The 123,547-nt window shown below is 38.9% G+C and overlaps 1 protein-coding gene across 1 annotated transcript; it reads left to right on the top strand.

Annotated features, from left to right (window-relative positions):
* The first annotated feature begins 14,103 nt into the window (after positions 1 to 14,103).
* WIF1 (Wnt inhibitory factor 1) lies at positions 14,104 to 85,364 on the top strand. The gene is made up of 10 exons (XM_019640513.1): positions 14,104 to 14,575; positions 15,043 to 15,182; positions 55,787 to 55,895; positions 64,779 to 64,919; positions 65,897 to 65,992; positions 67,018 to 67,113; positions 70,844 to 70,939; positions 80,574 to 80,669; positions 81,196 to 81,291; positions 84,441 to 85,364. Exons 1-10 carry the CDS (start codon positions 14,428 to 14,430, stop codon positions 84,560 to 84,562), a joined length of 1,140 nt encoding a protein of 379 aa, XP_019496058.1. The 5' UTR covers positions 14,104 to 14,427; the 3' UTR covers positions 84,563 to 85,364.
* The last annotated feature ends 38,183 nt before the right edge of the window (positions 85,365 to 123,547 follow it).

Here is a 123,547-nt window from a genome sequence, read left to right as displayed (position 1 = left end):
CTCTCTCTCTCTCTCTCTCTCTCTCTCTCTCTCTATATATATATATATATATATATATATATATATATATATATATATATTTGGGGGCTTTTTAATGGAGAAAAATGATTTCTATGGCTTGTACCATACGAGTATTTAAAGTAGGTGCTTGAAATTCCAGCATTTCTGTCATTTCTTGATCTTTTTCTATTGACTTATTTGCCTTCTAATCAACGTATTACCTTTTCCTGCTTCTTCATATACCTAGTAATTTTTTATGGGATGCTGGACATTATGAATTTTAAGTTTTAAATATCTAGATTTAAAATTTTTCTCTTTAGAGTGCTGAATCTTGTTTTGAAGGGAGTTACTTGCATATTAGCTTGATCCTTTTGAATCTTGTTTTTAATCTTTGTTAGGGTAGATCTAGGGTGCTCTTTCCCCTAGAGCTAATTTCACCCTACCATTAAGGGATTATCCTTCTGGGGTCTCCACCAAGTGCCTCAGGTGTTCAACGAGGTCTCTTCACTTTGATTGGCTGAAACTCAAATGTCTCCTAGCTGTGTGTGAACTCTGGGAATTTTTCAGTTTCTAGCTCCCCAGGAGTTCTCTAACCAGCCTTGTGAAGTTTCTCCCTATGAATTTTCAGCCTAGTATTGAGACAACAGACTCAAGGGGACTTCTATGAAGACTTACTGAGCTCTTTAAAATCTTTTTTACATAACCTCTCTTCTAAGTCCTTTGCTCCACCAATTCTAGGTTCCTCAGTCCTCCTACTCCCTGTCTCCTTGAGTACCTTGATCTACTTAGATTCCCTCTCCCTGATTCATAGTCAGGAAAGCATCCGCAGGGGGAAAAAAAAAAAGGCCAGAGTGATCACTGGGCTTAAATAATTTGTTTCCTTTCTTGTAGGATTTACAAACTTACATTTCCTTTTGTCTAACATCTTAAAATAGATGCTTCTTACATTTTCTCCAATTTTCTATTTGTTTGCAATTGGAGGACAAATTCAGTACCGGTTACTGGACATTATAGCTAGCAGAGGAAGTTTCAGTTTCAATAATTATCGACTCATGGCCACTCTGATTTCCCCTATGCCTCCACCTCCACTCCCACCCCTCCTAGATATGTCACGGAAACTACTAGTTTTGAATTGATGGTGGATGGAATGATTGCAAACCCAATTATGAGTAACTGAAATATAAGTACCATTTGAAGGTTGGTCATGTGCCACAGATGCTAGAATGTACAGTTTGGGTATCAGTATCTTCTTTTTTATCTTGCCTTCACATCTATGGTTCTGCTTACAGTCAATAAAAGTAGATTTTGCTTTTTATTTTTAAATCACTTGAATTCCCTTGTGAAGCAATTTATCAAAGTGACATTTATTTGATTCTTTTAGAAAGCCAGCATCCTGGATTTGAATTACAGATTCTTAGCATATGTATCAATTAATGGTTACCCACATGTTATATTCTTGTTACTTATTCAGGTAGCTCAATTGGTTGAATAGCTTTTAGGCAAGAAAATTTAAGGTGCTAATAATTCATCATTTTGATACCCATTATCTGCATGTTACCCAAATTAAGGCATTTATTAGTTAATCTTTCTTCCTTAACCATTTTAATTGCCTACAGTAAGTGAACTAAAAAATTTTTACATGTTAAAATTTCCCAAAGTACATTCAGAAGGCTGCAGAATAAATACTGTACATGGCAAAAAGCCTTTAACACCCTAGCCAAAACACTGACCTATTGTAAACACCTTATAAAAAAACATCAGAGACATACTTTCTGTCAACAGAAGTGACATTACAGTACACTTTTCTTCTAGGAATGTGAATAGTGATGTTATTAAGAAAACAATTTTTTTTTTTTTGCTTTCTTAGTAGACTCAGGTTGTAGTATAATATGAGTACTGGTATTTTATTTTACTTTAGAGGTGTAGCGCTGGCAATGAATGGAGAAACTTAAGAATTCACAGAATTCCTCTATTTTAGCACAAAACTAGTAAGGAAATAAGGCATAGTAAAAAAAATCACTAGAAGTAAGTGGCTAGGTTTTAATCCTAACTGCCAATAACTTGCTGGCTTTGATTGAGATATAGTTCATTTATTGTCATGAATTCTATACAAAGGAGTTTTTTCTCTCTACATGTCTGACAGTATTCACAGGAGAATGTGTAGTTCAGTCAGTAGAGATGTGAATTATACTGTGGGGGCATGAATGTCATCAGGGGCTTCTATGACCTACTTCAGGTTCTCAATACTGAGACCCAACACTACCATTTGGTTGTCTTATTTTCTGTGTTTTATTTGTGCTTTTCCCCCCTTGTTTTAAAACATTTTAAAATTTACATACAGTAAAATTCTCTCTCTTTTTGGTGTGCATGTCTACAAGGTTTGACAAAAGTATGCAGTCATGTAATCACTACCACAATCAAGACTCAGAACAGTTAACATTGCCTCCCCCCAAATTTCCTTTTGCTGCCCCTTTGTAATTAAACCTTTTTGGGGACCCCTAGCATCTAGCAACCATTGATATGTTTACTGTTCTATAGTGATTTTCTAGAGTGTCTCATAAATGGAATCACTTAGTGTATATTACAGACTGACCCAGAGCTGCTTTTCTAAAATAATAGGTTTTCTGTTATTCCTCCTTTACTATTCTCAAATAGAATGCAAAGATAAAATGATCTACTCTTAACACATAATTTCAAAATAATAAATTTTATTTTATCATAAAATTTATTTATTTAATAATAAATAATGCTCTAACATATATAAGGGAAGCAAAAGGTCAACCATAAAATAATATGTATTCAAAATGAAAATGGATGAGCACAACTATTGTAGACCTAATAAAGTAATCAGATGCTCGCATCTACTTTAATGAAAAAGTTTGGTTTTAAAAGAAGTAAGATCAGAAAATATTAGGTATAAAAAGTACAGGGAAATGAAAAAAGCAGAGGTGTGATGTGATTTTTCCAAAATGTGAATAATTGGTAAAGATCCAAACAAAACCAAGTACAATCTTACTTTTCGCAGAATCTTACTATTCCCAGTAGTTGCACTTCTGGAAAATTCAGTGTATATTAAAAACTGTATGTTTATATATAAAATGGAGCTAGGTTTCTAGGTTCAGATAATTATAAATGGGTTTTCACCTACATGAATCTCCAGGGGGGTCATCAAAAGATGTGTAGACTGTGGGACAATTCATTTATGGTCCTGTCTGTGCATGAAAGACATCTACCATTCCTGGCTTACACCCTGTAAGAACCCAAAGCACCCTTCAGTTCTTGTAACAACCAAAAGTATCCCCACAAATTTCTAAAATGCCTCCTAGTGGGTGGCTATTGAGACTCACTAGCTAAGATGAAGTAACTCTCATGCCATCCGTCCAATACTCTCATTCAGGATCAATGTTCACCAATCTTCTGATTATCAACTGAATTCTGTACATTCCTTCTTACTAGGAAAGGGATGTCTTAGGGTGCTGACTTTTGCATTCTAGCCTTCAGAAAATAGTCCCCATAATGGAGATTAATAAATGATCCTTTCAGTTTATCCTAGTTGTTTGAGTTTGCTTAGTCTGAAATAGTCTCTGAGACCCTAATCAACTTGGAAATAACAAAATTGAGATTTGTCTGCACAAAATTAGCTTCCTATTTTGTGTTAACTCTGCCAAGGTAGTGCCTTGAAAGTTTCTTTCACAACTAGCTGATCTCTCTTAAAATTTTGAATGTGTCCTTTTAAAAATCTACGAGTGCACAGTTTTTAAGGTTACTATGGGCACAAATGATATTCAGTATTTTACCTAAATAAAGCCAGTCACATAATCTGGCAAGGTTTGATTTTTATTATTCCCGTGAGTGGAAACAAAATGTGTCATGTTGAGATGGGCCAGGAAATAATGACTAAGGAAACTTGAGTATTCTTAAAGATGGGTTTAGGATAGAAGGATTCTACTCTTACTGTGGTTATCAGTTGTCAATAAGGCAAGTTTCACACTATATGTTATAAAATCCTTGATATGAATTTTTAAATTATGAAGATTTTTTTTTGTATATGGGAAGAGTTTTTAGAGTCACAATACTTCCTGAAATCTTAGTTGATGCTGCTAAGGTAGCACAGATGATGAAGCTAGACTTAGGCCCCCCATTGTCCATTGATGGCAAAGCTTTTATTGCAATATCCAAGGAGCAAAGCAAAATTTCCTCCTGGGAATAAGTTATATGGCTCCATATAAATTAGTGATACATGTCTAAGGCATTCAATACATCAGAACAGTCTGAGTTAAGAGTAAATTTTTGCAGACTGCCTGTAGTAACTTGGAAGAAGCTAGTAACTTATAAGAGGGAACCAACCGTAGCCATTTGGATATCCAAATATTGCATTAAAGTTTTCGATGTACATTTAACATACACTCATAAAGTACCTGCTGTATTTCAGGCACTTTAAAGCCAGAAGTATTCCTTAAACTGAATCTGAGTTGAAGCAGCTAATCAAAGTGTCCTCAAATACATATACTCAATTGATGGGGGAGGCGGAGGGAGCTATAATATCTTGATTCCACAATCTGCATTCTTTCCATTGCGAGTACTCCACGTTACCTACCAAGTGGCACTGAAAGCCTAAAGAGAAGGATAAATTTTGTGGAGACGATAAAGATATTGTGAACTAGGTTCTAAACAGCATGCAATTTCTTGATATTCATGCAAAAATGAGAGAGGTTTTTGTAAAACTTGATTTTATCAAGCTTGTTGATAGCTAACCTTTAATAACGCTCTTGCAGCCTCCAAAATAATCATCATTCATGGGGATATATGACATTTCGATTCAATCTCTTTGCTTGAAAAAAAACTGCATTAAATATTTTTCAAAGGGAAATAGCTTTACTACTTTTTCTTATTAATATGTGTTTTTTAATAAAAAAAATTTAGATAATACAACCAAGTGATATAAAGATGATAGTGAAAATCTGGAGTAATTTAATCATCTAAAGTTCATCACTGTTCACATAAGTATTGTCCGATATACATTAAATATGCTAACATACATAGACATATTTTAAACCATACTGTAATTATACTGTTGGTTATACCATGATCATCCAGGCTGTTTTGTACCTCTTTTTTAAAATAATGAGGACTTCTTTTTATGCCAACAAATCCCATTAGACACCATTTTAACTTGCAGCATGATATTCTATTTTATGTTCACTTGTTCAGGTTTTTTTATTGAAAATATAGATTTTTTTAAAATTTAAATTCAAATTTATTACTACAGTTTCATTTGCAGAATGAAAAAATTAATAAAGTGGGTAAAAAATGTGTTGCACCCACTAGGGTTTATATATATCCTAAGGTTTATTCGTTCAAGAATTTGGCCCTCTTTGCATCATGCACAAATGCTGTGAACTGCTATTTTAGTTACTCAGGGTATTAGATGTGGATGTCAATTCCTGTTGGTTCTCATATCCATAGCTCACTCTTACCTTGCTACATATATTAGTTTCCTATTACTGCCATATCAAATTACCACAAATTTAATGCCTTAAAACAATACAAATTTATTACCTTACAATTCTGGGGGGGGGGTCAGTATTTCAAAATGTGTCTCACTGAGCTAAAACCAAGATGTCTGTAGGACTATATTCTTTTTGAAGGCTCTGGAACGGAACCTGTGTCCTTCCCTTTTCCAGATGCTAGAGGCTGCCTGCATTCCTTGGCTCATGGCCTTGTTTCATCTTCAAAACCAGCAGTGGTGGGTTGAGTATTCACACCACATCACTCTAAACTTGCTTTTTTTTCTTAACATCTTCTCTGACTCGAACTCCTTGTTCAGTTTTGATGATCACTGTTTCTAATTCTTCATATTGTAAAGTTTGTCAAGGACATTCTTGTTCATATGTTTTATGCATATCTATTTCATAAATTATCAGAAGTAAAAATTCTTGTTAAAAGTATGCCTCTCTAAAATGTTAATACAAGATACTGTGTCACTTTCTAGAAAGATTGCACTAACTCCTACACTCACCAACAGCAAATGCTATGAATCATTTTCATCTTTGCTTTTATAAAAGGTAAAAGAGAATAGCTCATTGTTTTCTTTGTATTTATGTGATTACCAGTGAAGTTGGATCTCTTTTATACTGTTAAATGACCATAGTTTTTCATTTATTTGTATGTGTATGTCACTTACCTGAAGCTTTATCCATTTTTCTATTCATAGAATAGGAGATATTCATCTCCTTTTAAAAATTTTGGCAAGAATTGCCTTATATTAAGGATTTTAACCCAACATTTCCCCCTCAAGATATCATTTATCTTTTAATGTTGTTTCTTGTATCACTGAATGTATAGATATAGATATAATTATAGATATATAGGTACATATATATGTAGCCGTATATATTCAAAGACTATATAAAGATAAATATATATATACATGTATACATATATACATACTATATATGTATATATATATGTATGTATATCTTTGGTACATATGTATTATATATATCTCATATATATCTTCAGTGTGTTTTTGCTTAGAAAGATTGCCAAATGCTCACCTAATTTTTTTCTACGTTTGCAAACCATCAAATTTTAAGATTTTCTCTTACCAAGTGATACACAAACTAGATGTCTTCACCCCCCTCCTCAGCTCTTTGCCATCCCTCAGCCTCACCAGACAGAGAAAGACTCAGGGAAGGAAGGGGTGAGGGCTCCTCTGTGGTGGTAGCAGTCACTTTCCTATTGACGCCCAAACAACCCCGTCAAAAGGATGGCTGAGACTGGTGCGCCTGCTCCTGCTTTAGGCAAAATGGCCTCTTCAAAGCTCTATGTCAAAATTGTCTTGTGGCTTTTTAAAGGCTCATTCTGCATCAAGATCCTTCATATAGTATTTCTGTTACTCATGGAATTTTCCATTGCCTCAGTGTCTGCATTCTAGGATGTCTGGGTCTGTGATAACTTCCTGGATATAGGAATGGGAGAAGGACTAGAACTCAGATGAGCAGATAACTCAGAGAGAAGAATCAAGGAAGAAAGGTTCATAATGCTCTGGAGACTTCAGAGATCAGTGATCACTAGAAAACCCTCCCACTCCTGTGTCCTGAGGACAGCCTCAGATTTACAGGTGAGTGAGCAGCTCCATACCCAGGCCTTAAGTCTTAGCTATTCAGACCACTGCTACAGAAACTCATAAAATACCAGCTCCTGGTCAGGCTTCGCAGTTTACAATGTGCTTTCACATGAATTATGTGGTTATTATTAAAAGGACACATTTGTACTCTGAGTTCCTTTTTCTTACAGATTTGTAGAATCTTTTTATATATTCCGTATAAGAGTCCTATACGTATATCCGAGTATCTTTTTTTTTTTTTAAGATTTTTATTGGGGAATTGGGGGGATGGGAACAGTGCTGGGGAATTGGGGGAAGGGGAACAGACAAGTTGCTGTCGTTTTGTTCTTCAATCTATTTGTGGAGGATGTTGTTTCACTGGCCCAAGTTGGCACCATCATTGCGCTCTTCCCTGGTGAGGCAGATCAGTCGCCGGCTCCTGGACGGCCGCTCACTGCGGCTGTTGGCCACTCACGCTGGCTGCTGGCTACACACGGTAGCCCATGGCAACCCACTGCCACAGGGACTGCAGCCTATGCCGTCGCCGGCGACTCACAGCAGCCCAGCTGCAGGCCAAGCTGTTGTTCAGCATCTTAGCTGTAGAGGGCAGTGTCACTGGCCCTCATATGTGGGATCCGAACCGGGGCCCTCTGGCATCCCAAGCGAGTTCTTAACCATTGCGCCACTCGGCCGGCCCCTATATCCGAGTATCTTCCCCCATGCTATGGTTTGTCTTTTCACTCTCAATGCTATCTTTTAATAAAGAAAGTTCTTTATAAAATAATATTGAATGTCAACTCTAATTGAAAAATAAAATAAATTAAAAAAAAAGAATTTAAAAAAGTTTTTAATATTAATACAGTTCAATTTACCAATTTTTTTCATTTATAGTTACTATTTTTTGTGTCCTAATGAAATATCAATACTTTTTATTTCTTAAAAAGTTTAAACAAATTTAGTGAAATACAGTAAACATATAACAAACTGTATGTGTTTAAAATATATGATTTGAGGGCTGGCCAAGTGGCTCGGTTGTTTAAGAGCTCACTCAGGAGTGCAAGCTCTGAGCAACAGGGTTGCCAGTTCGATTCCCAGCCCGAGCTGAGCTGCTGCTGAGCTGTCAACAGGTGGCAGGATGGCTTAGCAAAAAAAAAATAAAATAAAAAAGTATACGATTTGTTCAACTTTTGGAAGTGATGGTCTGTGTACATTATCTTGATTGTGATGACAGTTTCATGGTTGAATACATATGTTAGGACATTAATTTTAATAGTTCAGTAATATTTCACCCTATGAAGGTATTCTAATTTGTTTTCCATTCCTCTAACATTAGGCAATAAAATTGTTTTCTTTTTTTCCCATTATAAAAAAAATAGCTCTGTTAAATGTCATAGGGATGCAACAGCATGGATGAACAGAAAATAATGGATATGGTTTGTGGAAGACAAGATCTGCTAGGTTGCTTGGCAATGCCATCATGTGAAGAAAGTAGAGTAAGAGTGTTGCATGGGCTGATTAGAAATGCTCAAGCTGTGCTGTGCTTCAGAAATGAGCTGTCTGTCATGTGCTGTGATGTACAGTTCTTTAGTGATAAAGCATGCACGCGGCACAGCAAGAGGTGCTGGCTTAGGGTTGTGACAGCTGACTACTTTAGGAGAAACTGACTGAAGCAGAAAAGAAATGACCTTTCTCTTTTTTTAAACATGGTTTCTAATTACAAAATGTCTGCTCTTTAAAAAAATACTTTATAAAAGTTTTTTTGAGCCAAACTGACAACATATACTGGGGAGCATGGTTTCAAATGCTCCCTGTCTGCTCATATTTTTAGAAAATCAGGAAATATCTGTTCCAGTCCCTAGTTCTAGTCCCACTCCCCATAGATAACTCCTGGAACTATTTTGGTATGTAACCTTTTAGACATTTTCTATGCACAGTTTTATATGCATGTAAAACACACACACACACACACACACACATACACACACACAGAGTTTGTTTTATAGAAACAGGACTACATTAAAAATAATGCTTAGCAACTTGCTCTTTTCACTATCTAGCGGCTTGCTTTCCACGCCAGTGTGCTACAGGGGGTCCTGCCCCCCAACCTTCTCCAAACACAGCTCAGGGTGCAGCTGATATGCCTGTGTCTCAGTCCCAACACGGTAGCTGTGGCTGAGATCCTGAGGCACAGTGGCTGGCAGAAAGGGTACTGACAAGATTCCCCTCGACAGCAGGCTTTGCCCTTGCTCCCACATAACTGCACTTCCATGATGAGGTTTGGCTTCAGCCCCCTCAGGCATCTTCTCCCTGTCTGTCCCACTGCCTCTCCTCCAGGCCACCATCAGCAAACTCAGAAATCTGCAAAAGCCCAGCAATTCAAGTAGATGAGTGAAGCAGACTCGGTAGAGGAGTATTGTAACTATGAGAAGTCTAGCCCTGTTTAAATGGCAGTCCCAACTCACACCGCTACTAACACACATTCCCTTGTAAGGAAGGAATGTTGCCAGATCTCTAAATTTTCCTTGAAAAAGCCATGGGAATCCAGAAAAAGCCTTGAGAAGCAAGAAATCCAAAGTCTTATGAGAAATCTGATTTTCAAATGTCAGCAGCTAAGTGTTTTTGAATGTATCTGTCTTTATCTTTTATTTTTAAAATAAACTTTACTTTTGAGAATAGTTTTAGACTTACAGAAAAATGGAAATGATAATATAGAGTTCCCATACTCAGTTTTCCTTATTATTAACATTTTTCATTAGTATACTTGTCATAATTCATGAACCAATATTATACATTATTATTAATACTTTATTCAGATTTCCTTAGTTTTTATCTGGTGTCCCTTTTCTGTTCCAGGATCCCATCCAGGACACCATATTACATTTAGTTGTCATGTATCCTTAGGCTCCTCTTGGCTATGACAATTTCTCAGGCTTCCCTTGTTTTTGGTGACCTTGACAGTTTTGAGGATTACTGGTCAGGTATTTTATAGACTGCTCCTCAGTTGGGTTTTTCTAATATTTTTCTCATGATTAGACAGAATTATGGGTTTTCAGGAGAAGGTCGCAGAGGTCAAGTGCCATTCTCATCATATCATGTCAAAGGTACATACTATCAACATAACTGATCACTGTTGACCTTGATCACCTGGGTGAGGTAATGTCTGTCAAGTTCCTTCATTGTAAAGTTACTCTTTCTCCCCCTTTCCTTACTGAACTCTATAAAAGGAAGTCACTATGCACAGGCTACTAACAGAGTGGGCAGTTTGCTTCACCTCCTTAAGGACACTGTCTCTCTATAAATTATTTGGGACTCTTCTCAGAACAATCTTCCAATGTCAGCTCCTACCTACCTTGTTGGCTTCATCTATCCATTCTCTCTCTCCCCCACTCCAGGCTTCTCATACTGCAGGCTGTTCCTTGCAGATCCTGGGTAGTACCACTCTTTCTCTTGTCTCTTTGTTCTTGCTATTGCTGCTCTCTGTGCATGGACATCCCTTGTCTCCCTCCCTTGTTCAATTGTCCTTTAACCTTGCACATTCAAGACTGCTCAAGTACCCTGCAGTCTAGGAAGTCTTCCAGAACCAAGTCTGCATTAGGAGACTTTCCTCTGAGTCCCAAAATACCCTGTGTATGTCCCCATCATGGTAGTCATTCCTCTCTATTGTTCATTCTTTTTTTATTTTTTTAAACTTTTTTTTTTTTTTAAGATTCTTATTGGGGAATTGGGGGGATGGAAACAGTGCTGGGGAATTGGGGAAAGGGGAACAGACAAGTTGCTGTCGTTTTGCTCTTCCGTCTAGTTGTGGAGGACGTTGCTTCACTGGCCCAAGTTGGCACCATCATTGCGCTCTTCCCGGGCGAGGCACATCAGTCGTTGGCTTCTGGACGGCCGCTCACTGCGGCTGCTGGCCGCTCACACTGGCCGCTGGCTACATACGGTAGCCCATGGCAACCCACTGCCACAGGGGCTGCAGCCTAGCCGTCGCCGGCGACTCAGTGCAGCCCAGCTCCAGGTTGAGCTGTTGTTCAGCATCTTAGCTGTAGAGGGCAGCGTCACTGGCCCTCATATGTGGGATCCGAACCGGGGCCCTCTGGCGTCCCAAGCCAGTTCTTAACCATTGCGCCACTCGGTCGGCCCTCTATTGTTCATTCTTAACACTCTTGCCTGTTAGACTGAGAATTCGAGAGCAGGGGCTTTCTGCTTGCCTTTCCGTCCCTTGTGCCTATCCAGTGCGCACAACAGATACTGAGTTAATGTTTTTCGAATGAATGAATGCGTGAACTAAAAAACTTTTAGAATCCCAGCTTTGAGATTTCCTCTTTGAAATTCCAGTCTTTCTGTCTTGTCAGCAATCACCATATTCTCTGCCTTACACTATGGTTAATTGGGTGTTTGTCTTACTCATTTTAAAAACTCCAGTGCTCTTCAAGGGCTGGAATCACGTTTTGTTTTTCATGTAGTTTTGTGATTTTTTTTCTGCCTTTGTCTTTCCTGTAATTTCTAGGACAATGCCTCGCACAAAATAGGAGTTTAATAAATCTTTGTGGAATATGTAGATGAGTTAATGAACAAATAAATGAACCTGCTTGCAAATCTAATTGATGGGAATAAGTTATGCAAGGAAAAAAAGAATAATGAAATGGAAAATAAATGGTAGAACTTGCAAACTAAAAGAAGTTGACTTGTAATACCCCCTAGCACATTATTTCCAATTTTTATCATGTGCAAATAAATATTATTACATTTTTATTTCAGTATAGAAATTTTAAAACATGATTGTATTCTAAATGAAAAAGTCAGTCTCACTACTCCTTAAGAACAGAAAGGAGAGTCAAGCCTGGTTTTGTTCTTAGATGGACATTCCCCCCAAAAAGTACAGCCTATTATTACTCTTCAAAATATGTGACTGTTATATAACATAAAACATGGTCTTTCCTTCCTCTTAAAAACCAAAAGAGTTCAAATCCAAGATATTTTAAATAGCATTTAAATTTATCTGTAGTAAAATATAATTTTTCTAATTGTCCACTGTTGGGGAGAAGTGAACAAAGACCAACCATTCTGGAAGGAAAAATAATTCCTTGCTGTAGCAAGATATATTATCACTAATTATCAACACCAAATTCAACTGCTGCAGAAGAACCTCACTCAGAAGAAGTTGAATTCGGAGGAAATTTAGTCTCTGTTTTTCTCTACTAAAAAGTACATTTCATGAAGGATATTTCTCAATCACTAGTATTTGATTAGAACAACCTGCAGAGGGCGTCCTTGCACCAAGAGCTATAGGGGTTTGAGCAATACTAAGGAAAAAATTTTTCGATTAAAACCACACTTTCTGGAATCAAAGAAAATGTCTATTGTGTTGTGAAATTATCATCTTTAGGAGACAATTGGCATTATAACGCTAAAGTGTTTTAAATATTGCTCAGTGTATATGAATACATTATATAAATGAATATTCCCTGAAATAAAAACTAATGAAATATTTGAAAAGAGGTTACTTATTTTTATTTTAAAGGAAGAACGGTTGTGAAGCTTTGGATGTGAACAGACTTAATTATGATTTACTTATCAGTATGAGGTATAGTGGCTAAGAGAATGGGCTTTGAAATCAGACTGACTGGGATTTGAACCCTGACTTTGTCACTTACCAGCTGGGTAATCACAGTCAACTTACTGGACCTTTTTGAACCTTGTTTACCCATCAGTAAAATGGAAATAATTATAGTACCTACTTGAAAGAGTCGTGAGGATTAAGTAAGCACTTCAAATTGAAGTACTTTTAAAATGAAGACACAGCAAGTTCAAATAGTCATAGACAGACTTGTGTAATTCTCTTCAAAGATCAACAGTTGTACACCTAAAAATATTTCATAATTGGAATTGCATATTCTGTTTTTTGGGGGGGTTTTTGTTTGTAACTTCTCATGACCTAGTATTTATTTAACGCAATGCAGGCACACTTTCAGCTTCTCCTGTTGTTTTCTGTTTGTTTTTCCTCTTGAGGTCTCCAGTACTCTACAAAGCACTGAGTGAAACGCCATGCCCAGTCTGGGGACACTCAATCCTTGGGGCATTTGTCACAGCATCTGGGTACTAAAAAAGAGAAGTAAACAACCCTTTTCTGAGTCTGAAATCTTTCTAAGTTCTTAAAAAGCCTTTTCCTACATTGTCTTTCTGCATCCAAGGGAGTAGGTAGGGGTTAAGCTTTTTTCTGCTGGGGTCTGGTGGGTGTGTTAGGCTGGAGCTCCCTGCCAGCCAACTACTCTCCAACAGGCACGGCCAGAGCCCTGGTCTTGTCCTCAAGCACCTGTGACTTCTGTGCCAGTGCGTGTCTCCACGTTTCTTGAAACACCAGCAACTATAAAGATATTCAGAACTTTGGGGATCCCTCCTACCCCCACGTGGTCAGGTACGCCTGTCATCCAGAGCCTAGGGGAATTTTCCTGGTGCTGACGGGTTAGCGGCGAGAAGAGCCTCCCCAACTGTTAAAGCACCCTCCAGAGTGTCTGACAAGTGCGGAGTCAAGCCAAGTGCCCGCAATCAGGGCAGCACTGGACGGTGAAGACTCGGGTTTTAAACGTATGAGAATGCGCAAAATGTCAACGTAGCGCGGGTCAGATAGGGCAGGATTTGCAGAGAGCCGAATGATAGTAGCGGAAAGAGAGAAGTGGAAGAATATACGCTTCCATTTAGCACCGCGGTAGACGACGGGAGCCGTTGTCATCGTCATCATCATCATCATCATCATCCGCGCTCAATCAAGCCCTGCATTGTCAGTTCATCCCATTTCCCTTTCCCCATGCCTCGCCTGGCTGGAGGCACAGGCGAGCGTCGTCCCAGGGGTCCCTCTGAGCGCCCTTCTCCTCCACCACGCGCCCCCTTTGCGCGCTCTGCCACTTTGCGCACCGCGGCGTGATCGCAGCCTCCGAGAGCCCCGCGCCGCCCCGCCCCCCGCGCGCTCCGCAGCGCCCCCCAGTGGCGGCGGGCCGGGCCTCTTCACTCCTCGCTCGCCCTTCCCGCTCTCCCTCTCTCGCTGTATTTAACCCGACTGTTGGCCTCGCGGCGCATGCTGGCATTGGCTGCTTTGCCAGTCTAGCGTCTCTGCTGTCCCCTCTCCCTCTCGCGCCCCCTCCTCTTGCCCCGCGGGCGCCCGCTCTTACCCTCCCTCCTCCGGCTCTCCCAGGCTCACTCGCACCCTATCGGGAAGCTGCAAGCCCAGACCTCTACGCGGGAACAACTTAACGTCTGCGGGTTGGGTAGGTGAGGCAGAAGGAGTTTCAGCGGCGAGAGCCACCAGCAAGGAGGTCCGGAATAGCATGGCCCAGAGAAGTGCCTTCCCTGCCGCCGCGCTCGGGCTCTGGAGCATCCTCCCGTGCCTGCTAGTGCTGCGGGCGGAGGTCGGGCAGCCGCGGGAGGAAAGCCTGTACTTGTGGATCGACGCTCACCAGGCGAGAGTGCTCATAGGTAAGGAAGGCTCCGGCACCCAGCACCTTCCCCTGCCTGTGTCTCCAGGTCTTCCATTAAAGAAGGAGATAATGCATGCATTTATAATAGCATGTTTTTAAAACTTAATTTCTAAGGAAGATTGCTCCCCTTTCTAATTAGCCGTTTTCTATCTGAAGCATATAAACGTCTGTCTCAAGAAACCTAAGTTGATCTAGTGTTCTGATCGTGTTGGTGCTAGTTTCTACAGCCCTACGTTTTTAGGTGGACCCAGCATTTGTTAGCTCCAGTTAACTCCATGTCCACTTCTTTTCCCTGAAAGCATGTGTCTGTTGGCATCATTCTTATCACAATAAGAGGAAAATAAACTGGTACCAAGGCAGGTGCTTTGTGAAAAGAAATGGCCCATACTTAAACATTTGGTGTTCTTTTTGCATGAAGTTGCTGACACCACCTACTTTGATAGTTTTCTTTTTTTTTTAAACCAGGATTTGAAGAAGATATCTTGATTGTTTCAGAGGGGAAAATGGCCCCTTTCACACATGATTTCAGAAAAGCACAACAGAGAATGCCAGCTATTCCTGTCAATATCCAGTCCATGAATTTTACCTGGCAAGCTGCAGGGCAGGTAAGTTCTGATAACCGGAAAGGGTGGAGAAAAGTACCTTTTAATATTTCCACTGCCTAATGCCAGGTAGAAATAATACCGAATAGTGTGTAGTCTGGTACATTTTTACAAGTTTTAAGAGTGATTTCTCATCTGATCTCCAAAATAAATAATTGACTTCCATTTATTTAAACATATCACATAAATTAAAGATTCCCAAAAGAAAAGTGTGAGCAATGTGTTTAAGCTCACAATTTTGATAAGACTCAGTGTCTTCAGGCGGCTGGAAATATAAAGACCTCAGATACAAACATCACTTCTTTCTGTGATTATTGATATTAAAATTTAACATAAGATTTAAAAAGCTTTTTCCATACCATATACTAATCACTTGTGACCTTTATACTGTACAACCAGTCTTAAAGTCTATAAGTATTCCTGACATTGTGCATTTGAAAAAAATTGGTATGAAGTTCACAGACTCAAAAAGATGTTCACAGACTCAAAAAGTGTCAAATAAGAATGTTTATAAAATATTGCAGGCTGATTTTTTAAGCTACCATTTTAATACTTTTATGAAAAAAGAAAAATGCAATATATTTTTATAAAGAAGCATTTATTTTATTTCCTAGCACATTAGCATCTATGTTACCTTTTGTACAATTTCAGTATTATCTAAATGCCCTCTAATCAAATGACCTCTAATGACAAATGGTAAGTAATAAATTCTTTTGCTCATTAGTTGGTAAAATGTGTCTACTATGAAAATCATTGTAATTTTAATTAAAATCACATTTTCACATCTTTTTAAATCTAAAATTACTTAAATGGATGTTTTCATGAGGGATGTGATCCAGAAAAAACACTTTATAAAAAGTAACTATTTTGAATTGAGAAACCATTTTGGTTCCCTTTAGTTACCTGTTATAGTATGGGCTTGATCATTTTAGCTGTATTTTTTTCCTTAGATCTGTTCTCTCACCTTTCTTTTCTAAAGCAGATCAAATCTAGACCCTTTGATACTTCCATTGCTACAAAAAAAAGACTTGTTTCGGATCCACTGACATTCATAATAAGAAATTCGTCTATTCTAATACCCCCATTTTGCAGATAAGTTCACTGAGACTCTTACTGCTTTGTAGGGAGATTATTCCTTTTCTCCCTACAATTCCCTCTTTATAGATACTTTATGGATGATTAATTTTGGAATATTGTGAAATTAGTAATAAATCAATGAATGGCATTTTATTACCTCCTTTGTTTCACCTGAATATGTTTACTTGTGTTTGACTCCTGTCAGATGGAATCTATATTAATTCTGTGTTTTTAAAAAGAACATTTTTTTACCTATACTTTTATGGATTCATAAGCACCCATTAGAAGGCAGCTTGACTAGCACCTCTCCCTAGCTGAAAGGGGTTGGTAACTGTAGGAGAAGCAGAAAATGTCAATAGCTCTTATTTATTATTTATTTATTTTTCATATGAGTTTGTCTTCTGAAGAATGGAATTTGAAGCAAAGGCTTAAATTTCATGTTAGCTCTCCTGTTGCTTTATAGCATAGTGTGTGTTTGCAAATATCGGCATACTGTTGTGTACAAAATGGATTGCATATGAAACAATCTCAGGTATATTTCTTGTAGGAGATTAGAGAAGATGGTGGAACTGGCATGGAGATGAAGCTTCTAGTATCTTTTTTTTCCTCCTGTTTAGGTGTTGATTACCCATGTGGATTATCTCATTATGCAGGACAGTGTTGGCACCTTAATTAAATTATCTCACTCTCTGTGCTCAGTCTGCTCTGGATAGGTTACAATAGGTAACTATGTGAAGTTGAGTGTCTGTTTTCCTTAGAGGGGATGGTACTGAGGGAGTAGTTCTTCATAATGCCAAAGAGCAAGATGTTTTTAAATATTACTTAAATTTGACTCATTTTACTCAATAAAGTTATGTGATTCCTAGCTAGCACCGTACTCTTTTAAATGCATGGAAATTTTGAAGATGGGAAAAATAATGACTTCAATACCAAATAAGTAGTTGGAAAGGCATCACTGGCTAAAGTCAAACCACATCAAAATATTGACATGGAAAATGCAATGTCATTCCATGATCCAGTTATTTCATCCAAATATCAAACATTTAAGGATTTTGACACAAGCATAACAGATAGCTGATGAATGAAAATTTAAACTTAATATTTAAGTGTTTTGGCAACACATAGAGAAAGTTCAAACAACCTTAGGGTGGAAGACCTTGTAGAGGCAGTGTTACCTACTTCCAGTAAATTGTAAGTCCAGTAACCCAAGGTGTTCTTGGGGCCATTTAAAATGACTTCCATGTTCTACTCAAACAAATGCAAATAAAAATTATAGTGAGATTCATTTCTCCACATCAAGTTGGTCAAGTTTTTTTAAAGTGGTTTTAGTATGTGTGGGGAATTGTGCATACTCATATGTGGCTGATGCCCGTGCTAACCTTTGTTTGTAGGGCAATTAGACTCTGATGGCAAAAGGCTTGATGTAGAGCCTTTGACTGGGAAATTTTACTTCTAGAGATTCATCCTAAGGAAATAATTATGGATGTGAATAAAAATTTAGGTGCAAGACTGTTCCTCACTGTGCTATTTATAAAAGTTAAAAAAAAAAAGGGTAGAACCTAGAAGTCCATTGATAATGGCAGGAGAATACAAGGAAGCGTTAATAAGAATATTCTAGACATCTACTCAGTGCCATGGAAAGATGTTCATGACAAATTAAGTCAAGAGCCTATAACAGCTTACTCTGTTTGATTCCATTACAAAATATGTAGGCAGACATAGGAAAAGCTATTTGATAAACATCTGATCCTACAAGGTGTTAACATTAATAGTTATATCTGCACATGTTACATTTTGGGTTTTCCACAATGAATGTGTATTGATTTATAATTTTTAAAAATATGTGTAAAAAGTTGTGTTTTAGAGTTTAAAATTGTATGATGTTCTGTATTATAAATAGTTTACTTGTATTCATTATCTAGTATCATTTTTACATTAACACATCACTCAACAAAATGGTAAAACAAATGGTTTTCATGGCTGATCATAACTATGGAGCACAAAGAATTCACTAATGCTTATTGGATTATCACTGATATCTTATGAGATCCCCCAAAACCTGCTTTGCAAGGCTTTCCTGCCTGAAATCAAATTATCTAACCTCTTCCTCTTCCTGAAACCCTTATTTTCCATGGAAAACCCTGTCTCCACTTTATCCCCCATTTAAAATACTAATTTTCTGACATGCCCCTTCTCAATACTTTTAGATGAGAGAAGAATTTCTACTAACGAGGCTTAGGCTTAAAGGATTTGTAGTAATTATGGGAAAATACTCTTTGTTACTGTATATAACTTTTAATAGTTGATATTTTTCGACGACGCATTCCTTATTTTAATTTTTCCCTAAATTTGAGACATGGAGGGGCCATGAACAACCATTTTAGTTTTCTAAACTACACACTAATTAAACGTTTTATTTGGAAAGTAACCCTTTGTAAACCTAATGGCTTTCAAATAAAATTTTAATGAGAAATTTTGTTAGGCAAATCTGAATTCTAATATTAGGATACCACGGCTGATGTCCATATGAACCAATTTGGTATAAGGCCAAAAAAATTTAACTTATATAAGCCCATACAATAAATGTGTTTTTAATAAAATCTTATAAAATTTATAAAGATCAGAGAGACTGGATCTTAATTACTATAATATATTCTATCACCTGAATTATGATACTAAGGTACTATGAATCTAGAACCTAGTTAATAGGGCATCTCTTTTTATGCTGGTTTTTTTAGTAGTGATGATGGATTTATGTTGAGCCATCTATACTAGTTTTTCCACCTCCTTGTGACCAAATGCCTGGATTTCTGAGATGGTTGGCAAGGGTTGGGGTGAAATTGGTGTCTTTGGAATAGAAATTCTCTGGGTGAAGATAATTGGCCAATATGAACTTGAAACCCACTACCTGGATTGCTATGCAAGATCTAACCACCTGTACCAACAGGTCCAGATCTTAGAGTAAGCTTTTTATCATGTATATTGGTCACAATTCTTATAACCACCAGAAGTCAGTGATATAGCTTCATTTTTCTCAATTTCAAGATGTTTAAAAACAAAAATTAAAACTGTTGCTGTGGATACAGGAAAGAAAGAGAAGAATTTTGCCTGCTGCCTTAGGGAGGTGGGTGGTCATGTATATATTGTAGAAGAATTGATTTTATTGGGTTAAACTGCAGAAATGTGCTCCTTCATTTTATGTATAACCATTAAAAATAGGAAATATTAGATATGCTGAAGATACAGTGTATCAAGTGAAATATTTTCCAACATGTAAGGTTAATGATGTGTTCATAAACCTTACTAGCTCTCTATCAATTAAAAACAAAACTTCTTGCATTATTGAAAACAGCCCAAAATGATAACAATAATAACACAAAATCAAGTATAAGGAAATCTTGAGAACTTTGACTGGATAGTGGTGTCTTTGTGAACTATTCCTGTCAGTAGTACCCAAATTTAGATTTAAAATGAGGAAAATACCGGTGGGAAAAAATTAAAGTCAGAATCGGGCCATTTTCCTGAAAACTAATTCACATTTTTGCTAACTTTTAAAAAAATAGAATCACTCTACTGACGTGCTTCTGTAATATCAACTGGATAATCCAATTCTGTCATGAAAGTGCCCCCAAAACCCCAGATAGCTTGTTTTTGCAACATAGTGTTTGATATGATGTAACACGGGTCCCATTACATTGGCTGCAGTTTGCAGTCTCAAATTTCCCATTGGCCTGGTTGAGCTAAGGAAACCTGTATTAAAATGCTTTTTTCCTTCCTTTCTCCCCTTGACAAAAATCAAAGAAAACAGCAGTGAATTTTAATTCAAGTACCTCCTCTCCCTCTTCAAAGGAACTGCCAAATACCCTTAAACACCTCCTTCCAACTCTGAAGTTATGGTAACACATGATTATTATTATTATTATTATTTAAATCCCTTAATGTATACTGTCTACATTTTTTGCTAATGGAGTTATGATTGTTTTGGTAGTTACAACCCAAGTGGCTGCATACCTTCGCACTCCTGGGGTTTGCCGTCATACCTTTGCGGTGATTTTATGTCACCAAATGGAGGAAATGCCTTGTTTTTTGACCTCTGTTCCATGGTTTCAAAGTGGGAATGTGAATATGTTTACATACTGCGGGCATGATTTTTTTAAAGAAGGTACTCATATCAAAAGCACAGCTTTAAACCTTTAATGTTTAGATTCTGCTATGCTGTGGTGTTTTGCATTGTGGTGTTGTGGACATGCCACTAGGGATCAAAGAGTAATTCTGCAGAGAGCCCATTTCATTTAGCAAAGCAGGCATGTGCCAGCCATCTGTTGTATCTGCTGATAGAAAACAGCAGTAAGTTTCTCAAACTTTTGCCAGAAAAAAAAAAGAAAAGGCTTTATTGCTTTGAGGGGATGAGTTACAAGGTACCTTGTAAGCCACATCTGGTTCTATAGCGATTTACATGGCATAAACGTAAACTCCGCTATGTCTTCCTTACACAGTGGTGTAAAGGCGTGTAAACAAACCCTTCACTGCTATCCTCTGTGTTTATTCCTGACTGTAAAATGCTTGCACAAATGAAAATCTTTTAAATTGTTGTGGTGAAGCAGAAAGGTATGACCTTCAATGGAGCATTTTATTTTGGATTAAATTCATTTAACTTAAATGTCCCTGATGAATAGGATGAGTGGTGTGAGGGAAAAACTCTGGGGGTTAAGAGTTTAGTGAAAATGTCCTTCATCCCATAGCTGGAGCTGGGGGGTGGGGGAGGCACTGTCAGATCAGGCCTTCTTTTGCTTCAATAATTTAACCAACTTGCCCCACTTGCCAATGTGCGGGTAACTTGATTACATCCCATGAACCCTTAGTGGATGGGGAGTTGTTCTCCCCTGCAGCGTTTTTTTCTGCCTCAAGCACTCAGTCAGTCAACAAACACAGACACTGAGTTAGAGCATACAAAGAGGAATAAACATGGCCTCTGCCCTCGGGGAACTCATAGTCTGGCAGACAAATAGCTGTTACACTCATCCAAATGAGGTTGGAAAGTATAGGACTGGCGGAGAGTACAAAGAAGGCCACTCTTTTTCCTGCCTGGAGGAGGAAGGGAGGGAGCCAGAGCTCTTCACTGAGCTCATGAAGCAGGTGTTGTCTGAGTTAATTCCTGAAGGATGCGTAAGCATTCATCAGACCAGCGAGGAAGAAAAATGCCTTCCAAGTGGAGAGCTCAGGATGTTCAAGTGGATGAAGGTCTTAAAGGGGAAGACATGTTCTAGGTAATCATGAGGGATTTATATTTCATCTGAGAGGTAATGGCAATCCAATGAAGGGGACATCAAGGTCAAGTAATGGAGAAGGGTTCTGGGGGAGGAGGAAAAGGTAGACATAATACAGAGTAGTTTCTCCTCTGCTGTGAAGAGAACGGACTCAACGTTTTGCAAGTTTTTCCCAGGGATGGATTAAGTCAGTCTTCGGTTAATGTATTGGGTGGACAGTGGCTTTCCCACAACCATATTTAGCTTTTCTTTCTTACTAAACTTTTGGAAGAGTGTGATGATTAGTGTCAGCTCCAGGCCAGTTCTTTGAGGTGATTAGGATATGGAACTATTGGGTCATCGGGAAAGTCATGATGCATTTTTGCATTAAAAAACATAGAAAAATACGTCATGACTTTCCCGATGACCCAATATAAAAAAATTGCTTTTTTGAGTGCATGGAGCATTAAAAAATCAATTTAATTTCCTAATGAAATCTAGAACTTTGAACTTAATGTAAAATGAACCTTCAATAAGGAAAATAACATGTTAATTTGAAAAAGAATTGACTTAGCATCTATTCTGAACTCCTATGTACTACACTTTATTTTTTAATTTTTTTTAGTGAAAAAGCAGTTTATTACACTTCAAAGAATTAGAAGCAGGCCCAAACAGTAGAGAATGGCTCAAGGGCCATTATTAGAAGAGAAAAAGTACATTCCAAAGAGTTTGGAGCAGGCCAAGCAAAGGGAGATGCTCAAAAGGCCTATACTACGCTTTAAAGTATCATGAGAAATACAATAAAGGTACAGAAATTACACTTGGCTGGTGATCCTTTAGTTTAAATAATGAAAGGTTGAATGCTGGAAATGGATTTATTTAAAATAAACCTGCTTCCTCAAGTATTCTGTTTTCTTTTAAAACTTATTAGTTAACACTTGAAAGTCACAGGACAATTTCTGTTCTTCCCTGTCTTTCTTAGACATATGGATGTCTATCCTTCTGAGCTGTACATTTTATCTTCTTTTTGAATTTTATGGACAAGCCTGATTAAAGACTCTTGGAAATTTCCAGGCATCTTTTGAAACCCATTCACCTGCACAAGATATCACAGGGCAGCTGTGTGTTGTGGGCCTGAGACAAAGAGACAGATTCGGGAGTGAGTTCTTAGCTGGCAACGCAGGAAAGAAGAGGAACCCAATCCTTGCTTAGCCGCTTTTGGCCAGAGTTCAGATCAGTGCCCTGGGGGGCAAAGCATGATTAAGAGCCAATTCTCTGCCCTTGAGAAAATTAAAAGCTAACTGGAGAGGCAGATGTGTATCAACAGATCATCCTAATAATTCCTGTTGAGTGGAATTGTGGAAGTGTGGAGGCATTCCCAGGCTATAATGAGCACACGGAGAAGAAGTAACTCTGAACAGAGTCTGACTTGAGTCAGCCAAGCAAAAACCTGGGAGAGGGGATGGTTTTCAGGGAACGGAAACAGCTTGAGGCAAGGCATAGAGCCCAGAAACACATTATTTGGGGAACCAGGACTGTGGCTGGAGTGTACGAAGGAGAGAGTTACGCAGGAGCTAGGTCCTAAGGGACTTTGCTCAGCGTACAGCATTTGGGACTTACTCTATAAGCCAGCGGTTCTCACCCTTTCACAGGGGTCACCTAAGACCATTGGAAAACACATATTTTCGATGGTCTTAGGAACCGAGACACCGCTCCTCTATCCGTCTCCAGGCCCACATGCAGATACGCCCACATACGAGTACCCAGTGACCCCTGTGAAAGGGTCGTTCGACCCCCAAAGGGGTCATGACCCACACGTTGAGAACCGCTGCTAAGAGCAATACTGAGTCAATCCATGGAAAAGTATAAACCAGAGAACGATGGGGTCAGAGTTACATATTTAGATCATCCTGTCAGCAGGATGCAGGGTAGCTTTGAGGGGAATTGACTAGAAGGAGAGAAATCAGGGATAGCAAGATACAAAATCAGGGGTGAAGAGAAAATAGATTGGGGAAACATTTAGGAGGTAACAATCCAAAAGTGTTGGTGCTAGGGAGAAGGAGTGCCTCACTCCTTCCACTCTCTTCTTCAATAACTTGGCAGTAGCCCTGTTAGCCTTTCTGTTCCCCCACCCCCAAGCCCATCCTTCCTGCCTCAGGGCCTTTGCACATGAAGCTTCCTCCATCTAAATGCACTCCTGCCAGATTTCTGTGGCTTGCTCCCTTGTTTTCCCCAAGTCTGATCAAATCCCACCTCCTCTAAGAGACTCCCTGACTTTCCTCTCTAAAACAACATCCCCCCATTACTCTGAGTCTCCTTCTCTGCTACTTTTTCATAGCACTTAGTATAATGATAATACTTGATTATATTTTATTTTAATTCTTTGACTTTCCTAATATAAGCTTATGAGACCAAGGACTTGGTACTGTTAACCATATAACTCCAGGTCCTGGAATAGCTCCTGACACACAATAAGCTATCAATAACTACTTATTGAATGAATGACTGACTGAGTGAATGAATGAATGAATGCATGAGGCAGTTCCCATTATTATTCACATTTGATAGATAAAGCAACTGAGACACAGAGGAGCAAAGGAAACACAGGTAGTATAGTAGCAGAGCTGGGATTCAAACCTAGGCAGTTGGGATCCAGAGCCCTTGCTCTGAAAAGGGCCAAATAGAGGACTTGAAGGACGTGCATGAAGCTATTTAATCAGCTGAGGGGGGAGTCAGGCACAGGAAGAAGGGCTAGCACAGGCAGAGGGAGAGAAGTTGTCAAAGTGCATTCTGGGAAAGGCTAATGGTGCCCGAGACTGGGCCTTGACGTGTGGAAGGAAGAATATTGGGGGCCAGGCTGGAGGAAGATGAGGCTGGACATTGGGTATGGGCCAAGTGAAGAAACACTAGAAACCATGAAAGGTTACTTAATTATTTTATCTCAAAGAAAAGCAGTTTGGATTACCTCTAATCTCCTTCCAAATTCCAAAACATTATAATTCTATCTCTTAAGGAAAACACCTTCAATCATTTAAAATTTATGGTAATAGCTTTATACAAACTGGAATATCGTCTTTATGTTTTTTAAAATCAAGGCAGGAAGAGTCTTCCTCCAAAATTGCCTTATTTGTTGTCAAATTTAAAATGATTCATCTCAGAATACTCCTTTATTTATCCTATGTTAATAATAATAGTCAACACTTACACAATGCATGTTCTGGGATGGGCATTCTTCTAAGCACTGTACAGATATTATCTCATCAGATCCTAACAACAACCCTGAAGGGGCACTCTTATTATCCCCAATTTATAGATCAGGAAACTAGGACATCAGAAAGTCCAATTACTTGCCCAGGGCTCCACAGCTAAGAACACTTATGTACACGTTTATTATATACTTCAGAGAACTGCCTTTGATAACTTTTGGAATGTCTTCTCATTCCAAACAATAACAATTCAAAGAACATTTGTCAAAGCTTACTATGTCCTGGGTTCTAAGGCTACAAATTTTAACTGATCTAACTGCCTTCTAAGAATTCACCAGCTGGTGGGGAAGACAGTAGCATCAATAAGGCAATCATAATAATTGTTAAGTTCTCAGGGCCTGCATGTACAGTTAGACAGGGTTTTTCATTGCATAGGTGAACCTGACCAAAGCAACAAGTCCAACCTGACCAAGCTGAAATGCAGCCCACACTGCATTTGTTAAATCTTAGAGCCAGACACACAGCGAGCTGCCTCTGCCCAGAGGGGACGCTTCTACCTAATCTGCACAGAGCTTTCCTGTGGGCTAGCTGTGGTCCCCACTAAATGCCCTAAGGAAAGTTCTATGGGAGCATAAAGCAAGCATATTTTGACATTTATCAGGTAAATTTACAATTACTTATAGTATTCTGGAGATGGCATCGCAGAGAATGAAACATCTAAACTGGGTCACAAAAGGTATTCAGTAGGCACAGAGCGGCCAAGGCGGGTGGGGGTGGGGTGGCCATTCCAGGTTTACTGAATAGCTCGCAGGGAGATACACAGGGTTGAAAATTGTCGGTGTGTTTGGGAAATGATCATTAGTTCAGAATGATTAGGGTTTATGGAAATGACTTGAACAAATCTAAACAAGGAAATTTGGGGAGATGATGACTTCTGTGTATGCCATGGTTGACTTGTCTCATAGAAAAATGGGGAGTCATTGAAAGCTTAAAAGTAGATGATAACGTTGTATCTGTAGGAAGGATAATTTTGGTGGCAGGTGGAGGGTAGGTGATGGGGTGCCTGGATGAGGACTAGGAGCCAATTAGGAAGTTATTTACGACACCACAAGAGGTGTCAAGGGCAGTGGGGAGAGAGAGGAAGGTATCTCTCAGTGTAATTGACACAGTTTACTGAATGTGGGTGTTATAGAAATGGGGGAACATAGGATGACTCGGAGATGGTTAGGCACATAGTTATGTCTCAACTAGGAAATTAATGGTTGAGAAATTAAAAGCAAAGCTTTTCAAGGTACAAAGACAGTGGGGTCCGTTTGGAAGTTGCCGAACAAGAATGTTCTGCTGAACATTCGGATGACAAAGTCTGGTATGCATGAAAACCTGAGTCTAGAGCAGGGGTCAGCAAAGTTTTGAGACAGAAGAGCCGCCAGGGGTCAGCAAAGCGAGCCGCAGACTCTGAAGTAAATTGAAAATGAAAATAAAACTATTGTAGTTTCATTTATATAATTTTAAAGGATATTATTCACATAATGGTGATTATGTAAAAAAATATTTATGGTTCTCGAATAATTTTTAAATTGTTGTGAGGGACAGGATTGGCTCTTCCAGGAATTGGCAAACTTTTGAGACGGAACGTACCCCAAAGAGCCGCATGTGGCTCGCGAGCCACAGTTTGCCGACCCCTGGTCTAGAGCTATGACATGAGGTGCAGAATAGAAATACTGATTTTGAAGACTTTGGGTCCTTCTTCTCTTCCTTCCTCTCCTCCTTCCTTCTTTAGACCTCACCTCAATAAATATCTATTGAGGGCCTACCCAATGCCAAAGCTTGTGCCAAACGCTAAAAAAACAAATGTGAATTGTATTATGAAGCTTGCCCTCAAGGATATCACCATCTAAGGGGGAAACAGATATGAACAAAAATAATAAATCAATATTAAGCATGTTATAATTGTAATATGAACAGGGTGCTATGAAAGCACTAAGGAGTGAGCCTTAACTCTGTTGGCAGAGGAGCAAATTATCCGCAGAGTTCCTTGTGTTCTTCAGGGCGTAGCCTGATAGCTGTAAACCTAAGACATTCACATTTGAAAACACCTCTGTTTAACTTCTTGGCTTTTATGTACCTGAGATAGTGTGGCCTAATGTGTCTTCCTTCCACTTGTATTTTTTGGAAATGAATACAACAAATGACACTATACCACTGGGTGACAGAGCAAGTCAGCTCTCCTAAATTAAACATCTAGAACTGTGCTTGAGGAAACAGCCCGTGGGAGCTGAAGATAGGCTTGAATAAACCTACTACATTGTATGGCTTCTTAGGATGCCTCGTTTCCAATGGATGCACCACCGGGAGAATTCACATCTGAAGTCAAGTCCAAGAAGCACATCTTCTACTCAAGGCAATAACCAGATGGCTCCCCAATTGACTTGTAAAATTACTCTGTTATTTGGCTTTTGAGTACTTAGTGAAGGGATTTGATTCCTATCGTTTGTAAGGTCAGTCAATGTTCCTATTTTCGTTTGGAACTTGATTAGGACTTGAGATTGTATTTATATTTCTGTCACTTACAGCAGTAGCCAGCAGATGGCAATGTCAAAGTTACTTTTTTTGTGGAATTTTCCACCTCAACAATTTTTAAGGCTATGGAGGTGCCAAGAGACCCATTTGTGGGGGGACTGTGATCTTTATGTAACTTCAATAGACCATTAATATATTCAGTAATTTAGAAAATAAACTTTCTCAGATTTAATGCCACTTGAAAGCATTAAAACTCATCCTAAATAACTAAAAATGTGAATGATTTCATTATCCACCAATCACCTGTTTCTTCCTATTAAACAATTGTTCGATTTCAGGCATGAGTCAAGCTTTGAGTTCTTTCTCCATGTTCATCCAGTTGTTTCTTTGCCTTCTCTGGCTGTATCTTTAAAGGTTTCTTTCTTTCTTTTTTTTTTTTTCTTAAGATTTTATTGGGAAATTGGGGAAGGGGACCAGCCAAGTTATTGTTCTTCAGTCTTGGTTGTGGAGGGCGCCAGTTGCCATCTGGCTGCCCGTCGGCAGCTTGTGGCCTCTAAGCTCAAGGTGCTGTGTTCAATCTTAGTTGTGGGTGGGCATAGCCACCATCCCATGTGGGAGTCAAACCAGCACCCTTGTTGTTAAGAGCGCATGCTCTATCTACTAAGCCATCCAGGTGGCAGCTTAGCTCAAAGTGCCGAGTTCAGTCTTAATTGTGGGTGAGTGTATTCCACCGTCCAACAGGCAGTCTTGTTGTTCCACCAGCTGAGCCAGTTGGCAGCTCAGCGACAGCTCATCTCGGGCGCAGCGTCATTGGCCCATGTGGGAATCAAACCAGCGGCCCTGTTGCTCAGAGCTTGCGCTCTTAAGCCAACTCTAACCAACTGAGCCACTCGGCCAGCCCTTCTCTGGCTGTATCTTTAGATGTTGCAGAATAGCAGAGTTGGAAGAGATCCCAGAGTTCATCCATCCCATCAAGCCCAGCCTTTCTCTGAAGCATCTGTGAATTATGGTCTCTCAACCTCTAGTTGAACATGCTCAGTGTCAGGGAACTTTTAAGACAGATTTTATTTAATAACTTTGATTGTATTAATCATAGCAAGTTGTTCTTCACAATGGGTCAAAACCTGCCCTCCTGGTGTAACTTGAATATCCCAAGACTCCCAGTCTATGGGACTCACATTTGAAGAGTCCTACCTGGCATTAATGCCCTCAAGTTGGCTGACTTGTTCTCTCCATTGCTGATGTATGGCCTCTTCATCATTTACTTCCTCTTCTTCTCTAGCAAAGCCCAGCTATTTCTGAGTTCTTAGAAGGGCTCTACATATGCCATCCTGGAGGGAGATGTCTTGACCTCTGCTGCTGCAGGGAGGCCCTGGTGAAAGGCTGTTTCTCAGGCCCGAGTGCAGCATCTCTGTGCTCCTTAAGCTGTGACGACTCAAGGAGCCAAGCTGGGTTGTATCCTCCACAGGTCTTATGGCCTCAGAGCAGCTTGGCGTTCTGTGCAGAAATGGGGAGTCTACCCCTTTCCTCAGTTTGGCTTTGAACTTTCCTCAGTTTGACTTTGAACTTTGGTACCTAAAGCAGCCTGGCTTAAGACGCTGACACCAACTAAAGACACCAACATTACGTTCCTGTAGCCCACATCCCCATAGAAGTTAGGTCTGTCCCTAGGGGTAAGCCTTAGACTCTTTCAGTACAAATGTGCATCTCTGCCTCCCCGTCCCTTACTCCCCAGGCAGTTGCATAAAAAACTTCTATTAGCAGGTCCCCTGAATTCCATGCACACCAACGGGTGCCACAGACCAGCAGAGACACAGCTGAACCCCAAATTCCAAATAAGGCTCCACTGGAATGCCTTATCACATCTATGATTCCTGGCCTTGGTCCTCTCCCTGACCTCTGGATCATGTGGGAGTATGTTTTAGCCTTTCTGATTGGCAACCGGCCCACAGGCATTTGAGGACAGCTCACATCCCCTTCACATTATCTTTTCTCTATGCCACCATCTCCAGTTTTTTCAGCTACTTCACAGAAGCAGTTTTGCATTTCTGTAACCTTGACTTCTAAATACTTATCAAAAGTATACAATTATCAGAGATGAAATTTATTGGTACTTTACTCTTTATACTCTGATCAGAAAAGAGTTCATTGCTAAATTCTTACTTTTAGAATTGTGAAATCAGTTTTTGGTCTATAAATCTTGAGTGGTATAAAAGAAGGAGGAGGAAAAGATAAAAAGAGGAAAATAGCTAACCCTTACTAAGTGTATTCTATGTGCCAATCATTGTGCTATTCACTTTTCATCGCTATCTAGTTGAAATCTATGAGATAAGCATTATTAATATTCCCGTTTTACAAAAATGGCAACTGGATCACAAAAGGTTAAGCAACTTGCCTAAGGTCACACAACCAGTGAGTAGTGAAGCCAGGATTTCAACTCAGGTGGTCTGACTCCAGAATCCATGATGAAATTTCAACTTGAACTCTTTGAAATTAAGATTTTCCTGAAGCTGCATCTATATTAGACATTTTATTTCATGTATACAGTGCGCTATAGAGCATGAATTAGATAAGGACCCTGACAGATACGAGCTTACACTGTGAGAGGAGGTTAAAATAGCATGGCTTTAGTAAATATTAGGTCACTCACTTGAAATTGTCAATTTTTAGTAGGCCAAAATGGTTGAGTTTCATGTGATTTAACCTAATAATAAGAAAATTGACATTTATTGGACATTTACTGTATGCCAGCAGCTCTTCCAGTAATTTATATGGAAGATCTCATTTAACACTTGGACCAATTTTTATGAGCTGAGGGTACTATTTTTATCTCCATAAATATGTAAAATATGTACAGTCTAAGAAGACTGAGATGCAGAAAAATTAAGTAACTTGCCCAAGATCACACCTTAGTCACCTGTAGGGCTTGGGTTTGAACACTGGTGGTCAGATGCCAAAGTAAATATGTATATTGGCATCTGACCACCAGTGTTCAAACCAAAGCCATATATATATACGGCCAAAAAAAAGTATACACATATTAAGAAAGGAAAAAACTGTATTAAAATTGTAATACTTGTTGGAAGTAAAATCTATCATTCCCAAAAACATCTTTTGAGCGAATGTCATACTACGCATTGCTACCATAACACACACACACACACACACACACACACACACACACACACGTAATTTCACCTCTGTGTTACAAAAGGGTAGATCAATCCAAATCAATATTTAAAGAAGAGTTTCATTTAGTGAGTCTTACCTTACAAGGTAAATATAAAACCATTTAAGTCAAGATGTAGTTCAGAAGCCAGATATAAATATAATATCTACTTGACTCCTGAATAGCTGAATGTCTTTGGCTTCCAAAGTTTAATCATTAAATTTATCTGATTTCTTGGAGACCTGCAGGCTTCAGTTTGGAGTGTTATCATTGCATGTTCTTTGTTGTCCAGGATTTGAGAAAACATTTACTCATAACTGAGGGAGAGAGTATAAATTGGTACACCTCTATGGAATTGTGGTAAGAGGTTGTCCTATAATTCTGCTAATAGCAGTGACACCTTTCTATATTGCACATCATAGTTTAAAACATGCTTTCATTTATATTATCTCATTAGGTTCATTCAGTCCTCCTAATAACTGTAAAAAATAATACATTAATGAAACTGTAGATAACTAAATATGAGGAATAACCATGATAATTTGCTGTGAGTGGCCTTTAGCCAAAAGTAAAATAATTCAAACCTGACCTTTAATAGCTGTGCATATTTCTATAATGCACAGAAGATTTGTGTTTGTGATTTTATAGAAATGCTTTTGCCTTTCAATAAAAATAAATAAGGGCCCATTCAACAAATACTATTTAAATTACCAGGAAACTTTCAGTGGAAAATATAAGTGGATTACCATTCTATTCCATGGTAAGCATAGAAATAATTACCCTTCATATGTTTTCATACTTGGTATTTCAGGTATGTTTTTGCCATCAATTCCTTCAGAAACTCTGCATACCCAAGACTCTTCTAAAATGGTATTTTCATAATTGTAGAAATCGTTCCCCCAATATAAAACACTTCAAATTAAGAGAAGTAATTGAATATGCCCTTTTGAGTGGGACATGGAGCCAGGACTGGGTGAAACAAGTGAGGCACTCAGGGTGCCTGTGTGAATCAAGGAGTGGGCGCCTCAGTAAATTTGCACTCTGGGTGCCTTACTCACCTCTCCCTAGTACAGGCCCTGAAAAACCGGGGAACACAATGTGTGATGGTTAATTTTATGTGCCAGCTTGACTGGACCCTAGGGTGCTCAGACATTTAGTCAAACATTATTCTGGATGTCTCTGTGAAAGTGTTTAGGATGAGATTAACATTTGAGTTTATAGACGGAGGGCATGTGGCCTTCCCTAGTGTGGGTGGGCCACATCCAGTGAGGTGAAGGCCTGAATAGAACAAAAAGGCAGACCCTCCAGGAGTAGGAGAGAACTCCTGCCTGACTGCCTTCAAACTGAAACACTGGCTCTTGGGTCTTGAGCCTGCCTCCTCCCAGACTAGAAGTTATACCATTGGCTCTCCTCATTCCCAGGCCTTGGACTCTGATTGGAACTACACCACTGGCTCCTCTCAGTCTCAGCTTGTCAACTGCAGATCTTGGGACTTGTCAGCCTCCATAGTTACATGAAGCAATTCCTTATAATAAATCTATCTATCTATCTATCTATCTATCTATCTATCTATCTATCATCTATCAATCATGTACCTACCTACCCATCTACCCATCCATCTATCCTATTAGTTCCTTTTGTCTGGAGAATTCTGACTAATATACTGTGTTTTCTGTCTTAGCTGTCTAACAGTGGGAGCAGTTACTGTCAAAGAGGCAAAATGGCAGCAGGGGCCAAATCTTGAGCAACTTAAACTTTAGGGGCTTTAGTTTCTTCAACTACTAACAGGAAATAATTAATTTACTGTGTATAGTGGCAGCCAAATGCAGTTGCATAATGTGCACATAGTACTTGACACACAGTAGACACTGAAAGAGTAGGGTCTTTTCTTCCCTTGGTATTAATGAGTTTCAGTGGTAAGTGGGAGCTGTGAGGTTGAAGCAAGGGAGTCCGCCAGACCCCAGGCTGGGGAGCGTGCTGGCAGGATGCCCGAATTCCACTATAAGTGATGGCGTCCCACTCTCTGAACTCAGTGTCACACCGAGCTGGCCTGAGGAGACCTGGCTTCCGGCCCAGCTCCCACACCATCTATCTGGGACCTCAGACAAGTATTTCATTTTCTTTCTCATCTGTAAAATAAGGGGGTTCCTTTCAGCTCTAAAAGGTCTGTGATTTATTATTAGTCATTATGATTTCCACATTGTTCTTGGTTTTGTGTTTGAATTCAAATCACAGCAAGAAAAATGGCGTGGACAATGTGGCTAATCGTGACAAAAAATAAAACAAACTTTGAGCAGAATTAACTCTTCACAATACTGTTTGCCTTAATAATACTGATCAAATCTATTTTCAGCAACTTTTATCTGGTTTTCCTATTAGCTTGTTTTTAGTCCATTCCTTTTGACTAATAATCTGACTTTAGGACTTACACTCTGAGGCAGGTAGACAGGACAGCTACATTACTAATATTTACCCTTTAAGACTATCTCCAAATAGTAGCTTCTTTCTAGATACTTACAACAGTTATTCGTGGCTTGGCTCTTTACAAAGAACTGAGGAATCAACTCTGAGATTTTGTGTCTCCGTTACAAATTGAGCTTTTCATACTTTGAGCTGTCTTTGTACTAATTATAACTTGTGAAACCCATTACTCACTCAGGAACATAAACTGGACTTCATTAGAGATTTCAGTACTTAATTTCCTGGGTATAGCTATTTCTTTTTATGAATCTGTACAGAGTTTTATTTTAAGTTCATTACTTTTTCCCATCATAAACTAGTATACTCACTAAATTAAAAAAAAACACAGAAAAAGAGAAAGAAGAATGGGAGAGGGGAAGTCATGTGCAGTTAGTGCATGTAAGAAAATTTTAACATTTTGGTGTTTTTCCATCTGTTTTTTTCCCAGTGAAGTAACAATTGTGTCTTTTTGTTTGTTTGTTGTTTGCTTAAGGACAGTGGGGCAGTTTCCCATGTTATTACATGTTCTATACACATGCTTTTTAATGGCTACACAATATTCTGTGGTTTATTTAAACATTCTATTTAGATCATGTCTTTAGATAATTTCCCACTGTTACAAATAACACTGTGAATATCAACTTGATGCATAAAACTTTTCCTATTGTATATTAGGGTTACTTTTTTTAGGACTGAGTTCCACAAGTGGAATTTCTGAGTTGAAAGCATTTGATCATTGCACAGGGTCTTGGCACACATGTTCTTGCAGAATAGCTTGCAACGGCTACTCCATGTTCCTAACAGAACTATGCAAAGATGTACTTTTTAGTATGTTTTTATGGCTTATTTCTTTTCTTTTTTTAAATTAAAATGTGTTGGGGTGACAATGGTTACTAAAATTACATAGGTTTCAGGTGTACAATTCTGTAATACATCATCTCTATATCACATTGTGTGTTCACCATCCAGAGCCAGCTTTCCTTCCTTTATGGCTTATTTCTAAGCCTCCAAATGAAGCTTTCCAAATAGTAGTAATGGTTGTTGATTTGTGCTTGCATTTTTGTTGAGTTCTGACAGGTTTATCTCAGTGGGAATTTCATACTGTAGGGGGCAGTGGGGGATCAATAAGCGGCTCTTCTCCCTTCCCGTACCGGGATGTTCAAGTTCATGAAGGTAAGAAGCTCTGCATAAGGATGACTATTCATTGTGAATATGGGACTCTGCAGACAGATATGAATGATAAATTATACTCCTAGTATACAGATACAAAACTCGTGGGTGATTTCTAAAGAATACAATAGGTAATTCTTTTTGAATATAGCAAGGAAACATTTTCAACTCATTTTAAGTGAATATGAATAAATATTTATATGAGTTTCTCTGCTTGTTTCATATACATATGGAGATATATTTATCCAGAAAATTTTTTGAAATAATAATCGGAATATTTATTTTTTGCACATATATATAAAGTAATTTATAATATATATATATATATATATATATATATATATATATATATATATATATATATATTAAGTGATTGATTCTCCCAACACTCAGTGGTGTAATTTTCTCAGTTTTCTTAGGAACAAGGCAGACAGGGATTAGCAAGTAAATCAACTTCAAAGCCAGAGAGATACTGTCATCAATGGCTAGAACACAGTACTTTCTATGAGGAAGTATGGTGTATTTGTTACATTAATCAAAATAAGGGAGCTCTGAGCAAATAAATAAACTTCCATGGGTGTTCGGTAAAAGGGAAGAAAAAAATTAATTGGCTAATCAGAGCTCCTAGAGATGTACCTCCAAGTGGAAGAAAGGGAAAGGGTGATATAGGGGGACCTTAAAGGGAAAGTACTCAGGCAGCCTAAGGGCTGGCTTCACTTGAACCAGCAGTCTTGGTATGTGAGTAAATACTCTGCATTTTCGCCTTTGAAGTGTCTGTTAACTTCTGCTGAATTTGCTCTCTGCGGAGTAAAATGTTTCAGGGGGTAAAAGAAAGCCTGGCAGGTAGACACAAATTACTGTTTATAAACTGCTGGCTTCTCTGCAGCCACACTTCAAAGACAGGAGCCCTCCTGTGCTTCTTTGAGCACAGTCTCCTGTGGCGAACACACGAGGCCAACAGAAGCGAAATGGGCAGGTCTGACGGAGGGAAATCATTCTCAACCATCCAGCTGGCTTGCTCTAAGCAAACTCATCAACTGGTTATCAAAATGTACCGCTGTCTTTTGAAAATAGCAGAAGTTGATAATGGCAAAAGTGTGCATCCAAAGCTATCTGGGTGACGCATTTCCAGGTTTGTGTATGTTTCTCAGAAGACTGATTGCTCATTAGGTCTGAAATCACTAAGAGCCCAGAGCTAATATGCTGAGACTTTAACATTGAGAACTAACTCTTTCCAGAGCCCAATGCTCTTCCTAGTTATCTATGCAGAATGAACTGTGTTCTTCACAGATATTCAGAACTCTGTTAAACCTTGGAAGAATTTGTCAAGGGCTGCCTCCATTTAGAATCATAAACTCTTAGATGGGAAGCTAACTTTTCAGATGGGAAAACCAAGGACCTGAGATGATGACAGACTTTCTGAGGATCACAGAGAGAGAGTTAGCAACAGGGCTGGAAAAGAGCACATGTCTTCTGACAGCCAGAGCAGAGCTTTCCACTTTGTGTCAGCCTGAAACTTTAGGCTGTGAGAAGGCACAACATCACCACATCACAGTTCAATGGTCCCGTAAATGTGGAAGGAAAGCATTGCCTACAGTTTTTCTCCCAGAATGGAGTATGAGCAAGTCTGTTGATCTGCTATTATGTTATCCAGTCTTCTCTCTCTCTCTCTCTCTCTCTCTCTCTCTCTCTCTCTCTCTCTCTTCAATGTTAAGGCGATAGCTGGATGGGCTGGTTACAGACACTGCTCGTTTCTGACCATGATACATTTCACCCAGCACAGTGCCCAGGATGTGGTAGATATTTAACAATGGGAGTTCCCCAATTCTCAAGCTAATATCAGTGTTGGGTTTTTTTCCCTTTAGTTTCAACATTAGCATAATGGAAATGGCTGCTAGGGAGGCAGTATGGTATCATGGAAAGCATGCAGAGCCAGCCCTGATGAACGGGGCTTTAATATAACAACCATTCCACATGATCTCCTAGAATTTTTCCAGTTCTCAAATGTCTTGTTCTGCCATTTTGGGGGATAAAGCCTTAAAGGGTCTTTGTAAAGACTGACCTGTTTACAAAACTCTCTGAGATCCCTTAATATGGAAATCCCAGCAGCATCAAAAGGAACTACAGATACAGATTTTTCAACAAGAGTTGGAAAGTATTTAATAGATAATATATATGTGTCTTTAAAAATAACATTGTTTTTACATGACTGAAAAATTGGCCTGACCCTGTGCTAACCTGTTTCTAAAAGCCCGGGTTCATTGATTGGCTTTTTCTTTTATCTACTGCCCATGAAGGAAGAAAGACATTATGTTAGCATAATGTGTGCTGACACTTATGCCTGTTATCCTTCTCTTTATTCATTTTAGAACATTGGCCCTTTCTTGGAGATGAGTTCTTTCCTCTAGAACCCATCAATCCTAGAATTACAACCGCTCTCCCTTTTCATCCTTTTATTTAATTAACATGATTTCCCCACCCCCCATGGTACGAGAACTTCTATTACTTTAATTTCCTCTAATAATTTCACCCAACAACCAAAGAAAATCAAGGGAAAATACTAAAGATAGAAAAATACATGAGAGAGAATGCCAAGTTGATTCTAAAAAAGGCTGGTGGAAAGAGTTCTGTGGAAATACTGACTCTCTGGGAAGGAGATAATTTAGAAATAATTATTAAGGAAGGATTAGATCTTTTTAGAACAAACAAAGTGATTTTGGAGGGATTGGAAAGAGTTATGCAGAGTATCATGAACAAAGGATTATGTTTGGGAGTGGAAAAAGTTGAAAGAGAAGTAGACAATGTACCAGCCCAAGCAGGAGTGGGGAGAAAATGTTGACAGGGAGGCTACTTGTGAATGCAAGCCTTTCTTTATTTTAATTAAAGTGTAGCTGACGTACAACATCATACTAGTTTTAGGTGTACAACATAGTGACTTGACTCCTATATGCCTTATGAATTGGTCACCATGATAAGTCTAGGAATCATCTGTCACTGTACAAAGTTATTATGATATTATTGACTATATTCCCTGTGCTGTACATTACATTCCCATGACATATATATTTTATAACTAGAAGTTTGTATCTCTTGATCCCCATCACTTTTTTTGCCCTTTCCCCCACTTCCCTCCCCTCTGACAACCATCAGTAATGTGCACAAACAAAAAGAAAGAACAAACAAAACAAAATAGAAACAGCAAGCATCTTTTAAGGTCATCTGTAGATTAGCAGAACAGAAGGGATCTCTGCATCTAACAGGAAGCATATAGTGCAGATCTTTACTTTCTGTAAGAACTCAACCCTCACTTTGGCTATCCAATGTTTCATCATTTTGATGGCCCACACTTGGTCTCCATCCAGAATCTTTCTTGCAACAATGAAATTTGTTTGTTGTTGTTAAACCTTTCAGGACTTGAGAACAACAGCCCAAAATTCATTTACATCAAAGTAGTACTGGTTTTCCAGAATGATATGTAAAAAACAAACAAACAAACAAACCCATCAAGAACTATAGGCAACAATGAATTTGGAAAAGTGATCAATCTGAATACTTAATTTTCAAAAGCACTTTTTTATAACACTTTCTAATAAACTTTGATATGCTTTTGTGAATCCTTCTGATTCATTCATATTATTTAAAATAGATACTAGTATTTTATCTAATTCATGGCATGAAGGAAGAATTTTATACACATGTTTCATAATGAAGTTGACTTTTTCCATATAGCATAAAATTACTAACTCAAATTCAGCTTGTGGTAAACTATGATTATCCAGATCTGGTTTGCCTCATCTCAGTTGCCCCATTATGCTTCCTATTATGCAACCTATTATGTGGTTGGCTTTTTGTCCCTACAAATTTTACTCTAGTTTTAGTGTTTTCATGTATTAATTGGTTAAGAACATTTGCCTTCTTCTGTTTTTCAGAGTATTAAAACCTTAATTTGGGCTGGCCGAGTGGCTCAGTTGGTTAAGAGTTAGCTTAAGAGCATGAGCTCTGAGCAACAGGGCCACCGGTTCAATTCCCACATGGGCCAGTGACGCTGTGCTGGAGCTGAGCTGCTGCTGAGCTGCCAACAGGTGGCAGGATTGCTCAGCTGGTGTAACAACAAGATTGCCTGTTGGATGGTGGGCTACGTCCACCTGCAACTAAGACTGAACTCGTCACCTTGAGTTTAGAGGCCACGAGCAGCCAGATGGCGAGTGGCATTCTCCACAACTAAGATTGAAGAACAACAACTTGCCTGGTACCCCTCCCCAATTCCCTAACACTGTTCTCTTCCCCCAATTCCCCAATTAAAAAAAAAATTTAAGACAGTCTATAGCTTTCGTGAGCACTTTCATATTTTGTTTATAAAAATTACTAATAAGAATATCTAATAGATTGGTTTCTAAGACCAATCTGAATAAAACACCACCCAGTATGTACACCAGGCTGACATAGGTTTATGCTTTGGGTGTGGCTCTTAAATTGACTGTTTAGCCATCCCAGAGAGTGGTAAAGGCTGGACTTCCCCATTGTGGGAAGGAATCAATAGTGATTTTGAAATAGAGGTAGACTCTCTATTGCTTCCTATCCTCTCTTTTGAGGGAAGTACATCAATTTAGTCAGGCACTGTTAGCTTCTTGGGACTCGACACTGATATCTAGGTTATTCTTCTAGGCATTAAAAGAGTCATGAAAACAGATGCTGATGATGATTGGTCTATAATTTCCAGAGCTATCCTTTTTTTGGAAAAAAAAAAGGGGGTGTGGGTGAGTACAGAAGACCCACTTCTCAGTGCCTTTTAGTTTCCACATATTCACATAAATCGTGATTCAGAGCATATCAGTCCTGTGGATTTGTATACATCCATTTTTCCCATTGGTGTATTTCTTTTCCTCTTTATGTAGCCTGTTATCCTCTTTCTTTTATCTTTTCTTTTTCTTTTTTTTAAAGATTTTTATTAGGGAATTGGGGGAGGGGAACAGCCGTTGGGGAATTGGGGAAGGGGAACAGACAAGTTGCTGTCCTTTTGTTCTTCAGTCTAGTTGTGGAGGACATCACTTCACTAGCTCCTGTTGGTATTATCATTGCGCTCTTCCCAGCTGAGGCAGTCGCTCGCTGGCCACTGGATGGTCGCTCACAACAGCACTTGGCAGCTCACACCAGCTGCCAGCCACTCACAGTAGCTTATGGCAGCCCACTGCAGCTCCACTGCAGCCTACGCTGTTGCCGGCAACTCACAGCAGCCCAGCTCCAGGTCAAGCTGTTGTTCACCATCTTAGCTGTAGAAGGCGCAGTGTCACTGGCCCTCATGTGGGATCTGAACCAGGGCCCTACTGCACAGAGCTGGCATCCCAAGCCAACTCTTAACCAACGTGCCACACGGCCGGCCCTTCACTGATATATTTTTTAAAGCACACAAGCCATGCAATTAACTAAAAAGTTACTGGCTTTGATTAAATTGCTTTACACACATGAGTGTCTATTGGATTCGGGGGTGTGGGGGAGGTGGGGATTGTTTATCCTTTTAAGCTTTCCCCAAATCCTGCCCATTAGGTACCCATACCCTTGCTTAGGGACCTGAAGAGTTCAAGGCAGACAGTAGCTGTGAAAAGTTTCATAGCCTTTTAAGAAAGTTCAACGGCTATGTTTGGGGAAGAGATATATGTAGTATGCAAGGCTGCTAGCTAGCTAATACAGAGATTGTAACATATGGAATTCATAAAGGTCCAATTACAGGACCGTCACTGTTTGCCATGGTTTTAACTTATGTAAGTTATTGATTATACTTTCATGAGATCATAATCAAAAGGTTATTCTTTGGTAATGGTGTGTTAGAAGAGCTTTATCCTGAACTTCAAAGCTGTCCTCTGAGCCCCAAGAACAAAGGCTTCAAAGTTTGAACCAGGGGCAGAATCAGTCTGTAGGAGTGAACCATGTTCCAGACCGTCCAGGAGCTGAAGCAACCATCCACGTGCGTGAACTTTCTCTCATCACATCCGATCAACAGTCATTGCTAAAAGATGACAGTTGATTCAGCTTGAATGTGCCTTTTTTTTTTAATGAATCAGCCTAACTGTGGTGTCTGCTCACATCTGCCCCATAACCATTTATTTGAACTATAAAGTACTGTCATTCACTATGCTCTTGGAAGAGTGATTATCGTTAACTAGGTTTGCGTTTAGGAAGGGGGAATTGCAAGTACTTAAGCATTTATAGGAAATAATCCTTAGACATGAGAAAACTGATATGTAATATAGAATGAAAAGGTAATAAAGGAAAGTTCATATTTGTCCTATTCTGTCATGTTTTAAGTGGGCAAAATAGAGAGACTGTGAGGTTGGCTAACATTACAATGGAAAATATGCTGGCACCTCTTTGGCTTTTAAAATCCTAATATAGGATCTGTGGGTTTAAAACTGTTCTAGCAAATCAGCAAAATGCCACCACATATAATCACATAAAGCAATCTTTACTCTCTCTCACAACAACCCCTGCAGACCTATTATGTGAGCTACTCTCTCCCTGGGTCTTTGGATGAATCCTCAGGCAGATCCTGGAACTTCTTTAGTCAGCTGGAGATAATAAAATATCCTCTGATTGCTTTAGTGCTAAGATTATTCTCATTTCAGTAATTGAAATATCCACTTCTGTGTAATAGTTAAAATTCTGAACTTTATTCATTGTTAAAACTGCTCCCTTTCCTCAGCTGTGGCCTGGAAGGGACCATGGTTGCCTCTTATCACTAGACTACCTCCTGCTCCTTCAGGGCTAGAAGGCTGGTGTGCAGGTAAGAAGCATGGAAAAGAGAGATGAGATAAGAGGGAGGGCTTTGAGGTCACCTAAAGTGTCTAACTCTGGCCCCAGAGGATGTTAAGAGCTGACTTGTTATTATGGGCGCTTTCCTGGGTTCCTCCACTGGGAGCGCCTGACCCATTGTCTGGGACAGGGCAGTGCTCCCCTCTGGCTGGCGCCCCAACACTCGTTCTGCCTCGCTGGTCTTTGCTATTTCCTGATTGTTCCATTATAGTCACCATCCCGCCTGAGGTGTTTGGCACTAACTATTCCTTCTGCTGGGGCACTTTTGCCCCAGATATTTGTCCAATTATTTACAAGTTTTCTCACACTCGTCTTCACCTATTCGTATTGATATAGAAGCTTTTCTGACAAAGACAACAGTATTTTTAAAAAATCAGTACTGGTTTCAGTCAGTAGGATTTATTGCTCATATAATACAGTGTTAGGCAAGGTGAGAGCTCCAAAAGCCTTAGTCCCTGTCTTTGAGAAACTCTGATGTATCTATAAAAGATAACTTTTATTTTTTAATTTTTTTTTTTAGCTGAGCCATCCTGCCACCTGTTGGCAGCTCAGCGGCAGCTCAGCTTGGGCGGGAATCGAACCGCTGTTGCTCAGAGCTCAAACCCTTGAGTGAGCTCTTAGCCAACTGAGCCACTCAGCCGGCCCAAAAGATAACTTTTAAAAACCCTCACAACTTCTAAAAATTATTCCCTAATACAATCAAATGCCCAGTTAGTGTTTAAATTTCCAACTATCTTTCATAAATGTCATACATTTTTAAAACGTCTATTTGAATGAGAATCCAGATAAGGTCCACACATCGTGATTGGTTTGATGTCTTTTAGGTCTCTTTTAATCTATAGGTTTCCCATCCATCTCTCTCTCTCTCTTTTTTTTTTTATTCCTTGAAATTTTTGTTGAAGAGACTGGGCTTTTGGCCTATAGAGTTTCTCATGGCCTGGATTTTACTGATTACATCTTTGTGGGATAGTTTTACTTCTTCTTCTTCTTCTTCTTCTTCTTCTTATTATTATTATTATTATCATTATTATTATCATTATTAAATTTTACTTGTTCTTTTATCCTCTAATAGTTCAATAAGACATTTCTAATTTGTTTTAATGCTAAAGAAATAAGGTAATTGCAAATTGTTAACCTCAATTGTAAAATCACATCTGCAATAAGCAGAAAGGAAAAGATTTTTTAGACTATTTTGCAGCCACTTCTCTTTTTCTGAACTCTTCTCCCTGTACCTGTAACACATGGCTGATGTCATTCAGGACTGTGAGAACCCCCTTGATCACTCCCCTCTAGCCCCAGATACCCAGAAATCCCCACTTCTTTCTACCTTGAGTTCTCCCACTGTATAGAAATTCTGCTGTCACCAACTGGGGTGCCACCAATAAGTGTGGGTATTCACTTGTGTGTTGATCCTGTTGATAATTACTACCATTTATTGAACTATGTACCAACATTTGCTACCTGCTTTATACATACTATTTTAATCCTTGCAACAATGCTATAAAGTAGGTGCTGACCTCCCTTCAGTTCCTCAAGCTTGCCAAGGTCCTGTCAGAGCTTATGCACCTGATCTTTCTTCTGGTGAAAATGTTGCCCCCTTTCAACTGTTTAACTGATGCTCATTAAACAGATCTCAGTTCTGGCTTTCTTTCTTAGGCAAGCCTTTTTTGACCCCCAAGCTAAGTCAAATTACATATTCTCAAGGCACCATTTACTTCTCCTCTGAAGCACTTGATCACAGTCTTAATTTTTTAAGTATTTGATTAATAATCAACTCCCAGCCTAAAAGCTTCACAAGGACCAATACAAGATCTGTTTTTACTCCTCATTAGCCCTGTAGGCATATACCATGCCTGCTGTCTGACACACTCAATACGTAAGTGTTGAATGAATAAGAGTCCAAGATTTTGCCCATAATTCATGGCCACATTATCTCCCATTTCCTGCTGACTTGTGATTGGGATCCCATTGTTTACCTCTCTCAATCAAGGCTTCACACATATACTTGGGTTTGTTTCATTTAATGTCAGAAATTTCATGATTTGGAATGGACATGGTAAGACATGATTTACCTATTTTTTTTTATATGACTAACTTGACTTAAGGCTTGTTTTCATTTTTTATAAACAGTTTTTGAGCCACAAAGAATATGTGAGTCACTGGGGATTCAAATAAGAATAAAGTCCCTTCCATAGAGGAGAGCTTAATGGGGGAGACAGGTAAATATTGGGTTGTCGGAAAAGTCATGACGCATTTTTGCAACAAAAAACATAGAAAAAATACGTCATGACTTTTCCGACAACCCAATAGATTGTTACCATAAGTACAATAGTAAAGATAAGGGAAAGTATAGGAAAGAAGCCTCTGAAGTGGGAAAGTTTTACCAAAGAGGTCACATTTCACCTGAGCCTGGAGAGGAAAGCCAAATTTTGCTTGGAGGGAATAGACATTCCAGGTGTAGAGTGAGGAGCAGGGTTCATGAGAGAGCATGGCAGCTTGGTGGACTCAAAGCTTGCTATGGCTGGATCAAACACTTGCAAGGGAAGACATGAGAGAAGAGGCTGGTAGGCCGAGCAGATATAAAGCTGTAGCTAAACTCTTCTTTGTGATTAGAAACTATTAATGGTTTTAAGTGGGAGCAGTGATATGGTCCAGGTGGCATTTAGGAAGACTGGTTTAAATTGGACGGGAGAAATCTCGAGGTCATGAGTTAACAGGGAGATAGTTTAGGGGACAATTACAGAAGCATGGGTGAGAAATATCTGAATTTTGGTAATAACAGTAAGAAGGAAAAGAGGAGAATAGATTTGAGAAATCAGTGAGAGTTTGTGAAGATGGCTGGTGAAAGAAAAGTTAATCTAGAAAGATTGCCAAGCTTATATCTTGGACGATCAGGTATATAGTGCTTGCTATCTATAGAAAGATGAGTAAACAGGTTCATTAGGAAGATAGTGAGTTTGGTTAAAACATGTCAAATTCAAGGGGAGATGTCTGGTAGACAGTTGTAGATAGGAATCTAGAGCTCAGAAAAAGGGTGAAAATGGGAGCTAAAAACTGAGAGGTCACTGAAATGTACATGTAAATTGAAGTTACGGACACAGATAAGATACTCCAAAAACAGAGTAGAAGCAAGAAGAACAGATCAGAAATCGTTTCCTGGAAACATCAACATTTAAGGCAGTGGTTCTTAACTGTTTTTTGAGTCATAGACTCCTTTAAGAATGTGATGAAGGCTAAGATCTGTTCTCCCCAGAAAAAAATAGTCATATACATAGGAACACAAAAGCTATGGATTCTCTAAGGGTGCATGGATCCACATTCATAATTCTTTGTAAGGGTGCAGTTATATAGAGAGAAGCACATGAAGGTCATTAAAGAAAGACTGATGAGAGAAAGAAAAGGAAAACTCAAAGAGACTGTTGCCATATATAGGTCAGAAAAGAAAAAGAAAGAGAAGTTGGTTGTAATAAAATATTTCAGAGCATACAGGAGAGGCTAAGATGTAATCATGCTCAATGGATTTAACAACTTGGAGGTCATCAGTGACCTTTTATGGAAACATTTTAATAGTAATGGGGCAAAAGCCATACTGTAGTGAGCTGACAATGGATGGGCAAGAAAACTGAGTCCATGAGTATATGCTCCCCTGGAAGCATTGTAACGCTGGGAGGGAAGAAAGATAGCCTGGTAGAGGCAGCATTGTGTTCTTAACTTTTTTATTACATTAATATATACGAGTATATGGGAAGATGACATTATTTATGGAGCCAATCTCAGAAAATATGAGAAGGTAGCAGGATTGAATGTGGATGTGGCCTCTTTGTAGGTGGATGGAGAAAAAGCTGAGAGAATTCTCATGTAGAAATCTCTGTTCTCTTTGTGGATAAGATGTTGTTATCGGTTGAGTGAAGATAGCAGAAATGGGGCAGAGGACTTTGGGGAATCTATGAAATTGGTGCAGGAGAAGGGAGAGACTAGTGATATTTAAAAGAGTTGCTCAGGGGTATTAAGGGGCAATTGAAGTTGTCCATATAGATTTAGCCAGTCCTCAGATTATAGATTTTCATCATCAGTGTTCTCCAGGGAATTGCTCAGCTCTGCCTCAGTTTCTCTTTTTCTTAAAGAGTATGAATGGTGCATGTATGAGTAACAATTTTAAAATAACAAATACCTAGAGGAGCTTAGAAGACTAAAAAGGCTAATTGTGCTATATGTTATAGGCAATGGCTTTTTCTGAAGTATTAAAAAAAAATTATAGTGAGGAGACTCAAGATGGCAGAGTACATAAACACTCTGCCTGCTTCCTTCTGTGCACACATTAAAATTACAACTAAATTACAGAGCAGTCAACCTGAAGAACCATCTGAAATCTAGCTGAACAGAAGTTCTATAACTAAGGATGTAAAGAAGAAGCCATGTTGAGACTGGAGGGGCAGAGACATGGAATGGGGTGGCCCCACACCTCCGAGTGGAGGATGAAAATTGGGAGGGATATCTCAGCCAGGGAGAATCCCCCTGGAGAAGGACCCTAGCCCCACTTTAGGGTCCCAGCCCAGAGTACTGGTGCCGGGAAGAGGAGCCCCCACAGCATCTGGCTGTGAAAAACAGTGGGGGTCCCAACCATTTGGGAGGGACAGAAGGCTGCGGAAAACCCAGATGTCCTCTTAAATGGCCCGCACACAGACTCACTTGCTCGCAGGCACTCACTCACCTTGGGCTCCAACAGAGGGATGGTGTCAGATGAGGGGTGTGTCAGAGGCATACAGGACTGGGGTGTGTGGCTTTGAGGTGAGGGCTGGAGGACAGCCGCCATTTTCTCTGTGTGGCATCCTCCACTTGTGAAGCCTGCAGGCAGCCACCATTTTTAATGTGTTGAGCCCTCCCCGTATGCTTACGGCCAAATCTGAATCTGATTGGCTGGGTGAGCTCCGGGGTTCTGCCCTGCTGACTCACTGAGACCCTGCCCCACCCAATTCTTTCAACATCGGAAGCACTTTCTCCTCAAGCAGCCATCCCCATCCACGTTGCACTCTTTCTTGGAAAACTATCAGAGTCCGAAGCCCCAGGCAGGGCAGTGACTGGCCTGCGTGTGCTCTGAGACTTTTGCTGAGTAGCTCCAGGCTCAGCACTGACACCAAACTAGGATCTACATTAACCTGGTGAACACAGCTTTTCTCACTTAAATGAGACGCTGCCTCACCCAACTTGCTAATTGCACGAGGCTTTATCAGTGGCTGAACCTTAAGGGAGCCAGCAGGTGGCAGCAGGCCTTGAGTTGTCCTGGCTTTTTGCAGAGCTACCCCAGGCCTGGTACTGGTGGCAGATGTCTTGGTTCACAGTGTTTCCTCTCCCATGAGCCTCCAGGTTTAGCACAGGGAACCAAAAACCTCAGATCACTTTGTAGCTCCTACCAGGTAGTCCCCAGCTGGTCACAGGCAGTTGGTGACCTGTGCCTACACTGGAGCCCCTCCCAAGAGGCCGCAGAACCAACATACCTGGAGGTTGGCTTCAGACCACAACAGAGCACCACCCATGAACCCCACAAGTGGCACACACAAAGGGCAGCCTCAACAGGCACCAGAGCTTGCTGGGGCGATCCCACTCAGTGAGGTAAGCCTCCCACATAAGCAGCCCGTAAGCTGTGGATGTGGCCAAACTCCACAGCCAATCAGCCTGAAGGTCAATTCCACCCACTGACATGCCAATAACAATCAAGGCTCAACTATAACAGGAGGGCATACACAACCCACACAAGGGACATTCCTGGAGCACCTGGAGTAGGTGGCCAGGGAAATTGTGCCAGGACCCCACAGGGCACCTACTACATAATGCCACCCAGCCAAGATGTCATATTGTATGTTAGCTATATTTTTAATAAAAATCTTTAAAAAATTATGATGATTATTATTTGAATCTTCTGCTGGTAAGACTTGTTCCCTAAATTTTTTACTTTAAAAATCTGTAACTATGAAGTTACAGTCTTTTTTATTTTAATTTTTAGCTCTTAGATATGAACAGAACCACTGTTCACTGGAGGATATCATTTAACATAGTATTCTGATATATGAAATTACAATTATATGAACAAAGAATCAAAGTAATTTAATGCATTTTTCAAAACAAAGTTAAGGGGAAAAGTGTTGTTGTTGTTGTTGGTTTTTATCAAAAAAGTAAGTTAATACTGTCCATGTGGATTCAATAAAAAAAATTATTAAAGAATTTCAGAAAACTATCTGAAGCTAAAACTAAGAAAAATATGACTTAATGTTAAATATTTTGAAAGCCACCACTGAGAGTATTTCCTGACATTTCTAAGTCAGTTAAAAATTTTCACTCACTTTTTATCAACAGAATGAAATATGTATATACCCCTAGAAATAACTACACATTATAAAGAACTCTGAAAGCAATGGGGCATTAATTTTGCCTCTTTTGAGCTATATATATGTACTACCCAAAATTTATTTGTACATTTAATAAATGTCATCTGTTTTTAAAAATGTGATGTGCTGAAATATACTGCCATGTGACTTGCATGAAGGGGAACAAGGAGATGAGATACTGATAAAAAAATAAACGTACTACATGAGATGTAAGAGTAATTGCTCAGTTTTTAAATTACAGTAATATCTTGGTTTGCGAGCATAATTTGTTCTGGAAACAAACTACTTGTATTGCAGGACATTGCTCATTTACCACGTTAAAATGTATTAGAAATGTTTGTTCATCTTGCAGAACACTCGCAAACCACGTTACTTGCAATCCAAGGTTTTACTGTATTATTAAAGAAATAGCTCTTAGCACATTCTTTTTTATCCCCATATACATGGATACCCACTGACTGTTTCTGAAGCTTTAAGAAAAGAAATATTCAAATATAAATCTTGAGATGAAGAGAAAAAATAGAAGTATTCCTTTCCCTTTTTCAGAACTGAAATCATCTTCTGTCTCCTCGAGAACACCTGCATTCATACCACTGCTTTATTGGCCCTCTCATATTCTCCAATAATTACTGCCTTTGTATCTAGGAGAAACTTAGAGCCCTGCTCTCCACATCCTCCAAACTGTTTTGGTTTTTTTCCATACCTTCTGTTTGGATTGTCCCTGGTCCCCAAAGTGCTAGCCGTACCACAAACCGTAAAGAAGGTTTTTTTTCCCCTCAGTCCCCAATCTTACTCCACCCAGTATTGCCCAGTACTGTCCTTCTTCTCTGTGCCCCATTTTTAGGTTGCCATTGACCCATAACTTTGTAAATGCTTGAATGAGGGCAGGTTTACTGTGAGGAGGAGGCACCCATCCCAGGCAGCTTTAGGCATAATGGGGTATGCAGCTTTCAAAAGCCCCACTGCTGCCTACATTGCCCTTCCCATGGGAAATTTTGGCAATCTGGTGAAAGCAATGCACTGAACAGGACTGCATTTTGTTCTGAGCCTGCTTTGTCTTTATACAGATATCCCTTTTTTCGGTCCTTATAAGAACTTTAAAAAACAAACAAACAAACAAAAAAACCTTTCCATTCCTCAATGCATTGCTTTTCTATTTCCTTGTGACCACTCCCTCAAAATTAAAAAAAAACAAAAAACCGTAGCTTTGAGTTTTACCTAATACAAAATAGCAAATATAGCACTCTGTTGCATTGCTGTCATATCTTTAGGAATCTTAAAACAGAGTGACTAGTCAGTGATTTGTCTGATATCCCAGTCTGTTTCTGGTTTGCATGAGCAATGGTGATTCCAAAGTGTAGGAGGAAAAAAAATGGAAAATGTCTTAGATATTTCAGGTTTATGTGAAGTCAAACTGTGTGATCTCCTGCCAGTTTTAGTTTACAAAACTCTTGTGGTCCTGGATGTGTTTACTTGGACTTTAAGTTTTAATATTACCATTATATTCCAATAACTTCACTCCCTCAACCCAGCCCTCTGACTGTGGTCTAGTCTAGTATATATAAAAATGATTACTGGAACAGAAGAATGAGGCTGACTGAGATTCTCTCTTTAAGCAATGCTCATTTAGTGTCAATCTAAGCCAAGACCTGTGAAATAATTAATTTACTACTCTGCAAGAGAAAGTATTTTCCTTTTTGTTTCTGAAACAAGTTCTCTTTATAGCCAGTTTCAAAAAAGTCATTGTTGATATTTCACAGTTTCTTAGTGACATTGCAATTACACATTGTGGTTTACAGAAGGCAAACTTTATATGAATTTATGCAATTTTGCCAAACTTAGAAACTTTTAAAAGTGTATAAATTACATAGAATTACAATTATATGTAACTTAGAGAAGGAGACTCAAGTGGGAAATATGAACCCGAAGAGCGTTGGACAAAGTCATGTTTCAGAACTGGACTTTGTTTATACTGTCTGCTTACATTCTTTCTGGGGGCCTCATTGCCAAGGCTTTGTCTCGGAACAAGCACAAAACAGTTACAAACTACACACAGATTGGCTGGATATCAAATGTCAATGTTTATTTGATTGTTCTTTCCCCCCGCCCCAAATGTTCTCTATTCTCTATGTATGCTGTGGTGACTGGCCACACAGCAAAGTAAAAGAGAATCTTTTGACCCATGAAAGTAATTTAGGAATTGCCAACACAGAAAAGCTGCTGCCTGTCAGTGGAATCAGAGGCTTATGCCATTTCACCACAACAATGTGTTCAGGAATGACCTGACTTATGCATCTGGATGCTTCTCTGTAGATCATTCATTCTTTCAGCAAATATTTATGAAATACCTTGCTTGTGCACAATGCTAAATGAGTCTCCAATAGAGTGTTGGGGAAAAAAATGCAGTCCCATCCTTAACCACAAAGAATTCAAATGTTAGCTCAGTTGGTTAGAGCACAGTGCTCATAACACCAAGGCTGCCAGTTCGGTCCTCACATGGGCCACTGTGATGTGCCCTCCACAACTAGATTGAAACAATTACTTGACTTGGACCTGACAGGTCCTGGAAAAACACACTGTTAACCAATTATAAAAAGAAAATTCAAATGTGTATGAAGATACATGACTTACACATGTGAAATGGTTAATAATAATAATACGTGGTGGCATTTGTTTAAGGGCCAAACTGATTTAAGTCTTATTACTAGTCACAACAGGGTGAAAACACTAATTGAGTTTCAGAAGAGGACCCCTGTCGAAGAGTAGTCGAAAGTAGTAAAAAATAAAGGAAACGTGGAGCCAGACTAGAGAACACTTACAGGCTAAAGGCCTTATCTTGGAAGTAAGGGGAGACAGGAAAGCATTGTGACATGGCAAAAGTGATGTTTTAATTAGACATATTGGTTTGTATTATGGCATATATATTAAAGAGGAGGGCAAAAAGGATATTTCAGAAAATGTTATAATAATGCCAACAGGGAAATAAAGGCTGGGTTAGGCTGGAAATTGTGGGAATGAAAGGAAGGGACAGAATCAAAAGATATTATAAAATGAGAAAGGATAAGATTTTGGTGTCTGGCTATCAGGAGATGAGGTAGAGGCAAGAAACAATAACAACTCTGAGGTTCAGTACCATTGTTATGGGACAAATGATAATACTGTTGACAGATACAAAGAAATCAGGTGGGAAGCTGGTTTGGGAAGATAATGAATTAGGCTCCATGCTCTCAAGTTTGGCCATGAGGCAGTGTGAATGGTTCTGGTTGAGCATCACTGCTGAAAGGAAATAGTTCCATCTGTGAGAGTGCATGAATTTTATGACAGAATATATAGAGAAAAGAGCTGAGGCCCGAGCTTTAGTGATTTTCTATGGTCATGAGCCTAGAGGAGGAGAGTTCATGAGGAAATGCAGGAAAACCGAGGCATGGGAGGAGAAGAAGCAGAGTGTCCCAGAATCCAAGGATAACGAGTTTTGAGTTTAAAGGATGAAATTTTGCAGAGAGGTGACAAGAAGAATGCCGAGGCAGAATGTGAGCTCTGGCAATTTCTGGTCTAGACATTCAGGCGTCAGATTATTTTAAGCGTTGGGCATGCTTATTTAACATTGAACTATTTTTCTTTCTTGGTCATTTTAGTAGATTTCTTCTTGCCCTTCACATGCAGTGTAGGAGCTATTATATATCCCTTTAGTAATTGTCATGCTTTGTGCCCTGCTAATCTGGACACACTTCTAGGCTATAAAAATAGTAGGTTGTTGTGAGAATTATGAACAGTGACTGGAGTATAATAAACATTCAACAAAAATTATTTGTAAATTTTCCTACCTTTTGTATGTTTTGTGTTTCTAAGCCGCCTGAAATTTTCTTTGGGACAAAGATGATACCTTTATTGTTTTCATGTTCTCCCATGGGCATTTGGGTCAGCATCAGGATACATGAAGTTAAAAGAGGTTTGAGAGCCTCTGAGAGCCTTCATGGTTTTATGAAGAACCCTTGATTCTTAACTCAGAGGTTCCTGCAATTATTGTGCTTATTAGATTAAGTATACACCATAAACCCAGAACTTCAAAGGTGGGAAAGAAATAGTGGATTTTCTCCATCCCTCCCAATGGTTAATGCAATTCTCTGCTTCCTTTCTCCATATCTACCCCAAAAAAGAGTGTCAGTTGAAGGCCTCCTGACTTGTCCCATTTTGCTGTTTTAAATGATATCTTCATCACTTCTGGAAAGAACAACCCAAATATTCAGCCAAGTGTCTTAGAAGCAAATTAGATGGCCTCCAACACTCCTTTCTTGATAATATTTGTGTCTTTTATTCTTCTCCATGAAAGGAAAATTTACTGCGTGGCAAACAAGGCCAGCACGATTTTTTAGCAATTTAATTTAGAAGTGAATTCTTCTCCTGAATAAACCCATTCTTTGTTTGAATACAAGGCAATCTTTCATGTGTTTCCCAAATAGTCACCCTCCTTGCCTCTGTCTGAGTTTCCATTAGTGTCATTTAATGCAACAAACTGTACTTTTTCCTAACAGAGTTTTCATGCTCTCCAATATGCCACTTCCCTATTACAATTCATGCTCTGAGTTCCTTTTATCCAAGTAATAAATCTACAATCTGTGAAACTTGTTCCCAAACTTTAAGGCTAGCTCTCTGTTCTCTTTGGCAGAGAATTTAGGTTTTCTTTGCCCTAAAATAAGTTTTTCCAGTAGAGAGGTTTGGGACTAAATATATTTATTATATTGTGAATAAAGTAAAAACAGAATGTCCTGTCTCGAAGTTAGAATGTGACATTACAAATCTATCGCTTATCTCATCAGCCATTTTCTATGATTTTGAAGGAAATATTTAAGTTTTTAAGTTAAATAAGGAATATATTTTGTCTCTACCTCCTGGTGATGATTATTTATAGAAATATTTATATGGTATTGGTGGTTTTGGTAGATCTCTTTATAATGACGAAGTGAAACTGAAAGAAGTCAGTGTCAAGATCAGAGACAAAGGGTTGGGCAATTTCCAAGTGGTTTTCAAGTTGGAATTTTTAATAAGGCAGTGAAAACAATACATGAACAAACACATTTAAAAAAATATACCAAGTATGAAGAAAATTGTATACTTCAGAGATTATAGAAACATTATCATCTTCACCAAGAAAGACAAACAAAGTTGACTCTGGCAACTGCCTTTGGCTGATAAGATCCAAGAAAGAATCTGTTTTGACCCATTCTTGACTTGTGATACATACAGTCTTAGAACTGTGGTAGAAAAACCATGATGTTTACTGATTCTCAAACAAATCAAAGGGACATCTTATAACCTCGATAGCGTGAAATTTGTTGTTGATAAGATGAAAGTTTGGGCTGTCCAGAGAAGTCCATTAAGCCTAGATGCATCATGTTGAGCAGTCATGCCAATGCTAATTATAAACTCTCTGATACTGAATATAATGCATTCCATGCTTTCCAGCCTACTTTCTGTGGCCATACCCAAAAGTAACAACAGGAGACCCAAATGCTTTATGAAGTTGTATCTGAATTCTGAGTGAATTTCTTTCAGGTCCACATTCTTTGAACATCATCAAAAGTTTTGGGAGGAGACATTCAGAAGCCAGTTTAATACTGAGTGTTGGTTTCTTGAAGCACACTTTCAAGGGGACATGCAAGAGTTTTAAATGAAATTGTTACTTGAGTACAGCCACACTAAATAGAAGTCTGAGAAGAATATTACATCTATGATCAGAGAATTATACCAATAGAGCCAGTGATTATCAGCCGCCACTCAGAATAGAAAGCAGGGTACACGATTAATGTTTGTCTTTAAATAAATGCATTTATTTCAGTATGAAAGATATGGAAGTACATGTAGAAAATTTGGAAAGGAGAGAAAAGGGAAAAAAATGAGTTACCATCAATCTTATGCAATCATTGTTTTAATCTTGGTGTCTAGTTTTTTTTCTTGGTGTCTAGTCATCCTTTTTCTTACTAATACAAAAAATAATTTTTAAAACTTAGTGAAATTATATTAGTTTTTATAAATGTAATTTTAAATATACCACCAATATAAATGTAGATTTAATTTATAATGTGATATAATTATGGATATAATTATGGAGCATAAAATGATAACTTATTAGAGGGTATTAGAAGCAATATAGCCACTAAAATGTTTTATTTTCACAGTGTTTGCACTCTATCCACTCAATTCTTTTCCATCATTATATGTACCGTTAATACATATGTTTAGAATAAGCCTTGGCACATGATATGTACACATGGGTGTTTGTTGTGTCATTGTCACTAGTTGCTATTACTGTAGTTGGTAATATAAATAACCCAAAAGCTATTAATTATGAGCACATCCAGCACTCAATTTTTTCATAATGCCAACTAAAATATGTTTTGGAACAAAATATTAAATGATAAATATTGTCTAGTAAAGTGTAGAGGGTAGTGCAGCTGGGAGAAGTCATTTAAAGCACCAGGATTTGTGAAAAGCTATCTTAAGTAGTAGTCCACTTTTAATAGTCCTTGGTTTCCCTTAAGGGACAGAAATAATGTTCTCTTTTTCATGCTACAATGGCATAGTTGACTCTTTTAGGGAGGACACCTCTCACAGTGGCCCACGCAGGGATGGAACCAGCAACCTTGGTGTCATCAGCACCACGCTCTCACCAACTGAGCCAACCATTCACCCCAATGTTCTTTTTTTTTGAAGGAAGTCATTCCAAATTGAATTACCTTTCCTGACAATACTCCTTTCGTGAGACTTGCAGTTTTCTGCTTCCCTTAGACAGGGTAGCAATTGGCTGTCTTATGGCCCTTTATCCTTAGAGCCCTCCTAGTGAAATTTTATAATTCACAAAACTATGTTACCCTCCTAGAGAACCCTTCACAGTGGTCTTCTAGAACCACTGCTGCAACTCAAAGAGGGGCTGCAGTGGGATTTTGGTCAAAGAAGGTGCTCCTTTTGGCCTAGTGAAACCAGGAAGTATTCTTCAACTCACTGCAAGTGTAGACAATGTCCCCATAGCAGCTGAGACCATGGCTTTTGCATTATCATTCTCATATGAAGTCCTTAAAGCCTAATACATTTGATACTGTCATTTAAAGCAGAAAGTTGTGTGAATGTCTACTGTGTATCTCTTAATAACTTCTATGTTGGAAAATAAATTTTATACTGCATATAAGAAAGGCCATATATTTTCTTAACCTCTTTCTAGCCTATGTTTATATAATTAATCTCATTAATTAACCCATCCAAATTCTGGCTATTTCTACAGATAACTGCAGAACCAATCAACTTGTCTAACTCTCATTTTAACATCTGCATTATTTATTGATTGTTCTTTATTCCCAAGTAAGAACACATTGTTTTTATTCTCAACTTGTTTTATTGTTTTAAATACTTGCATCATTTTATAATATATTTATTAAGAGCAATGGCTAATATTCAGTGGTGACGTGGCTTCTTTATATCTTCAGTTATAGGACTTCTGTTCAGCTAGTCTTCAGATAGTTCTCCAGGTTGCTTGTTCTATACTTTAGTTGTAATTTTAATGTGGTCACAGGAGGAGGCAAGCACAGTGTTTACCTATTTCACCATCTTGACTAGAACTCCCATTCCAAACATTTCTAATAACCCAGTTAAGAATCAGAACTCAGGCCGGCCAAGTGGCTCAGTTGGTTAAGAGCTCGCTCAAGAGTTTGAGCTCTGAGCAACAGCGGTTCATTTCCCAGCCCGAGCTGAGCAGCCGCTGAGCTGCCAACAGGTGGCAGGATGGCTCAGCTTAAAAAAAAAAAAAAAGAAAAAGAAAAAGAAAAAACAAAAGAATCAGAACTAAAGCTCTAGAGTGAGATTATGCATCATTACTTTCAGTATGTCATGGGCGTTTAAGTAGCAGGAACCATTTTCTCAGAGACTTAGTGGGAAAATGAAACTGTTTACAATGTAATGTTTTATGGCTCATTGTCATATTATGGTGGTGAATTTTGCATTTTTAGGCTTTTCTTTTCATAATTAAATTAGGCCTTAAATATAAGGCTTTCAAAGGGAATGAGACTGAAAAATAAATGTTAACAGCAGGATCATTAAGTTTTGGACTTTAATATCTTCTTTTGCCCATAGATTGCTGCTTTAATTAGTCCTTATTTATTACAGCTTTCCAAATGCTGATCAAAAGACTCATTTCAGACTTGAAAAGAATTAAAGACTTACCAAGAAGCTGAGATGGATTTTCTAAGGGCGAGCTGATGATTGTTTTGACATCCCTTGTTTCCTTAAGAGCATTTTTTCTCAATCCTTTTAAGAGACAGCAACTAAATAATATCATTTTAGCTAAAAGGCTCCTTGTGGGTATTTTGGATAAATGTTATTAATGTTTTTAAAGGATCACTTCTCGCCAAACAGAGAGTCTAATTCTAGGGCTTTAAAACCCAGAAGGGTGAGTTATGCCTACACAACATTTTAGACGTTGCATGCTCCAGATTTCCCATCAAAGGGATGATGAGGTTAAAACTGCCTTCTCACCCTCGATGGTTTCCATGATACTGACTGTCAATGCCTTTTGTTGTAGGCAGAATACTTCTATGAATTCCTGTCCTTGCGCTCCCTGGATAAAGGCATCATGGCAGATCCAACCGTCAATGTCCCTCTGCTGGGAACAGTGCCTCACAAGGCATCAGGTGGGTGGTCTTTGCCTCAGAGAAGGGTTTACACTGAAAATGTAATGGTGATGGGAATAATATTTAAGATCCAGATGTCACCCAGTAGAGGGATTATGGAATATTTTTCTGAAGAGATTGTTTGATTTTAGAGCAGCTCAGTTGTTATGTCCTTAATATCCTTTAGGCAAAAAATTAGGATGGGATTGAAGAAATTGCAGTTTCATAATTTCCTAAAAACTCTAGGTAGCCCCAGTTCATATAATTCCAGATTAAAAAAAGAAAGTCGTCAGGTGTGATATATCTGGCCAGTGAGTGTGGATTAATGTAGTACACATACGAAAATGTGGCAAAGACACAAAATAAATGATTGGGAGCAAATAGGATAAGTCAAGAAAAACTTCCCAAAAGTGAGCATTGTACAGTAGTCCCCCTTTATCTGCAGTTTCACTTTCAGTTACCACTGGACAATTATGGTCTGAAAATATTAAATGGAAAATTCCAGAAATAAGCAATTCATAACTTTTACATTGTGCGCCATTCTGAGTAGCATGATGAAATTTTGCACTTTCTCCTCTGTCCAGCCTGGGATGAAAGTCATCCCTTTGTCCAGTGTCTCCACAGTGTACATGCTGCCCACCAGTCTCAGTTATCAGATTGTCTATCGCAGTGCTTGTGTTCAAGTCATCCTTATTTTACTCAATAATGGCCCCAAAGTGCAAGAGTAGTGATGCTGGTCACCTGGCTATGCCAAAGAGAAGCCATAAAGCACATTAAGATATTTTGAGAGAGACCACATTCACATAACTTTTATTACAGTATATTATTATAATTGTCCTATTTTATAGTAGTTATGGTTAATCTCTTATTGTGTCTAATTTACAAATTAAACTATCATAGGTATGTGGAAAAAACATAGTATGTATAGAGCTTGGTACAGGCGTCCACTCAGGATCTTGGAACATATCCCTCACAGATAAGGGGGGACTACTGTATTGAATAGGAATTTTCCGTATAAAAAAGTGGAAGAAAGGGGTTTAGTCTTTCAGATCTAATCATCCTTCTTTGCTAAGAAAATAATAGTATGTTATATTTAGTTAGAGCTTTTCAGTTTACAAAGCACCCACTCATGTGTTATCTAATTTGAGTTCTGGGAAGGAATCAAGGCCAGAATTACAGCTCCATTTTACAAATTAGAAAATTAAGGCTTACGATGTTTAACTGACTTTCTCCAAGGCACATATTTGCAATAAGCAGTGGAGCTGAGTGAGACTGGAGCCCAGGTGTTACGACTTTTAGAAAAACAGAGATCACTTATGTTAACATGTTCAAATATTTCCATCTAGTCTTTTCTCTATGAACATACATTTTTTTCATAATTGTGATAAAATTATATATTTGGTTTTGCATCATGACTTTTTTTTGCTTTTAACATTTTAACATCAGCATTTTCTTGTGCCATAGATTTTTCCAAAAATGGTTTTTAGTGCTCTTACAATATTCTGTTTTATGAACATACCATAATTTACTTACCCATTCCTTCATTGTTACTTATCCTGTTTTCAGGGTTTGAATCTAGAAATCTCACAATATACATCTTTTTAAGTAATGGATGGTCAGTGGGCAGGAATCCTCTTTGTCTTATTCACCACAATTGCCAACACAGGACCCAACACAGGGCAGGCATTCAGAAAATACTTGGGGATTAATGGGTGTGCAAGATCTGGGTGCTCATCTCATTATTTTGGTAAAACAGATTCTCAGAAGTAGAATTATTGTGTCAAAGGATATGAACTAGGAACTTTTTAAAAGGCTTTTATAGCAAATTGCCAAAATGCCAATTACTTTCCACAAAGCTCGGGCCCATTTGTACCCTGGCTAGCAGTGTGGGAGAGTGCCTGGCTTACTGTAACCTCATCAGCAAGGGTTATTAATCACGTTAACTAGTTTGCTGACTTAAAAAGTGACAGGTGGTTTCTCGGTGTTATTTTAATTTGATTTTTAAAATTCCTGTCTTGTTTCTATGTAAAACGCCTGTATACCATGCTCATTTTTTTTATTGAAATAATAGTGTTCTTATTGATTTGCCAAGCTCACTATAAAGTATATACTCTGAATTGCAATTCTTTTCAATTTATTATTTGTATATTTTTTGAGGGGGTGGAATTTGAAGGGACTTTAAAATTCTATGTGGTCAAACCTCTTTTCTTTTGTGATTTTTTTCCTATTCCTTTTATGCTTGGAAATTAATTGCTATTCCAGAGAATAGTTAAGTGATAACTTGCACATGCTTTTAGTGTTGTATAAAAATTTATTTTGGTACAGTATGAGGTAAGGGTCTAACCTGAATTATTTTTCTGAGTCATCAACTTTTCCAATGTGAAAGGTTGAATTAATTCAAGAGAGCTTTCTGTGTGTTCTAATACTGAAATTATTTGTAGTTTTATATTTTAAAATAATGGATAGCATAACCTTGCCTCCTTTTTTTTTTTTTTTAGTAATCTTGTTCTTCTAGAGGGACATCGGGAGAATTTTGTCAGGTGTCAAATGAAAATCTCAATAGGAACTAATTTAAATCTATGAAATCATCAGGAAATCAGGCACCCTTACAAAGTCCATTTTCAGTTTGCAGTCATCTACTACTTCCAATGGATATGTATCGCCACTACCAGTGCTGTAAGAGCTGGGGACTAAATAAGCACAAAGTTTTTCTATTTTCCTGGCATAAGCGCCAGTTTGGACACAAACAGGAAGAGTGAATTTGTGTTTCTCTTGGGTCATCCCAGTGCTGCAGATATGACTAGTAGTCCTCTCAAGAGGGTCTGCTTCCAATCTGGATAGGTTCAAGGTTCTAGGAAACTCATGTGAAGTGAGGCCTGGGGTACTGGAGATTCATTGGCCTACAATTTGTAGCCCCAAGGATATGGATACTCCAATTCCAGAGACATGGACATCCCAATCCCACTCTGATGGCATTGCTGGGCAGACAAGAAGGACACTCTGAACACTAAGTTCTTGGAATATGGCCATGTCACATGTCTCATGTCATGTTCCTTTTTAGTCAAAGATAATTTTACATAAAATTTTTCTTGATCAGATATATTTTTTTAAAGAGTCAGGAAAATAAAACAAATAAATAACGTGTCTCTCAGTTTCCATTTTATTTTGTGGAATTTTTTTCCTTTGTCTTTTTCTGATTATTAAACAAATATAAGCTCATTGTAGCCAATTAAAATGCATAATTAAATTAATTGCACAGTTATACCTGCTCAACTTCCAATAAGTCTTGACTTTTGGGATTTCTAATTTAATGCTTGTATCTTAAATCTTCCCAGTTTTATTTACTTTTTGTGTGTAGAAAAAAAAAAGCTTACTGAAATTCTACTTCTTAGGATATTGAAACAATGAGATTCTAAACATATGTGAGAATACTTTAATAGATCATGTTTAAATACATCATTTTCTAATAATTTAGAATCTTTATAAGTAATAAAATTTAGAGAAAAAAATGGATGATACTTTGAACAAGGAAACGTGAAAAACAATAAGCCTTCTGAGACCAGATGAATTGTGCACGTGCGTACACACACACACACACACACACACACACACACAGAGTTGTCCACACACAGTTGTACATCCTGTATGTACAACTCTACCCCCACACAAATAGATTTTTGGAGGCAGATGTAGGATTTGTTTGCAAAAAAAAAAAAAATGCAGGTGGAAGAAGTTTATGGGAGTTTTCACCCATTGCAGTGCAGTTATTCATTAGCCTCATTAGTTCAGTCCCCACAGTAGGAGAAGTGAGGGTACCTTGAATTATTAAAAAATAACCGAATCAGTATGTCTTAGCTCCTAAGCATCCAGGTAGTGTTCATTATTCCACTGGTCTATTTTATACCCCCAAGCTGCTAAGCTGTTCTTTCATCCCACAGATTCCTATATGCCTAAACATTGCATGAAAAAAGAAAACTCTTGATCTTTAACAGTTATGAAGTGCCTGCCTTCTGGCATCCGAAGAGAACAAAAACAGGAAATACAAACTGCAGGGTGGTTCAGTAAAATCACTTAGTTGGATAACAAAAAACATAAAGTTTCCATAAAGCCAAGGCTTTGCCTCTTTGAACACTCTGACTCTGTCATACAGTGAAACCAACAAAGCAGTGGTGTTTCTCAACCGAGACTGTCAGGAATCCAATGTCTAGAAATTTTTAAATAGGTACTCATGCTGGAAGGACCTTCTTCTTGGGGACCCAGTCCTTAGCATAAAGTGAAGCCCAGAGTAGGTGCTCAGTAGTTGGTGAGAGATTGAATGGCTGTCTGCACAGCTTGGAGCATGGATGACTCTGTGTAGAATGATTTATAAGCATGTGGCAGTTTAAAATCACGTGGTGTTGGTGCTGAGGATGAGCACTGGCCCGCCTTTGTCACATCTTTCTTTGTGAGGGCAGTGGCTCGCATGACCAGAGACTGAAACTATATAAGCGCCATGCCCATCTCAGTGTGGAAGAGGTATTTAATCAGAACACGTTTTATCAAGGAACGTATCTGATTAATCTATATATGACTATGTTTCTGTACAATCAGTGTGTACTTGAAAGCAATGAGAACTATGTTCAATCTGCTTTAGTTTTTCTGAGTTGTTTTAATTTACCTTGGTTTTGATAGTACAACCTGAAATACATGGGATTTTACAGCATCTAGCTTTTGGTAAAAGTGGCTCTCTACTAATACGCTCATTGTTGCAAACACACAACTTAACTTCTACATTTCTATTCCTCCTTGGAAGTAGAGAGTTTATGCTTTTTCTGTTTTCAATGTCTCTTATCTTTTGTGTGTGTGTTTCTGCTAATACTACTAATATTTTATTCTCTATCTCTCCCACTGTCTATGGTGAATTTTTGTCTTCCTTGTATGTGACTGTGCATGTGTGTGTATGTGCAAGTGTATACCTGCATGTGTAAGTATATGAGTGTGTCTCCCGTCAGGTGTATCTTTGATTCTATGAGTGCCTAAATTGTAACAGATAATATACTAGGTGCTGAGATTACAAAAACACATAAGCTATGGTCCTTGCCCTTAAAAATCTCATCCTTAGCAAAAGATGCAGAATCATAATTAAATCATTATATCATAATGCAATCATATAGAGGTGTTTGTGAAATATATAAGGGAAGTGATATAGGCAGGGGATGTTAGGGAAGGCTACAGAGAGCAAGTGCTGTTTAATTTTCATCTTGAAAGGTAAGTGGGAGGATACCAGACAGAAAAGAGGAAAAAGAACATTCCAAGCAGGGGAATGGGTGTGCAGAGTCAGGGCACCGTGGACATGCGCCACATGTCTGGGGACTGAAAGGAACCTAGTCTGGGCAAAGCACAGGTTTCCCAAAAGCCAGTTATTGAATATGAGGCTAACATACACACCACTCACAAAAATTAACTCAAAATGGATTAAAGACTTAAGTGTACATCCTGAAACCATGAAACTCCTGGAAGAAAACACAGGAATAAAGCTCCCTGACATGGGTCTTGGTAATGATTTTTTGGATGTGACACCTAAAGCACAAACAATAAAATAAAAAATAGAACATGAGACTAATCAAACTCAAAAGCTTTTGCAAAAGAAATGATCACCAAAGTGAAAAAAGAAAACCTATGGAATTGGAAAAAATATTTGTAAACCATATATCTGGTTAGGGTTAATATCCAAAGTATATAAAGAACCAATATAAATCAATAGCAAAGAGAAAATTATTTAAAAATGGGCGAAGGACCTGAGTAGACATGTCTCCAAAGAAGATATATGAAAGGTCATTAGGTAAGTGAAAAGGTGCTCAACATCGCTAGTCATTAGGTAAACTCCTCTTAGAATACATATTATCAAAAGGCAAGAGATAACAAATGCTGGTGAGGATGTGGAGAAAAGGGAACCCTTGTGCACTGTTGGTGGGAATGTAAATTGGTACAGCCACAATGGAAAACAGTATTGAGGTTCCTCAAAAAATTAAAAATATAACTACCATATGATCCAGCAACTTGATTTCTGGGAATATATCCAAAGGAAATGAAAATGCTAACTCAGATATCTGCAGCATTATTTACAATAGCCAAGCCATAGCAACAACCTAAGTGTCTATCAATGGATGAATGGATATTTTTCTAAATTTTTAAATGATTAAAATATTTTACTATCACAAAATGTCTTCAGAAAAAATCACTGAAACATAAGCACCAAAAAGGGCAGGGTTTCTATTTGCTTTCTTCACTAAAGTATCCCTAGGGTTTACAAAAGTGACTGGCACACAGTAAACACTCAATAAATATTTATTGAATGGATGAACTCTTTGTATTTTGATTCAAATTTGTATTTAACTATTTAAAGTGAAAAATTCATCTTGAAAACCTTAAAGAAAGATATTTATGGTATGTTTTTCTCATTGAACTTTCTATTGGATTTTGCATCTTTGTTTCTTCCCTGGGATTGTTCAGAGCCAAGTTTTTTAGAACCACAGGCCAGGAAACTCTGTGCATCTCTTTACTTTCTCTGACTTAGAGGCCATGTTAACAAATCACAGACTTTACGTGAGCACTCCAAACCCTCTAAAAGCACCCCTGATGACACGAGTATGTGAATATGTATTAATAATTTAACCAGATTTGTAAATGGTTTGTTTTTAAATTTATTGGGGTGATATTGGTTATATAGGTTTCAAGTGTACATTTATATAAAACATCATCTACATATTGTGTGTTCACCACCCAGAGTCTGTTCTCCTTCCATCACCATTTATTTGACCCCTTTTTCCCTCTCCTACCATTCCCCTCCCTCCTTACCCTCTGGTAACCACTAAATTGTCATCTGTGTGTACGAGTTTTTGTTTCGTTTGCTTGTCTTGTTCCTTTGTTGCTTTTTGTTTTATATTCCACATATGAGTGAAGTCATATGGTTATTGACTTTTTCTGCTTTTACCACATCTGAAAATATGGATTGAACTAGTAACTGTTCTTAACTGAATTTCCCATACATATAATAAGACATTTTTTTATATTTTAGCATTCAAGTTATGTTTTAAAATTTGACAATGCTGATAAGTTTACTTGAAGAGTTTACTTACAAACACCTTCTTTCATACCAAGATTCTGAAAGCTAAAATAAAACTAAAGTGCCACTTAAAAAGAATTAGGTGGGCTGCAAAGTAGAGGCTGGATAAGGTTGAGGAAAAAGGAAAATAATAGTTTGGATGATGACATGTGGTGAGTAAGATTCTAAAGTTCTACCTTTAAGTACCGTTTCAGGTTCTTCCATCTTTTCATGCCTCAGGGCAATTATTGGCCCACCCATCATGCAAAATATTCATGAGACAGATGAATAAAATTTTATAACAATTAAATGAAAATGAATTAGGAGAGTTAAGTGAAAGAAATTATTTGTCAGCTCCTTTGCTTCCTTCTCAAAGGGAAATCCCTACAATGAATTTTTATGTTTTGTAAATTGTTATTTTCATATATAAGATTTCATGAAACCAAGGCTTTCAATGGGGACAATTTTACTTTGGAACTTCAGACGCAATTTTGGTTTTCTCTCTCTTTTTAGTTCAGTTAAAATATGTGTATATTCTTTTCATTATTTAATTATTTGCAATGTACACATCTTAAGATTCAGGAGAGCTGGAAATTCATGTTATTTTGAGACTGGCACAGTAATGAACACTGACAATGCCAAAACCTCAAGAGGGGTGTTTTGGTTGCCAGAGCACGTTAAGAAGGAAGATTGTGTGACTTGTGTACAATGCCTTATGGAAAAGAGCAGACCCATTTCCAGCTCATTTTTTTTTCTCTTATAAACCTAGGGGAAAGGTTTATGAAAACTCTAACAGGAAAGGATTTTTCTTGGCTTACTATGATTTTTCCAAACTTGGCAGTAACCGTAACTTGCCATACAGAAAATAAAACAAAATGTCATATGTTTACCTATTAGCAATTTTCTTTCTATTTGTAAAGAAGAACTAAAGTCGTGTGGATCAGCTAGGTCAGTCTTTTCCAGTGGATATGTTATGATAATACAGTGGATTTTAGAAATTTACATAATCAGTCTCCCAGCCAATGACTTGAGCCAATTTCTACCCAATGACTTCTGGGTATTCCACAATTGGTGGCCTCACCCTCTCTGTACAGCAACATCGTGGTTCCCACTCTTTGTTTAGTCAACACCTGCACACCCCAAGTGATCATTAGTAGCACAAAAAAGAAGTATTCCCTCTTTAGGAACTTAAATCATTAGATATATGCCTAGCATGAAATTATTACATCACACAAAACTCTCTTCTGGATCCCCAAGATAACACTTCTTAATATTAGCAAACAGCCTGGGAAAATATTAACTTCATTAACTCATTCCAATGACTGGAGTCTAGCCTGAGTTATAGAATACTTCCAAAGAAGGTATTTCATCATTTTCAAGCAAACAGAGTAAAAATAAACCAGTGGGGTATTGCTTAGAGGGCTTTATTTAGTGGACTCTAAAATGTTGATTTTTAGCTGTTTTTTGGAGGCTGGTGAAGGTGCCCACAGTTTCTTCCCCTAATTAATCTATGCTGCCTATTTGCACCTTTAATTTTCAGAGAAAATCTTTTCAAGATAGTACAAGCTCAGACTACAAACAAAATATCCCCAATTCCATGTTGGTAGGATGCAAATTCATGGGGGTCATTCATTCTTTCTCTACCCAGCATGATGTACAAGTTCTATGGAGAACACCCACATGATCCAATACACTACCTGCTCCAATGTCAGATGATGGAATGTGAATATTGGTGCTTTGTTCTTTATCTCTCTTACCAAGATTTCTGTAAAACTGGAATCAACTAGATAAACTGTTTCTTTATATTTTCTTTTCTTTAGTTGTTCAAGTTGGTTTCCCATGTCTTGGAAAACAAGACGGAGTGGCAGCATTTGAAGTGAATGTGATTGTAATGAATTCTGAAGGCAACACCATCCTACAGACACCTCAAAATGCTATCTTCTTTAAAACGTGTCAACAAGGTAATCAGTAATGCTGATTCGAGAGAAATCTCATAAGGCTTCCAGGTGTGATTTGGGTCAAAATTTTTAGATGGGTGGATAGATAGGTTACTAGGTAGGTAGGTTAAGTGTTTGTATAATTGTAATCACATCAATGGGAGAAGAGGGTGATAAACACAGGGCCCAGTAACAGTACGAAGACAGACTTTCTCAGCTTTGACCCCACTCACAATTTTAAGAACGCTAATACCGCCTTCAAAATGTCCTCTCTTCTCCTTCTCTTCTTCCTCTCCTCTAACACAAACTTTGGGAGTCCCCAGGGGTATCTAACCTATGGTCATGAATTTCCCCCCTTTTCTTACTCTGAGTCCTCATAGCTGGGTTGGCAGCCATTACCAGCAACGTCCACCTACCTGTCAAGGTAACGCTCCCCTTGCCCCCTGCCCAACTTCCACAGAGGACAGGGTGCCACTGTCATACCAGTGATCTCTGCCAGGCAAAGGCACCTCACTACCACAACCTGCATGCCCATTTAAGCATGGAGGCCTAGCTCCTTTCCCATTGGGATACAGGACTTTTCCAGCACCGAATTTAAGCTTTGGAAGCTTTCAGTGCTCTAAAGATGTGCCTAAAAGTCATCCCACCCTCTGAAAGTGAATACTGAGGGCACTAGCATATATTCTATTTCAGCATGAATTTAAGGACATACAGTAGATTGATAGGTGGGGATGAAGGCAGAATAAAGCTTGCTTTGCTTGCTTTGCCTTCTTCCATGAGCCCCCTATTGTTGGAAATAAGATTGAGAGATGCAAAATCTTCCTTTGGGGAAGACTTAGTGAAGTACAAATGGTATAGAACATGGTAGAAATATCAGTATTCGATATATTATGATCATTGGTGCACTGGGGAGAAATGACCACTGACCTCCTCATGCTCGCTGCAACTTGCCACACATGATTTCAGAGGTGTCCATCACACTTTGTTTCTCTTTGGTGAAGCTGAATGCCCCGGAGGGTGCCGAAATGGAGGTTTTTGTAATGAAAGACGCGTCTGCGAGTGTCCTGATGGATTCTACGGACCTCACTGTGAGAAAGGTAAAGAACCAAGAGTGCCAGCTTCCAGTGCTTGCTTCTTAATGAAATGGATGTCACCCAGGAGCCTAAATGTATTTTTAACACATCCCCTGAAATTATTTTTTTGGTCACATTATAAGGATTGGTGAAATCTTTTAAAGTACAGAAGAGCTATTGGAAAGTATTTCTTCTAAGAGTGGTTTTCTGTTAAATCCAATATGTGGTGATGGGCAGAGAACTTTGGCACAATGTCTATATTCTTTGTGGCCACTCCTCCCCTCAAAATATTCAGTATTATATACACTATACTTTGGCATAATCTTATAAAAGTTTTGAGGGGTTTTTTTACTCTACTTAAATTGCATTTTAAAAGCTAGTATTATGATTGATTTGAAAATATCTACTCCAATCAAAAGTAGCTTGATTCACAATTAAGTGTACTGCACCTGAGTTATAAAGTTGCTATAAGCCAAAAAAGGATGAATATCATTTTTGCAGTGAGTACATCCATTTAAATGAAATTACTATTAAGAAAGTTATATGAAAAGAGATAAACAATAAAATGTGCATCAATCACAAGATGCTTAAATACTAAGAGCTTATTTGACCAGAATAATCAAAATATTTTTCATCTTCAAGAAATAAGAATTTTTCTTGTTGGCATTTATTTTGGAATTAGAAGATCAAGGAAATAGGGCAGGAAAAAATACTTATAATCTTAGGAAGACCATATCTTAGTTGAAATAATGATTTTGGGCAAATTTTAATCAGCCATTCCAATGGAACAACTCCAAAATTCTCTTACATGAAATCGGTTAAAAAAATAGTCTGATATGAAAAAAAAATTTATTTATAGCGCAAAAATAATTTTAGAGATACAAGACAGCTTGTATCTCTAAAGAAATAGAACTTGCATTTCTAAAGGGTGGCCATTTTTGAGTCAACAACAAAGCTTGAAAATGTAGACCTATGGTATTATTGACATTTCTAAAACGCTCCTGCTCAAAAACCCAATTTGACCTTAATCAGAGTTCTCTCCCTACCAGCCCTTTGCACACCACGATGTATGAATGGCGGGCTTTGTGTTACTCCTGGTTTCTGCATCTGCCCACCTGGATTCTATGGAGTCAATTGTGATAAAGGTAACAGTTTCTTTTTAAGAACAAGGTTTTTTGTTTTTATTTTTTTACTTTTTAAATGTTTGATTAAAAGAAGTATATTTAACATATCATCACTCTTTATAACAGTGCTGTAAATAGGGTGTATTACTTAGCTGCTATAATAACTGTAAACCCAACCTTTAGTGTAGCTTAACACAGTAGAAGCTTATTTTCCCTGACAGAACGCTCCAGGGCAGGAACACCTGCTCAGTGGACAGGGCAGCTTTTCTCCATACAGTGACTCAGGGACCCAGGCACCTTCGATCTGTGGTCCTGTCTAGAGCTTTGGAGCTCTCTGGATCCAGCCAATAAGCAGAGACAAAGAGACTGGAATAGGCACTGCTTAAAAACAAAACAAAACAAAGTGAAACCTGGCTCAGAAGTGACCTATAAAACTTCCACTCCTATAGGTAGAAATTAACCCCATGGTTCTACCTGGGTGCAGGCAGCAGAAACGTCATCCCTGGCCGGACAGCTGTCTTCTACTGACAACTTTATGAGAGGGGAGCGTGGATTTTTGTGAACAGCTAGCTGTCCCTGCCACATGGGTGTGGTAGGTCCTAAATCAGTTTTATGGTTGAGCTTCTAAGATGGAAACGAAACAACCGGCTCCAAATTGCCTGACTTAGAAGTTCACTGCTCCCTAAGTCAATGCTCTGTTTACAGATCACATCCCTGAGAGATCCAGTTGCTCCTCCTTTCTATGATGCAGCATCATAGCCAGATTTTACTCTTAGAAAGTGGATTCAAACTTGGTCCTAAAATATAACAGAATGATTCATGCTCTTTACAAGATAGCTGTCGATTTTGCCCAGTTCACATCTTTTATGGGGAAAAATTAAATAATACCCTGCAAAGTGTATATATTTAATGAAATTATACTTGTGTCAAAATTTTAATTGCATGAGCTGAGCAATGCTTTGTAAATAAATATATGCTCAAAATAAAATCAGTGTTATTTTTTAAGAAATATCTCTTTTGTGATAATGCAGTTAGCACTAATTAAGATTGAAATAAGCAGTTTTTAATAAAAAGAAAGAAAAGCTAAAGGAAACAGCCCTTAGCATGTATTAGAATAATAATTTTGGTTGTCTGTTATTTTCTGACATACAGAGTACTTTCATACAATTATCTGATTTTATTCTCAACAGCCTTTTGAGATATGTGAAGTTGTGTCCAGCATGTTCCCAGATAATTGAGGTTTATAGAGCTTGAGTAGCTTGACGCCAATTCACATCTTTTACTGTACCACGCTGATACTCAGGCTACCTGCTTCAGGTCCCAGTTCCTCCACAAGTGACTCTGGATCTGCATAGATATCTTGATCTCTCTGTGGATCATGCTTTTCCCATCTCTAAACTGGAAATAAAGCCATTGACCCCTGGCCCTCCACCCTTAAGCTAATTGAGATAATATGTGAGAGCATCTCCACCTTTTATTTTAAAGTAATCTTTTAAAACTAGAGCATTGGACTAAAAACAATTTTTTAAAATTTGTATTGATAGGGATTAAGCACTAATGACACTGATCATACTTAACAGCCAATGAGAAAGATTCTTTATTGTGGAACCTTCTTTTTACTTGTCTAAAATTTAGTACTCAGCATCTCTGCTATTTCAAAATTGGGCATTTCTTGAAGCAGAGTTCAACTCATATGATCTCAAAACTATTAGAAAATAAAGCAAATTCTTCAGCTTTGTGAGACCTCCTTACGTAGTTATGGCTGTTTTGGTGGTGTTTGCATAGTGGAGTGTCAATTGCATTGTTTTTCTAATGGTACGGTGTCACAAACACTGCATGGTCACTGTTGAAGGAAAATATCTGTATTCCAATGTATTTTACATTTGGTAATATTTTACCTTTCAAATGAAAATTTTTCCTCTTTGTTAAATTCCAATAATTTATTATTATTATTATTCTTTAGAAAGGCTGTCAAAATTCCACTTTGTCTCACTGGAGATCTGGGAACATTAAAAAATAATTTTTTACTGCAACAAAAAATGCTTTTATTATCCAAGAAGGAGTATGCAGCTTCTAAAAAACTGTTTTATTAGTGGCTAGGAGCTAGACGTTAGCACTGCATTTTAAAGAAACACTAAGGATTAATTTTTATTGGTTCTTGGAACATCAGTCGCAAACTTTGGGAATTGAGTAGTTAAGCATCGGCCTGGCGTACCGTCAGTTCCTGTGAAAATTACTTAGTGTCTCTGACTCATTTTCCTGTTCAAGAATCATTGCACAACAGAAATGTAAAGAGTCTTGGTCAGGAGGGTAAAATGCTGTGCAAAACTAAGAGTGTGGCCAAATTCTATAACCAGCTTTGTCATATTCGATAGCTTTCAAATAAGCTCCCAGGTTATTTGCATTTGACTCCTTAGTGAGAGATAGTGCCCAAAGGTCTCTGGCCAAGCCAGCACTGATCCTCAGGAGAAACAGGGACAAGTTGGGAGACAGGGCACACACACACACTGGCCAGCCCTGACAATACTAGCACCAAGTAGCAAAGAGAAAGCCCAAAGAGCTGGTTCTCCTAAATCCAAATCCTAAATCCTATACTCAGATGCAGCAGCTCCCCTCTACATCAGGAAGCTTGATTTTGCCAAAATGAGTATGGCATGGTCTTAAGCTGGAAGACACTCAGGATTTGAAACAAAAAGCTTTATCATTTAAGAAGCATGATATTCATAAAACATTCTAGTTGGACTTATTTTCCACGGAGAAAACATATACTTATAACTTTTGGATTTCCTTTCTGATTTTCTTACTGGAAGCTTACTTCAGCTTTGGTTCATCCATAGCCAACTTTGGCCTGTTTTGTATAGGATAAGAACAAATGGGCCATATAACTGGAATTGCTCAGAATCCAAGCTCTTATTTTAATCTCCTTTATAGAATGAGCCAACTTGTCTGTTTTTAGATTTTTTTGCTCTCCCCCATCCCCATTTCTGTCCTCCTCCTATTTTAGGTGCCAATGAGCAGTCAAATTCCAGAAGCTGACACCAAGGGAGAGGGTTTAGGATGAATCACATACAGTCCAATTATTACCCGGATAATCCGGTTAATTGAACTCCCACAACAATATATCCCAGTTCTTCATCCCTCTGGCCCATGCTGCCGCCACTTACCTGTCTATGGGATCTCACGAGGGTCGGCAGTCGGTCCTTTCCTGAATACTATCACTCCTTTCTCCAAATGTCATACAAGTCTATTTTTTAAAAGATTCCTATTATGTAATAGAACTCTCTCTTCTGATTCTGAAAAAAAGTTGCTTTCTCCTTTGTCAGATCCTAATACTTATGACTTCTCTTCCTTTTATCTATTTCAACTCTGAAAGTTTTCTCCATTTTCCTCCTCCTTTATCTTAAAAAATGTGGGGGGTGGGGTTTATAGTGTTCTCCTTTTAAGGGCATAGATATTTACAAGAAAATAAAAAAGATAATTTTTCACTAAGGTGTAAACTTCTCGGGATAGGTACTATAATATATAAAATGTGTATAGTATCCTATTACATTGTCGGGAGTCTGTAAATTGTCAAGCAATTGGTTATAATTCTCGTGTTTATAAAGTGGTTGACTTTACAAAAAGTGTTTGTAAATGGACAAGTAGTGATGCCTCAGAAGTGTCAGCTATCTGTAAGTGAAGTTTTTTGTTTCTCTGTTTTTTTAGATTTAACCTACTGTCTAATGCAATACCCTGTTATTCATTCTAACAGCAAACTGTTCAACTACCTGTGTTAATGGAGGGACCTGTTTCTACCCTGGCAAGTGTATTTGTCCTCCAGGACTAGAAGGAGAACAGTGTGAAATAAGTGAGTACTGACTTTCTGCATTCTCTTTGATTTTGGGGGACCTTAGAAATGCCAGCTAACCCCTGCATTTTATCAATCAAGAATCTAAAGCCCAGAGACAGCTCAGGCCACTGGTTTCTTTTCACTAGATTCAGCCCCCACTCATTTTTGCTAAAGGTGGGGTACAGGGTGACATAGCTCAGCTCAGATGACTTGGAGCAAATGTTCTCTGACTCAATTATGTCTGCATTTGGATTATTCAGCATGTTGCATTGTTCTTGGTAGTTTCGTCCCCTTCTCATTGTGCAGAGCCCATGGTTTCAGCCTAGAAATGTAGACCAGAGCTTTGGGACAGCTGGGATTTGCTCACCTACCTGCATGCTTGGGGAGTCTTTTCTCTGCCACTCACTGCCAAATTTCCTAAACTGCACTGAGCGAGTAACCTATTTAAGAGGAAAGGATAGACTCAAGCAAAACAAGAAAAAAGGATGCACAGCAATAAGAAAGAATGAACTAGTAGCATATACAACAACATGAATGAATTACACAGATGTTAAGTAAAAGGAGCTAGATACAAAAAAGTACATATTGTATTATTCTATTTTTATGAAGTTCAAGAACTGGCAAAACTAATGGATGATAGGAGAAGCCAGAATAGTGGTTGGGGGCACAAAGGAACTTTATGGACTGCCAAAAATGCTCTATATTTGGATTGATGAAGTGTCACATGAATGTTTATTTATGTAAAAAAAATAGTTGAGCTGTAAACTTAAGATTGGGGCATGTTGTGTCTTCACTATATGTTTGTCATGCTCCAATACAAAAAAATAAAATAAAAATTTAAGGATAGAGTATGGTAGATAATCATTGCTTTGTGAGTGAGGATATCAAACTGCTTGTTCTGGCTCTGCCACCTACTACCCGTGTCACCCTCAGCAAGTCACTGAAGCTCCCTATTAAACTCAGAAATGAGCCAACCCCATTCTGGATTGCTTTATGATCCAAAAGACAGATAGCATTCAAAGCTCCACTCAGGAAGGTGCAAAGGCAATGTGAGCACATCTGCTGAGGGTACCGTGTCCCTGCCTTTCTGGAAGTTCTGGAATATGATATGGCATTTTCATTTCCAGCCGTATTAAATTCTGCAAAACACCACTGTGTTTGGTATAGCCGTAGTTTCTGAAGTTGTAATGGGTTCAAAATTAAATAATACTGACTTCCTATTTTAACTTTCAACCTCTAATTTATTTGTGGGTTTTCGTACTTTAATGAGTTAGTAGATGAAGTAATCACTTTTTACAGAGTTCAAATGAAATACCTCTGAAGTTTCCATGGAATATGTAATTAATTGTCAGGATGTGGTTTCTGTTCTTATTAGTTACCCTGCCCTGATAAACAATTCTGTGAACTTGCCCCCTTTGGTTTTCTCCCTGTACTTACTCTAAGACTTCACATAGTTTGTTGGTTCATGTTTATGAATCTTTGTTCATGGGCTCATTTCATGTAAGTATGCCCTTTTATGCCCTTAGGTTTATGACCTTTTCATTGGCAGAGACAATGTTTTCTATTCCTGGTTTTGTTTTTTTTCATAACTACACCAAAAATGTGGGCCTTTGGTAGCTCCTGAGTATCCCTATCACAAGTTATACTCAAATCCTTTTAGGAAATTTTCTGTTTCCATTACCACATTACGAAATATACAGAAATAGATCTTGAGTAGAAAAGTGCCTCTGGTGTAATACAGACAAAAGTTGAATTATATATTCTTATTTTTAAATTGAGATATAATTCACATACCATAAAATTTACCATTTAAAAGTATACAGTTTAGTATATTTACAAAATCATGCAGTATCACTTTTATCAAATTCCAGAACATGTCATCACCCTCAAAAGAAACCCTGTACCCATTAGTAGTCACTCCTCATTCCTTTCTCCCCGAGACCCTGGAAACCACTAATCTGCTTTCTGTCTCTTTAGATTTTCCTATTCTGTCTGGACATTTCATATTTATTTGTATAAATAGAATCATATAACATATGATACACATAGACTGAAAGTTAAGAAATGGAAAAAGATATTTCATGCAAATGGAAATGAGAAAAAAACCCAAGTAGCAATACTTATATCAGACAAAATAGACTTTAAAATGAAAACTACAATAAGACACGAAGAAGGACATTACATAATAATACAAGGATCAACCCATCAAGAGGACATCACCCTAATAAACATTTATGCACCCAACATAGGAGCACCTAAATATATAAAACAAATATTGACTGACATAAAGGCAGAGATCAACAGTAACGCAATAATAGTAGGGGAATTTAACTCACCACTGACACCAATGGACAGATCTCCAGGCAGAAAATCAACATGGAAACAGCAGCCTTATATGACACACTACACCAGATGGATTTAATTGATATTTTTAGAACATTTCACCCCAAAACAGCAGAATATATATTCTTTTCAAGTGCACATGGAACATTTTCCAAGATAGACCACATGTTAGGCCACAAAATAAATTGAAATAAATTTAAGAAGATTGAAATTATATCAAGCATCTTCTGTGACCACAATGGTATGAAACTAGAAATCAATTACAAGAAAAAAACCTGAAAAACACATAAACACGTGGAGGCTAAATAACGTGCTACTAAATTATTAATGGATCAACAATGAGATCAAGGAAGAAATCAAAAGATATCTTCAGACAAATAAAAATGGAAACACAACTACCCAAAATTTATGGGACACAGTGAAAGCAGTCGTAAAAGGGAAATTCATAGCAATGCAGGCCTACCTCAAGAAACAAGAAAAATATCAAATAAACAGTCTAATTTTACACGTAAGGGATCTGGAAAAGTAACAGCAAACAAAGCCCAAAGTGGATAGAAGGAAGGAAATAATAAAGATCAGAGCAGAAATAAATGAAATAGAGACAAAAAAGAAAAAAATACAAAAGATCAATGAAATCAAGACCTGGTTTTTAAAAGGATAAACAAAATTGGCAAACTTTTCACCAGACTCATCAAGAAAAAAGAAAGAGGATTCAAATAAATAAAGTCAGAAATGAAAGAGAAGTGACAACCGACACCACAAAAATACAAAAATTTTAAGAAAATACTACCAGCAACTATACAACAAAAAATTGGACAATCTGGAAGAAATGGATAAATTTCTAGAAATATACAATATTCCAAGGCTAAATCAAGAAGAAAAAGAAAATCTCAACAGACTGATTACTACAACGAAGCTGAATCAGTAATCAACAAGCTCCCAAAGAACAAAAGTCCTGGACCAGATGACATCACAGATGAATTTTACCAAACATTGAAAACAAGAATTAACACCTATTCTCAAACTATTCCAAAAAATCCAAAAGGAGGGAAGGCTTCCAAACTCATTTTATGAGGCTACAGTTACCCTGATTCCAAAACCAGACAAAGACATCAACAAAAAAAGAGAACTACAGTAAGCCTCCAACTTATGAACATTTGAGTTGCAAACTTTCACGGATAGGACCGGATCTCGCATTAGGAACATTCGTAGATGCAAACAAATCATGGAAGTAGTTCACATGTCTTCCGGACATTGTCACAGTTGTGCTGCTGTGTGCTGTCTGTACAGTGCAATAGTACAGTAGTACAGTGATCAATCAGAGTCCAGGATGTCCGGAAGCAAGAGGAAAAGCATTGATGATGCGGAGGGGACTGCTAGGAAGCGCAAAGCAATAACCATGGAAACAAAAGTGAAAATAATTGAGAGATTGGACCAAGGCAAAAAGATGGTAGACATCGCTCGTACTTATAACATGAATCATTCAACCATTGGCTTTACATTGTATATTTGTGTCAAAGGTGTATAAGACTCACTTTGTCGAACTTACGAACGAATCGGACTTATGAAAGAATCCGACTTACGAACGTTCTCCCAGAACAGAACTCGTTTGTACGTCAGGGACTTGCTGTATAGGCTGATATCCATAATGAACATAGATGCAAAATCCTCAACAAAAATATTAGCAAGTCGAATTCAGCAATACATTAAAAGGATCATACACAAAGATCAAGTGGGATTCATTCCTGGTATTCAAGGTTGGTTCAATATTCTCAAATCAATTAACATGATACACCACATAAGCAAAATGACAGATAAAAATCATATGGTCATATCAATAGATGGGAAAAAAGCAGTTAACAAAATCCAGCATCCATTTATGGTAAAAACTCTCAGCAAAGTGGGAATAGCGGTAACATATTTCAACATAATAAAGTCCATATATGACAAACTCATAGCTTATATCATATTCAATGGGGAAAAGCTAAAAGCATTCTTTTTAAGATCAGGAACAAGATAAGGATGCCCACTTTCACCACGTTTATTCAACATAGTACTGAAAGTCCCAACCACAGCAGTCAGTCAAGAAAAAGAAAGAAAAGGCATCCAAATAGAAAAGAAAGAAATAAGACTGTCATTATTTGCAGATGACATGATACTATGTAGAGAGAACCCCAAAGATTCCGCCAAAAACTATTAAAACTGATAAATAAATTTAGTAAAGTAGCAGGATACAAATTTAATATTCAGAAATCAGTTGCATTTTTATACACCAATAATGAACTATCAGAAAGAGAAATTAAGAAAACAATCTCATTTACTATTGCATCAAAAAAATACTTAGGAATAAATTTAATCAAGGAAGTAAAAAACCTGTACTCAGAAAATTATGACATTGAAGAGAAAAATTAAAGAAGATACAAATAAATGGAAACATATACCATGCTCATGGATAGGAAGAATTAATATAGTTAAAATGTCCAAACTACCCAAAGCAATCGACAGATTCAATGCAACCCCTCCCAAATTACCAATGGCATTTTTCACTGAACCAGAACAAATAATTTTAAAATTTATATGAACCATAAAAGACCCCAAATAGCCATAGCCATCCTGAAAAAAGAACAAAGCTGGAGGTATCACGCTTCCTAATATCAAGTTATACTACAAGGGCGTAGTAATCAAAACAGCATGGTATCGGCATACAGACAGACACACAATGGAACAGAATAGAGAGCCCAGAAATAAATCCATGCCTGTGTGGTCATTTAATATATGACAAAGGAAGCAAGAATTTACATTGGGGTAAAGACAGTCTATTCAAAAAATGGTGCTGGGAAAACTGGACAGATACATGCAAAAAAAATGAAACTGGAACACCTTCTTACACCATATACAAAGATAAACTCAAAATGGATTAAAGACTTAAATGTAAAACCTGAAACCGTAAAACTCATGGAGGAAAATATAGAAAGTAAACTCTCAGACATTACCCTTAGTTATATTTTTACTGATACATCTACTCGGGCAAGGGAAACAAAAGAAAAAATAAACAAATGGGACTACATCAAACTAAAAAGCTTTTTCATAGCAAAGGAAACCATCAACAAAACAAAAAGACATCCTACTGAATGGGAGAAGATATTTACCAATGATATATCTGATAAAGGGTTAATATTCAAAATTTATAAAAAACTCATACAATTCAACACCCAAAAACCAAAGAATCCAATTAAAAAATGGGCAGAGGACCTGAATAAACATTTCTCCAAAGAGGACATACAGATGGTCAATAGACATGAAAAGATGCTCAACATCACTAATCATCAGAGAAATACAAATAAAAACCACAATAAGAAATCACTTTAATCCTTTCAGAATGGCTATCATTAACAAATCAATAAACAACAAGTATTGGCAAGGATGTGAAGAAAAGGCAACCCTCAGACACTGCTGGTGAGATTGTAAACTAGTGCAACCATTATGGAAAACAGTATATAGGTTCCTCAAAAAATTAAAAATAGAACTACCTTATGATCCAGCAATTCCACTCCTGGGTATTTATCCAAAGAAATTCAAAAAAAAATGTATGCACACCTATGTTTACTGCAGTGCTGTTTACAATAGCCAAGACATGGAAACAACCAAAATGCCAGTCAATAGATGATAGGATAAAGAAATTGTGGTACATTTATATAATGAAGTATTACTCTGCCATAAAAAAGAATGAAATCCTACCATTTGCAACAACATGGATGAACCTAGAGGATATTATGCTAAGTGAAAGAAGTCAGACTGAGAAAAACAAATACCGTGTGATCTCACTTATATGTGGAATCTAAAAAACAGAATAAATGAGCAAATAAAACAGAAATAGAAATAAAAATAAACAGAAATAAAATAGATAGAGAGAACAAACTGATGGTTGCTAGATGGGAGGGGGGATGGGAGATGGGTGAGAAAGGTGAAGGGATTAGAAAGTACAAATTGGTAGTTACAAAATAGTCATGGGGATGTTAAATACAGTATAGGGAATACAGTCAATAATGTAAAAACTATGTATGGTGTCAGATGGGTACTAGGCTTACTTATTGGGGGGATCACTTCATAAGTTATATAAATGCCTAACCACTGTGCTGTACACCTGAAACTAATATAAAATAATATTGAAAGTCAGCTATCATTTAAATACATATATATATACATATATATGGTCATGGAATGTAAAGTAAACATGGAATATAGTCAATGGTATTATAATAGCTATGTACGGTGTCAGATGGGTAGTAGACGGGTAGTAGACTTGGGGTTATCCCTTTGTGAAGTATGTAAATGTCTAATCATTATGTTGTTTTGTACACCTGAAACTAATAATAAAAAAGACTTAATAGGTTTTTATTATTATAAAAGTTCTCTGTAAAAATTTAGCATATTGGATAAAACAATTAAAATTCACCCATAATTCTAAGACCCAGAGATGATGGTTGTTGGTACTTATTGTAAATCTTTTTTATCTTTTTTTCTATATGAAGCAGAGTAGCAAATTTAAGTTACCTCACAATCCAATGGATGGAGGAAGTTTAATGTTTTTGTTTGCCAATACCTTATCTCATTGTTCTAACTGGACTCATTCACACGTTATAGTAAAAATGCTAACTGTTTAAACTTAGTCAAATCTGTTTGTCTTTTAGCAATCTTTAGTCTCTTTTAGGTTTCTCTCTAGTTTGACTCAGTTTTCCATTGTCCCATGAATAGAATTTGGTTGCAAAATATTTTCAGGAAAAGCAAATCAATGTTAAAGACTCTTATAGAATTCTGAATTTTAAAACAATCAGATCTTCAGGAGGTTTTTGGCTTCATGAGGTTTGATAGAGGAATGGCCTTCTAACAGTTGCCTGCAGTCACATTCTGTTGTGTAATAACCAGGAGAGAATGTCCTTCTTGGCTGCAGTGAACCTTGAGGTCCTCACTTACCCTCTTGCCAAGAAAATACAAAGACCCATGGAGTCAATGAAAAGGTTCTATCCACCAATCATTCTCTTGGTGGTTCTGTCCACCAAGCATTATCCTTGGTTACCAAGTTCACCTCTCACAGAAGTGAATTGGGAATTGGGGCCCACCAAGTATTTCACAATAAGTACTCTATGTTTTCTGCCATATAATTATTGTCCTACATCTTGCTTACTTGAAAAAAACCTCAGTGCATTGCAGAATACTATGATATGATCCAATTTTGTGCATGTGATGGGGTCAGATGTTTCTTGGACACAAATAGAATTTCAGAGTTAGGTACTCCTTTGCTTTAGGTAAGAGTTGGGGTTTTGACAAAATAGTAAATGCTGTTCTTTGTATCCAAACCTAGCAAAAAGGACCCTTTTGGATTTTTAATGGTCAGCGAAAAGGTGGTATTCTATTATTAAGGTTGTTTTAATACCTGTTTCTGGAACATCCTTGCATCAGAAAAACCTAAAGACCTAATGGCATTCCAGGTTTTGAAGAGACTCTAACATTTCAATATTATGTCTATATTGTCTCCACGGTGACTAAAGGCTGCTTCTTCGTTCAATTTATATATTAAGAAAGTCCTTTTGGATAAGTAAAAAGAAAAGTGTGTTTTTAGCAAAATGCTTTTCATATGGAATTCACTTCATGTTTATCAAGCATAACGCTTGTTGATAAAATATATAGTTCACGTCTTTCAAAGCTTGTTTGACCATAAAAAGAAGAGCTTAGAAAATGAAAGGTGAGTTGTTTTAGGATAAAGATTTCATTTCTTCTCCTTATGTACTGAGGCCTTTGTCATGAGTGTTCTGCTATAGTGGGGAGAAAAGAAAAAGAACAACAACAAATATATCCAAATTCCCCCACTACCAAAAATCTAATGGCTGTTTGCTCTGTTTGTAACATCATTATGCTGGTCACAGGATGTGGTTTCAGCTCTGGGTGAGCAACCCTTCATCTTCTGCTTCTTCAAAAAACAATTCAGCCTTGGGATGGCAAATTCCAGATTTCAGAGGGAGAATAAGTAGCTTCTGGAGTAAGAAGAAAATTATTATATAATTTTTACATCTAAGACCCTATTCCAGCTCTAAAATCCTGCGATGCAAAGATCTGTGACGACATTAGCAATATTCATTTGGCACATAGATAAAAGAAAGAATGATGTATTATTAGGATCTGAGACATTCCAGAAAAATGTGTAGGTGTGGTATCAGTCACCTTTTGGGCCCCACCTCATATCCTCCTTAGCCAGACTTTCACTCCAGCCACTGACTACTATGACAACCTGTTTTGCACAGGTATAACCTGATTGCACCTCATCTTAGCTGTTCCACACTTCTCTTGCTTTCCACCCAGAGACTCCTCTGAGTCATAAAAAAAAAAAAAATACAACCTGTACTCACACAGTTGTGGAATGGAAGTGCAAGGAAGTTATCCCACGGAGGCTCCCTTGACCAGTGGGAGATAGCCACTGATGAATAAATGCTTCCCTCTCCCTTCTTTCAGACAATTTGTAGGTGCCATCTACATGGCTCCTCAGAAGGACCCAGCAGGATAGAGCCCAGTTGCCATAGTGATGACCCACCCACAAACGTACTTTTGTGTTGGCTTTCCCTCCTTTCCTGTTTTACTCTTCCAGTCTCCCCATTCCTGTTTCTTAGGCTCACTTCCCCAAATAAACTATCTGTGGCCGGTCCTGCTTTCTGAAGACTCCTAGGCTAAGACTGATGCATCAGGTACAGGTGTAGGCTTGCTTTCAGAAAAAGTGGCATTCAAGAATTAGAACTCAGAGAACCGATCATTTAAAGGGTCATTTCCATATTAAATATTAGTATGTCTTAAATTACAAGTGTTTATGAGTCAATTAAAATTTTATTCCATTTACAAAAAAAGTAATATAAATACAGCTTTTGTTTTTGTTTTTTTTAGCTGAGACATCCTGCCACCTGTTGGCAGCTCAGCGGCTCAGCTCAGGCCAGGAATCAAACCGGTGACCCTGTTGCTCAGAGCTCGCACTCTTGAATGAGCTCTTAACCAACTGAGCCACTCCGCTGGCTAAATACAGCTTTTGAGCAACACATTTATTATAGAAGCTATATACCCAAAATCATAAGTAAAAATACTAGCCTGCTTGTTCCAAAAATGAAACTCAAGCTATTTCAAAGCCAGATTAAATCTGAAATAAGTGGAAATAATTACCATTTAAAAGCATTTATCCTCTCAAAGCCTTGTAATTTCTTTGAAAAATGTAATTACCTCTGAACGAAGTCCCGAGTTCCTTGCTTATTTGCCTTCTTCTCTGTTTCAGGCAAATGCCCACAACCCTGTCGAAATGGAGGTAAATGCATTGGTAAAAGCAAATGTAAATGCTCCAAAGGTTACCAAGGAGACCTCTGTTCAAAGCGTAAGTACCGCATACACGTAAGTACCGCATACACATCACCAACCTGGGTTACGGGAGAATTAAAGCAACAGTAACCTCATACTGCATGACTTCTGTGTCTACCCCATGTTGCCTCAGCACCACAATGAACCTTTCTTCACTGACGTGTGTTTCCTGTGTGTAGAGCAAAGATGTTTGAAATCAACACATGTAAAAAAAACTTAGACACATTCACACACACAACTGAACTTTTTCACCATTAGCAGCCTTCTTAAGGAAAATAAACTTCCATTGCCCAGCGGTTTCAAAGTCCTGCTGAGTGTCTTATGTGAATGAGAAGCATCAAGCTTAGTTTAAGATCCCTTTCAGGACTTTTTCAGTAAGTCCCAAACTGACTTGTAGCTGAAGATTGACTTAGAGGGGGGAAAAAAAATAGGGGATGAAGCCAAAACTAACACATTCTAAGGAACTGCAGGAAAAATGGCTGTGTATTTCTGTTGAAAAATGAAAGCTCAGGAAGCATTCTTTTTATCTCCTTTGACTCTAGCTGTCTGTGAGCCTGGCTGCGGTACACATGGAACCTGCCACGAACCCAACAAATGCCGATGTCAAGAAGGCTGGCATGGAAGACACTGCAATAAAAGTGAGTGGGAGCTGTCTGGAGCCGGCCTCCTTCATGTCTGCTCCTTGGCTCCAAAGACTCATAGACAACTCATAACTCAGCCCTGCTTTCTGTTCCATTAAAAGCAACTTCTTCTTCCTTTTCTCCCCCATGCTTCCTCCTGCCACCCACGACTCTCTAAACTTTACGGTCTAAGCTTCATGCATCATTGTAAAATATCACGAAATCTGTCAAATAACACTACAAATATTTAATAGGTTAAATGAGTAAAACAGGTTGAGTTGTTAATACAGTGTGTGAACTATGAAAGAAATGACAAGTAAAAAGTAAGATTTTAAGTCAAATGTGGAATTAGTTTTTAACGTGGTTCTCATTTTATCAATGAAGATTTATCAGCTAAGATTTAGCATCTAAAACATGAAGAGTTTTGCTTTTCAAAACCTGTAAGTTGTATTGGTTATGGTATGGTTTAAATGAGTTCTTTTGAGGGAAAGAAAAGGTCTATGAAGTATGGGATAGATGTTACAGTGGAGTTGCCTTTCTTCCAAATTTATTGACTGTCAAAAATGAACTAGCTATTTAAATAATAAACCACTGGCCTGGTTTATACACAAAATGAAACCTGCTAAATGCAACCATTTCATTTTGATTGTTATCTTCTCTGTGTTAAGCATGAATCCGGGCACTGGGGACATGTTAGTGAACAGATAGAAAAGGCTCTGCCTGGTGGAGCCCAGATTCTAGTGGGAGAGACAGTCAATTAGCAAGTGAACCAGTGGAACAATGCACTTTCCATACGTTGGCTGCTAGAACTCAGTTTCCTAAGCATGGGCCCACTGTCCACCTTCCTTTGAGGAAAGGAAGAATGTCAGTCATACAACACCCTTCAATAACAGAAGTCCAGATTATGTCCATCATATTGTGTCTCCAAAATAATGGACACAAATTGAACAAATCATTCACACATAAAATGTTTTTCTAGACAAGTGGTCTCCAAAGGGCGGTGCATATAGCCCAGTGAATGTGGCAATGATCAGCTGGGATGCTGAGAAAAAATATTAGTTTTAAAATATATTTTATATTATTTTATCTTTATTTGTATAAATACATATGTAATATATAAATATTTGTATTTATACATCTCAATCTCAAATTTCTCATTTTTGTGCATATTTTATAATGTTCACTTTATATTATTCATATATACATATATATAAAATACATTTATATATAGGTATGCACATGTTTACTTATTTGTTGATTTTAAGGTAGTTGGTGTCTGGTCTAGGCTACACCAAGCTATTGATTTGATTCTTTTTCATCTACTGAATTGATTGGATGGTAGATTGAGGCTCCAGGGGGGCACAACTTAGCAAGAAGCGTGGCTCCTCGGGAAAATAGCTTCTTTACTCAGGTGGTCATGGTTGAACAGTATCCCAGTTAGGACATACTTACCAGGAAACCCTCTTTGGACTAAAAGACCTATAGAAAACTAACTATTTCTAAAGCTATTTTGGAAAAGAGTAAACAAACTCTTTATTCTACCCTCAACTATCTACAAACCCTGAATTTTGTCCCCAAATCAGAGTAACTTTCCAGAAGTCCTCAGTCCTGGGATGAGGTCAGACCATACCTCCCAAGACTCAATTACAAACATCTTCTGAAACTCACATCTGGAGCCTGGTGACCACCAAGAGTGACAGAAGGAGAGCCCGAGGGATACTGTTCCTGCTGTAACATGCAAAAGGAGAGCAAGTTAGGGGCTGTCATGGAGTAGAGATGAACGATTCTGACAGGTCTACCAGCCCCCAAATAGCATCCCCACTTGTAGACGTGCTGCTGAAAGCTTTTGTCATCAATGTACCTCCTTCAGATTAAGGCATTGCATGTCAAGAAGATGCCCTGGTGCCTGATTAAAATGCAAACGTGTTTTCCGGTAGAGGCCACCCAGCCATTTTGTACATTAGCTAAGAGAATCAGGCTGAAAGAATGAGGTTTATTTTGATTGGAGGGAGGTGACGAGGAAGCTCTAAGGCACAGACTTCTTCTTCTAAGAACAGATTCCCAGTGGGGTGACACGTTGGGAGGTCCCAGGCACCCAGACATCTTAGTGGGGAGGAGGATGCTGGAAACAGACTTCTCTGCTTAGGCTCACCCTCACCAGCAGGGAGGTTTGGGCTTCATGGGTGGCAGGGAAAGCAGCAGGGTAGGGATTTACTCCAAGCGCATTGTTGGCTCATGTTTTGGCGGTTCCATGAGCGACTAGCCTACATACTAACAATTCAAAGAAACACATTCAGGAACAAAGTATTCTGCACTCAGTAGTTATTTAACGGCATGCTTGCATTTAAAAACCACAAGGAACAAATGAAATGCCAAACTTGATTCTGATGCACAGGAAGATGGAGGCAGATTTCTACAATGTGATTGCTGTCTTGGATCAGTTTTAGGAGACCAGTCGAAATGAATCAGTGCCCCGAGCACCTCCAAGAGTTCACAAGTAGGAGGAAAGGAGGTCTCGAGTTGTGTAACTCAGCATTACACTCTACTTAACAAAAACTGAGCTGGAAATGGGTAGATGCCCACCTTGACCAAAACTCACAAATCCCCATTGATAAAGGGAATCATACCCTTTCTCTAATGTGTATAATTGAAGTCCTTAATTCTTATAAAATTTTTATTTTGTGTAAGTGCAATAGCCACACCCGATCGTGTGATCTATATGAAGAGTGGAGGTTGTTCTACTGAACTGGATCAATATAATTGAGACTGGTCTTGCAATGCAGTGAAAAGGATCCATGATCAAATTTTCTGCAGAAGTAACCCTACATTCGGGACCTCAGTGCAAGATCCTCAGCAGCCCTTGGGCGGAGAATATCCTTCCATTTGATCACATTCATCCAAACTTTACATCAAGAGTTTCTGCATGGCCAAAATATCTAGTTAGTCAGACATTCCATGGAAGCCAGCTTTGATGGTGTTCGCAGCATAGGTTTCTTTTAACAGGCATCTTGAACCTGTAACATCTCTTCAGGTAGCTTTTTGTGGTCGCTGTGGTCTTTCGCTCTGGGTTGAAAAGAGAAAATGGATTTTATTTGAATGGTTAATAATGAATCTGAAGAGCCTGTTTTTGTAGTTTCTTTTCTTTTAAGCTGTGAATAATTTTGCAGGGTACGGAGCCAGCCTCATGCATGCCCTGAGGCCAGCAGGCGCCCGGCTCAGGCAGCACACGCCTTCACCTAAAAAGGGGGAGGATCGGCAGGATCCACCTGAATCCAATTACATCTGGTGAACTCCGACATCTGAAACGTTTTAAGTTACACCAAGTTCATAGCCTTTGTTAACCTTTCATGTGTTGAATGTTCAAATAATGTTCATTACAGTTAAAAATACTGGCCTGAATTTTATTAGCTTCATTATAAATCACTGAGCTGATATTTACTCTTCCTTTTAAGTTTTCTAAGTACGTCTGTAGCATGATGGTATAGATTTTCTTGTTTCAATGCTTTGGGACAGATTTTATATGATGGCAGTTGATCCGGTTAAAATTTTGTCTTTTCAGTGTGGAGTTGGCAGATAAGTCCCAAAATCACAATGCATTCATGGTGTCAAGGGGTTGGGAGTACATTAGAGAAGGTAAATGGAACAAATATGCATAAATCACAAGGGTTTGGATGACGCAGTTAACAGTGCTGAAGTTATAGCATTTCAAATTTTATTGTCATGTATTTAGACATTTGTCACATATTTTTTAATTGCCCTTATTTTTAAACTCTGAGTACAATACATTTTGACCTTACCATGATTCCAGAGAATTCACTATTAAAAAGAAAGAAAGAAAGAAAGAACACTGTGGTAGTGGCATTTAAACAATATAATATATTGTAAACACAGTAAAATAGGGAATATAATGTATGAACTTTTGGCATTGGCTTGAAGCAATATAATATATTGTAAACAAAACACAGCTCTTACATAATAAACATTTTATACTGTTTGTATGTATAATATAAAGGTGCTGCTTTAGTTTTCAGAGTGTTGTGTGGAGTGGTCTTTGCATACTATCTTCTGGAAATAAAGTTGGTTGCACCTGAGTGGTGGTTAAAAAGAAAAGCGCTATTAAAAAAAGAAGCCGTTCCATTCTGACCCTGTCCTGGCTCCCCAGCCTCACCTCTCCCTCCCAGCTCTCTGTCTCTACTGTAGCCATGCCACACAGCACTCTGCGGTCATTGCCTGCAATGCTCCCATTTATGTCAGCTCTCAGTTGTCGTTTCTTTCAGGAGTTCTTCTCTAACTAGAATGTGTTAAATATCCTATTAGTGGAAGACTTTCTAAAGGTGTCAGAATATCTCAAATGAAAAATGCTACCATTTATTACACATCTATTGGTCCTCAAGAACATTACCGTATCTCCCCATGTATAAGACACACCCTTTTTCAAAAAATGTGGGGTCTAAAAACTGGGTGCGTCTTATACAGTGGTTGTAGGTCATTGTCCAGTCATTTAAGAAGTGTGGCATTTCAAATGCCATAGATGGAACTGAGGACAAGGCAATATATGAAGACAGTGATTCGTCATCAGACACAGATGACGACAAGCTAATGGTTGGGAGTTTTGACAGTGATGAGGAGTTGTATGAATTTTATGATGAATAAAACTTGAGTTCAATAGCTTTGTGTAATACATTTTTTTTCACATTTCGGGCCCCAAAATTAAGGTGCATCTTATACATGGGGAAATATGGTATGTGTTATCTTAATCCTATGAGGCAGGTATCGTTATGCCCTTTTACAGAGAAGAAAATTGAGTCATGGAGATATGAAGCAATTCACCCAGACCACACATGATTGGGTTTGGTTCCAAATGATTGGGACAGGTTTCAATCCATGTCATCTGACTCTGGAATGTTAATGCTCTGCTATTCTTTCTCCTTTTTTCTTAGCAAATACAGTAGAAGGCAAAACTCTACAACTCCTAGGTAGCAACTTTTCCAACATATTTTAATTCTCAGTCCCCCAAGGGAACGTGGACTCGATAGATATTCTAAGGTCTACACGTTGTCTTATGCTAGGGAGTGGCAACGATCAGCTGTGTGATTTAGGGAAGTGATGTCTGTTACAGGAAGTGATCAAGGGAGAGGCTGGAAGCGGAGTGAACACACCTGGTTGTGGTGCTAGATCTCAGCAGCTTTTCTCCTCTAACTAGCCAGAGCCCAGAGCATCAGCTTGTGATCACACAGACTTGGCAACACAGGTCAGGAGCCAGGGGGCTATCCCTGGGATCCTAATGTGAGAACCAACTTATTTAAGACTTTTAAGTAAAGATCCAGTTGCATGATAATGAGGAAATAAGTGGCAGAAAGTTAGATTTGGGGATAGGCTAATAATATAATAATGATAGCTAACTCTTATATAGTGCTTAGCTCCTTCTAAGTGCTTTACTTGTATTAACTCATAGATGAATAGAATAGTAGGAAGTTACACTGAAGGCAGGGTTACAAACTGCAATCATCTAGGTTAGTAATCTCCGTTTTGATTGCGCACCCCATTAGAAATATTTGAGCACATAGTCCTATGTATATATAACTATTACTTATTTACATGCATAACTACCAATATATGCATTGTAAATGTCAGAAATGTTAAAAGGAAGAGATAAAAATATAAATAGAAGCTCTGCTCTTTTTCTTCACTTACTCAAAAGATTATTTTATGTACACCCTGGGGTACACACATTACCCAATAGGAGACCTCAGGTAAAGGGGTGAGATAATAGGATCTGAAGTGACTTTAGTGTCAGAGAGGGGAACTTGGATTCCAGAGAGAGTTCAAGGCTAAACAGAGGACTAGATGGCGGGTTGAATGTAGGGGTTAAGAAGAGAGTGAAGTCTGGACACTGAGGGTATGACTAAGGAGGAACAAGTATGGACGGGGGGAGGGTTTCCAGAGACGTCGAATTAGTTTCGAAGATGTTGACTTTAAATGCCTTTGGAGGGCCGGCTGAGTGGCTCAGTTGGTTAAGAGCTCACTCAAGAGTGTGAGTTCTGAGCAACAGGGTTGCCAGTTTGATTCCCAGCCCGAGCTGAGCTGCCTCTGAGCTGCCAACAGGTGACAGAATGGCTCAGCTAAAAAAATAATAATAATAAATTAAAAAAAGATAATAAAATAAAGTGCCTTTGGGACATCTTGGTGGAAAGTGCTTGGTAGGTACTTGGAAATACAGTTAAGAGGTTAGGCTAATAATTTATTAAGTATTAGTTATATTACAAATGCATAATAATAATTCTATGTTAATTACTTTTAATAAATTAAATATAATAGCTTTGGTGAGGTACAGTTTAATTCACTTGTGTTTTGTTGTGTTTTCAGATTCCACATACAGCTAACATCCCTTGCTGCTTATCTATGTATATGTTTATTTGTATAATAGTACATACAGCCTTTAGTATTTGTCAAATTGATTGAGCACTTCTTCCCTTCCTTTCCCCCCATAACCATATGTATAATGAGTTTTTATCCAAAGTATTCCCTTGGGTCAATTTGGTCAATTTATATAGAATCACAAAAACGGAGGCTGGCTCTTGAAATAAAGGCCACTAATATGGGATATGAAATAATTGTTATTACTCATATGAAGTTACCATAGAAGAGGAAGGGGAGGAGGAAAAAGAGGCGGAGGAGACTATTTATATAAAATACCTCTAAACAATAATTTAAAAGTTAAAGTAGTAAGAAGTTAAGGCAGCCTGCATAGATATACCATTTGGCAAGATAAAATAAGTAGGAAAAAAAAAGAAAAAAGAAATAAAGGTTAGACCATAAAATGGGTCCAGGAGGGGACCTCTTCACTCTTGTGAGAGGCAGACCATACATTTAGCTCTGAGTGCTGCTCCAGCCACCTTGAACAGGAAGCCATGACTCATAACGAGTCCCGAAGACCAGAAACACAAAAAAGACCTCGTTGCTCAGGAGAGGTTAAGCTATACAAGAACCTACATTTGGGCTGGATCAAGACATGTATGTCTGTGGGAACGCTACTTTTGGGCGTCCCTTCAAGTTGATAGTCTTTAAAATATCTCTTCTACATTTATTTATAGAGGAACTGCATGAATAAGAGGTTTAAAAAAAAAGGTGGCTGACAGAATTCAGTTTCCCATCCACTATCTCAGGCAATCTGTCTCTGACCCAAAAATTCTATGCCCAACCCAGCCAACAAAATCCTCCAGTGAAATCCAGCCAAGCTACTCAGAGGGGAGTTTATTGAGCATATTGCTACTTGAGCATGCACCTTGAAATTCTTAACACCTCTCCAAGTGGCTTTTCAGAGTATTCCCTTCAACCATATGCACTACTATTTCTGAAAAAAAGTTTTGATAAGTCAATTTTTTCCCTGTTGCTTTTCATGTCCAGTAGGCCTTATGACACAATGTTAGCTTGATAGGCTAAGGCATAGCCCCAGATGAGCTAGCCGTTACTCTGCTCTATCCAGAGCAGAGAGCAATGTCTCCTGTGGTAAGAATGCCATGTAATAATACACAATGCTCTCAGTAACAGAGAGTAATAACAGATCAGACTGTGTCTATTCAAGAAGGCACAAATCATGACTATAAATTGCAGTTTTATAAAAGCATTTCTACCAAAGTAGGGGATTCGGGGAAGGGGATATCGGGAGGTGAGCAATCTTTAAATTGGGTAAAGGAGAAACATGGCCGTTTAAGAAGAATTTCCTAAGGCAATAAAAAGGAAAGAAAGAAAAGGAAGGAAATCAAATAACTATCCAAAGACAGGAGTGTCGTCGCTATAGTTTTTAGATGGCTTATGCAAGTGGTACAAATATAAAAATTTAATAAGCATATTGGATAAATGTCCTCCATATGGCTCACTATTAAAAAATAGAAACCATATTCAGGAAACTGACATCATAAAACAAAGTATTCAGGTGTTCAATAAGATTTTTTAAAATTCTAATGTCAGCCCCAAATATAAATTGATTTCGCACCTGTTTGCTGGTTTATTGTCAATAAGAGTATAAAAATTGCAAACGAAAAATAATTTTTATTAAGCATTGGCATTGCAGGGGTTTTCTTTGGTAACCCATTTCCCTTCCTAATCATGTTCAGTTTGCACAACTGTTGAAATTACCTGGCATTTCTCGAAAGTCCACACCAAGAAAAAGATACTCTGATTTGACCAATAATCCATACAATTCACAGGAGGGTCACTGAAAGGTGACTCAGCACAGGGTCACCTTTCCTGCTCCAGTGGACATGACACGAAACAGTCTAGCCTGGATTGGGGGGCATGGTTGGGAGAGAAGAGTAAGAGGCCAGCAGGAAGCCTGAGTCAGCTATCACCCAGGAGAAGGACCAGAGATGTAATTTGAGGGTCCCAGAGCAAAGTGAAAATATGGGGTCCCTTTTTCAACAAGTATTAAGAATTTCAAGGTGGTGACAGCAGAACATTAAACCAAGCACAGAGTCCTTCTTGGTGAGAGGCCCTGGGCAGCTGCATAGTTTCCACATCCATGAAGCTGGCCTCGTCCAGGAGCACGGTCTTAGGTCCATGTACAAGTACAAGGAAGTGTAGATAAAAACTTTTGCCTCTCTCTGGCACTGGCCAAATGAGCCCCTCCTTGCCTTTACCCCCCCTTAACTCCAGCCTCATCGCTGATCATAAGAACCCAAGCCTTGAAAATGGAAGACTCATTAGCCATCAAACCAGCTAAGTCAGTGACCATTTACTAATTTCTCCTGCATTAAGGTTGCAAACACAGAAATAGGAAAGAAAGTCGAGAGTAAATTAAGGGGACAAAATTTACTGCTTTATGCTTCAATCCAGTCAGATTCTTTGAACCTCAGTTCCTGCTTAAGAAAGAAAGAATTTGTAGCTTTAAGTTTATAGCTCACGAGGGAAAGATTATTTTTCAGAATTCTGTGAACAATTCATTTTAACCAAAAAAATAATGCTGAGTTATTCCAACTTATAACTGATGTTTTTTATTAGAAGACAGAAAGGCAGAAACCTGGCTGGAGTTGGGATCTTAAACCTTGTGACAGAAATTAAATTCATCTCCACCCATGGAAGCTTGATTTAATGAACAGCCTTATGACACTCTCCAGAAACCCCAAAGACAAATGTCCCCAATGCCCAAATTAGTCGTGCCTCACTTCAAGGAAACACCCACAACTAAAAAGCAACTCTGCGATTTTTTTTTCTACTTTGTAAAGATGAATAAATATTTGCTCAGAGTTTACATTTGAGCCTACAACACAACACACTTTGGGGAGGGGGCAGAAGCCAGCCAGCCAAGGGCACCTCGTCCATCGGGCACCTTGTTGAATAACGAATCCTTGGCTTGTGTCACAAGAGCTCAACTCCAAGTACCCTACTGGAGTTTTAAAGCTGCTTTGCTTTTCAAGTCATTTGGATAGTCTGCCCTGGCTTGTTTATTTGGATTACGTACTACCTTGCTTCTAAACCAAAACCAGACCGAGAAGGCAGCTTCAGAGTAACGAGCCGAGGTGAGCCTTAAGGCTGCAGCCATCCTGGCTCCACATTTAAGCCACCCTTGAAATGATGATGTGAACACAGGTTATTCTATGACAACTTGTCTCGATCTAAATGGGTAAAAATGTACTAAAGGAAATTACTGCAGCGGTTGCGCCTTTAGAAGGAAAGAAATGACCTTTGAAACAGACCATCAGGTTGAAATTGAAGCAAGTTGTAGCTTCCCTAGCTTTGCCAAGCGTCCGTGCTTTTACATGCGTGCCAACCAGAAATCAACATCTTATGGAGGTGCGTTACTGAGAGTCCTAGCAGAACAGACTAAGAGGAGAACCAATAAGGTGGCTTTCTGGGAATGAACATTAGCCCAACACAGAAGTAGCATTCCAGAGTTTTTAGAGAACCTTCCTGTGGAAATTTTGATTCACAGCATCTCTGTGAGGGGTTTAGTAATTCAAAGGAGAAACTGAGGCTAGGGTTTGCTAAAGATCACAAAACAATTTAGAAGCAATAATAACCCTGGTGTGGGGATTCCAAAATCATGTCCTGGAGAACACTAATTGCTCGAGATGTTAATAGGCATTATATGAAAACAGGATTCTGGGATCAAAGAAGTCTAAGAGATGGGGGGAGTCGCACTAAATTAGGGCAAGGTCTTTACGGTAGCATCGTTCAGAGCCTTTACTATGCTCCTGCGTGTTGTGTATCTCAAAGAGGACACTAACATGCAGCATTCTCCAAATTTACTTGATCAGAGATCTTTTTCCCCTCAAGCATTTCTCAGGGACAAAATTCCACACAGCACACGTTGGGGTGCACAGCCCTAGAATAGACTGAAGTTTCTGAAGGTGGGTCTTTACTCCATCCTTTTGTTCTTCAGCATTTTTAATGTTATCCTAGCTGTTTGAAGCTATTCAAGGAAAAACTGGAACTTGTATCTCGGAACACAAAGAATTCCGGTTTAAATTGCAAACCGGTTGGTTGTAGGTAATTTGCCTATTTTCCGCTATGTATTACTATGGTTGAAAACATTTCTTAAAATGATGATTTTCCATGTATTTTGAGATCAGCCAGGCATGCTAACCTAACCTTAGCTTCACTACCATACACCAGGGTACATATAACGTAAGAAAATTTACTTGCAACAAGTAAAAAAGAACAAATACCTATCTTCAAAAGTTTGAAACCTTCTGACTTAATAGGAAACAGAGTGGAGATGGACTTGCTATCCTCTTGTTCTCTCATAAATCTGTGTCTTAGGGTCTTGTATAAAGCAGACTCAAAATAAATGCTTATTGGATTGGTTCATTCAAAAACTAATAACTGCATTCCCTTTTCCTCAAATTCCAGACTCATATATAATTACCGGCCAACTCCTCTTGGATTCTGAAACCCAAGAGAAAAAAAATTGCTGAACAAATGTTATTGGGTTCTTTCAGGAGACAACCCATCAGAGAGAAGGCATATACCTCGCTCCAGCTGGTACTTTCACGTATGAATGTTTTCTTCACCAGCCAAAATGTCACTGGCCTTGGCCTTTCTGCTAAGGGAAAAAGGAAATGGTCTTGGAGATAAACTCTAAAAATTTTTCTTTTATACAACTATTAGTGATTATGCTTTCCCCTGAAAGACCCTGGGACAGACTTCAGAAATTAGATACCTACTGTCAAATTGCAGTCTAACAGGATTACAGATTAGTCTTGAGTCTCAAGTCATATGTTATAAAGATATGAAAGCCATTATTTGGAGAAACACAGCTTGTAACATATACTCTAACAACCTCTTTGGAGCCCCAAAATATGATGGCAACTACTTCATAAGGTTGATTAGGGGATAATGTGTAATGTGTAGGGATTGGCACACACAAAGTGGTACCCAACAAATGATTGAGGTAATGGTCTTTATCACTCTTTAAATATAATGAAAAGAGGAAAGATAAATAGCCAATAATTATTTGAAAGGACAGTCACTCCATTAGTTAGAAATCAGGTAAATGCAAATTTAAACTAAAATGGGATGCCATTTTTTAGTCACCCCAACATAGTACCAAGCATTAGAAAAAATGTGAAGCAACAAGAACGTCCATCCACTGTTAGTGGGATATAAACTGACACAACCAAGTTGGAAAGGAGTTTCGCATTATCTTGAAATCTGAGCATACACATCCTCTATGACCCAGCAATTTCACCGTAGGTATATACTCTACAAAGCTTTGCATATAATGCCTCAGGAGTCATGAGCAGGAATGCTTGTGGCCATGTTGTTCAATATACGAAGGAGTTAGAAACAACACAACTGCCCATCAACAGAACACTGGATACATGGTGGTACATACACACAAGAGAATACTACACAGCAGTGAAACCTAAGGAGCCATCACTGTAGAAAGCAAACATTGGTGAATTTTAGAAAATACAGTGTTGAAGTGCAGAAGGCTACACACAGTCTCACTCCATTTTCAAAAGAGACAAGACTAAATAATATGCTATTTGGAGACACAAAAAAATCAATGATTTATTTGTGAAGATGCTGAGGAATAAGATTGGGAGGCACCCATTGCAGTTTCTAAAGATTCAGTGATGTCCTATTGCTGAAGTTGGATGGTAGTTTCAAGAGTATTTATTTTATTTCTCTAAATATTCTCTTGTATGCAAAAATAATATCTAATAAAAATGAAAATATATCCTCATATTCACAACAGAAAACTCAATAAAAAATATGATCAGGTGATCCCCAAAAAAGAGATGTCAATGACTAATAAGCTAATTTTTAAATCTTCAAATTTAATAGTAATCGAATAGTTGTAAAATGTTTTATTGTAAATTCTTTAAATGAGTAGAATTTTTCATCAATCAGATTGGCAAAGATATTTTTTAAATAATATGTTCATTAGTTAAATAATGTGTTAGTCCAATGAGATGGACATAGTTATGCTCCAGCTAAAAATGTAAATCAGAACAACTTTTCTAAAACACTATTTAATGATACATATCAGGAAATCTTAACATTTGTTCTTTTGATTCAGCATCAAAAAATCATGAAAGATTTAGTCAAAGATTTAGATTCCATAGAACATTGTTCACAACAGCCAAAAATGCAAAACATTTATCCATTCATTTGACAAATATTTATTGAGCACCTACTATGTGCCATGTAGTGTTTTGGGCACTTGCCACAGTACATTGGTGAACAAAAAACTCTACCCTCATAGAATTTACATTATAGAGGGAAGAATAGATAATAAATAGCAAACTTGGTAAATAACTAAAGTAAAGTAGTACATGAGAATATAACAGGTTCTGTGAGGAAAAAAAAAGAAAGGAAAAAAAAGCAGAGCAAGGTCAGGAGTGGCTGGAGGCAAGATGGGATGGAGCAGTTTGCTTTATTAAGAAGACGCTTGGGCCGGCTGAGTGGCGCCTTGGTTAAGAGTTGGCTTGGGATGCCAGCTCTGAGCAATAGGGCCCTGGTTTGGATCCCACATGAGGGCCAGTGATGCTGCACCCTCTACAGCTAGGATGGTGAACAACAGCTCGACCTGGAGCTGGGCTGCCATGAGTCACCGGCGATGGCATAGGCTGCAGCCCCTGTGAGCAGCCAGCAGCCAGCGTGAGCTACCAAGAGCCACCGTGAACGACCCATCTGCCTCACCCGGGAAGAGCACAATGATAATACCAACAGGGGCCAGTGAAGCAATGTCCTCCACAAGTAGACTGAAGAACAAAAGGACAGCAATTTGTCTGTTCCCTTTCCCCAATTCCCCAACGCTGTTCCCCTCCCCCAATTCCCCAATAAAATCTTTAAAAAAAAAAAATAAAAGAGAAGAAGAAGACACTTGAGCAAAGATTTGAAGGAAGTGAGATATCTGGGTAGTGAGTTTGGCGGCATTCCAGGCAAAGGAAACAGCTGATGCGAAGGCCCAGGGAACAAGCTGTCTGGCAATAGAGAAACAGTAGGGAGTCCAATGTATTTTATGGGCCTGAGCAGGGAAAGGAGTAGGAGACGAAGCCAGAGGCCAGAGAGGTAAGGGTTAGGGGCAGTTGTGAAGGGCCTCAAGGAACATCAGCTTTTAGTCTTAGCAAAACGAGGAGCCCTTGCAGGGTTTGGAATGGAGAGCCATTGATGTGACATATTTTTAAAGGATCCAAATGTTCCAACAATAGGGAAATAACTAAATAAATTACAGTAAATCCTGTGCTTGTTCATCCTAGAAGCTCAGAAACTATCTAGAGAACAAAAGAGTATAATGGAATATTACACAACTTTTAAAACTTATAACTTCAAAGAATATTCAGTGACAAGGAAAAAAGCTTATCATACACAGTAAATGAAAAAAATCTGATTTAAAAATTACATGTAAGTTATGGTTCCAATTTTGGCTAGATAAATAGATAACAGAAATAAATAGAAATAGATAAAAACTATAATGAAATATATCAAGTATGAAATGGTTTTAAGTAAGTGGTGAAATTATAGATGTTTTAATAGTATTTGTTATACTTTTGACTTTTCTATAATAATAATGTATTACTTTTATAATCAGAACAATAAATGCAATTTTTAAAAAACCTATCATAACCACATGGCATTACTCTTTATAAGTTCTATGGTGAATGTCAGAAAATGTGTCCATCGATCAAAATTATTAGATATTTTCTGAGTTCCTGGGAAAATAGAAGGTATTTGATATTCACTGGCTGAATTTAGCAGCAGGCTGCCTGCAGTTCATCAGCGTGGCTGTCACCAGTAGTTCAATAAATCCATTGGAATCACTACAGAAGAATTTCTAATGGGATCATGGAAACAATTTGGCTGGTAGAAAACAAATGATTAAAAAGTCATTACATTATCTACACAGGCAGGAGAAGAATTGCCTCATTTAACCACGAAAATCACTACAAAAGACCAAAATAATTACAGTGTAAATGGATACCCAAAAATAAGGAATCATTTGATTTTAATGATACCTTGAGAGAAAATTATGGGTGCGGGGTGAGTTTGCCAGGACCGTGTAAAACAGCTCATTAACACCCTCATTGGACTCAATTGACTGCCCATTTGGATCTGAGGCATCCCATGCCCCTCCTGGGAACTCCTTCTGGTTCATTTCATTTTGGTGTCTGAGTCTAACGTCTTCAAATACTGGAGTCTCACTTAAGGCATGCCGAGGACAGGTTTCCCACGAGACACGTCTCCGTTTAAGTTCCTACAAGGCTCAATTTGTAGCAGTATTTCAGCCTTCTGTAGCCAAGAACATGTTGAACCACCAGGAAAAAAAAAAAAAAGGTAATTTGGTCCATGAGGCATATGGAATGGTGAACAAAAAGAGTCCTAAAAGAGAACCAAAAGTGGGATTCCCACGAAACATTTGAAAAACTCCTGGAAACTTGCTTTCTCTCCCTAAAGGGAAGGTTCCATGTCCACTATTTCCTGAGGAGCTGGAGGGTGCCCATGTACAACTGAATTTTCACAGCTAGTGTGTCTTACCTAGCAAAGGTGGCTGCAGAATTAAACCGTTGCCCATTTATTTAATCAGGGAACATATTCATTGAGTTTCTACCATGTGCCAAGTTTAAAGATGAATGAGTCCCTGCATTAAGAACTGAGTTGTTTAGGAGGGAAAGTAAATAATTTGTTAGCCTTCTGTGGGGCAGAGGCTGCTGTGAGAACACAACAAAGAGGTGTGAGCCAGGGTGGGGAGAGGTGGGTAAGTTTCCTTCCACAGGAAATGCCTCAAGTTAATTCCTAAACAAGTTAGACAGGTGGGAAAAGGGGCGATGGGATGATTTTTATAGTGTCTGACATAAAACAGTCCACAAATAAGCCTGACACTGCTGGGTTTGATTGTTACTGCTATTGTTTTATTTTTATGAAAACAGCTTTTCCCTGTAATTATAAATAGAATGCATGCTAAGTACGAAGTCTTTGTATTTCACTAGTTTGAGATAATAAAGCTTACACTCCAAAGGTCTTCATCTGGGTTTTTAGTTTGCAAGCAGGATCATATCACAATTTTTTTCAAACAGCCATGCTGCTTGTAGGTGAGGTTAATTGAAACAGAAAGCAAAAAACTTTTATATTAAATTTCCTCTTTTGAATAAAAAAGCAATAAATTCTCTTCCTGCAGAGATTAGAGGGAGCTTTTGAAGCTACTATGATCATATTACTAGTAGAGATCCAGGAATTTCAAATCCTTCCCTGACCATCACCTTCCTCATCACAGAATTTCCATACTCATAGAAAATAACAGACAAACTGGAACAAAATCCTACTTTACTAACATCTATGCAAGTCCCAGTACCCCAGTATAGGGCTTGTTTGGATGTGGAAGTTTAAATAGGGCTTCTTGTTTTCTGTCTCCATTTCCTCCAAAATCTAAATAATGCTCAAGTATGATTTCCAGAAAAAGAAGCCAAGATAAAGATAGATGGAGAGTGAGGAAGAGAAACAGATAGAAATGATCATTTCTGCAAAGCAACTGTCATCTAGTTTACCCACCCAGCTTTTTGTTCAAAAAAATGTACTAGTTAGGGTGTCACAAACAAACCCACAAATTTACAGACTTATCCAATATAAGTTAATGTCTGGTGGGTGCCCATCTGGTGGATACACAGCTTTCCTCCACCCAGTGACTCGGGTTCCTTTCAGCTTCTAGCTCTGCCCCTAGAGTTTGATTTTATTTTTCTGTCATAGTCCACGGTGGTATATAAATTTATATTTATTTTGATTAGTCTTTTAGATAATGAGCAGAAGAGGTTTAGCTAAAGAGAGGGTCTGTTCATCAGTGAGAGGAGGCAACATGATAGAGTAGAAAAGACACAGGTTGAGGGGCCTAAATGATATTAACCCCTAATATTGCCCAAGTGCTGATTTTGTGCCAAGGTCTATTCTAAGGTTTGCCTTCATTAACTCGTTCAGTCCTCATGACAGGCTATAAAACTCTTCAATACAGGCAGTTGGCTTTAGAGCCTATGCTCTTAACCACTACAGGTTATTCTTTCTCTAAACCGGTTTGAATTCATGGTCTACCCTTTAATATCTATGCATATTTGTACAAGTTCCTTAATTTCTCAGATCCTGTCTCCCAATCTATAAAATTGGTTGTTGTTAGGATTAAATAATGTGGGGTCAATAACATCATAATAGGTGCTCAGGAAATATTCACTCATTCATTCATTCATTCAACAATTTTTTTTAAGCTTTGTGTGCAAAGCACAGTGTTAAGCACTGGGTTGCAAGTGAATAATTTGATAAAATTCGTGTCCTTAAGGAGCCTAAAGTCTAGAAAATAGAGTCATTAAAAAAGCAATTGTCTGGGGCCGGCCAAGTGGCGCGATGGTTAAGAGCTGGCTTGGGACACCAGAGGGCCCCGGTTCAGATCCCACATATGAGGGCCAGTGACACTGCCCTCCACAGCTAAGATGCTGAACAACAGCTCAACCTGGAGCTGGGCTGCCATGAGTCGCAGCGACCACGTAGGCTGCAGCCCCTGTGGCAGTGGGTTGCCATGGGCTACCGTATGTAGCCAGCAGCCGCAGTGAGCGGTCATCCAGAAGCCGGCGACTGATGTGCCTCGCCCAGGAAGAGCGCAATGATGGTGCCAACTTGGGCCAGTGAAGCAACATCCTCCACAACTAGACTGAAGAACAAAAAGGACAGCAACTTGTCTGTTCCCCTTCCCCCAATTCCCCAGTAAAAATCTTAAAAAAAAAAAAAAAGCAATTGTCTGACTAATTCACTATAACTGGAAAAGCTCTATATAACACGTCCAGGGTGACGGGCTCAACTTTGTTTAGAGGTGGGATGATGCACAGCGATGCTTAACTGAAGTCCAGAAAAATGGTCAGGAACCCCATGTTTATTTATGTCTAGGCTTAAAGGAAAAGAAACTAATAAGCACTCATGAGGTCACTACTGTTAATTTGTCATTCTACCTGTGTTTTTTATAACTGTTATTATTCATTACTAGATATCTTATTATCACATTCCTGAATCTTTTAAAAGATAAGATTTATATTACCAATTATTTTAAATGTAGGGAACATTACAGAAAATAGTGGAATCCTCTGACCAACATAAGCCTCCAAGAGAACTTTGGGCTTGAAAGTCCTCTGTAAGAAATGTTGATAACAGCATTGCAACTGATGTTTTGTCTTAGGACCCTGGATGAAGCATCTCAAATAGGAAAAGGGGCCCAAAAGCTGGCCTCAGACTCCTGGGAGTGCCTTCAGTTGAGTAGGGCCTTTCTGAGGTGGAAAAAGATCAAGGAGCCTAGGAAAAACAGGGGTGATAATATGGGTGTGATGGAAAGACAGTGTTACTGGAATGCCCTCCAGACCAATCCCATGGGGGTTAATGAAAATAGGATCCCAGCCCCCTACTCACGCCTCCGCTCTACAGCAACAATGTAGACAGGTTCTTGGGTGTGACCAGGATCCTTTCGATAGAAGGAAGAGTGGCCACTTGGGTTCCAGTGATTCTCCTGATTGGGAGCTACAAATTAAAAGCTGTCTTCTGCTCTCAGTGAAATTGTTACCCACATCTTCAATATTAAGGATTAGCCCAGGGTTACTTGAAATTGTAATAAGATTTACATGGTAAACACTTTTCTGAAAGCTATGATACAAAAAATATCAGATATTTCTCCTTACCCATCTGAAAGGATATCGCTTTCTCAGTTGTAAGTCAAAAGATATGGGTGAACCATCTAAATAGAACACCATAAACCCTTAAAACAATCATGCTGAACACATTTTGGGGGACCAGAATTTAAGAGAAAGCTTCCCCCCCCCCTTATTCCCCTTCCCCTTCCTTTCTCTTTGCTTCCTGTCCAGAAGAATTCAATCCTAAAGCCATTAGGTGGGGCCGACCAAGGTGGGCTTCCACAGTGGAGGTAGGGGAGGGAAGGGTGCTGCCAGCTCCAGAGTCCAGGTGAGATGAGAAGGGGTTCACACACAGAGCCCAGAGGGGGTGAGGGGGATCCACATGCGGGTACAGGCCAGCACAATGTCAGAGCCCTGTGGAGGGTGAGCAGCACAGGTGGCCAGAGACAGAGCAGATGGGGGCGGGGTGCCCAACGTGAGGTGGTTCACTATGGATGTCAGGGCCCAGCCAGGGTGGGGAAAGGCCACGTGGTTGGCGACCCAGGGAGGGTGAGGGAGCCCCAGCAGGGTGTGAGGGCGTGGAGGGTGACCATACAGAGGAGGGGGAAGCAGTGGAGAAGGGAGCTCAGAACCCTTCAAGGAGATAGATCAAACAAGCAAATACATTAGGGATCATGGAAACCACGTCTGTCATTATCAGAAAAGGAAGCTACAAATATGAGCCCTGTGATGTTTGTGTTGGACTAGAATCAGATGTATGGATGAGAACGCATCATTTTTTACATACAAAGCTAGTTATAGAAATAAAGAGAGCGTGTTTGTGATTGTGTGTGTGTGTGTGCTGCTCCTTGGAGAAATGGTTCATTCTCTGGCTGGAGTAGGAAAAGTGCAAGACAAGCCTGGAGCATGTTATGCCAGGAAACAAAGAAATACTCAAAGAATGATGAAGATGTAGCAAAAGGTCACAGAAGCCAACTTGAAGGGGGTCCACTCACCAAATTGAGGGACAACTAATTTAGAGCATCCCAAGAAATAATGATAGTAATGCATCATAGCCCATGAGTCCATACAGACTAAAGAAATGAGTAAATCAAAAGTTTGATGACAAATGGAATATTTACATAGTTTCACATTACCTTCCCCCAAAATACCTATAATTGTAAGTAATACTACCAGGCGTACACCATCTTAATCAAGTAATCAAAGTCAGCATTACCAGTCATGGGACAAATTCAAATCCTGTGTGTCTGCTAGGATGCAATGAGAGGAACAGCCTCGCTTTTGTGGTTTTGCTACCAAAATTGAATAACCACAGTCGAATCATGAGAAGACAGCAGAGAAACCCAAATTCGGGGGTAGCCTATTAAAAAACTGGCCTATAATCTCTTAACGTGTGAAGGTCGTGAAAGTTAAGGAAAGGCTAAAGAACTGCTGCTGCCTGAAGGAAACCAGAGACACAGGATAACTAAATGTAATGCATGGCGTGAGCTGCCTCTTTTCACAATAAGCGTTATTGAGACCGTTGGTGAAACTATAATGAAGACTGAAGTTTAGATGGCAGTGATGCCTCTAGGTTCATTTCCGGAATTTGATGGTTGCACATCTGGTGGCTATGTAGGGGCAGTTCTGTTGTGTGCAATACACACTAAAATATTCAGGGATGAGGGGTATCAGGTGGGCAACTTACTCTCAAATACTGCAGAAAAAATGCTTTTATACCACAGTTGCCACCTTTCTGAAAGTTTGTTATTGTTTAGAAGAAATTTCAAGTATGTTTTTTAAACCAGGACAGATATGTCCTATGGTGACAATGAAATACCTGACAATAAGGATTTCCTGAAAATGTCAGGGTGTCTGGCTGCCCTGTCCACTGTGGATAAGCCAGGACCTTTGGGGCAGGTTGTTCTTTTGGCTCTCCCAGGAGAAGGTGGGCCTTTATATCTGTTTGGTTTTCTCTCCACCATGGACTTCTTATCCCAGAGATTTCCATTTGTTAATAGCATAGTTTCCCAGGCTTGAAAACCCATCCTATCCTTTGGAGAGCTTAAAACACAAAAGGCCAGGCCCCTGCCCACTGAATTTCCTTGCCAGAGTAGCACTGAGATGTTGCCACCCGCTCACCTCTGTAAACTGTGGGGGTGCAGTGGCTCACTTCTGAAGGACAACAAATGATTGGCGCCGACAAATGCAAGGAAAGCCATTCATTCCTTTTTTGATTGAACAATTATTTATTAAGTACTTATTATGAGCCAGACATTGTGCTCAAAGCAGGGGATGGAGCTATGAATAAAAACACAATCCCTCTCCTCAAGGGAAGAACAACCTAGGGCCCTTTTTAAAGACACCATGTTTCAATTAAACTGTAACACATAGGCGAATATCACATGCCCTTAGCATATAAAAACTAGAGACACATATTGCTATTGCAAGAAAAGAAAATTTCTCCTCTATCCTGTTAGAGCCTCCAGTGGGTCTAAGAATCAAACTGACATAAGATAGATTAACAGGGGGAAAGCATACACGTTTTTATTATTATTTTCTGAGTGTATGTTGGAGCCTTTGCCAAAAAAATGAAGACCCAAAGAAGCAGCTAGAGTGGAACCCTTATCCATTCAGTTGGACAAGGAGTAGGAAATTGTGAAAATGTGACAAGGCAAAGGGGGCTTGGGCTAGGGTAATTTGTCAAGAAGAAGTGACGAGGAAGATAAGAATTAGTTTAGCAAGGTTTGTTTTCACAAATTTCTCTTGGCCTCAACTCCTCAACCCTGGTGATAAGAATGTTTCCTCCCTCCTGGTATATGGAGGACATCTTCCATATGGGAGTTTCACCTCCTGCTTTCAGAAAGAAAAAGGAAGCTCAGGGGGCCCTTCTTGCATCTGCTGGTTTTCAAACGTTTTTGACTCAAAATAATTAATGTGCCAGAGCAGCATATTGTGGGGTGGTGTATTCTGAAGTCTTTCACTATAGAGGAAATATTTTATATTAAGTTCACCTTTTAAAGAGAAATTGAAAGAACTTGCCAAAAGGGGTGACTGACAGTTATGGCCAGGGGGAGAAATAAGATCAATTTAAAGCTATAGAATGTTACATTGGAGTGATTTCTAGGAGTTAGAGGGTTTTGAAAGGTCATCCAACCCAACGCCTTTGTTTTACAGATTAGAAAGCAGACCCAGAGATGCTATCTGATTTGCCTAAGGTTGCACTAGTAGTCAGTGGCGGGAACCCACAGTTGCAGTCTCCCCATATGGTGCTCTTTCCCTCGTGATTGTTCTTGTAAATTGGGAAAACACACAAACCAACTTCTTCCTAGGTGTCCTGCTTAAGTGGCAAGCTCCAGCAAGTTGAGAAATTAAGAATTACAGTATTATTTGCAAAATCATCCATCAGAACTTATTCCAGCCTTCAGAAGCACAACACAAAGGAACCCTCTCCTTTTACTACCTTAAATTACGGGCAGCACATTCAGTGAGGTTCCCCTCACTTACTTGTTTCAAAAGTGTTGAAACGTTTCTGAGGAGTCCAATCTTTGTGTCTTCCTGTGGTTTGTTTGAAATTCATTACCCTCTTTCATCCCCTCTGATCTCTTTCTCTCTCTCTCCCCCCCCCCCCTTTCCTCCTTCTCTCCCTCTCTTTCCCTCCCTGTCTCTTCCCCCCCCTTCTCCACCCTCCCAACTCACCCCAGTCCCATGTCAAATCTGAAGGATCTTAAAGGGGAATATCACAGTCACTAAGGACTTATCATCGCCAAGATTGATCCCATATGGTGTCAGATGCAGCGTGAGGCTGCAGCTTTTGTGTTCTCCACAGGGACAATGTGGGAACACAACTCCTTTTGCTCTTAGTTCCCCATCCCTGAGATGAGCTCAGCCTGCGAGAACTAAGAATGTCTACACCCCTGGATTCACTAGAGCTTCTAGCCATTTTTTTTTCCCATTTCTTCAACTCCGTTTCAACAGCAACAGAAATTCAGAGGTTTGAAAGGCTTACAAAAATATGTTTCATCTGATCCCGTGCCTACAGAATCCATGCTCCAATCTACCTTTGCACTCTTGCCTAGTCTTACTAATTCAGTTGTTCCTTTTCTGTCTATAAATTATATTTGGATTTTTTTTTCTTTCCTCGAGTTTGTTTAGTTTCCAGGAAGGAAGAAATCTCATCTAGGGTTCTAAATACAGCTCTAGCATTGATCTGTCCTTTGTTCCCAAGATATTTGAAGGGTTCTCCGGCTCCAAACTGGTTTCTCAAAATGTCAGTGGAGATTTCAAGAAGCTTCTTCCATTAGCCATGCATTGATCTGGAATATGAAAGTTTTCCCCAAGGTGATGTGCTATGATGGAGGCACAAAAAAGGAAGCACAGGAAATTCTGGACTAGGATGGCATACAGTCATCCCTTCTCACATTATCCCTATGGCATTGGTTCATAAAGCATCTTGTCCTCAACTACAAAGTGGCAACTATTAAAAATGTTTTGAGTTTGTTTCTTTTGAAGAAAGAAGTGACTTACTGTTTGGTTTCTTCCCATGATCTTTGTTTGGCCGGCTGTGTTTGGAGAAGCCAGGAAAGCCTCGCTGAAGAAGGAAGGTTTGTCTAGCTCTCCTAATTGCTTGCCCAGTTACCCTAGCATCACAGCTCATGCCAATGGCCACACTATTGAAGAGACAGCCAGGAATGGACATGAAAGGGAAAGGATGCATAAAAACAATTCTGCTCTAGTAAACTGCTTCATGACACTCAAGGGAGGGGAAAGACAAACAACTTAAAACGCAACCTTAAAACATGCTCAGCAAGAAACAAACTGCCCACTGGGAGCCTTTGGAACTTGGTTCTGATGCAAAGTTCAATTTTACACCCAAAGTACTGAGTGATGGAAGGGCTGGCAGTGGTGGAGGAGGATAGCCACTCTCACCCTACAGAGTGCAGCTCTGAAAAAGATTTATCACACAGATGATGGACTTGCCACATGTTGAGGACTTACTTCCATTTAGTGAATTCTTTCTTTTTCTTGCTCCCTCCCCCCCAACACACACGCACAAATTTGTAATTGTGGTGATGGGAAAATGTCTGTAACAATTTTAACATATGTGAGATTACCCAAGAGGTGTATCATATTTAGGTGGTTTCAGAATTTCATTAATCCGCCTTCTAGGAATGTGATATTTTACAGATTGCACTTGTATACACTACAAAGACAGACAGCTAATTCTTAGCAGACATTGAGGAGCAAGCCCTGGTTTTCCATCTTGCTCCTTGCATTTCTCTAGTTGCTCAAATACAGAAAAGTAACTGATTAGATCCTTAGCTCCTGGCTTCCTATTCAGATCCCCAACAGAAAACAAGTAGTTTCTGCTTGAATAAAGTTTACCTAAGATAAGATTCAGGGCCAGACATTATATTAAGTAACTGGATGGGAATGGCACATGTTAATTTCTTTTTTGTTAGATTTGCTATACAAGCTTTAATTTCAAAGATATAAAATATATATCGCTGAGTTGAAGCGTCTCTGCAGGGTAGACCAGGTAGATTTCTGCAATGAATTTCCAGGGATGACCATTTACAGCTGCCCTTTATGTAAATATTAAATAAAAGTGCCACTCTTTTTAGGCAAAACAACTGTTACCCCTTTGCTTTTGAGCTAAATGCCATTGTTAACCTGCGGACTTCTTTCTCACCTGGAATGTGATCTCTGAGTGTCTTATTGAATCAAGGTACAATGTCAAATGAGCATCTTCTTGCTCCAACATGACTCATTGAGGCTCTGCCAACAAAACGAGCAGAAATCTGAATGTAAACTGAAAATGTTTCACCATAATTCAGTACAAATTGCCATCATTGTTCAAAATTTAGAGATATGGAGAACTGCAAACAGGAATTTAGCTCGTCATTAGATAGGACCTTGCTCAAACAATCCCCCAAAAGTTAAAAAAAAATTTTTTTAATTAAAGTTTATTGGGGTGGCAATTGTTAGTAAAGTTACATAGGTTTCAGGTGTACCATTCTGTAATACGTCATCTATATATTGCATTGTGCGCTCACCACCCAGAGTCAGTTCTCTTTCCATCACCATATATTTGATCCCTTTTACCCTCATCTATCACCCCCCTCCCCCCAAAAGTTTATAACACTTAAAAAAAAAAAAGAATCAGTAATTATTACATCCAGTGCCAGCAAAAAAGAAGTATTAAACACATCTTGGCTAAAGGAGATAAAAATTTGATGGTAAAATGAGCTATATAAAAATGGTTACAGGGCCGGCCGAAGAGCACGTTGGTTAAGAGCTGGCTTGGGATGCCAGATGGCCCCGGTTCGGATCCCACATATGAGGGCCAGTGACACTGCCCTCCACAGCTAAGATGCTGAACAACAGCTCAACCTGGAGCTGGGCTGCTGTGAGTCGCTGGCGACGGCGTAGGCTGCAGTCCCTGTGGCAGTGGGTTGCCATGGGCTACCGTGTGTAGCCAGCAGCCAGCATGAGCGGCCAGCAGCCACCGTGAGCGGCCAGCAGCCACCGTGAGCGGCCATCCAGAAGCCGGCGACTGATCTGCCTCGCCCGGGACAATGATGGTGCCAACTTGGGCCAGTGAAGCGACATCCTCCACAACTAGACTGAAGAACAAAAGGACAGCAACTTGTCTGTTCTCCTTCCCCTGATTCCCCAATAAATTCTTAAAAAAAAAAAAATGGTTACAGACGATGACATGATCTGGCTCCATTTTCATCAATCCTCTTACTGCGATCACTGCTCCTTTTCCCTGTCTCACTCAGCTGTAGGCATGCACATCTACTTGCTGTGTGCCAGTCATACTCCCTTCCTTAGGGCAATAGCTCATCCCAAGATGTTTGAATGGCCAGCTCAGGCTCCTCTTTCAATCCTTTGCTCAGTCTCATCTTCTGAATGGGACCTACCCCAACCACTCTATTTAAAACTGCAACGTGCCCTCTAGCCCTACACGCCCTATCTAATCTCCCCTGCCCTTATTTTTCTTTTTCAGTAAGATTTATGGTCTTCTAATAGGCTATATAATTTACTTATTTTCTGTCTACTGGTTCTCTCCCCACTCACCCCTCCTGCTAGAATGTAAACTTCACAAAGACAGGAGCTTTTGTTTTCATCACTGGTATATCCAGAGTGTATATGAGGTATGACAATTAAGTTCGTGAACTTGTTGCAACGATGTTGCTAACCTTTTTTGATATCAGAGGGATTATTCGTTATAAATTTGTACCAACTGGACAAACAGTTAACCAAGTTTACTATTTGGAAGTGCTGAAAAGGCTGGGTGAAATAGTTAGATGACCTGAACTTTTTGCCAACAATTCATGGTTCTTGCATCACGACAATGCACCAGCTCACACGGCACTGTCTGTGAGGGAGTTTTTAGCAGGTAAAACTCTCCCTACTCACCTGATCTGGCCCCCAATGACATCTTTCTTTACCCAAAGATAAAGGAAATATTGAAAGGAAGACATTTTGATGACATTCAGGATATCAAGAGTAATATGATGACAGCTCTGATGGCCATTCCAGAACAAGAGTTCCAAAATTGCTTTGAAGGGCGGACTAGGCATTGGCATTGGTGCATAGCTTCCCAAGGGGTATACTTTGAAGGTGACTGTAGTGATATTCAGCAATGAGGTACGTATTATAGCATGTTGTCTAGGATGAGCTCGTGAACTTAATTGTAGAATAGTCCCAAGTACATTGTAGGTGTCTCTTAAATTTTTGTTGAATGTATAAGCAAATGGCCCAAGGAAGCAGAAGGTCATATCAAAGATGATTATAGAGGAGGGAAGACTATCTCTCTCATCCAACAAGAAGTATGAGGTCCTCTCTTGCTGAGGAAAGCTATTGAGAGAAAGAAAGGGAGTGAGGCCAAGAGGTCAAACTGGCTATCCCTCAGGGCTTAAACCCCCCTGGGAGAAAATGACTGTGGTAAGGGAGGGCTGGGCTGTAGGGTTTTAACAGTCTTCTTGAAGATTTTGAACCATGTACCTCTACATTCAATGGAATATGATAGCTCTGATTCTGCAGGAGAATTTAGCAGGAGAAATGAGCTTGCTTTTAGTTGGTTTCCCCCTTGTGGGCTTAGCCCCAAACTTGGTTTGCAGGACAATAGCAACCAGGCTGAAACCTTTAAACAGCATATTGGAGGGAAACCTGAGCTGTCCATGGAAAAGAATTGACACATATGACCGGGTGCTACCCATGACCCTTCAACAAAATCTACCAGTTGGCAAGCTCTGCCTCCACACACAGAGGGCTTCTAATCAGTGTTTAAATATGAACTTCCAGTCAAGGACCATCAGTTATGTGAGGAAAGTCTTTTCTGTGAAAACCAGAGTCTAAAACAAATAAACAGGAATAAAAAAAAAGAAGAAAGAAACATAAAAAATAGAGACAATGAAGGGAGCAAAAGAAAACTTAAAAAAAACCAAAAACTTATAATTAATATCTAAGAGAGATGAAAAGATATTGTATTGTGCCCTTGAAACAAGGAAGGGAGTGAGGGAAGGAAGGAAGGAAGGAAGGAAGGAAGGAAGGAAGGAAGGAAGGAACAAAAATTTTTACCTAAGTTACTGAGACTGTGTTAAAGGACAAAATGTCATCACCTGTAAACAACCAAAACCACATCCCACAAGGTTGAATTGATATATATACACCAAGTGGAATATTACTCTGCCACAAATAAGAATGAAATCTTGACATTTGGACAACATGGATGGACATAGAGGATATTATGCTAAGTGAAATAAGTTAGACAGAGAAAGACAAATACCATATGATTTCAATTATATGTGCACTTACGTGTGGAATCTAAAAAAGCAAAACAAATGGACAAACAAAATAGAACAGAAGTAGCCTCATAGATACAAAAAACAAACTGATGGTTGCCAGATGGGTGGGTGGATTGAGAGGTACAAACTTCTAGTTATACAATAAATAAATCACAAGGATGTAAAGCACAGCATAGGGAATATAGTAAAAAATATTGTAATAACTTTTATAATGAAAAATGGCTTATCGTGGTGATCACATTGTAAGGTATATAAATGTCTAATCACTATGCCATACACCTGAAACTAATATAATATTGTATGTCAACTATACTTTAATAAAAATAAATATTTTTCTAATTTAAAATGATCCATTAGTTTGGACAATTAACCTATACTAGTTTTAAAGACCTGTAAGATTAAAGTAAAATGAACAAAAAGTAGTCCATTCATTCCACAATAAGCTGAGAAAGGACTATGTAGCATTTGGCAACATATGATGCTCTTGATGGGAATAGTTTGGGCAGGATGGTAGAAATGGGAGGATTGAAGTCAACTAAAAAAAGAATGTTAAGGAGGAACAGCCTGCCTAAAAGTACAAAATCTCAAATGAGTGTTATGTTCAGGACCAAAAAGAATAGTTTGATGGGATGTTGTCTTGATGAGGTTCTTTGTTTATTTTGGGGTGTGTGTGTTGTTGTTTTGTCTGTGTGTTGTTTTTTATCTGGTCTAATACAATAGTAACAGGAAGTTTTGTTAAAGTTTGCCCACTGAGCAACTGAGTGTATGGCTTCTTATGTATCCTGAGTCCTATCCCTCTTTCCTGGAAAATTTCCTGGAAATATCCAGCATCATGGAAATTAGTTTTGGGGCTCAAACATGGGAACCGATTTGGAATTTGTATAGCAACTATTCTGTGTATCTATAAACCATGGACAAAAGTCACTTTATCTTGGGATGGGAGCAGGCTTTGACTTTCTTACCCAATCAAGGCCGTCAATATTGGCCCTTCAGTTCTTTTATTCAATTTACTGGGTTAGAAGTTCCTGGTTGGTGTATGTCACAGAGAGCAGATATCTGTTGGTAAGCGGCATCTTACACATCTAATCTTTTTTTTTTTTTTCTTTCCCCCAAAGACACAATGAAACTAAATACTTGGAAATGCAGTGAGGTTCTTTCTCTTCACTGAGTCATCTTTTTTTTTGGTCTGACTTCAGCTGCTTTTTTCTAAACTAGGCTGGTCAGATCTCAATCACTTTTACGCGAACAAAGGTACTTGTGGCATGAACATGATAAGAAAAGAAGTTCAAAATATGTTCTTTCTAGAGAATTACAAAAATAAGCAAACACTGAATCAGCCATGGTAAAATTCAGCAAACTGAATATCATGGGGCTTTTTTCTAAACAATACTGGATTCCTCTAAACTCTCGTTCAGGGTTTTTGATCTATAGAACAAAGTAGAATGTACCAAGACAATTCAGGATTTGATACAATAATAATTTGTTTCATCCTGTTGGGAAATAAAAGTAAATTGCAACTGCCAGTTTCCATACCTATTGTTGATACAATGGGAACCCATCACCAGATAGACTGAGACAAGAATGGCTGAATTTAAGAAAAAGTCACGAACAATTGTTCCCGGCATTATAAATTGAAAAAATCTTTCTGGTTGGCAATACATATGAAAAGCCTTTAACATGTTTATATATTTTAATCTAGTAATTCCATCCTGTAATTTTATCCCAAGGAAATAATCATGGCTCAGACCAAAATTTACCTTCAAAGATGTTCACTGCAAGAACTACTGACAATTGCAAAACTCAGCAACAGTTTTAATATTAAGTCATAAAAATGCTGATTAAATAAATTTTGATGCTATGGAATGTCATTTTAAGCCTTCTTGATTTCTATTCTAAATAGCTTTTTTTTTTCTTGTTACCTCATCTATTTGTCTTTTTGTTCTGCTTTTGGGAAGATTTCCTGAACCTCATCTTTCAACTCTCCCATTAATTTTTTTATTTCCACTGTCAAGTATTTCATTTCTAAAACTGGTTCTTATTCTCTGAATCTTATTTTATTATTGTTTTTGTGTATAGTGTCCTTGTCTTGTTTCAAGGATACAATATCTTCTCATCTCTCCTACATATAAATTTTAGGGTTTTTTTGTTAATTCATTTTGTTTTTTTAGGTTTTTTTCTGCTCCCTTCCTTGTATCTGTTTTGTCTGTTCCTTTATTCTTTTTATTTGTTTTGGACTATGGCTTTTACACAAAAGACTTTCCTCACATAACTGATGGTCCCTGACTGAAAGCTGGTATTTAAACACTGGTTAGAAGCCCTCTGTGTGTGGAGACAGAGCTTGCCAACTGGTAGATTTTGTCAAAGGGTCATTGGGTGGCACCTGGTTTTATGTGTAAATTCTTTTCCATGGACAGCACAGCTTTCCCTTCAGGATGCTATTTAGAAGTTTAAGCCTAGCTGCTATTGTCCTGGGAACCAAGCTGAGAGCTCAGAATTTTACCATTAACCTTGATGGCTTTTAATTGTTACTTATTTTTAGTATGATTCTTCGCCACTCCTGATCCTCAGGGTGCCTGCTGTGCCTGAGTCTAAAGACCTCTCCCAAAGTAAACGTCCCCATCTTATGCCAAGGTAAGAGAGGAATAGTTGTTTAGATGCTTGGATTGGGAAGTAGATCTAGGGCTCTAAACACTCTATTTCAAGACTTTGAACCATGGACTTATATCTTAAACGGAACACAATGGCTATGATTCCACAGGGGAATTTGGCAGAGGAATCAACTTGCTTTTAGCTGGCTTCCCCGCTGTGGGCTTAGTTTTCAGCCTTTTCTAGTTTGCTAAGTGCATTATTGTATCAGCTAGCTATTGTGATGTAACAAACTACCCCCCAAAACTCAGCGGGTTAAGGCAGTGATTTCTTATGATTACTCATGAGTCTCTGAAACAGCTGCATGATTCCTTTGCTTTCAGCTGGGCTTCCTGAGGCATCGGCACTTGGGTGCAAGCCTGGAGGGCAGTTTTGCCAGTCTTGGCTGAGTTCACTCACATACTTGATGTCTTCACTGGGACATCTGGGTTGACTCAGTTCCGGTCCACATATTCTCTCATCTTTCCTCAGATTAACTCAGAATTGTTATGGCAGAGGCAAGGGTCAGAGCAGAAACACACAGGCTTTGTGAGATCTAGGCTGGAACCGGTAAAATTACTCTCTGCCCCTTTGTATTGGTCAAAGCCAGTGACAGTGGGTTCACATTGAAGGAACAGGGAAATAGATTGTAGTTCTTTTTTCTTTTTTTTAGACTGTAGCTCTTGATGGAAGGATATGCAAAGTCACATTGCAATAAATAAAGGGAATAAAGAACTATTTTATTTTTGCAATCCATCTATCATGGTTACCTCTGAGTGATCAGTTTTTCAGCACCCAAAGTGTTGACTGCTTTTGCCAGTAGTTGTTTCTGTTTTCATTGTCATTGTTGTGGCTTGTTCCTTTCTATTTCTTTATTCATGAATCCATTTCTGCAACAAACATTTACAGACCTACTAGCATATCGGGCACTGTCCCACAAACTGAGAATGCAGACGTGAATAAGGTAGTCAAAATTCGTGCCCTCTCCTGTTGTAGAGTTTATATTGTAGTGGAAGGAGATAGACAACAAACAAAATACATAAATACATTTTATGGTTTTCTCAAAGGTTACAAATCCTATGGAGAAAAATAAAGAAGAGAAGTAGAATAGGGAATGCTAGGCATATGCATTCTTAAATGGGATCATAATTGTTGTTTTGTGAGACTTGAGGAAGTAAAAGTAAATGTCTGTTCAACCTGCAAAGTTGAATCTATAATTACCCCAGTGAAATATCATGCATCCATTAAAAATTAAGTTATGGAAGACTACTTGACTTCCAGTCAAGATATATTAGAAATCTATGCTTTATGGCACCCTCCCTACTCTAAGCACACAGCAAGGCTAAATAAAATACAGAAGAAGAAAACAGAGACAGCCTAGCCACATTCAAACAGAATATCATCATTTTGTGAACCACAGACAGAACAGAAACACAAACCAAAAAGTAGGGTGAAGCTGTAGATAGTCTGGGACCTGAGCCAGGTTCACTGCTCAAATCCAGGGACTGAAACATGGTTTCCTGCCCTTATGTATAAAACACTGAAAATGCGTTAATTAACACTTCCTGAGGCTATCCCGTACTTCTGCCCACTTATCCATGATGGTAGGAGAATGCAATACGTATAGGCCAAAATCCAGGACTGAGTTGCCCATGTGCTTGATGATAGGATTTGCTCTCTCTTTAATATCACCACAGGGCTGGAGCCCAAATCCCCAGCATAAGATCTGGTCCTGTAACAAGAATCCTGAGAGAATTAGATGGAGGCAACCGTGAAATAACTACTGAGACAGAAAGCAAAACCAAGGATAAAAAAGAAAAACTCCAATATACCCCAACATGTTAAAACATATGAGCAAAACTAAGAAAATGGTCAATAAAATCTATAATTAAGAGAGAAAATCTATCCAAGAAAATAAAATTCAACTATATTAAAACAACTTTAATATAAATAGTATGTTTATGGTCCTCAAAGAGATAAAAGTCATAATAACTACAAAAAAAAAAAAGAATTATGTACCTAAAACAGCCAGAAATGAAATCAGAGCAGATGGATGAGAAAAAGAACAATTAGAAATAAAATGAAATATATAGTCATTGAAATAAGACATCCAATAGATGACATAAATTCTGGGCTGGACAGAGATGAAGAGAGAAATATAAACTGGGAGATAGTACTGAGAAATTAAGATATGCGGATGACACCATCTTACTGGCAGAAAGTAGCAATGTTTTGAACCGACTTCTGATGAAAGTTAAAGAAGAAAGTGCCAAAGCGGGACTGCATGTAAACATCAAGAAGATAAAAATCATGACTACAGAAGAAATACACAATTTTAACACAGTGAAGATATTGAAATTGTGAAAGATTTTGCTTACCTTGGCTCAGTCATCAATTCAAATGAAGAGTGCAGCCAAGAAATCAAGAGAAGGCAGAGGCTCAAAAGGGCAGCAGTGGAAGAGTTAGGAAAAATCAAAAGCAAGGATGTGTCACTAGACACCAAGCCTAAGATCATCCACGTCCTCATATTCCCAGTTACTATGTATGGATGCGAAAGTTGGACAGTGAAGAAGGCTGGTAGGAAAAAAATGGATTCATTTGAAATGTGGTGTTGGAGGAGCGCTCTACAGATAGCCCTGGACCGCCAGAAAGATGAACAAGTAGGTTCTAGAGCAAATTAAGCCTGAAACATCGCTGGAGGCAAAAATGACAAAACTGAAGCTGTCCTACTTTGGGCGCATTGTAAGAAGGCAGGGTTCTTTGGAAAAGACAATAATGTTAAGAAAAATAGAAGAGGAAGACCAAATATGAGATGGATCGATGCCAGGAAAGAAGCCACAGGCCTGAGTCTGCAGGAGCTGAGCAGGGCTGCTGAGTAGAGGACATTGTGGACATCATTCATTCGTGGGGTCTCCAGGAGTCAGAGCTGACTCAAGGGAATATAACACACACATTGACAAATTTACACAGAAAACAACAAAAAGAGAAATAAGCATTAAAGAGTGAGAGAGATATATATCTAGTAAGAATTCTAGTATCAGTCCATCATGCAAACAACAAATGTTTATTGAGCAGCTATTATATTCCAGATACTTTTCCAGGCACTAGGACACATTAATGAACAAAACGGGGCGGGGGGGGGGATCTCTGCCCTGATGGAGCTTACATTCTAGCCAGGGGAAAAACACAAATAGTGTATCATGATTCCTCCAGGAAATAGCACACTTGAAAGGGGTGAGTGCCCATAGTTCAGTGACTCTTTCTTGGGTGTGATAAAGAACTCCAAGGTGCAACATGAGGAAACCATTACCAGAGGCTTGAAAACATCAAAGCACAGCATAGCAGAGAGGTGAGAATTCAAAGTTCCCACAATCTTAGAAAAAGGCTGATTGTTATAGCCATGGAAATAAGTAGCCTTCAGAACCAGTTTTAAACCAGTTTAAATGATCTACAAAAACTCACCTTAGTGAACATGGTTTTGCAAGCCAACTACTGTCAGGCCCTCATTCTGAAAGTTAGTCAAACCTGGACAGACACACTCCAGTAAACATGCCTCTGAGAGTCAACCAATCAATAAACAGTCTTGCCAAGTAACAATACTCTGCAGATGAAGTCGCCCACTGGAGCGTCTGAAAGCCCGCCAATCCCTCAGTTCCTTGCTTCTCCAAAACCCTGTGCGAGAGCAGCAGTTTGTTCTGTTTGGGTACACTGTGCTGACCGGTCTAGTCTCTTCTGACAGGAATTTTGGAAAATACATACCCTGATCTCTCTCTTCACCATATTCAGTCTTTTGACAACGCCTCCTGTAGCTGAACTAAGCTAGAGGCCAGAAGGCAAAGGAGATTTGTTGATACCACCCACAGATGTCAGCTTCCCAGGGCACAGAGCAAGGTGGATAAGGGTGAAGAATAGGTCTGAAGGAGCAAAAAAAATTACTAGCGAAATAACAAACATAACAAATAAGTAAATTATAGAATAATGAATAGAACAGAGAAAGTGGAATTGTGAGTATTAGGGAAGGCAGAGGGGAAAGACTGAAGTTTTAAATAGGGTTTTCAGGGTAGGCTTTACTAAGAAAGTCACATTCTCAAAGACTTGAGAGAGGAGAGCAAATTAGCTGTTTATATTTGGGGAAAGACTAGTGCAGGCAGCAAGAACAGCTTAAGCAAAGGCCCTAAAGCAAGAGTATGCCTGGCATGCTCAAGAATGGAACTGTAGGGCTGGCCGAGTGGCGCATTGGTTAAGAGCTGGCTTGGGATGCCAGAGGGCCCCGGTTCGGATCCCACATACGAGGGCCAGTGACACTGCCTTCTGCAGCTAAGATGCTGAACAGCGGCTCAACCTGGAGCTGGGGTGCCATGAGTCGCCGGCGACAAGCAGGTGGGTTACCATGGGCTATGGTGTGTAGCCAGCAGCCAGTGTGAGCGGCCAGTGGCCCGTCCAGAAGCCTGCGACTGATGTGCCTCGACCGGGAAGAGCGCAATGATGGTGCCAACTTGGGCCAGTGAAGCAACGTCCTCCACAACTAGACTGAAGAACAAAAGGATAGCAACTTGTCTGTTCCCCTTCCCCCAATTCCCCAATAAAAAAATCTTTAAAAAAAAAAGGGGGGGGCACCTGAGTGGTGCGATGGTTAAGAACTGGCTTGGGACACCAGAGGGCTCCGGTTCGGATCCCACATATGAGGGCCAGTGACACTGCTCTCCACAGCTAAGATGCTGAACGGCAGCTCAACCTGGAGCTGGGCTGCTGTGGGTCGCCGGCGACGGTGTAGGCTGCAGCCCCTGTGGCAGTGGGTTGCCATGGGCTACTGTGTGTAGCCAGCAGCCAGTGTGAGCGGCCAGCAGCCGCAGTGAGCGGCCGTCCAGAAGCCGGCGACTGATCTGCCTCGACCGGGAAGAGCGCAATGACGGTGCCAACTTGGGCCAGTGAAGCAACATCCTCCACAACTAGACTGAAGAACAAAACGACAGCAACTTGTCTGTTCCCATTTCCCCAATTCCCCAGCACTGTTCCCATCCCCCAATTCCCCAATTAAAAAATAAAATAAAATGGAAAAAAAAAAAGAATGGAACTGTAACAGCTATATATGATGTCAGAGGAGTAGTACATTGAGGAAGGGGTTATCACTTTGTGAGGGGCATAAATGTCTAACTGTTACATTGTTTTGTACACCTGAAACTAATAAAACAAAAATAAATAAATAAATAATTAAAAAAAAAAAGAAACCAGTGTGGCTGGAGTAGCATGAGAGAGGAGGAATCATGTAAGTCCCCGTAAGCCATTGAAAGAATTTGGGCTTTCTGTTAGTTTGCTAGGGCCGCCATAACAAAGTACCACACACCAGGTGACTGAAACAACAGAAGTTAATTGTCTCAGTTCTGGAGGCTAGAAGTTCATGATCAAAGTGTCAGCAGGATTTTTTTTCTACTGACGCCTCCCTCCTTAACTTGCAGATGGCTGCCTTCTCACTGTGTTCACATGGTCATCCCTTGGTCTGTGTGTTATCTGAGTTCTTTTAAGGACACCAGTCATATTGGATTGGGGCCTACCCATGTGATCTCATTTTACTTCAATTATCTCTTTGAAGGCCCTGCCTCCAAATACAGGCATACTCTAAGGTACCGGGGGTTAGGAATTCTACATATAAACTTGGACGAGACATAATTCAGCCTATTCCAGGCTTTTACTCTGAACATGGGGAGCCACTGGATGGCTTTGAAGAGGTGAGTGGCATAATTTGGATTTATGTTTTAAATGTCCCATCTGGCTGCTGTTTGGAGCTTAGGCTGAAATAGAATAAGGGTAAGACTGGAAGCAAACAGACTGATTAGGATGATATTTCAATAATTCAGGTGGAAAGTGATGGTGACTAGGTCCAGAGTGGTAGCAGTAGAGGTGATGAGAAGAGTCAGATGCAGGATGTATGTCTAAGGTAGTCAATGGGACGTCCTGATGATTAGGATGTGGAACGTAAGAGAAAGGATGGCATCAAGGACAATGCCAAGTCTTTTGGCCTGAACTATTTGAAGCACAGAACTGCTACAACTGACACTGGGAAGGCTACAAGAGGAATAACTTTGTGGTGGAAAAGATAAGGGTTTAAGTTGAGGCATATAAAATTTGAGATGCCTCTAGACAGCTACAGGATATGCCAATAAGCTGTTGAATATATAGGTCTGGAGATCAGGAAGGAGGTCTGGATTGGAGATACAACCACAAGAATCATCAGTACATAGGTAGTATTTAAAACCATGAGACTAGATGAGATCAGCAATGGGGTAACTGTAGGAGGGAGAAGACACCAAAGGTTGAGCCCTAGCTCACTCCAACATGAAGGGTTAGAAGAAAAGAGGCACCTGCCAAGGAAACTGAGTAGTAGTAGCCAGTGAAGGACAAAGGAGATGAAGAGAGAGTGTTGGGTCCCAAAACCAAGTTTGTCAAGGAGAAAAAGCCACTGTGTCAAAAGCTACTGAAAGTCAACGTTCAGATCATTGTTAATCTAAGCAAGGCCATTTGCTATTGTCCCATAGCTCTTAAATGTTCTGTTCTATTTATTCACTTTTTTTTCTCTGTGTGTTTCAGTTTGAGTAATTTCTTTTGGCCTATCTTCAAGTTCACTAATTTTTACTCAGCTGTTTTGAGTTTAGGGATGAGCCTAAGGAATTCTTCACCTCTGTTACTGTTTTCCATTTATGTATTTCCACTGATTCCTTTTCTATTGTTTCCATCTCTATGCTGAATTCAGTCATCTTTTCATGCATGTTGTCCACTTTTTTCATTAGAGCTTCTAGCATATTAGTCATAGCTATTTCAAATTCCCTGTCTGATGGTCTCAACATCTGTGTCATATATAAATCTGGTTCTGTTAAATGCTTTTCCTCCTGACTCTGTGTGTGTGTGTGTGTGTGTGTGTGTGTGTGTGTGTTCTTGCTTCTTTGTCTGCCTTGTAATTTTTTATTGAAAGCCAGACATTTTGTGTAGGTCAGCAGACACCAAGGCTACTAGTTATTATGCCTGCATATGGGTGTGAATTTCCTTCTGTAAGATCTTAGGTGTGGGGAAGCAGAATCAATCTATTCAGGATTTGAGATGAGTTTGTAGTTTGTTGTTGCTGCAGTTACCTTTGGGGCACCATGAGCTTTAAAGTCCTCTATTATTGCCTGGTGTTTGGGTGCGTGCTGAATTATAAGAGGTTTTTTCCTGAATGTCTGTTTCATACAACTTTAGGTCTTCCCTTTTCACTGCATCTCAATGCTGTTACTTGTTAATGGTACAATTTCCCTTAATTGTACAATTGGTATTTTCAGCCTGGTTTTGAGAGCAGGGGTAGACAGTCTCAGTTGTTCTGCTTAGTCCTCACTCATAGGCAGCCTCTATGTCCTCTGGATCTCCAGGGTCGGACCATTTCGGTGATCCTACCCCAACCTCAGTTATGGGTCTGAGATCAGCTCATATTCCTGCCATTTTCCCGGGAGTAGAGGTTTTCTGCAGTCCCCATCACACAGCGACCCTAGGTGTCTCTAGTGGTTTAAGAATTTGTTCCACCTGAGAGCTAGGGGAGAAGGATTTGTGCCTTTTCTACAGTGGCAGCTGTTCCTTTCCCCCAGGTCTGCACCATGATGGAGGCTTTCTCAGGATTCTCATTCTGTAAGGGTGACAGAGTGCTTTACAAGATTTAACAATTTAGCTTGTTTCTCTTTTTTTTATTATTTTTCTTTTTCCTTTCCCTCCTACCTGATTCAATAACTGTGTTTTCCTGAGGCTACATGCATATCTTGTTAATCTGATTAATCATCAGAATGCTGACTGAAAGAAACTGAGTCAGCCCTCAGCCACCTGGACACTGGAAACCAGGCTGCAATTGTGGACTGTGATTTTCTGTCAGATGATATATGAATCACCCCTAAGACCGGGTTGAAGATAACCATCACAGAACAAACTGGACCCCAGGAGACGGTTTCCCGGATGAATCGCGTGACTAATTCCCCCTTTCCTTTGTTCTGCTTCTTCTTGGGAACGTGTAAAACTCCTTGACCATTCTAGGAATGAGGCCACTGGTCTTTGAGACAATAGTCCACCATCTTCCCAGAATGCCAGCATTCTGAATAAACCTACTTTTCTTTCCACAACCTTTGTCTCTTAATCTTTGGCTCACAAGTAAGCAGCTGAACCTGAGTTCGGTTACAATCCTGCCCCCAATCCTTTTTGTGTGTGTGTGAGCATTTAGTGAGGTCCATGGAGGTGAGCCCCACAGTGGCTGTGAATTTCCCTTCTGTCTGTGACCCCCTGGCGTTATATGTTCTCTAACTAGCCTACATTCAGCTTTCAGCAATTTGTTAAAAATTCTAGTCAAATTTTACTGTAAACAAATGCTTGAGTCTCATTGTTCCCTGGAGATACCTGTCTTTCTTTGGATTTCAGGTTAATTGATTGCCCTGTGACTTTAGTGCTCTGATGGGTTCAAGAAAGTTTTGAATTTGCATACTGGAAATTTTTGTGGTTGTTAGAGTGAAAATGATACTCTTTCCAGCTTCCTACATCCTATACAGAATCCAGAAGTCCTGTTTCATTAATCTTCACCTGTATGACTTCAGGCAAGTCATTTATCTCTCTGGACCTCACTCATAGGAACAATATGCTAGAAAATCTCTAATGTCCCTTCCACCACACATGTTCTATGGCTTCAATAAACAAAACATCTAGAGAAGCCACAGTTTTATACTTACCTCATTGGTCCCTATCACAACTGCATCAGCTAACTATATAAAAAGTAATAGGATATAAGAGAATTTAAACTCAAATTCCATACAATAATTTCAATCCGCAGTAGATCTAAAATCATAATATGGACTGACTTCCTAGATCACCTTCAATTCATTAACTCCAAGACAACAAACAGGTTTCTAGTCAATGAGTAGCCCAGGGATTCTGGAACGCGTTTCACCCTTAGCTAATTGTCATCTCTAATATTTATTTTCTTTCATGTCGAATTTTGTGGCTCCTTTAACACATTCTTGGATGGTTCTACCACTTGCTATGTTCCCTTCTTCCCATGATCTTTGGCAACTTTGAAAAAGCCTAAAAGTTGTTCCTGCCAGGAAGTGTTTGTGTCTCCCTGGTTCTGTTGCTCAGATTGCAGAGTGCTTTATCTTGAGGGTAATGGTTGGAAAGGCATGAAGGGCAAAGGTCCCATGTACCAAATCCACCAACTTCACAGGCTCTCTGAGTCCACAATCACAGGGGGAAATCTAAAAGGTGGTCTTTTCCTCCTTGGATATGCCAATGAACAAAAAGAGTTTTTAAATCCACAAACCGGTTCAGCTAGAAAACAGCCTCACACAGCCCCCAAACCATAGACTGTTGCGTGGCAATATACACATGGCATTTATGAATCCTTGGCCTGTCATTTCCTCCAAATCTCATACAATTGATTACTGGAGTTTACAGACCAGATTTGGCCAATACATAGAAGCCAGCATCCTGGACTCTGGAGAGCTTTGCCTCATGTCTGTCCAGCTGCAACTTCTCTATTTATTTTTATGTCTTACTCAAGCCCCTTCTCTTTTGTAATTGATGACTTTCCAGGCTTAATGTTTAGCCAGGGGAATTAAAAGATAACCCAAGGCAATGATTTCATTGCTATGGACTCAAACACTGCCATTACACTAGAGAATACAGAATTTTATGGTTTCTCCTTTCGAGATTCCATTCCAACACAGTGTAAAATCCAACAGTTGTTAGATGGCAGGAAGCTGAACTGGGCTCTGGGCTTTGGACAAAGTGACTGCTTGTTGGCAGAACTTTGCTACCTGGAGAATGAGAGACACACACTTTCCATTTAAAGAGGCCTCAGTGAAGAGAAGTTTTATAAAATGCCTTGACATTCAATTGGTTTGGCTTTTCCTCTCAATCAGTCCATTATGTACTAAAACAATGTTTCCTTTCTTTTGATTTCCATAACTTGTTTAAGATTTGTAAATTTCCTGGATCAAAATTTTGCGACCTATTTAAACTTTTATTTCTTTTCTATACTGTCTCCACCCCTCAACTTTTATTCTCCCCTCTTCCCAAATTTACATCTGGCAAGCTAAAGATGGCAGCTCTCTAATGGTAGGAGTCCCTCTAATGTTCATAGGAAATTTGCTTAAAAATAGGAGGAGACCAATGAATAATTGAGACCAATACGCTTTATTTCAACTTAGGATAGGAGTAATAAACATTTAGTTTGGTCTGATCTAAAACGTGGACTTTAGAATGCATCCCATTTCATGTGACCCTTTAACACAGTCCTTTGACATATGCTCATGACATAGCCAGAGTGAGTGGGAAGAAGAATATCAGATTTCACACACCTTTCCCAACAGAAGCACAAGAAGTAGAGTTACACCATGGGAACACTCAATCCTGAAATGAGGTGCAGAATGGAGCCCTTGTGAGAATGAGACTGGGAAAACAAAGAAAAGAGGAGAAAAATGAAGTAAAAGAGGAAGAGGAGGAGGAGGAGGAGGAGGAGAAGGAAGAGAAGGCAGTATTTTCAAGTACTTACTGTGTGCCTGACAATGCAATGCATTGACCTCCATCATCAGGAGATAGAACTGGGTTCAGAAGTTAGGCTTCCTGGTTCTAACCTTGGCTCTACCTCCAACCAACTGTGATGACCTGAGCAAGCTACCTAACCACTTTGGCCTCAGTTTCCTTGCCCTACAGTGTTGATGTGAGGGTTAAATGAGGTAAACCAGTTAAGAACATAGAGCAGTGCCTTGGTAAACAAGGAATGTATTCTGGCTATTACTGCTATTCATCACATTTAGTCAAATGAGTTTTCACAGACTCAGGAGAGAAAGTGTTTGCATCCAGGATGTGGGCTGAACATTCATTCACTTATTCCAAAGCTATCCATTCTTTTACCTCACCGTAAATTTCAGGTTCTCAGAAAAACTTTCCAGTCATAATTTCCATCAAGCAATCTCTCTATTCTCTAAATTCCTATAGCAACTAATGGGTGTGTGATCCATTTGTCTCCTAATTATACTTTTCCTTGCAACAGCCCTGGTGAGCTTTAAGAATTACTAAAGCATGACATTCCCCAGAGTATCTGATTCAATTTATTTGGGGTGTGGCTCTCCATGTGATTCTAACATGCAGCCAATGTTGAGACAAACAGCATAGACTGAATGCTCACTGAAGGTAGGAACTAGTTGTTACTCATCTTTGGGGAGTTAAGAGAGGCATATTTTAGTCAAAGAAAACAAGATCCTTAAGTGAGAGGAAATTTGGAAAGACTGCCACTGTAGCTGGAACACAGAGAGTGAGAGGAGACCCAAGACAAAGCTGGATGTAGGAATACGAAGTCCTCATAGATTTTTAAAGAAATGCTAAGCTTTATCTTAAAAAGAATAGAAAACCAATAATTGGTTTTAAGCATGAATGTATGACTGTATTGGTTAGGGTTATCCAGGGAAATAGAACCAATAGAATGTAGATAGATAGGTAGATAGATAGATAGATAGATAGATAGATAGATAGACAGATAGATAGAAAGAAAATCACATAATAGATATATATATATATAAAATCACATATATAATGTTATTTTATTATACATATAAAGAGATTTATTATAAGGTACTGGCTCATGCAATTAAGGTGGCTGAAAATTCCCATAATCTGCCGCTCTACCATCTGCAAGCTGGGGACTCAGGAAAGCCAGTGTGAAGTTCCAGTTTGAGTCCAAAGGCCCAAGGATTGGAGCACCAATGGTGTTAAGTCCTAGTTGGAGGGCAGGAGAAGACTGCTGTTACGACTAAGCAGTCAGGCAGAGAGAGCACATTCTCTTACTCAGGCTTTTTGTTCCATTCAGGCCCTCGATGGATTGGATGAGGCCCACCCACACTGGGCAGGGCAATGTGCCTCACTCAGTCTACTGATCCAAATGCTTTCTCATCTGGAATCAGCCACACAGACACACCCAGAAATAATGTTTAACCAAATATCTGGGCACCCCATGGCCCTGTCAAGTTGACACATAACATTAACCATCACAATGAGGGAGACACCAAAGATGGCTTCAGAATTGCTTTTTGGAAGTATTTAGTGGTGACAATGTGATTCAAAAGGAAGGCTAGTTTTTTTAGTTCGATTTCCACAGCAAACACTCTGTTTATTAGGATTGTTTCTTTGATATAGTTTGGGGGGATGATGTTAGGAAGGCACTAGAGGTCTCCAGAACACACCTGCGGTGGCTGTCATGAAAATGTAACTCTCAGATTGCCTGCTGTGGGGAGAGTAATTGACAGATGGCCCTATGTGCTGTGCTCTGAATCTATTACCACATCCGCACTGAGGCCATGCTTCCACAGTTGATCATGACTAATGACAGTATAGCAGGGATACGAATGCAGGCCCATTTCTGTGAGACATGGGAGATGATGGCAGTTTTGACTCACAGACTCATCATTAGCCAGGCCAAAACTTTCTTAGGACTGCACTGCAGTCTCAGACTCTTCCTACCCAACTTCCTTCCTTCCCTCTCTCCTTCAGAGAGATCAGGCCAGCATCTGTTAGTATAAGCTCTTGAGAATTAGCTTTTTTTTTAAAAAAAGATTTTGGGGGGAACTGAGGGAGGGGAACAGCACTGGGGAATCAGGGGAAGTGGAACAGACAAATTGTTGTCCTTTGGTTCTTCAGTCTACTTATGGAGGATGCTGCTTCACTGGCTCATGTTGGTATTATCATTGCGCTCTTCCCGGG

Source organism: Hipposideros armiger, unplaced genomic scaffold (assembly GCF_001890085.2).
Source record: "Hipposideros armiger isolate ML-2016 unplaced genomic scaffold, ASM189008v1 scaffold_51, whole genome shotgun sequence".
In the NCBI taxonomy this organism is placed as follows: domain Eukaryota; kingdom Metazoa; phylum Chordata; class Mammalia; order Chiroptera; family Hipposideridae; genus Hipposideros; species Hipposideros armiger.
Note: the sequence above shows the minus strand (reverse complement) of the source record. Positions and strands in the feature narration are given on the sequence as shown.

Excerpts from the sequence above, each read along its gene's own strand:
- WIF1 (XM_019640513.1), top strand. The coding sequence starts at position 14,428 with ATGGCCCAGAGAAGTGCCTTCCCTGCCGCCGCGCTCGGGCTCTGGAGC. Across the intron at positions 15,183-55,786 it reads CCTGGCAAGCTGCAGGGCAG|GCAGAATACTTCTATGAATT; the intron begins GTAAGTTCTGAT and ends CTTTTGTTGTAG. Across the intron at positions 64,920-65,896 it reads CTTTAAAACGTGTCAACAAG|CTGAATGCCCCGGAGGGTGC; the intron begins GTAATCAGTAAT and ends TCTTTGGTGAAG.